Source organism: Salvelinus alpinus, chromosome 7 (genome assembly GCF_045679555.1).
Source record: "Salvelinus alpinus chromosome 7, SLU_Salpinus.1, whole genome shotgun sequence".
In the NCBI taxonomy this organism is placed as follows: Eukaryota; Metazoa; Chordata; class Actinopteri; order Salmoniformes; family Salmonidae; genus Salvelinus; species Salvelinus alpinus.
This window is the reverse complement of record NC_092092.1, coordinates 1,392,176-1,529,124: the sequence shown is the minus strand read 5'-3', so window position 1 is coordinate 1,529,124 and position 136,949 is coordinate 1,392,176. Positions and strand designations below refer to the sequence as shown.

The following is a 136,949-nucleotide window of genomic DNA, read 5'->3' as shown; positions in this document are numbered from 1 at the left end:
CAATAAAAAACATGAAGCTGGTGGCAAGTTGCTGTGAATTTTACAATAATGTACTTTGCACTAGCCAGAGATGGACAAATATACATCCAAAAGGTATCTTGTTACAAATTCAGGATCATTTGAAAGCCAATGTTTCATTAACTACAACAACATTCCCAGTAACGGTTACAGAAACATTTTACTTGCTATGACTGTGATATGTGTTTTTTAATCAACCTTAGTTGAATGCCTTGACTGTAAGTTGCTCTAGACAAGAGTGTCTGCCAAATGACCAAAATGTAAAAAATTTGCATTTGCAAAGCACACTGCTAGCTATCATTCTAACGAGCTCCGCCCCCTTGTTTGGGGGAGGATCTCATTAGAATAATACCCAGCAGTGTGCTATGCAGGTGTTAATTTTCACATTTACATTTTGGTAATTTAGCAGACACTATATAACACAGTCATAGCAAGTAAAAAGATTATGTTACCGAGAATGTTGAAGTTAAGCAGGTTACTTGCAAGAATATATTTTTATTAGAAAATACAAAATACATGTATTCTAATTAAACTGTTACAAAATAGTTAAGGCCAGTGAAATACAAACTACTAAACAGGTATTGAAAGTATTGATTAACAAACATATGTCACAGAAAATACTGCCTGTCGTTGGCACTACCTGCACTGCAAATCTGCAACAGTTTACTAACCACTGTGCTTCCAGTACTGTACATTCTAGAAATACAGCATGTTACTGTAGTCAGGTGTTCCAGTAATACTCTGTAAATGTTCGTTACAGTAAATGTCCTATGAATCTACAGTAATTTACTGGCTTCTGTGCTGCCATTATTTACCGTAAATTTATGTAATTTACTGTATAAACGACAGTGTTTTTTTTTTTACAGTGTAGATACAGTTTTTTATTTATTTAAATTTCACCTTTTATTTAACCAGGTAGGCTAGTTGAGAACAAGTTCTCATTTGCAACTGCGACCTGGTCAAGATAAAGCATAGCAGTGTGAACAGACAACAACACAGAGTTACACATGGAGTAAACAATAAACAAGTCAATAACATAGTAGGAAAAAAAAAAGGAAAAAAAGAGAATCTATATACAATGTGTGCAAAAGGCATGAGGAGGTAGGCAATAATTAGGCCATAGGAGCGAATAATTACAATTTAGCAGATTAACACTGGGGTGATAAATCATCAGATGATCATGTGCAAGTAGGGATACTGGTGTGCAAAAGAGCAGAAAAGTAAATAAATAAAAACAGTATGGGGGTGAGGTAGGTAAATTGGGTGGGCTATATACCGATGGACTATGTACAGCTGCAGCGATCGGTTAGCTGCTCAGATGGCAGATGTTTAAAGTTGTTGAGGGAGATAAAAGTCTCCAACTTCAGAGATTTTTGCAATTCGTTCCAGTCGCAGGCAGCAGAGAACTGTAAGGAAAGGCGTCCAAATTAGGTTTTGGCTTTAGGGATGATCAGTGAGATACACCTGCTGGAGCGCGTGCTACGGGTGGGTGTTGCCATCGTGACCAGTGAACTGAGATAAGGCGGCGCTTTACCTAGCATAGCCTTGTAGATGACCTGGAGCCAGTGGGTCTGATGACGAGGGCCAGCCGACTAGAGCATACAGGTCGCAGTGGTGGGTGGTATAAGGTGCTTTAGTAACAAAACGGATGACACTGTGATAAACTGCATCCAGTTTGTTGAGTAGAGTATTGGAAGCTATTTTGTAGATGACATCGCCGAAGTCTTGGATCGGTAGGATAGTCAGTTTTACTAGGGTAAGTTTGGCGGCGTGAGTGAAGGAGGCTTTGTTGCGAAATAGAAAGCCGACTCTAGATTTGATTTTGGATTGGAGATGTTTGATATGAGTCTGGAAGGAGAGTTTGCAGTCTAGCCAGACACCTAGGTACTTATAGATGTCCACATATTCTAGGTCGGAACCATCCAGGGTGGTGATGCTAGTCGGGCGTGCGGGTGCAGGCAGCGACCGGTTGAAAAGCATGCATTTGGTTTTACTAGCATTTAAGAGCAGTTGGAGGCCACGGAAGGAGTGTTGTATGGCATTGAAGCTCGTTTGGAGGTTAGATAGCACAGTGTCCAAGGAAGGGCCAGAAGTATACAGAATGGTGTCGTCTGCGTAGAGGTGGATCAGGGAATCGCCCGCAGCAAGAGCAACATCATTGATATATACAGAGAAAAGAGTCGGCCCGAGAATTGAACCCTGTGGTACCCCCATAGAGACTGCCAGAGGACCGGACAACATGCCCTCCGATTTGACACACTGAACTCTGTCTGCGAAGTAGTTGGTGAACCAGGCAAGGCAGTCATTAGAAAAACCGAGGCTACTGAGTCTGCCGATAAGAATGTGGTGATTGACAGAGTCGAAAGCCTTGGCCAGGTCGATGAAGACGGCTGCACAGTACTGTCTTTTATCGATGGCGGTTATGATATCGTTTAGTACCTTGAGCGTGGCTGAGGTGCACCCGTGACCGGCTCGGAAACCGGATTGCACAGCGGAGAAGGTACGGTGGGATTCGAGATGGTCAGTGATCTGTTTGTTGACTTGGCTTTCGAAGACCTTAGATAGGCAGGACAGGATGGATATAGGTCTGTAACAGTTTGGGTCCAGGGTGTCTCCCCCTTTGAAGAGGGGGATGACCGCGGCAGCTTTCCAATCCTTGGGCATCTCAGATGATACGAAGGAGAGGTTGAACAGGCTGGTAATAGGGGATGTGACAATGGCGGCGGACAGTTTCAGAAATAGAGGGTCCAGATTGTCAAGCCCAGCTGATTTGTATGTGTCCAGGTTTTGCAGCTCTTTCAGAACATCTGCTATCTGGATTTGGGTAAAGGAGAAGCTGGGGAGGCTTGGGCGAGTAGCAGCGGGGGGGGGGGGGGGGCGGAGCTGTTGGCCAAGGTTGGAGTAGCCAGGAGGAAGGCATGGCCTGACTGACGCCTGACTCCTCTACATCTCTGCACCTAATCGCTGACATGTTCCAAAGTGGCGTTAAAATGGATTTAATTGTTATTTTTGTCAATGAAGTACACAAAATATTTGGTCATGTTAAAGTGGAAGAAAAATCCTAATATTTGTTAAATAAAAGGTATGAAAAATAAAACACTAATACTGTATATCTTGATTAGATAATTATTCAACCCCCTGGGTCAACATATGTTAGCAGTGGCACAACTTTCACTTCACATTCTGAAATTGCATTTTTGTCTCCCCCCCAGTTCCATCATTGGAATGTGATACAAAACGAGGCAACGGTGTGATTTTAAGGCGATGCGGACGCCTCCGAGCGGTCGGGTAGGCTGTTTTGGAGTGTTTATCCGACTGGATAAAATAAATAATGTTATGTCCCACCCACTTCTTAAACCAAAGTTGCGCCCCTGCATGTTAGAATGACCTTTGGCAGTGATTACAGCTGTGAGTCTTTCTGGGTAAGTCTCTAAGAGCTTTGCAAACCTGGATTGTGCAACATTTGCCAATTATTATTTTCAAAAAATTTCAAATTCTGTCAAATTGGTTGTTGATCATTGTCAGACAACCATTTTCACATCTTGCTACAGATTTTCAAGCAGATTTAAGTCAAAACTGTAATTCGGCCACTCAGGAACATTCAATGTATTATTGGTAAGCAACTCCAGTGTAGATTTTGCCTTGTGTTTTAGGTTATTGTCCTGCTGAAAGGTGAATTCATCTCCCAGTTTCTGGTGGAAAGCAGACTGAAATAGGTTTTCCTCTAGGATTTTGCCTGCGCTTACCTCCATTCCGTTTCTTTTATCCTGAAAAAAAAAAACAGTCCTTAGCGATTACAAGCATACCCATAACATGATGCAGCCACCACTGTTTGAAAATATGAAGAGTGGTACGCAGTAATGTATTGTATTGGATTTGTCCCAAACATAACACTTTATATTCAGGACATAAAGTTCATTTCTTTGCCACATTCTTTGCAGTATTACTTTAGTACCTTGTTGAAAACAGGATGCATGTTTTGGAATGTTTGTATTCTGTACAGGCTTCCTTCTTTTCACTCTGTCAATTAGGTTAGTATTGTAGAGTAACTAAAATATTGTTGATCCATCTTCAGTTTCATACTATATTTAGCCATTAAACTCTATAACTGTTTGAAAGTCACCATTGGCCTCATGGTGAAGTCCCTGAACGGTTTCCTTCCTCCCCGGCAACTGAGTTAGGAAGGACGCCTGATTCTTTGTAATGACTGGGTGTATTGATGCACCATCCAAAGTGTAATTAATTACTTTACCATGCTTAAAGGGATATTCAATGTCTGCTTTTTATTTTATTTTTTACCCATCTACCAATAGGTGCCCTTCTTTGTGAAGCACTGTAAAACCTCTATGTCATTCATTCTAACAGGTGAACTTGCAGAAATACACGGCCTAGTGGACAAGGCTAGAGTAGCTGCTTTGTTAAAGTCCACAAGCGCACCGTGTGTGTGTGTGTGTGTGTGTGTGTGTGTGTGTGTGTGTGTGTGTGTGTGTGTGTGTGTGTGTGTGTGTGTGTGTGTGTGTGTGTGTGTGTGTGTGTGTGTGTGTGTGTGTGTGTGTGTGTGTGTGTATGCTAAACGTGGGCTACTGTTATGACAGTAGCGGTGTGATGATGGTGCGTTTGTCTGACATGGTTCGGTACCAGGCAGAGGGCACAGGCGCATCTGTAGCGGCTCTCATACAGTATGTCGGGATGCTGACTGTAGCCCTATAATAAGTGCCTTATAATAACCATCCAGTGCTCACAGATATGCTGGACAGTCAGATATCGCAGACAGTGATGCAGTGAAAGCACGGGAGCCACGGACAGAGATTATGATACATATCCCCAGCACCAAAATAATACGTCTTACCTTTCTCTGTCTTCCAGTCCTTTTTAGTTTTACTCATGGTGCCGTGGTGATTGGCCTTGGAGTTCCTGTTTTTTTAAATGTGGCAACCCCAGACTCACAGCGTATGGTAGGACCGGGGGAACTGAAAGAGAAAGTAAAACAAGCCCGGAGCTAGAAGCTGAACCCACGACTTCCCTCTCATCTGTGAAGAAGCTGTCAGAATTCTATGGACCTCAGTGTGACAGACTCCATGCAACCGAGCTTGATGAGCCCAGTAAATTATATGTTTTGGGAATCACCGCTAAGCTATTGGCTGTGGAAGACAAGGAAGTAGGTGTGCGATAGGACCGCCTGATGTGGCAGTCAGATAATAAATAACGGGTACACGCGCGGTGAAGTAGGGTAGGTTTATTTCCCGGAGCGGATCGTTCTACTCCGCGGCTCGGCGTGAGGGGTGTTCGGGTAGCAATGCCGGGCTGTACCGCTGTCAATCTGGAGCGCAGGATAGATGATGTGGATGGGGAGAACATTCGAGGAGAATGCTTTGAGGAGAGCTGAGAGCAGCCCATTCTGGAGACTAGTGAAGGACGATTCGCAAATTGAGCCTACTGATGATTTATTTGTATTTTTTTACAACAAATGTAACTTTTTTTTTGTAGCAGCATGAATGGTTTTTGCTACATTGTTGCAAATCACAGCAATGTTCGTTATTTGTTAATGTAATAACTCGTATTAATAAAAATATAAAAATCTTAACTAGCCTAAAGCAATAGGATTTTACATTAGACAATGTTCTGTGTATATGTCTGACTGTCTGACTGTCTGTCTGGATGATTAGCATAGAGTATTACTTCCAATGGGGTAATAAACGAACCAAGTAGAAACTAACCTACTGGGCACAGACGTCAGTTCAACTTCTAGTTTTGATTTACATTTTGTAACGACCCTGGGTTTATAAGCGCGGAAATCGACTCTGCCGCACGAGCATGCTTTGGCGGCACAGTCGATAGCGCGCCGGACCTCGGGCTAGAAGGTTGAGGGTTCGAGACCTGCTCCCTGCTGTTTCATTACAATATTATCATTTTTTTGTTTTAGGATCCCCATTATTTGATGCCAATTGCGACAGCTAGTCTTACTGGCGTCCAACACACACCACAAAATACTTTACAATTTACATTAATTTAAAATTATAACAATGTAGAGGGCTCCGTAAAGCTCCGCAATGACATGCTTGGTTGACGATAGTTGGAGGACAGGAGGTCCTGTATAAACACAAACTAACTTCCTTGACAACTTCCTTCACAACAGCTTGACAACTTCCTGCACTGCTCTGCAAAGCATAGGACAAGAAGTATGAATGCCCCGATGCTCTGCGAAACTCAAGAAATATCAATGCCCTGACTTCTGCAGAGGCTGTATCACTGTAAACGCTGCGCGGTCAATGGAGACCCCAGATTGACCATGAGGCGTCTTTTAGTGGTACAGTATGTACGGGATACTGATTACTGACTACACACATCAGTGTTTATTTGTATATAGGTTACCTCAGTTAATAAATATATTTGTGTTATTCCTTATCCCCACGTTGTCCCCCTTTTTGTTACGGGCTTCGAGCCGGTTCGTGACACATGTCTGGTTGAGTAACTGTGTAAGTTGATAATGCAAACAATTTGGAATTTCCAACACATTAATGTTTTTTTATAAAAACAAGCAATGCAGTCAGTCTTTCCTAAATTCTTAGCCAAGAGAGACATGCATGTACAGTGGGGCAAAAAAGTATTTAGTCAGCCACCAATTGTGCAAGTACTCCCACTTAAAAATATGAGAGAGTGGAGGACAGAGGAGCCTCTTAAAGAAGAAGTTACAGGTCTGTGAGAGCCAGAAATCTTGCTTGTTTGTAGGTGACCAAATACTTATTTTCCACCATAATTTGCAAATAAATTCATAAAAAATCCTACAATGTGATTTTCTGGATTTTTTCTTCTCATTTTGTCTGTCATAGTTGAAGTGTACCTATGATGAAAATTACAGGCCTCTCTCATCTTTTTAAGTGGGAGAACTTGCACAATTGGTGGCTGACTAAATACTTTTTTGCCCCACTGTATATATATATATTAGTTAGCTCTCTGATTAGAGCATTTTGTGCCGCTCTGTTCTGGTTCCGGTGCAGTTTAACATTTGTTTTTAGTAGGCTTAACTTTCAGCTAATGTGAATTAGTCTTGATATCAACAAAAAAATGTCTCCATGACATTTGATTTAGGTTATAAGTTGGGTGGGGAAAAAAAAGACATTCCCTTAAATTGAAGACTTAAAAAAATAAAAAAATAAATTCATTTTCCTATTTGATTCAACACCATTACATAGATTTTTTTCGGGGGTTGAAATGACGTGGAAACAACAGTTGATTCAAGCAGTGGGATGGCCTCTTGTCAAGTTGGTAGGCCATTGTCAAGTGTGTGCGTACTGGTAGCGAAGTCAGGTGCAGGAGAGCAGAGATTTGTGAACAGGCGCACACACTTTATTGAGGCAAAAGTGCAAAACACGCAAAACAGTCACAAGAATTATGTTTAACAATAAACATCTTCGTGAAAATAACACGGGAAAAAACAAGCCCGTCTGGCGCGTCAACAATACACACGTAACACAAACAATCTATCACAAAGACATGGGGAACAGAGGAATAAATACATGTAGATTGATTGGGGAATGAAAACCAGGTGTGCAGGGAACAAGACCAAACAAATGGATACATGAAAAAATGGAGCGGCGATGGCTAGAAAGCCGGTGACGTCGACCGCCGAACGCCGAACGCCGCCCGAACAAGGAGAGGAGCCGACTTCGGCGGAAGTCGTGACAGCCATTTTTTTTTTGCCTCTCTCTCTCTCTTTCAGTGCCTCTCACTACATGACGCTATAACATTCTATGGCAGCCATGTTGGCTCCAGTTAATTAACACAATGAGCATTATGAAGCATTTACATGACACTTCAAAACTCTAAGGTATCCCATTAACATTAGATAGGGAATATTTCAAAAATGCTATGTAAATGATTACTAGAATTAGAACAATATAAAATAAATCTAGAAGTTGTCCCAACTAACAGATGTATGGCTCTGGCTATATATATATATATATATATATATATATATATATATATATAATGTATGGCTATACTGTTGATATGAATGGAACGTTCCATATGGTTTATGAAGCTGGCGCAAGAGTGAGTCATTTAGCAAATCATTTTTTATTATATTTGTTTGTTCAATCATAAGTTAGTTTCTCTAACTTTTTTTTCCACACTTTGGAATATATTCAAAACCTTATCTTATTCATTTAGGCTAACCCCTGGCTTAGTCAGACAGCTGTCACTCCCACTGGGCAAAAACTGGTTGAATCAATGTTGTTTCCATGTAATTTCAACTACAAATGATATGTGATAACATTGACTCAACGTGGAAAACTGATTGTATTTTGAAAAAGTAATCAACCTATTTTTTTCACCCAGCTTTTATCCTAAATCCAATGACATGCATAACAATGGGAAGAAGAAGGGGCACTGAGGGTGCTGCAGCACACGCCTAAAAAAATCATAACAATACAAATAAATAAATATAAAATAAAAAAAATCTATCAAAAGTAGTGCACTAGGCCTTTAATAGTCCTGTATCTGCATCAACTCCTGTGACATCTGTTCCTGTTGGAGCCTGTGACATCTGTTCCTGTTGGAGCCTGTGACATCTGTTCCTGTTGGAGCCTGTGACATCTGTTCCTGTTAGAGCCTGTGACATCTGTTCCTGTTGGAGCCTGTGACATCTGTTCCTGTTGGAGCCTGTGACATCTGTTCCTGTTGGAGCCTGTGACATCTGTTCCTGTTGGAGCCTGTGACATCTGTTCCTGTTGGAGCCTGTGACATCTGTTCCTGTTGGAGCCTGTGATATCTGTTCCTGTTGGAGCCTGTGACATCTGTTCCTGTTGGAGCCTGTGATATCTGTTCCTGTTGGAGCCTGTGACATCTGTTCCTGTTGGAGCCTGTGACATCTGTTCCTGTTGGAGCTATTGGGGGGGGGGGGGTTGGGGGGTGGGTGGGTGCAACTCAATATCTGTACACTCAGTGTATATTCCAAAGAAGTTAGTATTTTTATTGAATAACCCAACAAATATTAATTTCTGTCCACTTATTTCCCTTTAAAATGCATTTGCATAAGGATAGTCAATATGCACATATCTAAATCTGCCCAAACTTTTTTCTGTAAACAAATTGACCTTTCCCTTGAGGTGGAGTTCTACCCCAAGTTAGCCTAATAGGCTACTACTGGCTGCAAACATTCGGAGGCTGTAACCAGTGGGTTGTGTCACCATGACAATAAGAATTAATCCGTCCTTGACCGGCAAACGAATTGTGACAGACTTTCAACGTCCTTATTTTTTCCTTAAATCCTTTCCTAAAGTGTACATAGCCTAATCAAACTCAAAAAAGCTTCCCTTGATTTATCATAAATGAAAAGAACTCTAAAAAACCATAATTTTTTTTTAAAAAGTTGCTTAAAATGTTATACACTGTTCACCCTCTGGATACAATAAACCGGCTATGTGATATTTGCACAAAATAGTAAAAAAAAAAAAGGCGATTATTTTAATATGTATTTAATTATTTTTTGATACTTTATTACATGTAGCTGTTTAAGCCCCAATCAGGACTCTTTCTAATGGAGGTCTGTTGTTTGGGGTGGATATTTAGCCTAGCTAACTCTTTGGCACAAAACATGATTATTTGTTTCTCTAAAATAAAATTACTTTGCAATATATTTCAAACAAAATCATGTCTCTCTTTTTAAAATAGCCCATGTCATGGCAATAATAGCATTATCTTCAAATCACATGATGCGTTTCTTTTTAAATTCATGTCCATTTAACCGACATTTCAGAAAATGGATATATGGCGACACTAAAACCCAGAGAGAGAGAGAGAGAGAGAGAGAAACACAGAATTATCCCCTACACCGTGAGCAATATGGCCACAGTAAATCCTGATCCCAAGTTAGAGGGGAGGGATTCACTCAAATGGAAGAGGGTTATGTTTTTGTATTAGATGAGGGTGGGGAGACCTGGCATATCCCAAACTGTCCAGAGAGAGGGATGAGAGGGGATCATGCCTTCTGTTAGGGTGAAGGCCTGTTGGGTTGCCATCTGTGTCCATACCTATCTTCAGGACTGTCCAACACAAAATCTTGATTTCTTAAGGCTACTATTACGGTATACCGTATACCAATTATTAATGTAGGTGTCCTTAAAATCAAATCAAAGTTTTATTTGTCACGTGCACAGGATACAGCATGTGTTAAAGGTCCATTTCAGCCATTTTTTTTATATCAATATGAAATAATTTCTGGGTAACAATTTAAGTATCTTACTGTGATTGATTTCAATCAAAAAGGTCAAAAAGGAAACAAAAATAGCTTCTTAGTGAAGAAACATTTTTCAATAAATAATTTTTTGCAAGGACTTTCTGGGAGTGGTTTGAGTGGGGAGGGGAAAACTGAAAACTAGATGTTATTGGCAGAAAGGTCTAGAACTCCCTTTCTTATTGGTCAATGAACTAATTTACTGCATTGTGTGTAAATCAGTGGAGGCTCCTCAGAGGAGGAAGGGGAGGACCATCCTCATCAGTGAATTTAGAACTGAAAGCATACGCTACAGCTAGCTAGCACTGCAGTGTTTAAATATGGTGAGTAGTTGACTCAAAGAGAAAGAAAGACAATAGTTGAACAGTTAACAAATTAATTTATTGCAAAATTAAGGAGAAGCAAGAGAGAGAGAGAGAGAGCGAGAGAGAGCAAGAGAGAGCGAGAGAGAATTTGTAGTAGGCCTATACACTATATTTTTTGTTCACTTTCACTTTCACTTACTTAGCTAGTGTAAAATGCAGCTAGCTAGTTTAGCCTACTCAAACATCCGGCTCAGAGAGGCATGCTATGTTAGCTAGTTGGCTATGGCTATCCAACACTGGAACTCTTCCAAGTCAAGGTAAGCTTTTGGTTTTATACATTTATTGCTACCGAGGCCCTCCGATGTAACTGCTAAACTGCTTGCTGCTGACTACACTGTACTGCATGATTGTAGCAGGTTTACTAACTCATTCGTTCTAGTAGCTATGTTGACTATCATGACAGCGATGTAGGCTGCGTGTAGCGGTTAGCGGTCATGATATGAAGGTTTGGCTTTTTTGCCTGGTTTGTTGTGCACTGAAGTCTATGAGCGAAGTTCACAAGCGAAGGGAAAAGGTGAGAGGAGAGCACATAGATAGATGCGAGAAGGAATTATATATACACAACAAGCTGTTTGTATGTGTCTGGTATGAAGGTGAATTGTGATTTTTCGTGTGATCAGGTGGGTATTCATTGTGCTGATTCTGTTTAAAAAAAAATCTTAAACGGAAGCAAATGGAATGAAACAGGGATAAACATTCCTACATTTGTCCAATAGAATAAATGTGTTGTGCATTGAAGTCCACAAGCGAAGGGAAGAGAAGGAATACAACGTGGCTGCTATGAAAGTGAACTGTGTTTTACGCGTGACCAGGGGTGTATTCATTCCAACGATTCTGTTGAAAAACATCCCTTAAACGGAAGCAAAGGGAATAAAACGGGGATAAACATTCCTGAATTTGTCCAACAGAAACTCTTGTTTGTAACTGTTGGACTAATGAATACACCCTATATCAGCTAGATGCAGGCAAGAGTGTGCAAGGCGCTATTGAATGTCACTGTCTGTCACCTTGATTACTCAAAATTCTCTCAACCTACATTGTAATCTTTCATTCATAGGCTAGGTTGTAGCAAACTCATGATGGGTACAGGGAAAATTACAGTATCATGTAGTAGCCTAAACTTATCGATATTACATTGAACTGGGTGAATGGAATATGAATGACAGTAACCTAAACCTATCACTGTTACATTGAACTGGGTGAATGGAATATGAATGACAGTAACCTAAACCTATCACTGTTACATTGAACTGGGTGAATGGAATATGAATGACAGTAACCTAAACCTATCACTGTTACATTGAACTGGGTGAATGGAATATGAATGACAGTAACCTAAACCTATCACTGTTACATTGAACTGGGTGAATATGAATGACAGTAACCTAAACCTATCACTGTTACATTGAACTGGGTGAATATGAATGACAGTAACCTAAACCTCTCTCTGTTACATTGAACTGGGTGAATATGAATGACAGTCATCCAACATGCTGTAATAGAAATAAGGCCATCTTCATAAAAATATATATTTTTTAAATCCTCCCTTATCTAAAGGCACCAACTGCCACTGTTAAAGGGAACACTTAAACAACACAATGTAACTCCAAGTCAATCACACTTCTGTGAAATCAAACTGTCCACTTAGGAAGCAACACTGATTGACAATAAATTTCACATGCTGTTGTGCAAATGGAATAGACAAAAGGTGGAAATTATAGGCAATTAGCAAGACACCCCCAATAAAGGAGTTGTTCTGCAGGTGGTGACCACAGACCACTTCTCAGTTCCTATGCTTCCTGGCTGATGTTTTGGTCACTTTTGAATGCTGGCGGTGCTTTCACTCTAGTGGTAGCATGAGACGGAGTCTACAACCCACACAAGTGGCTCAGGTAGTGCAGCTCATCCAGGATGGCACATCAATGCGAGCTGTGGCAAGAAGGTTTGCTGTGTCTGTCAGCGTAGTGTCCAGAGCATGGAGGCGCTACCAGGAGACAGGCCAGTACATCAGGAGACGTGGAGGAGGCCGTAGGAGGGCAACAACCCAGCAGCAGGACCGCTACCTCCGCCTTTGCGCAGGAGGAGCACTGCCAGAGCCCTGCAAAATGACCTCCAGCAGGCCACAAATGTGCATGTGTCTGCTCAAACGGTCAGAAACATCAGCCAGGAAGCATAGGAACCGAGAAGTGGTCTGTGGTCACCACCTGCAGAACCACTCCTTTATTGGGGGTGTCTTGCTAATTTCCTATAATTTCCACCTTTTGTCTATTCCATTTGCACAACAGCATGTGAAATTTATTGTCAATCAGTGTTGCTTCCTAAGTGGACAGTTTGATTTCACATTAGTGTGATTGATTTGGAGTTACATTGTGTTGTTTAAGTGTTTCCTTTATTTTTTTGAGCAGTGTATATAAAACTGAGGTAAATCACGTTTTTGACTACACTTGGTCTTTAACAGTACAGTGAAATGCTCTTCCTCAACATTTCGGCATTTAATATACAAAAAGGAAAGAAATAGAAACATGTCTTGAAACATAATCCATACTAAGTCAGATAAAATACACGCGAGAACAACAAATAAACAATAAGAACAACAAATAAATAAATGAATCAGTGGAGGCTGCTGAGGGGAGGACGGCTCATAGTAATATCTGGAACGGAGCAGATGGAACGGCATCAAATACATGGAAACCATAGAAACCATGTGTTTGATACCATTCCACTGATTCCGCTCCAGCCATTACCACAAGCCCATCCTCCCATATTAAGGTGCCACCAACCTCCTGTGATTAGAATATACAGCGCATTTGGAAAGTATTCAGAGCCCTTGACTTTTTCCACATTTTGTTACGTTACAGCCTTGTTCTATAATGTATTAAATAAAATAGATTTTTCTCATCAATCTACACACAATACCCGATCATTTATAAAAATAAAAATAAACTGAAATATCACATTTACATAAGTATTCAGACCCTTTACTCAGTACTTTGTTGAAGGACCTTTGGCAGCGATTACAGCTTTGAGTCTTCTTGGGTATGACGCTACAAGCTTGGCACGTTTTTGGTTTTATACATTTATTGCTACCGAGGCCTGATTGGTGGAGTTCTGCAGAGATGGTTGTCCTTCTGGAAGGTTCTCTCATCTCCACAGAGGAACTCTGGAGCTCTGTCAGAGTGACCATGGGGTTCTTGGTCACCTCCCTGACCAAGGCCTTTCTCCCCCCTGGTTGCTCAGATTGGCCAGACACTGTGTTCTTGGGGACCTTCAATGCTGCATAAATGTTTTGGTACCCTTCCCCAGATCTGTGCCTCGACATAATCCTGTCTTGGAGCTCTACGGACAATTCCTTCAAACTCATGGCTTGGTTTTTGCTTTGACATGCACTGTCAACTGTGGGACCTTATATAGACAGGTGTGTGCCTTTCCAAATCATGTCCAATCAATTGAATTTACCACAGGTGGACTCCAATCAAATTGATCAATGGAACCAGGATGCACCTGAGCTCAATTTCGAATCTTCAAAGCAAATGTAAATAAGATATTTCTGTTTCTTATTATTTATAAATTTGCAAAAAAATCTAAAAACATGTTTTCAATTTGTCATTATGGGGCGTTGTGTGTAGATTGATGAATTTTTTTATTTATTTAATCAATTTTATAATAAGGCTGTAACGTAACAAAATGTGGAAAAAGTCAAGGGGTCTAAGAACTTTCTGAATGCACTGTACAGCCCTATAAGGTCTTTCATGGGAAGAGGTAGCTTACACAAGACTGAAAAGGATTTCCTTTATTGGCTCCAAAACCACAAAATGAGACAGAGATTATTCTCCCACACAGTAAAGGTCGGTTAGCCCTCTACATCGCCCTCAGTGAAATTAAAGGTCACTATCACACTCAGCACAATGCTGCTACTAGGAAAATATGCCCAGCAAGCACTGGGCTACTGTACAGTAGCTCACACTTTATACTCTTCAGCAATCAATGCCATCATGTTTAGGTTATATACTGTGGTTTCAATGTTTTCATACAACATACTGTTTAATTAATTAAGGGTCGTTGTCAAACAGACATTCTCCATGCAATTGTAGACCCTACCACTAGATGTCGATATTGCATCGGTAATATACCCCGACTAAAAGTCCAGTCCGTCAATTGATATCCTTATTCCACTAGATGAGAATTGGCATAACATGCTTCTTTCCTCATCTTGGAACAAACCCCCCAGTCTTTATTTGCATCAGGCCGAGTCAACACAAACAATAACATAAAGAGGTTCCAGTGGGTGGTGGTTCCCTAAAAGGGTTGAAGTTTTTTTCTGTCAACATAATAACATTCTTAATTTCCCTTCAGCATAGATTCCACTGGTTTATTTACCCATCTACAAAGGGCACCGAGTCGGGCACAGCGACTTGACAACTAGCAAATTGAGGTCGACTCGATTGACTCAATTGACTTGTGAACGAGCAAATCGAGTGGGCGAAGTGGTTGTAGTGTTTGGTATGAGATTCCGTTTTAGTTCAAAGTAAGTGATTTCTCTGATTACTGTCATTGCCATAGCATAACTGTAACCTCAGGACTTGTTTTAACTCACACATGAGATTATAGCAGCTACTCGCTATCTGTACATTAAAAAAGGGGCAATGTTTCACTGTCCAGACAGCATCAGATACATGGTCAACACATACTGAGACAGAGGGGAGCTGTTTCACTGTCCAGACAGCATCAGATACATGGTCTACACATATTGAGACAGAGAGGTGCTGTTTCGCTGTCCAGACAGCATCAGATACATGGTCTACACATACTGAGACAGAGAGGTGCTGTTTCGCTGTCTAGACAGCATCAGATACATGGTCTACACATATTGAGACAGAGAGGTGCTGTTTCGCTGTCCAGACAGCATCAGATACATGGTCTACACATACTGAGACAGAGAGGTGCTGTTTCGCTCGCTCGGATGCTTTATCTGAGAGGAATATCTTTCTGTCGGCGCACGTCTTGGTTAAATAAATGATCAATATTTTATTTGGATGGGCAAGGAGGTACGGTAGAGTGGGCCAGGCCCTGTAAGGTTATTAAAAGATATATTACATAAAAGCACAACTCGACAAAAAAAAGCAAAAAAGAGGTCAGGACCAAGGTTTCCTTCAGAGAGACATAAGGGACTGTAACATGCTCTGTTTTACTGAATCGTGGCTCTCTCTGGATATATTGCCCCCATCTATACAGCCAGCGGGGTTCTCTGTTCATCGCGCAGTCAAGGAAGAAGGAACTCTCCAGGAAACACAGGGGTGGAGCGGTATGTCTCATGATTAACAACTTATGGTGTGATTGTGGTAAGGTACAGGAACTCAAGTAATTTTGTTTTCCAGCTCTGGAATACCTCACCATCAAATGCCGACTGCATCACCTCCAGAGAGAATGTATTGTACCTGGGGTCTTTAATAAAGTACATCTGAGGAAAGCGCTCCCGAAATTCTATCAAACGCGGAGAGATCAAGCTTGACCATTGTTACTCTCCCTTCTGGGACGGCTACAACGCCCTCCCCTGCCCTCCCTTCGACAAATCGGATCACGCCTCCTCCCTGCCTACAGGCAGAAACTTAAGCAGGAAGCAACCGTGGTAAGGATTCTTCAACATTGGTCCGACCAATCGCAATCTATGCTTCAAGATTGTTTTGATCACGCAGACTGGTAAAAAAGCATGAGCTGGCGCATACCCAGAGAAAATGATTTAGTGTAGAGGTGCTGACTAACGGCAAATAAACTAAGCTATAAAAATAAAGTAAGTCCCTCTCTCTCTCTCTCTCTCTCTCTCTCTCTCTCTCTCTCTCTCTCTCTCTCTCTCTCTCTCTCTCTCTCTCTCTCTCTCTCTCTCTCTCTCTCTCTCTCTCTCTCTCTCTCTATCTATATATATATATATACACTGCTCAAAAAAATAAAGGGAACACTTAAACAACACAATGTAACTCCAAGTCAATCACACTTCTGTGAAATCAAACTGTCCACTTAGGAAGCAACACTGATTGACAATAAATTTCACATGCTGTTGTGCAAATGGAATAGACAAAAGGTGGAAATTATAGGCAAATAGCAAGACACCCCCAATAAAGGAATGGTTCTGCAGGTGGTGACCACAGACCACTTCTCAGTTCCTATGCTTCCTGGCTGATGTTTTGGTCACTTTTGAATGCTGGCGGTGCTTTCACTCTAGTGGTAGCATGAGACGGAGTCTACAACCCACACAAGTGGCTCAGGTAGTGCAGTTCATCCAGGATGGCACATCAATGCGAGCTGTGGCAAAAAGGTTTGCTGTGTCTGTCAGCGTAGTGTCCAGAGCATGGAGGCGCTACCAGGAGACAGGCCAGTACATCAGGAGACGTGGAGGAGGCCGTAGGAGGGCAACAACCCAGCAGCAGGACCGTTACCTCCGCCTTTGTGCAAGGAGGTGCACTGCCAGAGCCCTGCAAAATGACCTCCAGCAGGCCACAAATGTGCATAATAATAAGGCTACAATGTAACAAAATGTGGAAGAGTCAAGGGGTCTGAATACTTTCTGAATGCAGTGTATATTGTCTATTTATTTATTTATGTATCTATTTATTGATCTGTTGATCTATTTATTTATCTATTGATCTATGTATCTATTTATCTATGTATTTATTTATCTTTTGATATATTTATTTATCTATTTATTGATCCTTTTTTATGTATTGATCTATTTATTTATCTATTTATTGATCCTTTTTTATGTATTGATCTATTTATTTATTGATCTACGTATTTATTTATTGATCCATTTCTTTATTGATCGATCTTTGTATTTATTTATTGATCTGTTTATTTATTTATTGATCTGTTTATGTATTTATTGATCTATTGATATATTTATTTATTGATATACAGTGGGGAGAACAAGTATTTGATACACTGCCGATTTTGCAGGTTTTCCTACTTACAAAGCATGTAGAGGTCTGTCATTTTTATCATAGGTACACTTCAACTGTGAGAGACGGAATCTAAAACAAAAATCCAGAAAATCACATTGTATGATTTTTAAGTAATTAATTTGCATTTTATTGCATGACATAAGTATTTGATCACCTACCAACCAGTAAGAATTCCGGCTCTCACAGACCTGTTAGTTTTTCTTTAAGAAGCCCTCCTGTTCTCCACTCATTACCTGTATTAACTGCACCTGTTTGAACTCGTTACCTGTATAAAAGACACCTGTCCACACACACAATCAAACAGACTCCAACCTCTCCACAATGGCCAAGACCAGAGAGCTGTGTAAGGACATCAGGGATAAATTGTAGACCTGTACAAGGCTGGGATGGGCTACAGGACAATAGGCAAGCAGCTTGGTGAGAAGGCAACAACTGTTGGCACAATTATTAGAAAATGGAAGAAGTTCAAGATGACGGTCAATCACCCTCGGTCTGGGGCTCCATGCAAGATCTCACCTCGTGGGGCATCAATGATCATGAGGAATGTGAGGGATCAGCCCAGAACTACACGGCAGGACCTGGTCAATGACCTGAAGAGAGCTGGGACCACAGTCTCAAAGAAAACCATTAGTAACACACTACGCCGTCATGGATTAAAATCCTGCAGCGCACGCAAGGTCCCCCTGCTCAAGCCAGCGCATGTCCAGGCCCGTCTGAAGTTTGCCAATGACCATCTGGATGATCCAGAGGAGAAATGGGAGAAGGTCATGTGGTCTGATGAGACAAAAATAGAGATTTTTGCTCTAAACTCCACTCGCCGTGTTTGGAGGAATAGAAGGATGAGTACAACCCCAAGAACACCATCCCAACCGTGAAGCATGGAGGTGGAAACATCATTCTTTGGGGATGCTTTTCTGCAAAGGGGACAGGACGACTGCACCGTATTGAGGGGAGGATGGACGGGGCCATGTATCGCGAGATCTTGACCAACAACCTCCTTCCCTCAGTAAGAGCATTGAAGATGGGTCGTGGCTGGGTCTTCCAGCATGACAACGACCCGAAACACACAGCCAGGGCAACTAAGGAGTGGCTCCGTAAGAAGCATCTCAAGGTCCTGGAGTGGCCTAGCCAGTCTCCAGACCTGAACCCAATAGAAAATCTTTGGAGGGAGCCGAAAGTCCGTATTGCCCAGCGACAGCCCCGAAACCTGAAGGATCTGGAGAAGGTCTGTATGGAGGAGTGGGCCAAAATCCCTGCTGCAGTGTGTGCAAACCTGGTCAAGAACTACAGGAAACGTATGATCTCTGTAATTACAAACTAAGGTTTCTGTACCAAATATTATGTTCTGCTTTTCTGATGTATCAAATACTTATGTCATGCAATAAAATGCAAATTAATTACTTAAAAATCATACAATGTGATTTTCTGGATTTTTGTTTTAGATTCCTTCTCTCACAGTTGAAGTGTACCTATGATAAAAATTACAGACCTCTACATGCTTTGTAAGTAGGAAAACCTGCAAAATCGTCAGTGTATCAAATACTTGTTCTCCCCACTGTATATATATATATTTATATTTATTTATCTTTTATTTCTTAAAAAAAAAAGATCAATGTAAAAAAAGGTATTTATTTATTTATCTATTGATCTGTTTATTGATTCATTTATTGATACATTTGCCCTGTTTTTGGTTCATGTTTCTCAGATTTGTCATATTCCTATTTGTTTTTCCTTCTTCGGTGGACTATAATAGACTGAACAAAAATATTAGCGCAACATGTAAAGTGTTGGTCCCATGTTTCATGAGCTGAAATAAAAGATCCCTAGAAATGTTCCATACGGACAAAAATCGTATTTCTTTCAAATTGTGTTCACAAATTTGTTTACATCCCTGTTAGTGAGCATTTCTCCTTTGCCAAGATAATCCATCCACCTGACAGGTGTGGCATATCAAGAAGCTGATTAAACAGCACGATCATTACACAGGTGCACCTTGTGCTGGCGACAATAAAAGGCCACTTTAAAATGTGCAGTTTTGTCTCACAACACAATGCCACAGATGTCTCAAGTTTTGAGGGAGCATACAATTGGCATGCTGACTGCAGAGCTGTTTCCAGCTAACAGAATTTTAATTTTTATAACATAAGCCTCCTCGTTTTAGACTGATTAATTCATAACAAATTGAACTTATTTATTTTTTTAATTATGTGAATTGTGTGACCTTGCGTTGGTCGTGTTCCCTTGCTCACACATTGCTGACAGTTGGATTGGTATTTTACGTATTAGCTAACCACATCAACACCAACTCAGGGGCCTTGTGATTAGAGTGTCCATCCTGAGATTGGAAGGTTGTGAGTTCAATCCCTGGCTGAGTCATACCAAAGACTGTGAAAATGGGACTGGATGTATCTCTGCTTGGCACTCAGCATTAAGGAGATAGATTGGGGCTAAGAACCTGTGATAGACTAGTGTCCTGTCCAGGGGGTGTACTGAGGAGATAGACTAGTGTCCTGTCCAGGGGGTGTACTGAGGAGATAGACTAGTGTCCTGTACTGAGGAGATAGACTAGTGTCCTGTCCAGGGGGTGTACTGAGGAGATAGATTGGGGGTAAGAACCTGTGATAGACTAATGTCCTGTCCAGGGGGTGTATTGAGATATTATAGTGTCCTGTCCAGGGGGTGTGCTGAGGAGATAGACTAGTGTCCTGTCCAGGGGGTGTACTGAGGAGATAGACTAGTGTCGTGTCCAGGGGGTGTACTGAGGAGATAGACTAGTGTACTGTCCAGGGAGTGTACTGAGGAGATAGACTAGTGTCCTGTCCAGGGGGTGTATTGAGATATTCTAGTGTCCTGTTCAGGGGGTGTACTGAGGAGATAGACTAGCGTCCTGTCCAGGGGGTGTCCTGAGGAGATAGACTAGTGTCCTGTCTAGGGGGTGTACTGAGGAGATAGACTAGTGTCCTGTCCAGGGGGTGTGCTGAGGAGATAGACTAATGTCCTGTTCAGGGGGTGTACTGAGGAGATAGACTAGTGTCCTGTCCAGGGTGTGTACTGGTACATCAAGCTACCTTGTGCTACAGAAACAGGTGATAGACTGGTGTGCTGTCCAGGGGGTGTACTGAGGAGATAGACTAGTGTCCTGTCCAGGGGGTGTACTGAGGAGATAGACTAGTGTCCTGTCCAGGGTGTGTACTGGTACATCAAGCTACCTTGTGCTACAGAAACAGGTGATAGACTGGTGTGCTGTCCAGGGGGTGTACTGAGGAGATAGACTAGTGTCCTGTCCAGGGGGTGTACTGAGGAGATAGACTAGTGTCCTGTCCAGGGTGTGTACTGGTACATCAAGCTACCTTGTGCTACAGAAACAGGTGATAGACTGGTGTTCTGAGGAGATAGACTGGTGTCCTGTCCAGGGTGTGTACTTGTACATCAAGCTGCGTTGCGCTACAGAAACAGGTGATAGGCTCCTACACTATGTTCTGTTTTTACTAACCACATAATCTATTTACTAACCACATCATCTGGTGCAGTCGATGACGTGGTTGATCCATGCAACATCTGAGCAGGGCAACATGACCTTTGTGCTCAATAAAGAAATAATAACAGAGTAGTATGTTGCCTGTACTTTCATCTTGAGATGTATCTGCAGTCCCACAGCGAGAAATGTTCCCACAAACGGTTCTACCACATCGCTTTCTTACCCAAGCGGTCCCAACAACACCTTAGTGGCAAACACATTGATGGGGAAACAGCTGTTCGCTAATTGGCAGGGAAACACAAGTTCCCTAATACACAGAAGGCTATACGAAGGCTATGTCTGTTTATATCTAAGTTTCTAAAAATGTATTTTTGTTTTAAATAAATGCCATGTAACTTATATGAAGGCTATATCTAGATATATCTAGTTTCTACAATGCTTTTCAGTTTTCTGAACCACACAGCCCACAAAGAAACAGATATAGCCTACAGTGCCTTTAGATATAGCCTACAGTGCTTTCAGATATAGCCTACAGTGCCTTCAGATATAGCCTACAGTGCTTTCAGATATAGCCTACAGTGCCTTCAGATATAGCCTACAGTGCTTTCAGATATAGCCTACAGTGCCTTCAGATATAGCCTACAGTGCCTTTAGATATAGCCTACAGTGCATTTAGATATAGCCTACAGTGCTTTCAGATATAGCCTACAGTGCTTTCAGATATAGCCTACAGTGCCTTTAGATATAGCCTACAGTGCTTTCAGATATAGCCTACAGTGCCTTTAGATATAGCCTACAGTGCATTTAGATATAGCCTACAGTGCTTTCAGATATAGCCTACAGTGCTTTCAGATATAGCCTACAGTGCCTTTAGATATAGCCTACAGTGCCTTTAGATATAGTCTACAGTGCCTTTAGATATAGCCTACAGTGCTTTCAGATATAGCCTACAGTGCCTTTAGATATAACCTACAGTGCTTTCAGATATAGCCTACAGTGCCTTCAGATATAGCCTACAGTGCCTTCAGATATAGCCTACAGTGCCTTCAGATATAGCCTACAGTGCCTTCAGATATAGCCTACAATGCTTTCAGATATAGCCTACAGTGCATTCAGATATAGCCTACAGTGCCTTCAGATATAGCCTACAGTGCCTTCAGATATAGCCTACAGTGCCTTCAGATATAGCCTACAGTGCTTTCAGATATAGCCTACAGTGCATTCAGATATAGCCTACAGTGCCTTCAGATATAGCCTACAGTGCCTTCAGATATAGCCTACAGTGCCTTCAGATATAGCCTACAGTGTCTTCAGATATAGCCTACAGTGCCTTCAGATATAGCCTACAGTGCATTCAGATATAGCCTACAGTGCCTTCAGATATAGCCTACAGTGTCTTCAGATATAGCCTACAGTGACATTCAGATATAGCCTACAGTGTCTTTAGATATAGCCTACAGTGCATTTAGATATAGCCTACAGTGCCCCTTGATTTTTTTCACATTTTGTTATGTTACAAAGTGGGATTAAAATGGATGTAATTGTAATTTTTTGTCAACGATCTACACAAAATGCTCTGTAATGTCATAATGGGGGGAAAAAATCTATAATTTGAAAAGAAATACATGGATTTAAAAAATATATATATCTTGATTACTTAAGTTTTCAACACCCCGAGTCAATACATGTTAGAATGAGCTTTGGCAGGAATTACAGCTGTGAGTCTTTCTGGGTAAGTCTCCACACCTGGAATATACAATATTAGCATATTATTGTTTTTCAAATTCTTCAAGCTCTGTCAAGTTTGTTGTTGATCATTACTACAAAACCATTTTCAAGCGTTGCCATAGATTTTCAAGCTGATTTACAGTAAGTCAAAACTGTAACTAGGCCACTCAGGAACATTCAACGTTGTCTTGTTGAGCAACTCCAGTGTATATTTGGCCTTGCGTTTTAAGTTATTGTCCTGCTAAAAGGTGAATTTGTCTCCCAGTGTCTGTTGGAAAGCAGACTGAACCAGGCTTTCCTCTAGGATTTTGCCTGTGCTTAGCTCTATTACGACTCTTTTTATCCTAAAATACTCCCTAGTCCTTGCCGATGACACGCATACCCATAACATAATGTAGCCACCACCTTGCTTGAAAATATGAAGAGTAATATATATATATTTAAATTAAATATTTAATTTGGACTTTACTACTATAGCCATAGAAATGCATTGAATAACACATTCATAAATGGCAAAAAATAAATCAAATGGAATAAGGTTTTGAAGTGTCTGTCCTATATCTAGGATATGTAAGAAAGCTTGTTTTTTTGGATACATATTTAACCCCTTATTTTTGTTGGCATAAAACTAGCTCCATGCTTCCGTCATGCTCGGAAGAACACCATCATGCTCGTGAGAGTCTCCCCTTTACCTAGTGGGGTCATATTAGTTTGCAGGCCAAACCGTGCAGACGCTATAGATATTTTTTATGAGAAGACAGATTTTCGGGATGTCTCATGGTCTGACAAATATCGCTGTAGCTCGGCCACCTTCCACCGCAGATCAAATCAAATGTTATTGGTCACATACACGTGGTTGGCAGATGTTGTTATTGCACGTGTAGTGAAATGCTTGTGCTTCTAATTCCGACAGTGTAGCAATATCTAACATGTTATCTAACAATTACACAACTAGCTAATACAACAAATCTAAGTAAAGAAATGGAACAAGAATATAGAAACATATATATATGGATCAGCAATGACAGAGCGACATAGGCAAGATGTAATAGATTGTATAAAATATAAAACATATGAGATGGGTAATGCAAAATAAGTAAACATTATTAAAGTGGCATTATTTAGGTGACTAGTGATCCATTTATTAAAGTGGTCAATGATTTCAAGTCTGTATGTAGGCAGCAGCCTCTCTGTGTTAGTGACGGCTGTTTAACAGTCTCATGGCCTTGAGATAGAAGCTGTTTGCAGTCTCTCGGTCCCAGCTTTGATGCACCTGTACTGACCTCGCCTTCTGGATGGTAGCGGGGTGAACAGGCTGTGGCTCGGGTGGTTGTTGTCCTTGATGATTTTTTTGGCCTTCCTGTGACATCGGGTGCTGTAGGTGTCCTGGAGGGCAGGTAGTTTGCCCCCGGTGATGCGTTGCACAGACCTCACCAACCTCTGTAGAGCCTTGCGGTTGTGGGCAGTGCAGTTTCCGTACAAGGCTGTGATACAGCACAACAGGATGCTCTCAATTCTGCATTTGTAAAGGTTTATGAGGGTTTTAGGTGACAAGCCACATTTCTTTAGATGCGGAGGGCCAACATAGGAAAATGTGGTGGATCGAGATGCAGACGGTGCAGATATCTCTAGTTTAAACTGACAGATTTTGATGCCGATGTTTTTCATTATGTTACTTAGATTGACACACGGGTGAAATTATGTTACTTAGATTGGCCACGTGGTGAAATCCCTGAGCGGTTTCCTTCCTCTGCTGCAACTGAGTTAAGAAGGACACCTGTGTCTTTGTAGTGACTGGGTGTATTAATACACCATCCAAAGTGTAATTAATAACTTCACCATGCTCAAATGGATATTGAATGTCCACCAATAGGTGCCCTTCTTTACGAGGCATTGAAAAACCTCCATGATCTTTGTGGTTGAATCTGTGTTTGAAATTTACTGCTCAACTGAGGGACCTTACAGATAATTATATGTGTGTGTGTACAGAGATTAGTTAGTCAATCAAAAATCATTTAAACACTTATTGCACACAGAGTGAGTCCATGCAACTTATTATTATACTTTGTTAACCACATTTCTACTCCTGAACGTATTTAGGCTTTCCATAACTAAGGTTTTGCCATTACTAAGGGTTTGAATACTTATTTACACAAGACATTTCAGCTTTTATTTATGTTTTACTAATTTCTAAAAATACATATTAAATGCAGGCAGTAACCCAAGATAATGTCGAAAAAGTCAAGGAGTGTTAATACTTTCTGAAGACACTGTGTTATGAATAAGTACAGTTTTTTTACACTCTTCTAATATACCGTGGGGGACATTTTGAAACGTTCAAAAATTATGTGACCCGGAAGTGATTTTGTTTTGTTGCTGAGACGATGACGTGTCTGTTTTGTGGTACGTTACAATCGAAACCGTATTGATTTAATATCTTTGGTTTAAGAGTTAACCTAACCTCACATCAGCTGTAAAACTATGTTGTTGTGCTAGCTAGTACATGTTGTCCAAGTAAAAACGCTCATGACAACAACGTAAAACTGTGAAGCTAATTGTGTCTAGCTAACCTTTGCGAATTAGCTAGACCTTGTTCACTGCTGGCTGTACATACAAAATGTATTTTGTGTCGTTAAACTAGCTATAGATCCACTGTCATATATGTTTGCAAGCCGTATGATATTATTCACTAGCCTGCTGAGGAGAGGACTCTGTGTGAAACCATTCTGGGACCATCGTTACCAAAACGCTTCGGTGGTATTACTGAATGAGGTTATATTGTGAGTATGCATAACAATACACTTTTCTTTATAGTTAACTACAATACAAAGACACGGTAACAGCTAGCTGGCAATTATGATTGTATGGACTATAGACAAGCAAATAATTGGGCGTGTGAAATGGCTAGCTAACGTTAGCTAGATGGTTTATCAACACACCTCCATCTATTCTAACGATGCTAACGTTATTTAATTCTGGTGCTCTTTCTCTTGTAGCATGACTGCACTGTCAGACTTGGAGCCTGCTAAAAAGAGACTGCGGGTTGAAGTTAGCCTCCAAACACCTGTCAGCTCAAGGAGCCCTCATTCATTGGCTTTCAAAGGTAACACTCCCTGAACAGGGAAGATAAATGATCCTCTATGTAATCTGATTGGAGGTTTTTCTCCAGTTCAGTTTTTGAGTTGTTTGATTGTCTGATGTGTTTTTGCAGTAGGCCTATAGTGAGTGTAGCCTATGACTTACCAGTCAAGTTAATTATGATCTAAGTTGATTCTCATTCTTTTGTCTTTTGTGGCCTTTCCCTTAGCAAGTTCCAAAGAGGCAAGTCTACACGCAATGGAGGGGCAGCAGCATGGTGCCAAAGCGACATCTCTCAGTCAGGAAAACAATCCCAAGTCCCAACAGAATAACCTTGATAAGTGGCTGTTGAACCTTTCCCAAAGCACCACAAGCCCAGCTTCTGACATGTCTGAAGCTGCTGAAAAACAACTGGAAGATGTAGAGATGGTGAGTCCAGACAGCTCTGAGTCTGGCTGCAGTCACAAGATCCAGTTTATGGAGACAGAGACAGAGGCCCAGACCCACAGTTCAGACTCTGAGGAACCTGTTGTCTCTAGTATTATAGGCCTGGAGGATGAAGAGACAGCGCCTTTAACACCAACTGACAGCCTAAAGGATCACAAGCCCGTCTCGCAAGTCTCCACAGATCACAGGCCTGTCTCAGAAATCACAGATCACAGGCCTGTCTCGCAAGTCTCCCCAGATCACAGGCCTGTCTCGCAAGTCACCACAGATCACAAGCCTGTCTCGGAAGTCTCCACAGATCACAAGCCGGTCTCGCAAGTCTCCACAGATCACAGGCCGGTCTCGCAAGTCACCACAGATCACAAGCCGGTCTCGGAAGTCTCCACAGATCACAAGCCGGTCTCGGAAGTCTCCACAGATCACAAGCCGGTCTCGGAAGTCTCCACAGATCACAAGCCGGTCTCGGAAGTCTCCACAGATCACAAGCCGGTCTCGGAAGTCTCCACAGATCACAAGCCGGTCTCGGAAGTCTCCACAGATCACAAGCCGGTCTCGGAAGTCTCCCCAGATCACAAGCCGGTCTCGGAAGTCTCCCCAGATCACAAGCCGGTCTCGGAAGTCTCCCCAGATCACAAGCCGGTCTCGGAAGTCTCCACAGATCACAAGCCGGTCTCGGAAGTCTCCACAGATCCTAAAGGGAACAGTGATGAGCAAATGGAGGAGACCGTGAGCCAGAGCAACAAGGAGCTGGACAAGCAGCAGGACACAGAAAGATCCTCCTCCTCCAAGGATAAAGGAAAAATAACAGACTTCTTCGCCCCATCCACAAGGTACAGTATTGAATACCAATAATTTCAGAAGTTTTGTCAGGAGAAAGAAGTCCCTGGTGCAGTGGAAGTAACCCATTTAATACAGAATTCTGGGTACACGCGTTTTACATTCAAATATGCAAGAGCAACTAGGTCACATCTTAGATTCAAGGACATAGTACAAAGTCATATCTCAAGATTATATAGTCTAAGCATCCTCAATTACATGTAGGGTATAGGCTTCATTACAAATGTTGGTTGATAGGACAGTGGTGGTACCAGCAGGTGAGGACAGTGGTACCAGCAGGTGGGGACAGTGGTGGTACCAGCAGGTGAGGACAGTGGTACCAGCAGGTGAGGACAGTGGTGGTACCAGCAGGTGGGGACAGTGATGGTACCAGCAGGTGGGGACAGTGGTGGTACCAGCAGGTGGGGACAGTGGTGGTACCAGCAGGTGAGGACAGTGGTGGTACCAGCAGGTGAGGACAGTGGTGGTACCAGCAGGTGGGGACAGTGGTGGTACCAGCAGGTGGGGACAGGGGTGGTACCAGCAGGTGGGGACAGTGGTGGTACCAGCAGGTGAGGACAGTGGTGGTACCAGCAGGTGAGGACAGTGGTGGTACCAGCAGGTGAGGACAGTGGTGGTACCAGCAGGTGGGGGACAGTGGTGGTACCAGCAGGTGGGGACAGTGGTGGTACCAGCAGGTGGGGACAGTGGTGGTACCAGCAGGTGGGGACAGTGGTGGTACCAGCAGGTGGGGACAGTGGTGGTACCAGCAGGTGGGGACAGTGGTGGTACCAGCAGGTGGGGACAGTGGTGGTACCAGCAGGTGGGGACAGTGGTGGTACCAGCAGGTGAAGACAGTGGTGGTACCAGCAGGTGAGGACAGTGGTGGTACCAGCAGGTGGGGACAGTGGTGGTACCAGCAGGTGGGGACAGTGGTGGTACCAGCAGGTGAAGACAGTGGTGGTACCAGCAGGTGAAGACAGTGGTGGTACCAGCAGGTGAGGACAGTGGTGGTACCAGCAGGTGAGGACAGTGGTGGTACCAGCAGGTGAGGACAGTGGTGGTACCAGCAGGTGAGGACAGTGGTGGTACCAGCAGGTGGGGGACAGTGGTGGTACCAGCAGGTGGGGACAGTGGTGGTACCAGCAGGTGGGGACAGTGGTGGTACCAGCAGGTGGGGACAGTGGTGGTACCAGCAGGTGGGGACAGTGGTGGTACCAGCAGGTGGGGACAGTGGTGGTACCAGCAGTTCGAGACAGTTTTTGAGAGCTGAGAATGTGTCCTGGGTCGTTCCACCTCAAAAAGTACACGAGGCTTTCAACACCCACCATCTCAGATTGTTCTGGAATCATTTGTTGTTAGAAACAGATCAGATTAGCATTCCTGCAACACTAATTTGTGGAAAATACAATTTGATCTCTGAGGAAGGAAGCTAATTGAGTGCATCCAAATCGGCAATTTTTTGGTATTTATTAGGATCCACTTTAGCCGCTGCAAAAGCATTAGCTACTCTTCCTGGGGTCCACATGAAACATGACATAGTACAGAACATTAGTCAATGACTTGAAATGCATACATTTAAAACATCACACATATCCTACATGTCAGATTAATTTAATATCACCTCTTTTTCCATGAACTTCAGTTAATAGCCTGTCAGAAGAGCAGCTTGATATTGACTAAAACCACATGCACACAATATCTAGCACACAATATCTAGGTCTAATACAACATTTGTATTTATATGATTAATTTGTATTTATAATCACTGACCTAGACAACCAGGTGAGGGGAAGACAACCAGGTGAGGGGAGTTCCTAACTAATCACTGACCTAGACAACCAGGTGAGGGGAGTTCCTAACTAATCACTGACCTAGACAACCAGGTGAGGGGAGTTCCTAACTAATCACTGACCTAGACAACCAGGTGAGGGGAGTTCCTAACTAATCACTGACCTAGACAACCAGGTGAGGGGAGTTCCTAACTAATCACTGACCTAGACAACCAGGTGAGGGGAGTTCCTACCTAATCACTGACCTAGACAACCAGGTGAGGGGAGTTCCTAACTAATCACTGACCTAGACAACCAGGTGAGGGGAGTTCCTAACTAATCACTGACCTAGACAACCAGGTGAGGGGAGTTCCTAACTAATCACTGACCTAGACAACCAGGTGAGGGGAGTTCCTACCTAATCACTGACCTAGACAACCAGGTGAGGGGAGTTCCTACCTAATCACTGACCTAGACAACCAGGTGAGGAGTCCCTACCAAATCACTGAGACAACCAGGTACAAGTGAACAGTAAGAACCAGCAGACATTAGACCAGGGTTCACCAACTAGCGTCCTGCGAGGTGAATTTGGTCTGCGAATAGTTTATAGGTACTATATTTACATTCAATAAATATAGTACCTAACATCCGATTTGGACCAAACGTTTTTCTAACAATGAGCTAGACATGAGGAATCCACGCCGATATATATACTTCACTTCAGACTTTTTAAAGTTAGTTAGGCCTGTGTGTAAGTAATTAAGCAGGTTACTCTTGTTATGGTTGTAAGCAAAGATCTGTGAGGATATGAGTCGACTTGGCGTCCGGCTCGTGTCTCTTGGTTGACCCTTTCAGATGAGTATTTTCAACAATAAAGTTGTTTCGGGGCAAAGTTTCACAAGCTTCACAAAGCTTCACAAGTTTCACAAGCTTCACAAGCTTCACAAGTTTCACAAGCTTCACAAGTTTCACAAGCTTCACAAGTTTCACAAGCTTCACAAAGTTTCACAAGCTTCACAAGTTTCACAAGCTTCACAAGCTTCACAAAGTTTCACAAGCTTCACAAAGTTTCTTTATGGTTTTTCACTCTTAGGCTACTGACCAATAGAACACCTAGCCTAATTTGAATGTCATTCGTACAATTTTAACTTGTCGATAGGTTTTATCATGACAGTTTCTTGTGTTCCTGTTACTGCCAGAGAAACATGCTCTTCTCTGGGGTGGCTGTTGTGACTCTACAAGTGGTGGAGAAAACATGGCAACAGAAGAACCAATGTCTTCCTATCAGTACAGAGATCAAGTCGATGTCATAAAGGGAGTCTATTGTGATGTAGGCAGTCGTTTTTAGCTAGATTGTTCTGATGTCTTCTTAAGATGTTTATTTTAAGTCATGTTGCTCTTGTATCATGTTGTTGATCTATTGCCTATTGTTTTTCTTCTTCTGTGTTGTGTTAAAGTTGTTTCTCTTGTTTTCAATGTGACAGTGCCCAAGCTCCTTCGGAGAAACAACACAGATATGGAGACGTCCCGCGTGAGAGACAACGTGGGGACAGAGATGACGTCCCTCCGCCGTCGCCGCCGTACGATTCCAAGTGGCTGGGAAGCCCCATCGGTGATCTGAGGAGAATGCCACAGTGTGGTCGACCACTCCCACCACTGAGGAATAGTCCTGACCATCACACTGTCATGATCAGGGTGAGAGAGAGGGAGCAGCTCCTTGGAAAACTAACTGAATACTTTAGTCTAAGCCAGTGGTGTCAAACCCCTTTAGTCCACGCCAGTGGTGTCTAAGCCAGTGGTGTCAAACCCCATGGTGGGCTGAGCATCTGGTGGTTTTGTTATTTCTTTTCAATTTGTGTTCAATTTGTTCCTAACTAATCACTGACCTAGACAACCAGGAGAGGGGAGTTCCTAACTAATCACTGACCTAGACAACCAGGTGAGGGGAGTTCATAACTAATCATTGACCTAGACAACCAGGTGAGGGGAGTTCCTAACTAATCACTGACCTAGACAATCAGGTGAGGGGAGTTCCTACCTAATCACTGACCTAGACAATCAGGTGAGGGGAGTCCCTACCTAATCACTGACCTAGACAACCAGGTGAGGGGAGTTCCTAACTAATCACTGACCTAGACAACCAGGTGAGGGGAGTTCCTACCTAATCACTGACCTAGACAACCAGGTGAGGGGAGTTCCTAACTAATCACTGACCTAGACAACCAGGTGAGGGGAGTCCCTAACTAATCACTGACCTACACAACCAGGTGAAGGGAGTCCCTACCTAATCACTGACCTAGACAACCAGGTGAGGGGAGTTCCTAACTAATCACTGACCTAGACAACCAGGTGAGGGGAGTTCCTACCTAATCACTGACCTAGACAACCAGGTGAGGGGAGTTCCTAACTAATCACTGACCTAGACAACCAGGTGAGGGGAGTTCCTAACTAATCACTGACCTAGACAACCAGGTGAGGGGAGTTCCTACCTAATCACTGACCTAGACAACCAGGTGAGGGGAGTTCCTAACTAATCACTGACCTAGACAACCAGGTGAGGGGAGTTCCTAAGTAATCACTGACCTAGACAACCAGATGAGGGGAGTTCCTAACTAATCACTGACCTAGACAACCAGATGAGGGGAGTTCCTAACTAATCACTGACCTAGACAACCAGGTGAGGGGAGTTCCTAACTAATCACTGACCTAGACAACCAGATGAGGGGAGTTCCTAACTAATCACTGACCTAGACAACCAGGTGAGGGGAGTTCCTAACTAATCACTGACCTAGACAACCAGGTGAGGGGAGTTCCTAACTAATCACTGACCTAGACAACCAGGTGAGGGGAGTTCCTAACTAATCACTGACCTAGACAACCAGGTGAGGAGAGTTCCTACCTAATCACTGACCTAGACAACCAGGTGAGGGGAGTCCCTACCTAATCACTGACCTAGACAACCAGGTGAGGGGAGTTCCTAACTAATCACTGACCTAGACAACCAGGTGAGGAGAGTTCCTACCTAATCACTGACCTAGACAACCAGGTGAGGGGAGTTCATAACTAATCATTGACCTAGACAACCAGGTGAGGGGAGTTCCTAACTAATCATTGACCTAGACAACCAGGTGAGGGGAGTCCCTACCTAATCACTGACCTAGACAACCAGGTGAGGGGAGTCCCTACCTAATCACTGAGACAACCAGGTACAAGTGAACAGTAAGAACCAGCAGACATTAGACCAGGGTTCACCAACTAGCGGCCTGCGAGGTGAATTTGGCCCCCCAAGTTTCCTGAGCAAAAAATATATATATATATATATATATATTTAATGAATTACATTTTTGGACAGAAAATACAAAATACACAAGAAAATCAGCTCCTAGTGATTTGAATTTTGGACTTCTGTTCCTAAGTATTCCCATGCATAATATGTGATCATATATACAAATATAAGCAATGATTCTGTTTTAGTCAAATATTTCATCTGTTTGGGTTTCTTGTGGTCAATTTACAGTCTACAAATGATTTATAATTATTTTCCGTCCCCCTGACCATCCGCTAAAGAAAAAAATTGGCCAGCAGCTGAATCTAATCTGATCACTGTACTAGTCACCCTCTGTAGAATGCGTTTGACACCTGTGGTCTAAGCCTTGATTTGTGCTAGTCCACAATAGTCCTGGTCTCAACATTTGTGTTGGATATATTTATCTTTAACTAGAATAAGTCAGTTAAGAACAAATTCTTATTTACAATGACGGCCTACCGGGGAACAGTGGGTTAACTGTCTTGTTCAGGGGCAGAACGACAGATTTTTATTTTTTACCTTGTCAGCTTGGGGATTCGATCTAGCAACCTTTCGGTTACTGGCCCAATGCTCTAACCACTAGGCTACCTGTTTCTAACCGCTAGGCTACCTGTCTCTAACCGCTAGGCTACCTGTCTCTAACCGCTAGGCTACCTGTCTCTAACCGCTAGGCTACCTGTCTCTAACCACTAGGCTACCTGTCTCTAACCACTAGGCTACCTGCCTCTAACCACTAGGCTACCTGTCTCTAACCACTAGGCTACCTGCCTCTAACCACTAGGCTACCTGTCTCTAACCACTAGGCTACCTGTCTCTAACCACTAGGCTACCTGTCTCTAACCACTAGGCTACCTGTCTCTAACCACTAGGCTACCTGTCTCTAACCACTAGGCTACCTGTCTCTAACCGCTAGGCTACCTGTCTCTAACCACTAGGCTACCTGTCTCTAACCACTAGGCTACCTGTCTCTAACCACTAGGCTACCTGTCTCTAACCACTAGGCTACCTACTCTAACCGCTAGGCTACCTGCTCTAACCACTAGACTACCTGTCTCTAACCACTAGGCTACCTGTCTCTAACCACTAGGCTACCTGTCTCTAACCACTAGGCTACCTGTCTCTAACCACTAGGCTTCCTGCCTCTAACCACTAGGCTACCTGTCTCTAACCACTAGGCTACCTGTCTCTAACCACTAGGCTACCTGTCTCTAACCACTAGGCTACCTGTCTCTAACCACCTATCTGCCGCCACAAGGATGTGTGAAGTATGATGAACACAAATGTGCATTATTAATGACTAAATAACACATGATTCTTCATCATCATCATCATCATCATCGTCTGGTTATCTGGACGAATGGTAGGACTTCCCATTGGTGATGCCGTTCATGTACTCATCATGCTGTATTTTCTCTTCAACAGACAGACCTCCTTCAAACAGGCAAAATTCCTGTTCCCTATCCCAACAAGTTCAAAGACACCTGGGATGAGGTCCATGTGAAAATGCCCTGTTCAAAGAACAACCTATTCCCAGTAGGAAATCAGGTACTGCTTATACCGTAGTTACACGTTGTACTGTCATGTTTTGAAATTGGACTCACTAACTACAAGTGTTGTTTATAACTTGCAAGTGATCTCCGAGCCGACATCTCTCACCATTAGGGAAAGAGTTAATCTACAGTGACTACAGAAAGTATTCATACCCCTTGACTTATTTCACATTTTTTTGTTGTTACAGCCTGAATTCAAAATGGATTCAATAAATACAAAATTCCCCCCATCATGTCAAAGTGACATAAATCAGAAATATCTCATTTACATTACTATTCACACCCCCAAGTCAATACATTAGAATCACCTTTGGCAGCGAAGTCTCTTAAGAGCTTTGCACACCTGGATTGTACAACATTTGCCAATTTATTCTTTTCAAAATTATTCAAGCTCTGTCAAATTGGTTATTGTTAATTGCTAGACAAAAAATTGTCAAGTCTTGCCATAGATTTTCAAGCGGATTTAAGTCAAAACTGTAACTCGGCCACTCAGGAACATTTACTATTTTCTTAGTAAGGTGAATTAATCTCCTAGTGTCTGGTGGAAAGTAGACGGAACCAGGTTTTTCTCTAGGATTTTGCCTGTGCTTAGCTCCATTCTGTTTCTTTTTTATCCTGAAAAACTCCCCAGTCCTTAATGATTGCAAGCATACCCATAACATGATGCAGCCAACACTATGCTTGAAAATATGGGGAGTGGTACTCAGTAATGTGTTGTATTGGATTTGGATTTGCCCCAAACATAACACTTTATATTCAGGACATAAAGTTAATTGCTTAGCCACATTTTTTGCAGTATTATTTTACTGCCATATTGCAAACAGGATGCATGTTTTGGAGAGAAAAAAATATTCTGTACAGGCTTCCTTCTTTTCACTCTGTCAATTAGGTTAATATTGTGGAGTAACTACAATGATGTTGATCCATCCTCAGTTTTCTCCTATCACAGCCATTAAACTCTGTAACTGTTTTAAAGTTACCATTGGCCTCATGGTGAAATCCCTGAGTGGTTTCCTTCCTCTCCGGCAACTGAGTTAGGAAGGATGCCTTTTTATCTTTTTTAGTGTAATTAATAACTTCACCATACTCAAAGGCATATTCAATGTCTGCTTTTTGATTTTTTTTTAAAATCTACCAATAGGTTCTCTTCCCTGGTCTTTGGTTGAATCTGTGTTTAAAATTCACTGCTCGACTGAGGCACCTTATAGATAATAATTGTATGTGTGGGTTACAGAGATGAGGTACTCATTCAAAAACTTGTGAAGCAAATTTTTACTCCTGAACTTATTTAGGCTTGCCATAACAAAAGGGGTTGAATGCTTATTCACTCAAAACATTTCAGCTTTTCATTTTGTATTAATTTGTAAAAAATGTCAAAAACATTATTCCACTTTAAACATGATGGGTTATTGTGTGTAGGGCCAGCGACAAACATCTATATTTGATCTATTTTAAATTCAGGCTGTAACACAACAACATGTGGATGAAGTCAAGGGGTTTGAATACTTTCTGAAGGCTCTGTGTCACTCTAATTACACTGAACAGAAATATTGTATGTACGAAAGTATGTGGACACCCCTTCAAATTAGTGGATTTGTCTATTTCGGCCACACCTGTTGCTGACAGGTGTATAAAATCGAGCACACCGCCATGCAATCTCCATAGACAAACATTGGCAATTGAATGGTCTTACTGAAGAGCTCAGTGACTTTCAACATGGCATCGTCATAGGATGCCACCTTTCTAACAAGTCAGTTTGTCACATTTCTGCTCTGCTAGAGCTGCCCCAGTTATCTGTAAGTGCTGTTATTGTGAAGTTGAAATGTCTAGGAGCAACAACGGCTCAGCCACGAAGTGGTAGGCCACACAATCTCACAGAACAGGACCGCTGAAGTGCACAGCGCTTACAAAATCATCTGTCCTTGTTTGCACCAAATCCCTAATGAGTTCCAAACTGCCTCTGGAAGAAACGTCAGACACAGGAACTGTTTGTCGGGAGCTTCATGAAATGGGTTTCCGTGGTCGAGCAGCAGCACACAGGCCTAAGATCACCATGCACAATGCCAAGCGTCGGCTGGAGTGGTGTAAAGCTTGCTGCCATTGGACTCTGGAGCAGTGGAAACGTGTTTTCTGGGGTGATAAATCACACTTCACCATCTGGCAGTCCAACAGACAAATCTGGGTTTGGCAGATGCCAGGAGAAGGCTACCTGCCCCAATGCATAGTGCCAACTGTTAAGTTTGGTGGAGGAGGAATAACGCCCGGGGTTGTTTTCCGTTGTTCGTGCTAGGCCCCTTAGTGAAGGGAAATTTTAACACTTAGGCATACTATAACATTCTAGACGATTCTGTGCTTCCAACTTTTGGGCAACAGTTTGGACAAAACCGTTTCCTGTTTCAGCATGACAATGCCCTACCATCCACAAAGTGAGGTCCATGCAGAAATGGTTTGTTGAGATCGGTGTGGAAGAACTTGACAGGCCTGTACAGAGCCCTGACCTCAACCGCATCGAACACCTTTTGGGATGAATTGGAACACCGACTGCGAGCCAGGCCTAATCGCTCAACATCACTGCCCCGACCTCACTAATGCTCTTGTGGCTGAATGGAAGCAAGTCCCTGCCTTAACGTTCTATCATCTAGTGGAATGCCTTCCCAGAAGAGTGGAGGCAGTTATAGCAGAAAAGTGGGGACCAACTGGGAAATTTTCAGCTTCTAGGAATTTTTTACAGATCCTTGCGGCATGCATTATCATGCTGATACATGAGTTATGGCGGCAGATGGATGGGCCTCCGGATCTCATGGTATTTCTGGACGTTCAAATTGTCATAGATAAAATGCAATTGTGTTCGTTGTTCATAGCTTATGCCTGCCCGTACCATAACCCCATTTCCACCATGGGGCACTCTGTTCACAACGTTGACATCAGCAACCCACTCGCCCACACAATGCCATACACGCTGTCTGCCATCTGCACGGTACAGTTGAATCCGGGATTCATCCGTGAAGAGCACATTTCTCCAGCGTGCCAGTAGCCATCCTGAAGTCGGTTACGACGCCGAACTGCAGTCAGGTCAAGACCCTGGTGAGGACGACGAGAACGCAGATGAGCTTCCCTGAGACGGTTTCTGACAGTTTGTGCAGAAATCCTTTGCTTGTGCAAACCCACACGCTTTCATCAGCTGTCCGGGTGGCTGGTCTCAGACCATACTGCAGGTGAATAAGCCGCATGTGGAGCTAGTATGGTTACACGTGGTAGGCGGTTGTGAGGCCGGTTGGACGTACTGCCAAATTCTCTTAACACGATGTTAGAGCCGGTTTATGTTAGAGAAATGAACATTAAATTCTCTGGCAACAACTCGGGTGGACATTCCTGCAGTCAGCATGCCAATTGCACGCTCTATTAAAACTTCTGTGGCATTGTGTTGTGTGACAAAACGGCACATTTTAGTGGCCTTTTCTAGTCCCCAGCACAAGGTGCACATATGTAATGATCATGCTGTTTAATCAGCTTCTTGTGTAGAATGTGAAATAAGCTTGATGTGCGTACGGAGCATTTCTCTGATCTTTTATTTCATTGATATACCACGGCTGTCAGCCAATCAGCATTCAGGGCTCGACCCAAACGGTTTATAATGAGAATTGAATCACCTTTTCCATAACTAGACCATTACTTTAACAGGTGCACGTTATGAAAACATGGGACCAACACTTTACATGTTTTGCTTATATTTTTGGTTCAGTGTAATTCTAACAAATCAATGGGACAATAAAATAAATAAGTTATTGACTTTGTTATTTCCTTGGGAAGTTGTTCAAATGTTGTGTGTGTATGTATGTGTGTATATCTATATATATATACAGTTGAAGTCTGAAGTTTACATACACCTTAGCCAAATACATTTAAACTCCGTTTTTCACAATTCTTGACATTTAATCCTAGTAAAAATCCCCTGTTTTAGGTCAGTTAGGATCACCACTTTATTTTAAGAATATGAAATGTCAGAATAATAATAGAGAGAGTGATTTATTTCAGCTTTATTTCTTTCATCACATTCCCAGTGGGTCAGAAGTTTACATACACTCAATTAGTATTTGGTAGCATTGCCTTTAAATTGTTCAACTTGGGTCAAACATTTTGGGTAGCCTTCCACAAGCTTCCCACAATAAATTGGGTGAATTTTGGCCCATTCATCCTGACAGAGCTGGTGTAACTGAGTCAGGTTTGTAGGCCTCCTTGCTCGCACACGCTTTTTCAGTTCTGCCCACAAATTTTCTATAGGATTGAGTTCAGGACTTTGTGATGGCCACTCCAATACCTTGACTTTGTTGTTCTTCAGCCATTTTCCCACAAATTTGGAAGTATGCTTAGGGTCATTGTCCATTTGGAAGATCCATTTGTGACCAAGCTTTTAACTTCCTGACTGATGTCTTGAGATGTTGCTTCAATATTTCCACATAATTTTCCTACCTCATGATGCCATCTATTTTGTGAAGTGCACCGGTCCCTCCTGCAGCAAAGCACCTCCACAACATGATGCCGCCACCCCCGTGCTTCACGGTTGGGATAGTGTTCTTCAGCTTGCAAGCGGCCCCCTTTTTCCTCAACATAACGATGGTCATTATGGCCAAACAGTTCTATTTTTGTTTCATCAGATCAGAGAACATTTCTCCAAAATGTACAATCTTTGTCCCCATGTGCGGTTGCAAAGCGTAGTCTGGCTTTTTTATGGCGGTTTTGGAGCAGTGGCTTCTTCCTTGCTGAGCGGCCTTTCAGGATATGTTGATTTTAGTACTCGTTTTACTGTGGATATAGATACTTTTGTACTTGTTTCCTTCAGCATCTTCACAAGGTCCTTTGCTGTTGTTCTGGGATTGATTTGCACTTTTCGCACCAAAGTACGTTCATCTCTAGGAGACAGAACGCGTCTCCTTCCTGAGCGGTGTGATGGCTGCGTGGTCCCATGGTGTTTATACCTGTGTACTGTTGTTTGTACAGATGAACGTGGTACCTTCAGGCATTTGGAAATTGCTCCCAAGGATGAACCAGACTTGTGGAGGTCTACAATCTTTTTTCTGAGGTCTTGGCTGATTTCTTTTGATTTCACCATGTTGTCAAGCATAGGTGCACTGAGTTTGATGGTGGGCCTTGAAATACATCCACAGGTACACCTCCAATTGACTCAAATAATGGCAATTAGCCTATCAGAATCTTCTAAAGCCATGACATAATTTTCTGGAATTTTCCAAGCTGTATATAGGCACAGTCAACTTAGTGTATGTAAACTTCTGACCCACTGGAATCTGTCTGTAAACAATTGTTGAAAAAATGACTTGTCATGCACAAAATAGATGTCCTAACCGACTTGCCAAAACTATAGTTTGTTAACAAGAAATTTGTGGAGGTGTTGAAAAATGAGTTTTAATGACTCCAACCTAAGTGTATGTAAACTTCCTACTTCAACTGTATACTGTCAGATAAAATCAGTCAGGGAAACTAATAAAGGCATTTGTTTTGTGATGATGCAAATCGATATCATGTCTTAGGAAGAACTGACCACTAACCCCTGCCTGACCTGTACGATCAGGAAAGATTAGGCGGAGGAGGAGGAGGAGGATGATGATGATGATGGTGGTGGTTAACTTCCTGGTTTTGCAGGAGGTGCAGGAACGGTGGGAACTCATCCAGAAAGCTTTAAACAGAAAATTTTGCAGTTCCCATGATGTGAAGGTAAGTTAATGACTAAATTGATATTCTGTCTGTTCACTGTGGAGCAATTTTATTTTTTTATTTGTTTTTATTTCACCTTTATTACACCTTTATTTAACCAGGTAGGCCAGTTGAGAACAAGTTCTCATTCACAACTGCGACCTGGCCAAGATAAAGCAAAGCAGTGCGACCAAAAACAACAACACAGAGTTACACATAAACAAACGTACAGTCAATAAACACAATAGAAAAATCTATGTACAGTGTGTGCAAATGTAGAAGAGTAGGGAGGTAAGGCAATAAATAGGCCATTAGAGGCAAAATAATTACAATTTAGCATTAAGCAATGTATTCAACATGTACAGTATCTATTGGTTGATCAGATGCATCAATGCATTATTAGATATTATTAGCGTTATTATTAAGAGAGAGGATGTTTTATGTGGTGTTCAAATACATGTTCACTGTGTTATAAAATCTGTTTTAGAGGAACTATCAAATCCATTATTGTATAAATAATACATGTTATTACCCGAATTGGCCATGAGATGGCACCAAGATCCCGGATATCAAGGCAAAGATACTTACTGCAAAAAAATAAAAGCATGCGCCTCCTGTACTGAATTTGACATTAATGACATTTATTGGTGTGCATTTCCCCATTTTTAGAATGCCATATTGAAGTACAATGTTGCTCATGCCAAGAGATGGGACTTCACAGCTCTTCATTTGTTTTGCAACAAGGTAAGAAAATAATGTTATTGATTTAACGACCTTCTTAAATTATAGTCATCAGGTGGACCGTCTGGGTTCAAGGACATCTGAAAAATAAAATCGTTTCTGGCCTCATCAGTTAAACACACACACACACACACACACACACACACACACACACACACACACACACACACACACACACACACACAATCAGCATCTGGTTTTAAGAACCACTATTAAACTAATCATATTTTTAGTATCAATGAATATACCAGTCAGATTGGCATCAACCACAGGGCTGTAGTGATCTAGTCTGGTGCTCTGGTTCAGACACAGGGCTGTAGTGATCTAGTCTGGTGCTCTGGTTCAGACACAGGGCTGTAGTGATCTAGTCTGGTGCTCTGGTTCAGACACAGGGCTGTAGTGATCTAGTCTGGTGCTCTGGTTCAGACACAGGGCTGTAGTGATCTAGTCTGGTGCTCTGGTTCAGACACAGGGCTGTAGTGATCTAGTCTGGTGCTCTGGTTCAGACACAGGGCTGTAGTGATCTAGTCTGGTGCTCTGGTTCAGACACAGGGCTGTAGTGATCTAGTCTGGTGCTAGGTTCAGACACAGGGCTGTAGTGATCTAGTCTGGTGCTCTGGTTCAGACACAGGGCTGTAGTGATCTAGTCTGGTGCTCTGGTTCAGACACAGGGCTGTAGTGATCTAGTCTGGTGCTCTGGTTCAGACACAGGGCTGTAGTGATCTAGTCTGGTGCTCTGGTTCAGACACAGGGCTGTAGTGATCTAGTCTGGTGCTCTGGTTCAGACACAGCACAGGGCTGTAGTGATCTAGTCTGGTGCTCTGGTTCAGACACAGCACAGGGCTGTAGTGATCTAGTCTGGTGCTCTGGTTCAGACACAGCACAGGGCTGTAGTGATCTAGTCTGGTGCTCAGCTGTGTAAATCACACGGAGTCAGTCATCTGACTACATCTGCATACCTCTCTAAAGACAGCAACCGCTATACAGCAGACGCTGTACATTTAGCTGTGTAAATCACACGGAGTCAGTCATCTGACTACATCTGCATACCTCTCTAAAGACAGCAACCGTTATACAGCAGACGCTGTGTATTATCGTTGAAATGTTACAAACTCATTACATTTAATAAGGGCTCTATCAATGTCTGTCTAATATTTAGGTCTTACAAATTGCTGGTAAAAAAACAACAGATTAAATAACTCATGAAACGGACTGTGACTGTGAGGGGACACGCACATTATTTTGTTGTTGTATTGTTTGTGTATCGTTGTATTTTAAATTTGTGTCACTTGTCTTTTCTGTTATCAGTGTTTTGTTAATTGTCATGTTTTGTGTGGACCCCAGGAAGATTCGCTTCTGCAAAAGCTCATGGGGATCCTAATAAACAAATAAATACATTTGGTTGGTTTATAGCCCGAAATCACTTTTTTTGTTTATATCAGAATTCTATGGCTTAAATTCATTCTCTGTAAATTGTGAATAACTTACTCTGGGGACTAGCCTCTTTACTGAATGAAACTCAATGGCGTCTAGGATGACGTCGTCCCCAAAGTGACTCTACGTACATACCCCAACCAGGAGCCATGGATTACAGGCAACATCCGCACTGAGCTAAAGGGTAGAGCTGCCGCTTTCAAGGAGTCGGACTCTAACCTGGAAGCTAATAAGAAATCCCGCTATGCCCTCCGGCGAACCATCAAACAGGCAAAGCGTCAATGCAGGACTAAGATCGAATCGTACTACTCCGGCTCTGACGCTCGTCGGATGTGGCAGGGCTTGCAAACCATTACAGACTACAAGGGGAAGCACAGCCGAGAGCTGCCCAGTGACACGAGCCTACCAGACGAGCTAGACTACTTCTATGCTCGCTTTGAAGCAAATGTCACTGAAACAACATGCATGAGAGCACCGGCTGTTCCGGAAGACTGTGTGATCACACTCTCCGCATTCGATGTGATTAAGACCTTTCAACAGGTCAACATTCCCAAGGCCGCAGGGCCAGACGGATTACCAGGACGTGTACTGCGAGCATGCGCTGACCAACTGGCAAGTGTCTTCACTGACATTTTCAATCTCTCCCTGTCCGAGTCTGTAATACCAACATGTTTTAAGCAGACCAACATAGTCGCTGGTCCCAAGAACACTAAGGTCACCTGCCTAAATGACTACCGACCCGTAGCGCTCACGTCTGTAGCCATGAAGTGCTTTGAAAGGCTGGTCATGGCTCACATCAACACCATTTTCCCAGAAACCCTAGACCCACTCCAATTTGCATACCGCCCCAACAGATCCACAGATGATGCAATCTCTATTGCACTCCACACTGCCCTTTCCCACCTGGACAAAAGGAACCCCTATGTGAGAATGCTATTCATTGACTACAGCTCAGCGTTCAACACCATAGTGCTCTGAAAGCTCATCAATAACCTAAGGCCCCTGGGATTAAACACCTCCCTCTGCAACTCGATCCTGGACTTAAGGGTAGGTAATAACACATCCACCACGCTGATCCTCAACACAGGGGTCCCTCCGGGGTGCGTGCTCAGTCCCCTCCTGTACTCCCTGTTCACTCATGAATGTGTGGCCAGGCACAACTCCAACACCATCATTAAGTTTGCTGACGACACAACAGTGGTAGGCCTGATCACCGACAACGATGAGACAGCCAATAGGGAGGAGGTCAGAGACCTGGCCATGTGGTGCCAGGATAATAACCTCTCCCTCAACGTGATCAAGACAAAGGAGATGATTGTTGACTACAGGAAAAAGAGGACTGAGCACGCCCCCATTCTCATCGCCGGGGCTGTAGTGGAGCAGGTTGAGAGATTCAAGTTCCTTGGTACATGGTACAAGCACACCAAGACAGTCGTGAAGAGGGCACGACAAAACCAATTACCCCTCAGAGACTGAAAAGATTTGGTATGGGTCCTCAGATCCTCAAAATGTTCTACAGCTGCACCATCGAGAGCATCCTGACTGGTTGCATCACTGCCTGGTATTACAACTGCTCTGCCTCCGACCGCAAGGCACTACAGAGGGTAGTGCGAACGGCCCAGTACATCACTGGGGCCAAGCGTCCTGCCATCCAGGACCTCTATACCAGGCGGTGTGAGAGGAAGACCCTAAAAATTGTGCAAGACTCCAGCCACCCTAATCATCGACTGTTCTCTGTGCTACCGTACAGCAAGCGGTACCGGAGCACCAAGTCTAGGTCCAAGAGGTTTCTAAACAGCTTTCCCCCCCCCCAAGCCATAAGACTCCTGAACACCTAATCAAAGGGCTGCCCAGACTATTTGCATTGCCCCCCCCCCCCCCCCCCTCTTATACACCGCTGCTACTCTCTGCTGTTATCATCTATGCATAGTCACTTTAATAACTCTACCTATATCTATATATTACCTCGACGGGGCCCCCGCACATTGACTCTGTTTCCGGTACACCCCTGTATATAGTCTCGCTATTGTTATTTTACTAATGCTCTTTAATTACTTGTTACTTTTTTTCCCTAATTCTTATCTGTATTTTTTATTTTTTTAACTGCTTTGTTGGTTTAAGGGCTTGTAAGTAGGCATTACACTGTAAGGTCTCTACACCTGTTGTATTTGGCACAGGTGACTAATAAAATGTGATTTGATAGATAATTTACAGGACCATGCAGCCCAGCGACGACCTGGATATACTCAGTGTTGCTGCCTTATTGGCTGTCTGTCTTATCTAGTGGCAAACTCGCCATCCTCTACTCATCTCTTTGTCTCTCCCTCTATTTTGTCTCCCCCTCGCTTTGTCTCCCCCTCGCTTTGTCTCTCCCTCGCTTTGTCTCCCCCTCGCTTTGTCTCTCCCTCGCTTTGTCTCTCCCTCTCTTTTGTCTCTCCCTCGCTTTCTCTCCCTCTCTTTTGTCTCTCCCTCGCTTTGTCTCTCCCTCTCTTTTGTCTCTCCCTCGCTTTGTCTCTCCCTCTCTTTTGTCTCCCCCTCGCTTTGTCTCCCCCTCGCTTTGTCTCCCCCTCGCTTTGTCTCCCCCTCGCTTTGTCTCCCCCTCGCTTTGTCTCCCCCTCGCTTTCTCCCCCTCGCTTTGTCTCCCCCTCGCTTTGTCTCTCCCTCGCTTTGTCTCTCCCTCTCTTTTGTCTCCCCCTCGCTTTCTCCCCCTCGCTTTGTCTCCCCCTCGCTTTGTCTCCCCCTCGCTTTGTCTCCCCCTCGCTTTGTCTCCCCCTCGCTTTGTCTCCCCCTCGCTTTGTCTCCCCCTCGCTTTGTCTCTCCCTCGCTTTGTCTCCCCCTCGCTTTGTCTCTCCCTCGCTTTGTCTCTCCCTCTCTTTTGTCTCTCCCTCGCTTTTGTCTCTCCCTCTCTTTTGTCTCCCCCTCGCTTTCTCCCCCTCGCTTTGTCTCCCCCTCGCTTTGTCTCCCCCTCGCTTTGTCTCCCCCTCGCTTTGTCTCCCCCTCGCTTTGTCTCTCCCTCGCTTTGTCTCTCCCTCGCTTTGTCTCCCCCTCGCTTTGTCTCTCCCTCGCTTTGTCTCCCCCTCGCTTTGTCTCTCCCTCGCTTTGTCTCTCCCTCGCTTTGTCTCCCCCTCGCTTTGTCTCCCCCTCGCTTTGTCTCCCCCTCGCTTTGTCTCCCCCTCGCTTTGTCTCTCCCTCGCTTTGTCTCTCCCTCGCTTTGTCTCCCCCTCGCTTTGTCTCTCCCTCGCTTTGTCTCCCCCTCGCTTTGTCTCTCCCTCGCTTTGTCTCTCCCTCGCTTTGTCTCTCCCTCGCTTTGTCTCTCCCTCGCTTTGTCTCCCCCTCGCTTTGTCTCCCCCTCGCTTTGTCTCTCCCTCGCTTTGTCTGCTTGTCTCTGTCTGTGTCTCTCTCTCTCTCTCTCTCTCTTATCTGTCGCCAGTTGGCCCCTGCCCTGTCTAGTGGCTGTGTTGCTGTAGCTACAGTCCTTGCTTCATCCCAAATCTTTTGTGCTCTCTTGCTGACGATCACAATATGAGTTGGCAAGACAACACTTACCCATCTGGGACCAGGCTACAGCAGACCAGTCAGAGAGAACCTCCAAATATACACGACATCAGCACCCGCCTGCTATCTAGCTAACCGTCACTAGGCAAAATGGGATCAATTTGCCTGCTATCTAGCTAACCGTCACTAGGCAAAATGGGATCAATTTGCCTGCTATCTAGCTAACCGTCACTAGGGAAATGGGTTCAATTTGCCTGAATTGTAGCAGTAGAAATATTCCTTTTAGAAAAGACTGGTGACACCTTGACTGAGCAGTCAATTGGTTTATAAAGTCTAGTCATCAACTGATGTTAGAGTGGTGTGTCGTTCTCTCTACAGCTCTGTGTCCTTCTGACACAGCTCCGGTAGAGCTACAAGAGAATAGAATTGTTTGAAAAGACACATTTTCATTATTGTTTGTTTCTCGTCTCAAGAAAAGACACTACAAATCAAAAGATTGGACACACCTACTCATTTATTTATTTTTTACTATTTTCTACGTTATAGAATAATAGTGAAGACGTTAAAACTCTGAAATAACACCAATCATGTAGTAACCAAAAAAGTGTTAAACAAATCTAAATATATTTCAGATTCTTCAAAGTATTTGCAAAGCTGTCCATCAAGGCAAAAGGTGGCTATTTTGAAGAATCTCAAATATAAAATATATTTTGATTAGTTTAACACTTTTTTTTGGTTACTACATGATTCCATATGTGTTATTTTCATAGTTTTGATTTCTTCACTATTCTATATATCCCTCCCTATTTCAAGCGTGTCAAGACGGCAGGTAGCCTAGTGGTTAGAGCTGTTGGGCTACATTTACATTACATTTAAGTCATTTAGCAGACGCTCTTATCCAGAGCGACTTACAAGTTGGCTAGTAACCGAAAGGTTGCTGGATTGAATCCCCGAGCAGACAAGGTAAAAATCTGTCGTTCTGCCCCTGAGCAAGGCAGTTAACCCACTGTTCCCCGGGCGCCGAAGACGTGGATGTTGATTAAAGCAGCCCCCCCCCCCCCCCCCCCGTACCTCTCGTTCAGAGGGGTTGGGTTAAATGCGGAAGACACATTTCAGTTGAATGCATTCAGTTTTACAACTGACTAGGTATCCCCCTCTTTCCCTTTTCTTTATCTTTAGGCACAAAATGTAATTGATATAATGTACAGTCTGTATGAGAATGGCAATGCTGTGTCGGCAGCTATACACGCAGGGGGGAACAGAAGTCAAGAGAACTCATTTAATCCCATTCCACATAAAGGCAGCGTTTAGTAGGCTGTCAGAGGGAAACAGCTGCCTGACGTCATATGATGTCACAGAGAACCACAATGCATTATTCCGTTCTTAAACCTGTCAAATTGATTTGCAAAACACTTATGTCATAAATCATGTTATAGAATGAATTATTTAAATTTGTTTTACATTGACAAATAGGATATACACAAAAAGTCTGGACACCTGCTCGCCGAACATCTCATTCCAAAATCATGGTCATTAATATGGAGTTGTTCCCCCCCACCTTTTGCTGCTATAACAGCCCCCACTCTTCTGAGAAGGCTTTCCACTAGATGTTGGAACATTGCTGAGGGGACTTAATTCCATTCAAATCAAATTTACTGGTCACACATACATATTTAGCAGATGTTATTGAGGGTGTAGCAAAATGCTTATGTTTCTAGCTCCAACAGTGCAGTAGCATCTAACAATTCACACACATGTAAAAATAATGGCATTAATGAGGTCGGGTACCGATGTTGGGCGATTTGGCCTGGCTCACATTCGGCGTTCGATGAGGTTGAGGTCAGGGCTCTGTACAGGCCATTCAAGTTCTTCACACCGATCTCGACATACCATTTCTGTATGGACCTAGCATTGTGCACGGGGGCATTGTCATGCTGAAACAGCAAAGGGCGTTCCCCAACCTGCTGCCACAAAGTTGGAGGCACAGAATCATCTAGAATGTCATTGTATGCTGTAGTGTTAAGATTTCCCTTCACTGGAACTAAGGGGCCTAGTCTGAACCATGAAAAACAGCCCCAGATCATTATTCCTCATCCACCAAACTTTACAGTTGGCACTATGTATTGGGGCAGGTAGCCTTCTCCTGGCATCTGCCAAACCCAGATTTCTCTGTTGGATTGCCAGATGGTGAAGTGTGATCCATCACTCCAGAGAACAAGTTTCCACTGCTCCAGTCCAATGGCGGCGAGCTTTACACCACTCCGGCCGACACTTGGCATTACGCATGATTAACTTAGGCTGTTGTGAGGCTGCTCGGCCATGGAAAACCATTTCATGAAGCACCCGACAAACAGTTCTGATGCTGACGTTGCTTCCAGAGGCAGTCAGTAGTGAGTGTTGCAACCGAGGACAGACCATTTTTATGTGCTACGAGTGTGTGTCCTACCACTTTGCGGCTGAGCCGTTGTTGCTCCTAGATGTTTCCACTTCACAATAACAGCACTTACAGTTGACCAGGGCAGCTCTGGCAAGGCAGAAATTTGACGAACTGACTTGTTGGAAAGTTGACATCCTATGACAAGTCACTGAGCTCTTCAGTAAGGCCATTTTACTGCCAATGCTTGTCTATGGAGATTACATGGCTGTGTGCTCGATTTGTATACACCTGTCAGCAACGGATGTGGTTGATATAGCCGAATACACACATTTGTCAAATTTATCCTCACAATAAAATTGAAGCGACGTGCGCTTGTATCAGGCGTCGCTTGTTTTTATGAAATCAAAAAACAGAAATATGAGGTACCAGATTCTAGAAAATGCACCCCACACACACCCACAATATGTATTTTTGGGACAACTGACAAGCTAATACCCTGATGTACAGCATAGATGGGGGAGGGATAGAGAGGGAGGGATGGAAGATAGATAGGGATGTAGGGAGAAGAGGTAGTGGTAAATATAGAGAGGAGGAGAGAAGAGGTAGTGGTAAATATAGAGAGGAGGGGAGAGGAAGTAGTGGTAAATATAGAGAGGGGAGAGAAGAGGTAGTGGTAAATATAGAGAGGAGGAGAGAGGGGAGAAGAGGTAGTGGTAAATATAGAGAGGAGGAGAGAAGAGGTAGTGGTAAATATAGAGAGAGGAGGTAGTGGTAAATATAGAGAGGGGAGAGGGGAGTGGTAAATATAGAGAGGAGGAGAGAAGAGGTAGTGGTAAATATAGAGAGGAGGAGAGAGGGGAGAAGAGGTAGTGGTAAATATAGAGAGGAGGGGAGAAGCGGTAGAGGTAAATATTTGGAGGAGGAGAGAAGAGGTAGAGGTAAATATAGAGAGGAGGAGAGAGGGGAGAAGAGGTAGTGGTAAATATAGAGAGAGGAGGGGAGAGGAGGTAGTGGTAAATATAGAGAGGGGAGAGGGGAGTGGTAAATATAGAGAGGAGGAGAGAGGGGAGTGGTAAATATAGAGAGGAGGAGAGAGGGGAGTGGTAAATATAGAGAGGAGGAGAGAAGAGGTAGTGGTAAATATAGAGAGGAGGAGAGAAGAGGTAGTGGTAAATATAGAGAGGAGGAGAGAAGAGGTAGTGGTAAATATAGAGAGGAGGAGAGAAGAGGTAGTGGTAAATATAGAGAGGAGGAGAGAAGAGGTAGTGGTAAATATAGAGAGGAGGAGGGGAGTGGTAAATATAGAGAGGAGGAGAGAAGAGGTAGTGATAAATATAGAGAGGAGAGAAGAGGTAGTGGTAAATATAGAGAGGGGGAGAGAAGAGGTAGTGGTAAATATAGAGAGGAGAGAAGAGGTAGTGGTAAATATAGAGAGGGGGAGAGAAGAGGTAGTGGTAAATATAGAGAGGAGGAGAGAAGAGGTAGTGGTAAATATAGAGGGGAGAAGAGGAGAGGTAGTGGTAATTATAGAGAGGAGGCGAGAAGAGGTAGTGGTAAATATAGAGAGGAGGAGAGAAGAGTAGAGAAGAGGTAGTGGTAAATATAGAGAGGAGGAGAGAAGAGGTAGTGGTAAATATAGAGAGAGGAGGGGAGAAGAGGTAGTGGTAAATATAGAGAGGAGGAGAGAAGAGGTAGTGGTAAATATAGAGAGGAGGAGAGAAGAGGTAGTGGTAAATATAGAGAGGGGGAGAGAAGAGGTAGTGGTAAATATAGAGAGGAGGGGAGAAGAGGTAGTGGTAAATATAGAGGGGAGAAGAGGAGAGGTAGTGGTAATTATAGAGAGGAGGCGAGAAGAGGTAGTGGTAAATATAGAGAGGAGGAGAGAAGAGTAGAGAAGAGGTAGTGGTAAATATAGAGAGGAGGAGAGAAGAGGTAGTGGTAAATATAGAGAGGAGGGGAGAAGAGGTAGTGGTAAATATAGAGGGGAGAAGAGGAGAGGTAGTGGTAATTATAGAGAGGAGGCGAGAAGAGGTAGTGGTAATTATAGAGAGGAGGAGAGAAGAGTAGAGAAGAGGTAGTGGTAAATATAGAGAGGAGGGGAGAAGAGGTAGTGGTAAATATAGAGAGGAGGAGAGAAGAGGTAGTGGTAAATATAGAGAGGAGGAGAGAAGAGGTAGTGGTAAATATAGAGAGAGGAGGGGAAAGGGGAGTGGTAAATATAGAGAGAGGAGGGGAGAAGAGGTAGTGGTAAATATAGAGAGGGGAGAAGAGGTAGTGGTACATATAGAGAGGAGGAGAGAAGAGGTAGTGGTAAATATAGAGAGGAGGGGAGAAGAGGTAGTGGTAAATATAGAGAGGAGGGGAGAAGAGGTAGTGGTAAATATAGAGAGGAGGAGGGGTGAAGAGGTAGTGGTAAATATAGAGAGGAGGAGGGGAGAAGAGGTAGTGGTAAATATAGAGAGGGGAGAAGAGGTAGTGGTAAATATAGAGAGGAGGAGGGGAGAAGAGGTAGTGGTAATTATAGAGAGGAGGAGAGAAGAGTAGAGAAGAGGTAGTGGTAAATATAGAGAGGAGGAGAGAAGAGGTAGTGGTAAATATAGAGGAGGAGAGAGGGGAGAAGAGGTAGTGGTAATTATAGAGAGGAGGAGAGAAGAGTAGAGAAGAGGTAGTGGTAAATATAGAGAGGAGGAGAGAAGAGGTAGTGGTAAATATAGAGAGGAGAGAAGAGGTAGTGGTAAATATAGAGAGAGGAGGGGAGAGGGGAGTGGTAAATATAGAGAGAGGAGGGGAGAGGGGAGTGGTAAATATAGAGAGAGGAGGGGAGAAGAGGTAGTGGTAAATATAGAGAGGAGGAGAGAAGAGGTAGTGGTAAATATAGAGAGGAGGGGAGAAGAGGTAGTGGTAAATATAGAGAGGAGGGGAGAAGAGGTAGTGGTAAATATAGAGAGGAGGAGGGGAGAAGAGGTAGTGGTAAATATAGAGAGGAGGAGGGGAGAAGAGGTAGTGGTAAATATAGAGAGGGGAGAAGAGGTAGTGGTAAATATAGAGAGGAGGAGGGGAGAAGAGGTAGTGGTAATTATAGAGAGGAGGAGAGAAGAGTAGAGAAGAGGTAGTGGTAAATATAGAGAGGAGGAGAGAAGAGGTAGTGGTAAATATAGAGAGGAGGAGAGAGGGGAGAAGAGGTAGTGGTAATTATAGAGAGGAGGAGAGAAGAGTAGAGAAGAGGTAGTGGAAAATATAGAGAAGAGTAGAGAAGAGGTAGTGGAAAATATAGAGAGGAGGAGAGAAGAGGTAGTGGTAAATATAGAGAGGAGAGAAGAGGTAGTGGTAAATATAGAGAGAGGAGGGGAGTGGTAAATATAGAGAGAGGAGGGGAGAAGAGGTAGTGGTAATTATAGAGAGGAGGAGAGAAGAGTAGAGAAGAGGTAGTGGAAAATATAGAGAAGAGTAGAGAAGAGGTAGTGGAAAATATAGAGAGGAGGAGAGAAGAGGTAGTGGTAAATATAGAGAGGAGAGAAGAGGTAGTGGTAAATATAGAGAGAGGAGGGGAGTGGTAAATATAGAGAGGAGAGAAGAGGTAGTGGTAAATATAGAGAGAGGAGGGGAGAAGAGGTAGTGGTAAATATAGAGAGGGGAGAAGAGGTAGTGGTAAATATAGAGAGGAGGAGAGAAGAGGTAGTGGTAAATATAGAGAGGAGGGGAGAAGAGGTAGTGGTAAATATAGAGAGGAGGAGAGAAGAGGTAGTGGTAAATATAGAGAGGGGAGAAGAGGTAGTGGTAAATATAGAGAGGAGGAGGGGAGAAGAGGTAGTGGTAAATATAGAGAGGAGGAGGGGAGAAGAGGTAGTGGTAAATATAGAGAGGAGGAGGGGAGAAGAGGAGGTAGTGGTAAATATAGAGAGGAGGAGAGAAGAGGTAGTGGTAAATATAGAGAGGGGAGAAGAGGTAGTGGTAAATATAGAGAGGAGGGGAGAAGAGGTAGTGGTAAATATAGAGAGGGGAGAAGAGGTAGTGGTAAATATAGAGAGGAGGAGGGGAGAAGAGGTAGTGGTAAATATAGAGAGGAGGAGGGGAGAAGAGGTAGTGGTAAATATAGAGAGGGGAGAAGAGGTAGAGGTAAATATAGAGAGGAGGAGGGGAGAAGAGGTAGTGGTAAATATAGAGAGGAGGAGGGGAGAAGAGGTAGTGGTAAATATAGAGAGGGGAGAAGAGGTAGTGGTAAATATAGAGAGGAGGAGGGGAGAAGAGGTAGTGGTAAATATAGAGAGGAGGAGGGGAGAAGAGGTAGTGGTAAATATAGAGAGGAGGAGGGGAGAAGAGGTAGTGGTAAATATAGAGAGGAGGAGGGGAGAGGTAGTGGTAAATATAGAGAGGAGGAGGGGAGAAGAGGTAGTGGTAAATATAGAGAGGAGGAGAGAAGAGGTAGTGGTAAATATAGAGAGGAGGAGAGAAGAGGTAGTGGTAAATATAGAGAGGAGGAGAGAAGAGGTAGTGGTAAATATAGAGAGAGGAGAGAAGAGGTAGTGGTAAATATAGAGAGGAGGAGGGGAGAAGAGGTAGTGGTAAATATAGAGAGGAGGAGGGGAGAAGAGGTAGTGGTAAATATAGAGAGAGGAGAGAAGAGGTAGTGGTAAATATAGAGAGGAGGAGGGGAGAAGAGGTAGTGGTAAATATAGAGAGGAGGGGAGAAGAGGTAGTGGTAAATATAGAGAGGAGGAGGGGAGAAGAGGTAGTGGTAAATATAGAGAGGGGGAGGGGAGAAGAGGTAGTGGTAAATATAGAGAGGGGAGAAGAGGTAGTGGTAAATATAGAGAGGAGGAGGGGAGAAGAGGTAGTGGTAAATATAGAGAGGAGGAGGGGAGAAGAGGTAGTGGTAAATATAGAGAGGAGGAGGGGAGAAGAGGTAGTGGTAAATATAGAGAGGGGAGAAGAGGTAGTGGTAAATATAGAGAGGGGAGAAGAGGTAGTGGTAAATATAGAGAGGAGGAGGGGAGAAGAGGTAGTGGTAAATATAGAGAGGAGGAGAGAAGAGGTAGTGGTAAATATAGAGAGGGGGGGAGAAGAGGTAGTGGTAAATATAGAGAGGAGGAGAGAAGAGGTAGTGGTAAATATAGAGAGGGGGGGAGAAGAGGTAGTGGTAAATATAGAGAGGAGGAGAGAAGAGGTAGAGGTAAATATAGAGAGGAGAAGAGGTAGTGGTAAATATAGAGAGGAGGAGGGGAGAGGAGGTAGTGGTAAATATAGAGAGGAGGTAGTGGTAAATATAGAGAGGGGAGAAGAGGTAGTGGTAAATATAGAGAGGAGGGGAGAAGAGGTAGTGGTAAATATAGAGAGGAGGAGAGAAGAGGTAGTGGTAAATATAGAGAGGAGGAGAGAAGAGGTAGTGGTAAATATAGAGAGGGGAGAAGAGGTAGTGGTAAATATAGAGAGGAGGGGAGAGGGGGGGAGAAGAGATAGTGGTAAATATAGAGAAGAGGGGAGAAGAGGTAGTGGTAAATCTGAATCTGTCCATCTTCAGCAGTCTCCTCGGCAGCCCCCTCTCCTCTCCTCGGCAGCCCCCTCTCCTCTCCACGGCAGCCCCCTCTCCTCTCCTCGGCAGCCCCCTCTCCTCTCCTCGGCAGCCCCCTCTCCTCTCCTCGGCAGCCCCCTCTCCTCTCTACGGCAGCCCCCTCCCCTCTCCTCTCTACGGCAGCCCCCTCTCCTCTCCTCGGCAGCCCCCTCTCCGGTCTCTGGCAGCCCCCTCTCCTCTCCTCGGCAGCCCCCTCTCCTCTCCTCGGCAGCCCCCTCTCCTCTCCTCGGCAGCCCCCTCTCCTCTCCTCGGCAGCCCCCTCTCCTCTCCTCGGCAGCCCCCTCTCCTCTCCTCGGCAGCCCCCTCTCCTCTCCTCGGCAGCCCCCTCTCCTCTCCTCGGCAGCCCCCTCTCCTCTCCTCGGCAGCCCCCTCTCCGGTCTCTGGCAGCCCCCTCTCCTCTGCAGCCCCCTCTCCTCTCCTCGGCAGCCCCCTCTCCTCTCTACGGCAGCCCCCTCCCCTCTCCTCTCTACGGCAGCCCCCTCTCCTCTCTACGGCAGCCCCCTCTCCTCTCCTCGGCAGCCCCCTCTCCGGTCTCTGGCAGCCCCCTCTCCTCTCCTCGGCAGCCCCCTCCCCTCTCCTCTCCTCGGCAGCCCCCTCTCCTCTCCTCGGCAGCCCCCTCTCCTCTCCACGGAAGCCCCCTCTCCTCTCCTCGGCAGCCCCCTCTCCTCTCCTCGGCAGCCCCCTCTCCTCTCCTCGGCAGCCCCCTCTCCTCTCTACGGCAGCCCCCTCTCCTCTCTACGGCAGCCCCCTCTCCTCTCTACGGCAGCCCCCTCTCCTCTCCACGGCAGCCCCCTCTCCTCTCCACGGCAGCCCCCTCTCCTCTCCTCGGCAGCCTCCTCTCCTCGGCAGCCCCCTCTCCTCTCCATGGCAGCCTCCTCTCCGGTCTCTGGCAGCCCCCTCTCCTCTCCTCGGCAGCCCCCTCTCCTCTCCACGGCAGCCCCCTCTCCTCTCCACGGCAGCCCCCTCTCCTCTCCTCGGCAGCCCCCTCTCCTCTCCACGGCAGCCCCCTCTCCTCTCCACGGCAGCCCCCTCTCCTCCCCTCGGCAGCCCCCTCTCCTCGGCAGCCCCCTCTCCTCTCCACGGCAGCCCCCTCTCCTCTCCTCGGCAGCCCCCTCTCCTCTCCACGGCAGCCCCCTCTCCTCCCCTCGGCAGCCCCCTCTCCTCGGCAGCCCCCTCTCCTCTCCACGGCAGCCCCCTCTCCCCCCTCGGCAGCCCCCTCTCCTCTCCACGGCAGCCCCCTCTCCTCCCCTCGGCAGCCCCCTCTCCTCTCCACGGCAGCCCCCTCTCCTCTCCTCGGCAGCCCCCTCTCCTCCCCTCGGCAGCCCCCTCTCCTCGGCAGCCCCCTCTCCTCTCCACGGCAGCCCCCTCTCCTCTCCTCGGCAGCCCCCTCTCCTCCCCTCGGCAGCCCCCTCTCCTCGGCAGCCCCCTCTCCTCTCCACGGCAGCCCCCTCTCCTCTCCACGGCAGCCCCCTCTCCTCCCCTCGGCAGCCCCCTCTCCACGGCAGCCCCCTCTCCTCTCCACGGCAGCCCCCTCTCCTCTCCACGGCAGCCCCCTCTCCTCGGCAGCCCCCTCTCCTCTCCACGGCAGCCCCCTCTCCACGGCAGCCCCCTCTCCTCTCTACGGCAGCCCCCTCTCCTCTCCACGGCAGCCCCCTCTCCTCTCCACGGCAGCCCCCTCTCCTCTCCTCGGCAGCCCCCTCTCCTCGGCAGCCCTCTCTCCTCTCCTCGGCAGCCCCCTCTCCTCTCCACGGCAACCCCCTCTCCTCTCCTCGGCAGCCCCCTCTCCGGTCTCTGGCAGCCCCCTCTCCTCTCCTCGGCAGCCCCCTCTCCTCTCCTCGGCAGCCCCCTCTCCTACGGCAGCCCCCTCTCCTCCCCTCGGCAGCCCCCTCTCCTCTCCTCGGCAGCCCCCTCTCCTCTCCTCGGCAGCCCCCTCTCCGGTCTCTGGCAGCCCCCTCTCCTCTTACTTGATGACTTTCAGTTTGATGTGATGTATAGACCTGTTTCAAGTCAAAACAGCCAGTGTTAGTTCAGTTGATTTGATCGTCTGTCTCCCTGTGATTTAGAGGTAACCCGGGGCAATGCTAGCTCAGCTAAATCCCATCTCTCCCGTCCCTACCCATCAGGCCCTGCTTCATTCATTATACCCAGAGGGATCCGTTATGATTTCACCCAGGTTATTACTTATGACAGCGTTTAGTCAGGCCCTGTTTGCTGTAATACAAATGTCCCTCCTGTGGCCCAATGCTAAATCGGCAGTCAAGTCTCGCTGTCTCTACTCTCCCCGTCTCCAGGAAGTGAACACACTTCCTGTCCTTCACACACGAGATGCACATGCAGGCGTCTACGTGCACACACACACACACACACACACACACACACACACACACACACACACACACACACACACACACACACTCATGGTTCATGATCATCTGTTCGAGGAAGAAGCCACGTTTAATCAGCCCACACACGCCCCCCCCCCCCCATGCTCCCTCCCTGAAACCTTGATGAAATTGCTCATTGATTGATCACACTGACATTTGGCAGCCGATACGGCTGTAAATAAATACATAGTCGTAAATATCTTCTATGATAGAATAACAGCACTTTGGCCTATATGGGTCATTCTACAGAAGGGGATGCAAATTGGGTGTGTACATTTTTTTTAAATATATAACATTCGTATTTGTATCCTATTTTTCCCCAGACTTTCAGCACACGTGTTCCAGGTAGACATATCTACTACTCACACGCTTTGTATGGCGTATTTGACATATTATCCTTAATTCATTACAACCCTACTAAATGTGTCACTACGGAAACATAGCGAACACAGTTTAAATAAAGGGAGAACCGTGCAGAGTGTCGAGATCATGTTGATGAAACCTTCTATTACGGATTCATTTCAGAAATTTTATTTTCACACTAAATTATTAACAAAATAGTAAAAGCAGGATTTTAACCTGATTTTTTTCTAAACCTTTAAATTGAAGTGAGAAATATATAAATCTATATTGTTCTTTGTAAATGTTCAATATTGATGGTTTTGAATATGAAACTTGTTGATTGATTAGAATTCGTTTTTTTATTAATGAATTGTATTAATTGTATTGAATTGTATTAATGTCTAAAAATATCGCTTTAGCTATCTTTATTTTGGCAGGGTAGAGGGCGGCAGGGTACAATACATTACAGCTGTATAGCACATTAGACTGTTTTGTTTGGCCTCTTGGAAGGTTTGAGCCCCTCCTGCAGGCTATGCATCTCAAATACTCTAGGCTTGTTTTCCTGAAGTGTGCACTTGTCCATTACCCACATGGTATAGAGAGGAGGAGAGAGGAGAGAAGAAGAGGTAATGGTAAATCTCTTGGTCCTTTTTGTAGCTCAGTTGGTAGAGCATGGCCCATACAACTTTCAAATGAAGATGGTGTCAATGGAGCTGCCACAGAACGACGAGACTGACCTCTATATACACTACAAAAGTATGTGGACACCGAACATCTCATTTTCAAAGTCATGGGAATTTAATATGGAGTTGGTCCCCCCCTTTTTGCTGCTAGAACAGCCTCCACTCTTCTGGGAAGGCTTTCAACTAGATGTTGGAACATTGCTGCTATAACAGCCTCCACTCTTCTGGGAAGGCTTTCCACTAGATGTTGGAACATTGCTGCTATAACAGCCTCCTCTCTTCTGGGAAGGCTTTCCACTAGATGTTGGAACATTGCTGCTATAACAGCCTCCTCTCTTCTGGGAAGGCTTTCCACTAGATGTTGGAACATTGCTGCTATAACAGCCTTCACTCTTCTGGGAAGGCTTTCCACTAGATGTTGGAACATTGCTGCTATAACAGCCTCCACTCTTCTGGGAAGGCTTTCCACTAGATGTTGGAACATTGCTGCTATAACAGCCTCCTCTCTTCTGGGAAGGCTTTCCACTAGATGTTGGAACATTGCTGCTATAACAGCCTCCTCTCTTCTGGGAAGGCTTTCCACTAGATGTTGGAACATTGCTGCTATAACAGCCTCCACTCTTCTGGGAAGGCTTTCCACTAGATGTTGGAACATTGCTGCTATAACAGCCTCCTCTCTTCTGGGAAGGCTTTCCACTAGATGTTGGAACATTGCTGCTATAACAGCCTCCTCTCTTCTGGGAAGGCTTTCCACTAGATGTTGGAACATTGCTGCGGGGACTTGCTTCCATTCAGCCACGAGCATTAGTGAGGTCGGGAGCGATTAGGCCTGGCTCGCAGTCGGCGTTCCAATTCATCCCAAAGGTGTTCGATGGGGTTGAGGTCAGGGCTCTGTGCAGGCCAGTCAAGTTCTACGATGGCGATTAAGGCCGCCCCCCCCCCCCCCCCGCACCTCTGATTCAGAGGGGTTGAGTTAAATGCGGAAGACACATTTCAGTTGAATGCATTCAGTTGTACAACTGACTAGGTATCCCCCCTTTCTCTTTCCACACTGATCTCGGAAAAACTATTCCTGTATGGACCTCACGTTGTGCACAGGGGCATTGTCATGATGAAACTGGAAAGGGCCTTCCATGAATTAGTGCCATAAAGTTGTGAGCACAGAATCGTCTAGAATGTCATAGTGTGCTGTTAAGGTTTTCCTTCACTGGAACTAAGGGGCCCGAACCATGAAAAACAGCCCTAGACCATTAGTCCTCCTCCACCAAACTTTACAGTTGGCACTATGCATTGGAGCAGGTAGCGTTCTCCTGGCATCCGCCAAACCCAGAGTCATTGTCGGACTGCCAGATGGTGTAGTGTGATTCATCACTCCAGAGAACGCGTTTCCAGATGCGGCGAACTTCACACCACTCCAGCCGAAGCTTGGCATTTACACATTATGGTGATCTTAGGCTTGTGTGCTGCTGCTCGGCCATGGAAATCCATTTCATGAAGCTTCCGATGAACGGTTCATGTGCTTACGCTGCTTCCAGAGGCAGTTTGGAACTCGGTAGTGAATGTTGCAACCGAAGACATGATTTTTACCTGCTACGCGCTTCAGCACTCGGCGTTCCCGTTCTGTGAGCTTGTGTGTCCTACCACTTTGCGGCTGAGCCGTTGTTGCTCCTAGACGTTTCCACTTCACACTAACAGCACTTACAGTTGACCGGGGGCAGCTCTAGCAGGGCAGAAATTTGACAAAATTACTTGTTGGAAAGGTGACATTCTATGACTGTGCCACGTTGAAAGTCACTGAGCTCTTCAGTAAAGCCATTCTACTGTCAATGTTTGTCTATGGAGATTGCATGGCTGTGTGGTTTGTTATTGTTTATTCATGCATGATTTTAAAAACCCAATAGGCTAATGTCACAGCTGAGCTCTTGTGTGTGTTTTTATTTTTTTTAAACAAACATAAACAACTAAAACATAAAACAAACCTCTTCTCTTCCTCTCCAAGGATCTGGAGCCTGACGTCGTTCATCTGTTTGGGTCTTTGCTGCCTGAAATGGTCCAATTAGCACTGCGGGTGTCTGAGCTGTGTGGCAAGGTAACTGTCTATGATCTGTCCTGTGTACCCACTGAATCATTCACACGCTGTGGTGTTAGTACGACACACAAGCTCATGTAGTCTACTAAAGCAAGCTCCAAACGTGACACGGTATTATCTAAGCTGTATGCAAAGGTAACATCAGGGTTAACATACAACATGCCTGTGAGTGGGGTTAACATGCTTTTTCTCTAAATAGTGAACTACTTTTTGACGTGTGCACTACTTTTTGATCCAGGGCTTAAGTGGAAAGTAGTGCACTATGTAGGGATTAGGGTGCTATTTTGGGACACTGCCCTGGATGGACAATGCAGATCTCTTGCCGGAACACATTCATTAGCAGGCCGTCCGGAAACCTGTCAGCCAATCGGTCAATAATCACATTGCTCCCTAGTGGGAAGTCCAAGATTGAGCTCTGGGAATTTGCACAAAAAAAAAGCCTTTGGACTGAAATGTGCTTTTTGAAAGTAATATAGCAGGGATAATTTCATATATGATTTGTTTGATTCTGTATGCTTTTCAATGCATAATTAAACTGTGTATGTGCAAAAAAATAAGTATAAAATATATATATGCTTTGAAATGCATAATTAAAATGTATATGTATGTATATCTATATATACACACACACACAAACATTTTAATTATGCATTTAAAAGCATATATATATATATATATATATATATATATATATAGTACTTATTTTTTGCATAATTAAAATGTTTGTGTGTGTATATATAGATATACATACATATACCAGGTCGCAATTGTAAATGAGAACCTGTTCTCAATTTGCCTACCTGGTTAAATAAAGGTGAAATAAATAAATAAATATACATTTTAATGATGCATTTCAAAGCATATATATATTTTATACTTATTTTTTTGCACATACACAGTTTAATTATGCATTGAAAAGCATACAGAATCAAACAAATCATATATGAAATTATCCCTGCTATATTACTTTCAAAAAGCACATTTCAGTCCAAAGGCTTGTTTTAATTTTTTTTGTGCAAATTATACTTATTTATTGCATAATTAAAATGTGTATATATATATCTACACACACACACACACACACATTTTAATTATGCATTTAAAAGCATATATATATATATATATATATATATATATATATAGTACTTATTTTTTGCATAATTAAAATGTGTGTGTGTGTATATATATATACACATTTTAATTATGCAATAAATAAGTATAATATATATATATATATATGTCCCCAATTTGGACATTTTCACTTAGGGGTGTACTCACTTTTGTTGCCAGCGGTTTAGACATTAATGGCTGTGTGAGTTATTTTGAGGGGACAGCAAATGTACACTGTTATACAAGCTGTACACTCAATACTTTACATTGTAGCAAAGTGTCATTTCTTCAGTGTTGTCACATGAAAAGATATACTCAAATATTTACAAAAATGTGAGGGGTGTACTCACTTTTGTGATATACTGTATATATATATATATATGACAGTATACAGTTGAAGTCGGAAGTTTACATACACTTATGTTGGAGACATTAAAACTCGTTTTTCAACCACTCCACATATTTCTTGTTAACAAACTATAGTTTTGGCAAGTCGGTTAGGACATCTACTTTGTGCATGACACAAGTAATTTTTCCAACAATTGTTTACAGACAGATTATTTCACTTATAATTCACTGTATCACAATTCCATTGGGTCAGAAGTTTACATACACTAAGTTGACTGTGCCTTTAAACAGCTTGGAAAATTCCAGAAAATGATGTCATGGCTTTAGAAGCTTCTGATAGGCTAATTGACATAATTTGAGTCAATTGGAGGTGTACCTGTGGATGTATTTCAAGCCCTACCTTCAAACTCAGTGCCTCTTTGTTTGACATCATGGGAAAATCAAAAGAAATCAGCCAAGACCTCAGAAAAAACAAACAATAGTACGCAAGTATAAACACCATGGGTCCACGCAGCTGTCATACCACTCAGGAAGGAGACGCGTTCTGTCTCCTAGAGATGAACATACTTTGTTGTGAAAAGTGCAAATCAATCCCAGAACAACAGCAAAGGACCTTGTGAAGATGCTGGAGGAAACAAGTACAAAAGTATCTATATCCACAGTAAAACGAGTCCTATATCGACATAACCTGAAAGGCCGCTCAGCAAGGAAGAAGCCACTGCTCCAAAACCGCCATAAAAAAGCCAGACTACGGTTTGCAACTGCACATGGGGACAAAGATCGTACTTTTTGGAGAAATATCCTCTGGTCTGATGAAATATAACTGTTTGGCCATAATGACCATCGTTATGTTTGGAGGAAAAAGAGGGATGCTTCCAAGCTGAAGAACACCATCCCAACCGTGATGCACGGGGGTGGCAGCATCATGTTGTGGGGGTGCTTTGCTGCTGGAGGGACTGGTGCACTTCACAAAATGGATGCCATCATGAGGAAGGAAATTTATGTGGATATATTGAAGCAACATCTCAAAACATCAGTCAGGAAGTTAAAGCTTGGTCACAATGGGTCTTCCAAATGGACAATGACACCAAGCATACTTCCAAAGTTGTTACAAAATGTCTTAAGGACAACAAAGACAAGGTATTGGAGTGGCCATCACAAAGCCCTGACCACAATCCTATAGAACATTTTGTGGGCAGAACTGAAAAAGCATGTGTGAGCAAGGAGGCCTACAAACCTGACTCAGTTACACCAGCTCTGTCAGGAGGAATGGGCCAAAATCCACCCAACTTATTGTGGGAAGCTTGTGGAAGGCTACCCAAAACGTTTGACCCAAGTTAAACAATTTAAAGGCAATGCTACCAAATACTAAATGAGTGTATGTAAACTTCTGACCCACTGGGAATGTGATGAAAGAAATTAAAGCTGACATAAATCACTTTCTCTACTATTATTCTGACATTTCACATTCTTAAAATAAAGTGCTGATACTAACTCACCTTAGTCGGGGAATTTTTACTTGGATTAAATGTCAGGAATTGTGAAAAACTAAACTTCCGACTCCAACTGTGTACACTATTGTGTGTGTTTATGTGTAAAGACCAGATTAAATCAGGATTGGTCTGATGGGTGACAATATTAGCCTATCACTTGTGAATTATTTTTTATCACTTGTGAATGATGCCCACCATAAAAAAACAATGCCTTTTTTTTGCAACTTTTTTCAAATCGCACACCTCATGTAGCCTAGCCCATAGGCCTGTATGTTTTTTAATAAGGTTTGTATCACAACTAAAGTGGCCAAATAACTTCTTTAAAATTAAGCACATTAATCCGCTTTACAAGGGGTGTAGAGCCTAACTGGGATACATAAGCAGCACGTGAGTTTCATGTTTGGGGAAGATCATTTTCACCATAAGAAACCTTTATAATAAAAGCATTATATGCATAATTGCATTTGCGGTCTCTTTTGATAATGGTGTTTTCAGCTAATGGGACATTCCCACTTATAACCTACTACCATGTGTGTATTGCTGCACTTATAATGTGAAGAAATAGCCTTATAGTTTATCAACATTTAAAGCTAAACGTTCTGATCCATTGCGTAAAAAGCCACATTGCATAAAAAGTTTTAATTTTTTTGATGCGATTGATTGTATTGATTTGGGATCTATCGCATCCCACAACTGTCCCAGACTATGTTTGGAATATTTATTTCTCGCACAGAATAGGTCAACTTTTGTACTGTGCTGTTGCTGTTTGTTAGGTCTACTCATCTTGTTGGAAAAGTAAATGTAGACGGTTCTTCCAATAGCTTCAATATGCACCTCGGAATTGGATAAGGACGAGCACAGTCCCCGATGTGTCTGTCTTCACTTGTAGCCTGTGAGAAAGACCCGATCATGTGACGGCGCGCACAGCAGTCAGGGAGAAGGGCACAACGGCCACTGACCACGAAAGGCATGGATTTTTTTGGTGGGGGGGTGCGTTATGACCACACAAAGGGGATGCCACCGTGAAAATTCTAGGCATTATCAAATTGTCAATGAGTGACTGATGTAGTGTGTGTACAGCCTGCGCAAAAAAAACCAATGCAGAGATCATGCCTTTCAAGCGACTTTTTAAAAATCATTATAAGAGTTGCATCATGCAGCCTTAGAATGTATTAAACATCTAAACATATAGACCAACGTTTGTAGAACTAAAGTTACATTGATAACTCTAAATGAAGCATGTAGGAATACCTCATTTCTTTGTTAACCGCTCAACACAGAATAGCCCCGTGTGAGAGCATTCCCTCAAATCGTTTGGAGCAAATATCCATTCTATTTTATTCAGCTTTGTTCAATTATATTCTTCGTACTATAAAATAAGGCCACAAAATTCTAAGCAAATCTTGTCTCTATTTTACATGGATTTATTAGACTTTTTAAAATGTAGATGTTCCAAAGGTCTGCATCAGTGTGGAAGCCAGGAGATGCTAAATGTTTTTTTTTTAATGTTAATTAACGTTCAATTACCCATAAGACCTACAGTTATTGCTTGACAATCACCGGTTGACACAACTCCGTGACCGCCACAACCCTAACATAACCGTAGAGCGTTAATCACACGTTAGACGGGTAACTTTAATAGTTAGCAGATATATCCAACGGGCAAACATTTTAGTTGTGAATTCCCTCCTGTAACTAGATCACCTGGAGCATGCTGCACAACAAGGCTCTGGTCTCTCGTCGTTGTGTGCTTGTAAACAAACACCATGTGACATGTGACTGGGGGGACTACCTGTAACGTTCATAATGAACAGTAATGTGACAGGTGAAATGAAGAATGCAATCTGCTTTTATCTCCTAACGGTATTGCACAAGTTGACTGCAGGGATTTACTTTAAGTTGCTACAAATATTCAAATGTATTTTAAAAAAAAAATCAACTTTCAATAAATAGTTTCAACTGTATTGATGCTATTGGGGAAAAACCGGCATGTGGCTTTTTCCCCAAATACCTCGGTATACGGTATATACACCTCACAAGCCTTAGGCTACATGTTCAAATGTTAAAGACCATTCCCTGAAAGGAGCATCAGTGAACCTCCCCAGAAATAGAAAGACCATGTGTATTTTGCATAGGACAACTAGATTCTACAGCACAAGCCCGATTCTGAGCCCCCCAGATTAGAGCTAACTTGGCCATATAAAGAGTCAGTTAGTCTGAGATGGATTGAGCCTCTTGAGATCTATTGGTTTTCTGTGAGGTGCTGCTGCTGGAGCCTGGACCAGAGATTAATGGAAGGCCGAATCGTCTCAGTCCCCATTACATTCCTCCTCTCTCTGACTAACACCAAATTGGGAACTAGCGCCGATCTAGCTCTCTGATTTATGTATCGAATGTGTCAGCAAGTCATGACGGTGTGCAAAGAGTCACTTGTAATTCTCTTGATTTGAACAAGGACCCCAAAAAACTACCTTCATCATTTTTCCTTAACCACTATTTTGTGGAAAGGATTTGTTCTCTGTCGTCATGGTGCCTTTGTAGCAGGTTTTGTGCCGATTAGGACAAATCTGCTCTGGTGTGTGTATCGTCTATTCTACATTAGTCTCCTTCCACTGTGCTCTTTTTCACTTACATTTTATGCCAAAAAATGACTACCACTTACGTTAAAGACATTGTGTATTTGCTAACCCTCAATCCGGATGAGTAATTTAGCCCTACTTGAGTTAAATAGATTATAGATGACCCTCGACTGTGATTAAGGCTATGCTGGTTGATTTGAACATCCCACGAGTAGTGCCTAAATTACTCTTTGTTCATTTACTTAATATCATTCAGCTGCCTTGTTTTAAATGACCAAACTAATTATTTTGACCTCCCTTAATCAACGCCTTGTCTGCTTCCAAAATGGCACCCTATTTTAAATATCAGAGTGTTTCCCAACCAGCACACATTGTATTGTAGCCCCAGACAAACACACCTGATTCAACTTGTCAACTAACTGAGTTTGTCCGGAGCTACAATAAAATGTGTGCTGTTTGAGAGTACTGGAGGACTGGAGTTGGGAAACACTGCCCTATATAGTGCACTACTGTTGACCAGAGCCCTATATAGTGCACTACTGTTGACCAGAGCCCTATATAGTGCACTACTGTTGACCAGAGCCCTATATAGTGCACTGCTGTTGACCAGAGCCCTATATAGTGCACTACTGTTGACCAGAGCCCTATATAGTGCACTACTGTTGACCAAAGCCATAGGATGCCATTTCATACGCACCTTTGTCTTTTCCCAAGTCTATCCTGCTCACAATGAACCAATCAATCACCTTGTTTTAGGAACAGACAGGAACCCTGGTGTTTTTGGATTCACAGACTAGGGCTTTAAATGGCCAAAATGATTATGTTGACCTTCAATCACCGCTTTGGCCGTTTACTCCACTACTGCTATTTTACTCCACATTTACTGCAATACTCCACATTTACACCACATTTACTCCTTTACTCCACTACTCGACGTTTCCTCCACATTTACTCTACGTTTACTCCACTACTCAACGTTTACTCCACATTTACTCCACTACTCCACGTTTACTCCTCTACTCCACGTTTACTCCACTACTCCACGTTTACTCCACTACTCCACGTTTACTCCACTGCTCCACGTTTACTCCACTACTCCACGTTTACTACACGTTTACTACACATTTACTACACTACTCAACGTTTACTCCACTACTCGACGTGTACTCCACTACTCCACATTTACTCCACTACTCCACATTTACTCCACTACTCCACGTTTACTCCACATTTACTCCACTACTCCACATTTACTCCACTACTCTACGTTTACTCCACTACCCCACGTTTACTCCACTACTCCATATTTACTCCACATTTACTCCACATTTACTCCACATTTACTCCACGTTTACTCCACTACTCCACGGTTACTCCACATTTACTTCACATTTACTCCACGTTTACTCCACTACTCCACATTTACTCCACGTTTACTCCACTACTCCACATCTACTCCACTACTCCACGGTTACTCCACATTTACTCCACTAATCCACGTTTACTCCACTACTCCACATTTACTCCACTACTCCACGTTTACTCCACTACTCCACGTTTACTCCACTAAGAAATCAAGCAACTGTAAGTCTCTCTGGACGAGAGCGTCTGTTAAATTACTTAAATGCAAGTCAATAAATCTTTTTTGTCTTTTCCCCAGCCCATCCCTCTGCTGAAGGAAGGGATGAACCACTCCATCACCCTGTCTCAGGTGCAGGTGGCTTCTCTATTGGCCAACGCCTTCTTCTGTACCTTCCCCCGACGCAACTCCAGGAAGTCAGAATACTTCAACTACCCTGACATCAACTTCTACAGGTACTACTTACTATGTTTCATGTAGTCATATTGTCATATTACATTAGGATATTACCCTGACATCAACTTCTGCAGAAAGGTGTAAGTTTACCCTCCGTCCTCTTTGATCACAAAGGAGGCACATTTTTGTAAAATAGTTCATATATATGATAAATGCCATTTAGAAGACACTTTTATCCAAAGCGACTTACATTGTGCGTACGTTTTATGTACTGTTGATCCAAGGATCAAACCCACCATCTTGGCGTTGCAATCATCATGTTAAACCAACTGAGCTACGGAGAACCACTCAGTTGGTTTAGTACTCGTCATATTTTTACATTAGGATACTGAAAGGTGTATCTATTGACATCATCTTTTGACATCAGAGGCAACGGCCAATAGAATACCTCTCTGACAGGTCAACGAAGTGCAAATTCACAGTTCTGGTTTCCACGGTGGAAAATTTATGCACTTACTGTAAGTGGTACTGTTTGCGTCTGCTAAAATATGTCTATGTTCCTAGAACATGGACGTTGATGTTTGTAGACGGGTTGACATCCCGATAGACAAGGAAGTCTGAAACTAGTCCCATTTCCATAAGGGGGCACTAGACTACTGACAAATGCTTTCTTCACTCATCACTTTGTCTTCTGTAATCTCTCTGAGGTAGTTGTTCAGTATATCTCTTCATAGTTGTCTGAAAGCAGTCCAACGTCAAAGTTTCAGTCACGCTTCAATGTGTTGTTGTTGTAAATATAGGCCTAGTATCCACTATGTACTACTTCCATGTCTAACCACACATTATTTTATTTAACTAGGCAAGTCAGTTAAGAACAAATTCTTATTTACAATGACGGCCTAGGAACAGTGCCTTTTTCAGGGGCAGAAAGACAGATTTTTACCTTGTCAACTCAGGGATTTGATCAAGCAACCTTTCGGTTACTGGCCCAACGCTCTAACCACTAGGCTACCTGTCTCTAACCACTAGGCTACCTGTCTCTAACCACTAGGCTACCTGTCTCTAACCACTTGGCTACCTGCTCTAACCACTAGGCTACCTGTCTCTAACCACTAGGCTACCTGTCTCTAACCACTAGGCTACCTGTCTCTAACCACTAGGCTACCTGTCTCTAACCACTAGGCTACCTGTCTCTAACCACTAGGCTACCTGTCTCTAACCACTAGGCTACCTGTCTCTAACCGCTAGGCTACCTGTCTCTAACCGCTAGGCTACCTGTCTCTAACCACTAGGCTACCTGTCTCTAACCACTAGGCTACCTGTCTCTAACCACTAGGCTACCTGTCTCTAACCACTTGGCTACCTGCTCTAACCACTAGGCTACCTGTCTCTAACCACTAGGCTACCTGTCTCTAACCACTAGGCTACCTGTCTCTAACCACTAGGCTACCTGTCTCTAACCGCTAGGCTACCTGTCTCTAACCGCTAGGCTACCTGTCTCTAACCGCTAGGCTACCTGTCTCTAACCGCTAGGCTACCTGTCTCTAACCGCTAGGCTACCTGTCTCTAACCGCTAGGCTACCTGTCTCTAACCGCTAGGCTACCTGTCTCTAACCGCTAGGCTACCTGTCTCTAACCGCTAGGCCACATGTATCTAACCGCTAGGCTACATGTATCTAACCGCTAGGCTACATGTCTCTAACCGCTAGGCTACATGTCTCTAACCGCTAGGCTACCTGTCTCTAACCGCTAGGCTACCTGTCTCTAACCGCTAGGCTACCTTTCTCTAACCGCTAGGCAACCTGTCTCTAACCGCTAGGCAACCTGTCTCTAACCGCTAGGCAACCTGTCTCTAACCGCTAGGCTACCTGTCTCTAACCGCTAGGCTACCTGTCTCTAACCGCTAGGCTACCTGTCTCTAACCGCTAGGCTACCTGTCTCTAACCGCTAGGCTACCTGTCTCTAACCGCTAGGCTACCTGTCTCTAACCGCTAGGCTACCTGTCTCTAACCGCTAGGCTACCTGTCTCTAACCGCTAGGCTACCTGTCTCTAACCGCTAGGCTACCTGTCTCTAACCGCTAGGCTACCTGTCTCTAACCGCTAGGCTACCTGTCTCTAACCGCTAGGCTACCTGTCTCTAACCGCTAGGCAACCTGTCTCTAACCGCTAGGCTACCTGTCTCTAACCGCTAGGCTACCTGTCTCTAACCGCTAGGCTACCTGTCTCTAACCGCTAGGCTACCTGTCTCTAACCGCTAGGCTACCTGTCTCTAACCGCTAGGCTACCTGTCTCTAACCGCTAGGCTACCTGTCTCTAACCGCTAGGCTACCTGTCTCTAACCACTAGGCTACCTGTCTCTAACCACTAGGCTACCTGCTCTAACCACAAGGCTACCTGCTCATTGTGGTGCACATTGAACACTAATACCTTACCATTGTAAAAAATAATTTAATAAGGATCAGTCTGGCTCCCTCAATTACAGCTCTGGCATGCCTTTTATCCAACTACCACAATTGAACACACAACAGTCCAGCATAAATTCAAATGAGCACATCTTTTAAGAGCCACTGTTCGGCGTATCTTTATTTAATTACCGGATCACATTTCCATAATTGTGCAGACCATTTCGATTCAATTTGACTCGTATCAACATTGTATGGCTGTTATTGAATGTGTTTTTTTAGGGCTAGAGTCTATGAGAGAGGGTTATTGTCTTTCGACACATAAGATTCTTTCTGTGTCAGGTCAGTGTTACCATGTAGCAAATCTATTTCACAGGATCAACATGGGAACCAGACACCAGGTAACAGTAATGTCTCCCTAGAGGGGAGAATATGAACCAATGAGTTAGCCAGCTAACTTGCCTAAATGTTCAGAAATAACATTTAAAAAAATGTTTTGTTGTTGAAATATGAGGTTGAAATGGACTTGGTCTAATTGTCTCAACAACCCAAAACACAAGGTCTTTGTGCACTAGTTATTTTGGGTTGTTTACTCAAGTTAGCTGGCTAACTCATTGAACCTTCGTTGTAGTATAACACCATGGACTGTACAAACAAACGTGACAATGACAAAATGAGTTGGCATTCAGCCTACGAAACTGGACCGTTCTGAGGGTCTGTTTGGTGACAGTAAAGGATCCTTTGGGATTTGACAGAACTTTGTCCTCACAGCAGACTCTCTGGCACTCAGACTTTATCTTGATCTAACTAACTGGTCTCAACTGCACTTCACTTCCTCTGTGTCTGGCAAATGCCTCATGTACAGGACTGTACCACCATTTTGATTTATGAGCCAAATTATACATGATGTAGCAGACAGGTCCGGTTATTCTACAGGGTCACCTTAAGGTGGTCGAAGGTAAAAGACATGATATCTCTTACTTCCTTGTTCACTCGCACTCAATAGTCTTGACTCAGTGAGGCAAGCATTAGTTACCTGAACACTGCTCTGCATTCGGACAGTGCATTCGGAAAGTATGCAGACCCCTGTCTATATAAAGGTCTTACAGTTGACAGTGCATGTGCATAAACCAAGCCATGAGGTCGACGGAAGCCATTCCTCAGTAAAAGTCACATGACGGCCCGCTTGGAGTTTGCCAAAAGGCACCTAAAGGACTCTCAGACCATGAGAAACAAGATTCTCTGGTCTAATGAAACCAAGATTGAAGTCTTTGGCCTGAATGCCAAACATCTGGAGGAAACCTGGCACCATCCCTACGGTGAAACATGGTGGTGGCAGCATCATGCTGTGGGGATGTTTTTCAGCGGCAGGGACTGGGAGACTAGTCGGGGTTGAGGGAAAGATGAACGGAGCAAAGTACAGAGAGCTCCTTGATGAAAACCTGCTCCAGAGCGCTCGGGACCTGAGACTAGGGTGAAGGTTCACCTTCCAACAGGACGATGACCCTAAGCACACAGCTAAGACAAAGCAGGAGTGGCTTCGGGACAAGTCTCTGAATGTCCTTGAGTGGCCCAGCCAGAGCCCGGACTTGAACCCGATCGAACATCTCTGGAGAGACCTGAAAATAGATGCTCCCCATCTAACCTGACAGAGCTTGAGAGGATCTGCAGAGAAGAAATGGGAGAAACTCCCCAAATACAGGTGTGCCAAGATTGTAGCGTCCTACCCAAGGAGACTCAAGGCTGTAATCGCTACTTTCAACAAAGTACTGAGTAAAGGGTTGGAATACTGATGTAAATGTGATATTTCATTATTTATTTTTCCATAAATTTGCTAAGGACAACCTGTAACAACAGCCCTTTAGTAATCATCAGTATAGTGACTGTAACAACATCTAGTATTTAGTCTAGTAACAACATCAACATTTAGTATTTCATTCAGCCGGTTGGATAAGGATTTCCTGAAGGACAACAAAACCAGCAAGTCCTCTACTTTGGTTCTGAGATAGAAGCTTAGCTACCTAACAGCAAAAGCATTTGAAAATGATGGGGTATTGTGTGTAGATTGGAGGGAGAAAAACTATTTCATCCATTTTAGAATAAAGCTGTAACGTAACAAAATGTCTAAAAAGTCAAGGGGTCCGAATACTTTCCGAAAGCTCTGTATGCCAGCATTATACTGTGTTACCAACATTTCAAATCAAATTGTATTTGTCACATGCGCCGAATACAACAGGTGTAGACCTTAGTGAAATGCTGAATACAACAGGTGTAGAACTTAGTGAAATGCTGAATACAACAGGTGTAGACCTTAGTGAAATGCTGAATACAACAGGTGTAGAACTTAGTGAAATGCTGAATACAACAGGTGTAGACCTTAGTGAAATGCTGAATACAACAGGTGTAGACCTTAGTGAAATGCTTACTTACAAGCCCTTAACCAACAATGCAGTTCAAGAAATAGAGTTAAGAATATATTTACTAAATAAACAATAAAAAATTATATCAAAAAGTAACACAAGAAATATACAATAACGAGGCTATATACATGGGCTACCGATACCGAGTCAATGTGCGGGGGTACAGGGTTATCTGGGGGGGTACAGGTTAATCGAAAAAATTGTCCGTACAGCTCCGAGACAGGATTGTTTCGAGGCACAGATATTTTTATTTATTTAACTAGGCAGTTCAGTTAAGAATAAATTCTTATTTACAATGACGGCCTACCCCGGCCAAACCTGGACAACACTGGGCCAATTGTGCGCTGCCCTATGGGACTCCCAATCAAGGACGGCTGTGATACAGCCTGGATTCGAACCAGGGACTGTAGTGACGCCTCTTACACTGAGATGCAGTGCCTTAGACCGCTGCTCCACTCGGGAGCCTGGGGAAGGGTACCACAAAATGTCTGCAGAAATGAATGTCCCCTAGAAGGTAAATAGTCCTGGTGGCCATTCCATATCGTCTTGGGATTTGACATGTTCTGACCATAACTGCCATGGTCATTGGTCATTCTAGTGGACAGTCCACATAATCTGATATGACCTATGAGATTCCATTGCTTCTCAAACTTGTGTTGGAATGACCACTATACATTACCAGTTAAACATTTAAAATGTGGCTTTCCATCAGTTCTCTGTGGTCTGAGGTACAGTACCAGTCAAAGGTTTGGACACCTACTCATTATTATTATTTTTTTTTTAACTGTTTTCTACATTGTAGAATAATAGTGAAGACATCAAAACTATGAAATATCACACATGAAATTATGTAGTAACCAAAAAAGTGTTAAATAAATCAAGAGATTTTAGATTCTTCAAAGTAGCCACCCTTTGCCTTGATGACAGCTTTGCACATTCTTGGCATTATCTCAACCAGCTTAATGAGGTAGTCACCTGGAATGCATTTCAAATAACAGGTGCGCCTTGTTAATTTGTGGAATTTCTTTCTTTCTTAATGCATTTGAGCCAATCAGTTGTGTTGTGACACGGTAGGGTTGGTAAACAGAAGATAGCCCTATTATGGCAAGAACACCTCAAATAAGCAAAGACAAACGACAGTCCATTATTCCTTTAAGCCATTGTCAGTAAATCCAGAACATTTCAAGAACTTTGACAGTTTCTTCAAGTGCAGTCGCAAAAACCATCAAGCGCTATGATGAAACTGGCTCTCATGAGGACCGCCACAGGAACGGAAGTTCATTAGAGTTAACTGCCCCTCAGAAATGTCAGCCCAAATAAATGCTTCAGAGTTCAAGTAACAGACACATCTCAACATCAACTGTTCAGAGGAGACTGCGTGAATCCGGCCTTCATGGTAGAATTGCTGCAAAGAAACCACTACTAAAGGACACCAATAATAAGAAGAGCCTTGCTTTGGCCAAGAAACACAAGATTTTAGGTTGCAACAGCTGTGTCTTTGTGAGATGCAGAGAAGGTGAACGGATGATCTCTGCATGTGTTGTTTCCAACGTGAAGCATGGAGGAGGAGGTGTGGGGTTGCTTTGCTGGGGACAATGACCCAACACACCTCCAGGCTGTGTAAGGGCTATTTGACCAAGAAGGAGAGTGATGGAGTTCTGCATCAGATAACCTGGCCTCAACAGTCACCCGACCTCAACCCAATTGAGATGGTTTGGGATGAGTTGGACCGCGGAGTGAAGGAAAAGCAGCCAAGCCAACAAGTGCTCAGCATATGTGGGAACTCCTTCAAGACTGTTGGAATAGCATTCCAGGTGAAGCTGGTTGAGAGAATCCCAAGTGTGTGCAACGCTGGAGAATCTCAAATATAATATATTTTGATTTGTTTAACACTTTTTTTTGGTTACTACATGATGTCTTCACTATTATTCTACAATGCAGAAAATAGTAAAAATAAAGAAAAACCCTGGAATAATTAGTTGTCCAAACCTTTATGTGGTTGCAGTTTGTGTCCTGCTGGTGCCAAATCCAATTTCCCCATGGGGGATTAATGAAGTTGATTCAAACCCAACCCCCAGATGTCTGTCCCGGTTTCAAACCCAACCCCAGAGGTCTGTCCCGGTTTCAAACCCAACCCCAGAGGTCTGTCCCGGTTTCAAACCCAACCCCCAGAGGTCTGTCCCCATTTCAAACCCAACCCCCAGAGGTCTGTCCCCATTTCAAACCCAACCCCCAGAGGTCTGTCCTTGGAGAAGATCTGATAACAGAATTGTTGTTGCAGTGGTGGTGCGGTTTTTACTCCCTAATAGAGGAGCTTTTACTTCTAACGGTGACTTTATAGGATTAATGTAATGTAATACTAGCGCCTCTCGCTCCGTAATTCCTGAACCGAGAAGACTGGAGCTGCTGCTCTGTACACACTACCCATCTCTGTCGGCATCACACTTTTTTTGCATTCCAAATGGTACCCCCCCCCGTACCCTTTTATAGTGCACTACGTTTAACCAGAGCCCTAAAGGGAATAGGGAACCATTTGGGACACAGACAGTGTGATTATCTAAATGGAGAAGGGAATGAGATTAACATTGTCTCAGATGGCCATCTGTAACTACAGCCCTTTACTAATATACAGGAGGAGTATAGTAACTACAGCCCTTTACTAAAATACAGGAGGACTATAGTAACTACAGCCCTTTACTAATATACAGGAGGACTATAGTAACTACAGCCCTTTACTAAAATACAGGAGGAGTATAGTAACTACAGCCCTTTACTAAAATACAGGAGGATTATAGTAACTACAGCCCTTTACTAAAATACAGGAGGACTATAGTAACTACAGCCCTTTACTAATATACAGGAGGAGTATAGTAACTACAGCCCTTTACTAAAATACAGGAGGAGTATAGTAACTACAGCCCTTTACTAAAATACAGGAGGAGTATAGTAACTACAGCCCTTTACTAAAATACAGGAAGAGTATAGTAACTACAGCCCTTTACTAAAATACAGGAGGAGTATAGTAACTACAGCCCTTTACTAAAATACAGGAGGATTATAGTAACTACAGCCCTTTACTAAAATACAGGAGGACTAGTAACTACAGCCCTTTACTAAAATACAGGAGGAGTATAGTAACTACAGCCCTTTACTAAAATACAGGAGGACTATAGTAACTACAGCCCTTTACTAATATACAGGAGGAGTATAGTAACTACAGCCCTTTACTAAAATACAGGAGGAGTATAGTAACTACAGCCCTTTACTAAAATACAGGAGGAGTATAGTAACTACAGCCCTTTACTAAAATACAGGAAGAGTATAGTAACTACAGCCCTTTACTAAAATACAGGAGGAGTATAGTAACTACAGCCCTTTACTAAAATACAGGAGGATTATAGTAACTACAGCCCTTTACTAAAATACAGGAGGACTATAGTAACTACAGCCCTTTACTAAAATACAGGAGGAGTATAGTAACTACAGCCCTTTACTAAAATACAGGAGGAGTATAGTAACTACAGCCCTTTACTAAAATACAGGAGGATTATAGTAACTACAGCCCTTTACTAAAATACAGGAGGAGTATAGTAACTACAGCCCTTTACTAAAATACAGGAAGAGTATAGTAACTACAGCCCTTTACTAAAATACAGGAGGATTATAGTAACTACAGCCCTTTACTAAAATACAGGAGGAGTATAGTAACTACAGCCCTTTACTAAAATACAGGAAGAGTATAGTAACTACAGCCCTTTACTAAAATACAGGAGGAGTATAGTAACTACAGCCCTTTACTAAAATACAGGAGGACTATAGTAACTACAGCCCTTTACTAAAATACAGGAGGAGTATAGTAACTACAGCCCTTTACTAAAATACAGGAGGATTATAGTAACTACAGCCCTTTACTAAAATACAGGAGGAGTATAGTAACTACAGCCCTTTACTAAAATACAGGAAGAGTATAGTAACTACAGCCCTTTACTAAAATACAGGAGGATTATAGTAACTACAGCCCTTTACTAAAATACAGGAGGAGTATAGTAACTACAGCCCTTTACTAAAATACAGGAAGAGTATAGTAACTACAGCCCTTTACTAAAATACAGGAGGAGTATAGTAACTACAGCCCTTTACTAAAATACAGGAGGACTATAGTAACTACAGCCCTTTACTAAAATACAGGAGGAGTATAGTAACTACAGCCCTTTACTAAAATACAGGAGGAGTATAGTAACTACAGCCCTTTACTAAAATACAGGAGGAGTATAGTAACTACAGCCCTTTACTAAAATACAGGAGGACTATAGTAACTACAGCCCTTTACTAAAATACAGGAGGAGTATAGTAACTACAGCCCTTTACTAATATACAGGAGGATTATAGTAACTACAGCCCTTTACTAAAATACAGGAGGATTATAGTAACTACAGCCCTTTACTAATATACAGGAGGAGTATAGTAACTACAGCCCTTTACTAAAATACAGGAGGAGTATAGTAACTACAGCCCTTTACTAAAATACAGGAGGAGTATAGTAAGTACAGCCCTTTACTAAAATACAGGAGGATTATAGTAACTACAGCCCTTTACTAAAATACAGGAAGAGTATAGTAACTACAGCCCTTTACTAAAATACAGGAGGACTATAGTAACTACAGCCCTTTACTAAAATACAGGAAGAGTATAGTAACTACAGCCCTTTACTAAAATACAGGAGGATTATAGTGACTACAGCCCTTTACTAAAATACAGGAGGACTATAGTAACTACAGCCCTTTACTAAAATACAGGAGGATTATAGTAACTACAGCCCTTTACTAAAATACAGGAGGATTATAGTAACTACAGCCCTTTACTAAAATACAGGAGGAGTATAGTAACTACAGCCCTTTACTAAAATACAGGAGGAGTATAGTAACTACAGCCCTTTACTAAAATACAGGAGGACTATAGTAACTACAGCCCTTTACTAAAATACAGGAGGACTATAGTAACTACAGCCCTTTACTAAAATACAGGAGGATTATAGTAACTACAGCCCTTTACTAAAATACAGGAGGATTATAGTAACTACAGCCCTTTACTAAAATACAGGAGGATTATAGTAACTACAGCCCTTTACTAAAATACAGGAGGAGTATAGTAACTACAGCCCTTTACTAATATACAGGAGGATTATAGTAACTACAGCCCTTTACTAAAATACAGGAGGAGTATAGTAGCTACAGCCCTTTACTAAAATACAGGAGGAGTATAGTAACTACAGCCCTTTACTAAAATACAGGAGGAGTATAGTAACTACAGCCCTTTACTAAAATACAGGAGGAGTATAGTAACTACAGCCCTTTACTAAAATACAGGAGGAGTATAGTAACTACAGCCCTTTACTAATATACAGGAGGATTATAGTAACTACAGCCCTTTACTAAAATACAGGAGGATTATAGTAACTACAGCCCTTTACTAAAATACAGGAGGAGTATAGTAACTACAGCCCTTTACTAAAATACAGGAGGAGTATAGTAAGTACAGCCCTTTACTAAAATACAGGAGGAGTATAGTAAGTACAGCCCTTTACTAAAATACAGGAGGATTATAGTAACTACAGCCCTTTACTAAAATACAGGAAGAGTATAGTAACTACAGCCCTTTACTAAAATACAGGAGGACTATAGTAACTACAGCCCTTTACTAAAATACAGGAAGAGTATAGTAACTACAGCCCTTTACTAAAATACAGGAGGATTATAGTGACTACAGCCCTTTACTAAAATACAGGAGGACTATAGTAACTACAGCCCTTTACTAAAATACAGGAGGATTATAGTAACTACAGCCCTTTACTAAAATACAGGAGGATTATAGTAACTACAGCCCTTTACTAAAATACAGGAGGAGTATAGTAACTACAGCCCTTTACTAAAATACAGGAGGAGTATAGTAACTACAGCCCTTTACTAAAATACAGGAGGACTATAGTAACTACAGCCCTTTACTAAAATACAGGAGGATTATAGTAACTACAGCCCTTTACTAAAATACAGGAGGATTATAGTAACTACAGCCCTTTACTAAAATACAGGAGGATTATAGTAACTACAGCCCTTTACTAAAATACAGGAGGAGTATAGTAACTACAGCCCTTTACTAATATACAGGAGGATTATAGTAACTACAGCCCTTTACTAAAATACAGGAGGAGTATAGTAACTACAGCCCTTTACTAAAATACAGGAGGAGTATAGTAACTACAGCCCTTTACTAAAATACAGGAGGAGTATAGTAACTACAGCCCTTTACTAAAATACAGGAGGATTATAGTAACTACAGCCCTTTACTAAAATACAGGAGGATTATAGTAACTACAGCCCTTTACTAATATACAGGAGGAGTATAGTAACTACAGCCCTTTACTAATATACAGGAGGATTATAGTAACTACAGCCCTTTACTAAAATACAGGAGGAGTATAGTAACTACCGCCCTTTACTAAAATACAGGAGGAGTATAGTAACTACAGCCCTTTACTAATATACATGAGGAGTATAGTAACTACAGCCCTTTACTAAAATACAGGAGGATTATAGTAACTACAGCCCTTTACTAAAATACAGGAGGAGTATAGTAACTACAGCCCTTTACTAAAATACAGGAGGAGTATAGTAACTACAGCCCTTTACTAAAATACAGGAGGAGTATAGTAACTACAGCCCTTTACTAAAATACAGGAGGAGTATAGTAACTACAGCCCTTTACTAAAATACAGGAGGATTATAGTAACTACAGCCCTTTACTAAAATACAGGAGGATTATAGTAACTACAGCCCTTTACTAAAATACAGGAGGATTATAGTAACTACAGCCCTTTACTAAAATACAGAAGGATTATAGTAACTACAGCCCTTTACTAAAATACAGGAGGAGTATAGTAACTACAGCCCTTTACTAAAATACAGGAGGATTATAGTAACTACAGCCCTTTACTAAAATACAGGAGGATTATAGTAACTACAGCCCTTTACTAAAATACAGGAGGAGTATAGTAACTACAGCCCTTTACTAAAATACAGGAGGAGTATAGTAACTACAGCACTTTACTAAAATACAGGAGGACTATAGTAACTACAGCCCTTTACTAAAATACAGGAGGAGTATAGTGACTGTAACTACATCCCTTCAATATTTAATTCAGCCGGTCGGATAATAATTTCCTGAATGAAAAGAAAACCAGGAAGTCCTCTACTTTGTATCTGAGATGGAAGCATAGCTAGTTAACAGTAAAAGCATTTGGAATTGATCTGAAACCCTGATGATGGTATGTGTTGGTGGACAAGCATGACAGTAAAGACCATCGAGATGGACTGTAACTGTGCAGCGGTGAAAGAGATCCTGTTTGGCTGAGCTGGTCAGTCTAGTGGCACTTGGACACAAGCTGAGGCTGATTAACCTTGTCTGAGTTGCCTGTGGGAGGGAGAGGGTAGAGAAAAACCCCCCCCCCCCCCCATCTGTAGAGCGGGTAAACACCCAGTGTACCCTAGGATACATCACAACACCACTGATGATGATTTGAACATCTTGGCCATGTTATAATCTCCACCCGGCACAGCCAGAAGAGGACTGGTCACCCCTCATAGCCTGGTTTCTTCCTAAGTTCTGGCCTTTCTAGGGAGTTTTTCCTAGCCACCGTGCTTCTACACCTGCATTGCTTGCTGTTTGGGGTTTTAGGCTGAGTTTCCTGTACAGCACTTTGTGACATCAGCTGATGTAACAAATGATGATGATTCCAAGATGGCGTAGCAGTCGGACGTGTGTTTGTCTTGTCCCGTGTAAATAGTCCTCGTTTTTTTTCGTATGCATTTCGTATATATTTTAATTTCACTTAGTTCCATTTAGGAACTGAATATACATTCCGCCTCACCCAATGTGGTACGGATCTGCTATTTCTTTTATACTTTAGAACCGTAACCCCAATCAGAAGCTAGCCAGATAACTAGCTACTAGCTAGTAGTCAGTTAGCCACTGCTGCGGTCTTCACCCTTAACTCGGACACCAGCCAGCTTCAGCTCGGGCCAATACCTGCCAGTCTGCAAGCGCGATATCAACCCAGAGCATATAGGACTGCTTTTTCACTACCACATCACCGGATTTTTTTTTCTTCTACTTCATCACCGGATTTCAGCCGCAGGCACTGGACATTTGCTCCTTGATTTCGCAGCTAGCTAGCTGCAAACCGTGTGTCTATTGGCTTACGTCGATCCCGGAGCAAACGTAATTTATTCCGGAGCTAGCTGAGGAGCTCCATCAGCCATTCCTGGGCTACAGTCACCTATCCGGACCCGTTTTTTTGTTTTTTTGTTGTTGTTGCTGCAGATACGGAGCCCCACCGGGCCTTCACGACTGACTGCCGACGTTATCTGCCCGAGGGAGTTATCCAACTGGCACCCCCGTCCCGACGTTACCTGAACGCTCACCTGGGGCCCGCTAATCGTTAGCTGTCTTATCGGCTGCTATCTGAATAAGTATATCGGACTATTATTATTATTATTTTTTTTTTTTTCTTGGGCCACTATATCTATTTTGCCAATTTGGATTGATCCCCTCTACCACACGGAACCCCACTAACCTACCGACGGAAACGCACGAGGTATCTACAATTAGACCTCCATCCTATGCTATCTTGCTACCGATAGCCTCTACCCGGCCTACTGTCTGGATCGCCGTGACCCCAACCAACCTCTACTCACTGGACCCTTATTGATCACTCGATTAAGCATGCCTCTCCTTAATGTAAATATGCCTTGTCCATTGTTGTTCTGGTTAGTGTTTATTGGCTTATTTCACTGTAGAGACTCTAGCCCTGCTCACTATACCATATCCAACCTCTCAGTTCCACCACCCACATATGCGATGACATCACCTGGTTTCAATGATGTTTCTAGAGACAATATCTCTCTCATCATCACTCAATACCTAGGTTTACCTCCACTGTATTCACATCCTACCATACCTTTGTCTGTACATTATTCCTTTAAGCTATTTTATCGCCCCCAGAAACTTCCTTTTACTCTCTGCTCTAGTAGCTCTAGACGACCAATTCTCATAGCTTTTAGCCGTACCCTTATCCTACTCCTCCTCTGTTCCTCTGGTGATGTAGAGGTGAATCCAGGCCCTGCAGTACCTAGCTCCACTCCTATTCCCCAGGCGCTCTCTTTTGATGACTTCTGTAACCGTAATAGCCTTGGCTTCATGCATGTTAACATTAGAAGCCTCCTCCCTAAGTTTGTTTTGTTCACTGCTTTAGCACACTCTGCCAACCCGGATGTTTTAGCCGTGTCTGAATCCTGGCTTAGAAAGACCACCAAAAATTCAGACATTTTCATCCCCAATTACAAGATTTTCAGACAAGATAGAACGGCCAATGGGGGCGGTGTTGCAATCTACTGCAAAGATTGCCTGCAGAGTTCTGTTTTACTATCCAGGTCTGTTCCCAAACAATTTGAACTTCTACTTTTAAAAATCCACCTCTCTAAAAACAAGTCTCTCACCGTTGCCGCCTGCTATAGACCACCCTCTGCCCCCAGCTGTGCTCTGGACACTATATGTGAACTGATTGCCCCCCATCTATCTTCAGAGCTCGTGCTGCTAGGCGACCTAAATTTGAACATGCTCAACACCCCAGCCACCCTACAATCTAAGCTTGATGCCCTCAATCTCACACAAATTATCAATGAACCTACCAGGTACCACCCCAATTCCGTAAACACGGGTACCCTCATAGATATCATCCTAACAAACTTGCCCTCCAAATACACCTCTGCTGTTTTCAACCAAGATCTCAGCGATCACTGCCTCATTGCCTGCATCCGTAATGGGTCAGCGGTCAAACGACCTCCACTCATCACTGTCAAACGCTCCCTGAAACACTTCAGCGAGCAGGCCTTTCTAATCGACCTGGCCGGGGTATCCTGGAAGGATATTGATCTCATCCCGTCAGTAGAGGATGCCTGGACATTTTTTAAAAATGCCTTCCTCACCATCTTGAATAAGCATGCCCCATTCAAGAAATTTAGAACCAGGAACAGATATAGCCCTTGGTTCTCTCCTGACCTGACTGCCCTTAACCAACAGAAAAACATCCTATGGCGTTCTGCATTAGCATCGAACAGCCCCCGTGATATGCAACTTTTCAGGGAAGCCAGAAACCAATATACACAGGCAGTTAGAACAGCCAAGGCTAGCTTTTTCAAGCAGAAATTTGCTTCCTGCAACACAAATTCAAAAAAGTTCTGGGACACCGTAAAGTCCATGGAGAATAAGAACACCTCCTCCCAGCTTCCAACCGCTCTGAAGATAGGAAACACTGTCACCACCGACAAATCCACTATAATTGAGAATTTCAATAAGCATTTTTCTACGGCTGGCCATGCTTTCCACCTGGCTACCCCTACCCCGGACAACAGCACTGCCCTCCCCTCTGCTACTCGCCCAAGCCTTCCCCATTTCTCTTTCTCCCAAATACAGTCAGCTGATGTTCTAAAAGAGCTGCAAAATCTGGACCCTTACAAATCAGCCGTGCTAGATAATCTGGACCCTTTCTTTCTAAAACTATCTGCTGAAATTGTGGCCACCCCTATTACTAGCCTCTTCAACCTCTCTTTCGTGTCGTCTGAGATTCCCAAAGATTGGAAAGCAGCTGCGGTTATCCCCCTCTTCAAAGGGGGGGACACTCTTGACCCTAACAGCTACAGACCTATATCTATCCTACCCTGCCTTTCTAAGGTCTTCGAAAGCCAAGTCAACAAACAGATTACCGACCATTTCGAATCCCACCATACCTTCTCCGCTATGCAATCTGGTTTCAGAGCTGGTCATGGGTGCACCTCAGCCACGCTCAAGGTCATAAACGATATCTTAACCGCCATCGATAGGAAACAATACTGTGCAGCCGTATTCATTGACCTGGCCAAGGCTTTTGACTCTGTCAATCACCACATCCTCATCGGCAGACTCGACAGCCTTGGTTTCTCTAATGATTGCCTCGCCTGGTTCACCAACTACTTCTCTGATCGAGTTCAGTGTGTCAAATCGGAGGGTCTGTTGTCCGGGCCTCTGGCAGTCTCTATGGGGGTGCCACAGGGTTCAATTCTTGGACCGACTCTCTTCTCTGTATACATCAATGATGTCGCTCTTGCTGCTGGTGATTCTCTGATCCACCTCTACGCAGACGACACTATTCTGTATACTTCTGGCCCTTCTTTTGACACTGTGTTAACAACCCTCCAGGCGAGCTTCAATGCCATACAACTCTCCTTCCGTGGCCTCCAATTGCTCTTAAATACAAGTAAAACTAAATGCATGCTCTTCAACCGATCGCTGCCTGCACCTGCCCGCCTGTCCAACATCACTACTCTGGACGGCTCTGACTTAGAATATGTGGACAACTACAAATACCTAGGTGTCTGGTTAGACTGTAAACTCTCCTTCCAGACTCACATCAAACATCTCCAATCCAAAGTCAAATCTAGAATTGGCTTCCTATTCCGCAACAAAGCATCCTTCTCTCATGCTGCCAAACATACCCTTGTAAAACTGACCATCCTACCAATCCTCGACTTCGGTGATGTCATTTACAAAATAGCCTCCAAAACCCTACTCAATAAATTGGATGCAGTCTATCACAGTGCCATCCGTTTTGTCACCAAAGCCCCATATACTACCCACCACTGCGACCTGTACACTCTCGTTGGCTGGCCCTCGCTTCATACTCGTCGCCAAACCCACTGGTTCCAGGTCATCTACAAGACCCTGCTAGGTAAAGTCCCCCCTTATCTCAGCTCGCTGGTCACCATAGCAGCACCTACCTGTAGCACGCGCTCCAGCAGGTATATCTCTCTAGTCACCCCCAAAACCAATTCTTCCTTTGGACGCCTCTCCTTCCAGTTCTCTGCTGCCAATGACTGGAACGAACTACAAAAATCTCTGAAACTGGAAACACTTATCTCCCTCACTAGCTTTAAGCACCAGCTGTCAGAGCAGCTCATAGATTACTGCACCTGTACATAGCCCATCTATAATTTAGCCCAAACAACTACCTCTTTACCTACTGTATTTATTTATTTATTTATTTTGCTCCTTTGCACCCCATTATTTCTGTCTCTACTTTGCGCTTTCTTCCACTGCAAACCAACCATTCCAGTGTTTTTAGTTTTATTTTACTTGCTGTGTTGTATTCACTTCGCCTCCATGGCCTTTTTATATTTTTATTTATTTATACATATATTTGTTTGCCTTCACCTCCCTTATCTCACCTCACTTGCTCACATTGTATATAGACTTATTTTTTTCACTGTATTATTGACTATATGTTTGTTTTACTCCATGTGTAACTATGTGTTGTTGTATGTGTCGAACTGCTTTGCTTTATCTTGGCCAGGTCGCAATTGTAAATGAGAACGTGTTCTCAATTTGCCTACCTGGTTAAATAAAGGTTAAATAAATAAAATAAAATAAATGTAAGAAGGGTTTTATAAAATACATTTGATTGATTGATTGATTGATGATGGTACGTCCAAGACAAAAGCAATGTTGAATGTGTATAAAAGGTTGAGACCAGTGATCAGTCTAGTGGCACTTGGGAACAAGCTAAGGCTTAATTAACCTTGGCTGGAGATTCCTGGTGGAAGGTAAACCCCCAACCTCTATAAGGGCAGAGAAAACCCATAATGATCACCCAAGGACCCCTGCCTACACCGCTACACCGTCCACTGATGGTGGTGTTGTGTCCAAGACAAGAGCATTGTTAGTAGATCTCATTGATTTGGTAATTTAGAAGTTTAGAACAAAAAGGCTTCTCAACAGTTTTTACCCCCAAGCCATAAGACTCCTAAACAGGTAATCAAATGGCTACCCGGACTATTTGCATTGTGTGCCCCCCCAACCCCTCTTTTACGCTGCTGCTACTCTCTGTTAATCATATATGCATAGTCACTTTAACTATACATTCATGTACATACTACCTCAATTGTCCCGACCAATCAGTGCTCCTGCACATTGGCTAACCGGGCTTTCTGCATTGTGTCCCGCTACCGGCCAACCCCTATTTTACGCTACTGCTACTCTGTTCATCATATATGCATGGTCACTTTAACCATATCTACATGTACATACTACCTCAATCAGCCTGACTAACCGGTGTCTGTATGTAGCCTCGCTAGCCTGTCTTTTTACTGTTTTATTTCTTTACCTACCTATTGTTCACCTAATACCTTTTTTGGACTGTTGGTTAGAGCCTGTAAGTAGGCATTTCACTGTAAGGTCTACATCTGTTGTATTCAGCATTTAACTGTAAGGTCTACTACACCTGTTGTATTCAGCATTTCACTGTAAGGTCTACTACACCTGTTGTATTCAGCATTTCACTGTGAGGTCTACCTACACCTGTTGTATTCAGCATTTCACTGTGAGGTCTACCTACACCTGTTGTATTCAGCATTTCACTGTGAGGTCTACCTACACTTGTTGTATTCAGCATTTCACTGTGAGGTCTACTACACCTGTTGTATTCAGCATTTCACTGTGAGGTCTACTACACCTGTTGTATTCAGTATTTCACTGTAAGGCCTACTACACCTGTTGTATTCAGCATTTCACTGTGAGGTCTACCTACACCTGTTGTATTCAGCATTTCACTGTGAGGTCTACCTACACCTGTTGTATTCAGCATTTCACTGTAAGGTCTACCTACACCTGTTGTATTCAGCATTTCACTGTAAGGTCTACTACACCTGTTGTATTCAGCATTTCACTGTGAGGTCTACTACACCTGTTGTATTCAGCATTTCACTGTAAGGTCTACTACATCTGTTGTATTCGGCATTTCACTGTAAGGTCTACTACACCTGTTGTATTCAGCATTTCACTGTGAGGTCTACTACACCTGTTGTATTCAGCATTTCACTGTGAGGTCTACCTACACCTGTTGTATTCAGCATTTCACTGTAAGGTCTACCTACACCTGTTGTATTCGGCGCACGTGACAAATACACTTTGATTTGAGTGCCATTCTGGAAGACCCCTTGGCCTCCGCTTTGGGGAGGTGGAACAGTTGTTTTCTTAGATCCCTCAGCACGGTCTCCTTTTAACGCAATGAGTATACATTTATCTGGGATTCATTTAAATACATTTGTAGTCTAGCAGGGGGAGGCTTTAAAAAAAATAAAACTAACTAAAGTTGTTCTTGTTTGTCTCTCTGTAAAAGTAGATTTGGTGCTTTTCTGTTGTAAGTTTCTTCATACAAATGAGAGTTCTAGTCTTAACGAAAATTAACTGCACTCTGCAACACTTTTCTCTAAATAGGCAACCGAGCTACGTCACATCTCCACATGGACAATCTTTGATGGATTGTTGCCATTATATAATTATGTATTCATTTCACCATTCCCAAAATACCATATTGGAATTCTATTACTAAAAGCCTGCTCTTACCTGCTCTTACCAACCATTGGCTGGCTAGCTGCCCTGTGAGAGCCCTGTGGGCTAAATAACATGACTCAAGATTGTTTCTACTAGGCTACAATGACAGAAAAGAAAAATGAGGAATGGACTTTAAATGAATGAGTTTCTCTGGGCCTGGAGGGGCTCTCAGCGTCTCAGTGCATCAAGCCTTGTGTCATTAAGCCTTGTCATTGCTTTTGCTCTCATGAAATTTCTCTCTCTCTCTCTCTCTCTCTGATTTGAAATGGCATGCCGTTGAAGGGCAAAGCAGGAGGACGCATGGGAGTTTAGTAGATTTGGCCGTTGGTAGCGAGATGGTGATGGCCTTAATGCTGGGTTAGACATTCAGTTCAAATAGCCTCACTAGTGCACCTCTATAGGCAGGCAGCTTTTGTAGTAGGCTGGATGAGATGAATAGCCTCCTGGCGTCCTCGCTCCTTTTTTGAAAGGGACACGGGGCCTTGTTAATGTAGCCCTGGGGTTGCGGGGAAGTGGAAAGGGAGCCCGTGTTTTTTTGTTTTGTTTCTTCATTCTCTTCTATTCGTTTCCTTTTTGTGTAAGTGCTGTGGAGTGGAGGGACACATGAGTGTGACTTTGTGATGGGACTGAGGCCTGGGGCCAACTGCCATTGTTGAAACGATGTAAGAAGGACTTTCTACCAGTGGCGGTCAGTGCCATTTTAAGATGAGGGAGGACAAACATGTTTTTCCATTAGCACGGCCTTATTTCTATTACAGCGTATTGGATGACTGTCATTCATATTCACCCAGTTCAATGTAACAGAGATAGGTTTAGGTTACTACATGATACTATAATTTTCCCTATACACATCATGAGATTGCTACAACCTAGCCTATGAATGAAAGTTTACAACGTAGGTACACACAGGTCGAGAGACAAATTTGAAGTGACAGACAGTGACATTCAATAGCGCCTTGCACACTCTTGCCTGCAACTAGCTGATATAGGGTGTATTCATTAGTCCAACAGTTACAAACGAGAGTTTCTGTTGGACAAATTCAGGAATGTTTATCCCCGTTTTATTCCCTTTTGCTTCCGTTTAAGGAACGTTTTTCAACAGAATCGTTGGAATGAATACACCCCTGATCACGCGTAAAACACAGTTCACTTTCATAGCAGCCACGTTGTATTCCTTCGCTTCCCTTCGCTTGTGGACTTCAATGCATAACACATCAGCTGTATTTGACCAGGTGGAAAAACAACTTTCCAAGCCAAACCACTACACACAGCCTTCATCGTTGTCACCATATTATCTAAAGTAACGTCCTATTCAACATAGCTAATATTACTAACGGTTAGTAAACCCGCTACAATCATGCAGTAACGTTAGTGTACAGTCAGTAAGCAGTTCGGCCGGCCCCGGTGGCAATAAATTAGAAAACCCAAAAGCTTACCTTGACTTGGAAGAGTTCCAGTGTTGTGTTGGAAAGTCATAGCCAGCTAGCTAACATAGCATCCCTCTGTTTCAGTAGGCTAAACTAGCTAGCTGCGTCTGCTAGCTAAGTAAGTAAGTAAATACAAAATCTCTCTCTCCCTTCATTTTGGAAGAAATTACATTTGTTCAAAACTGTTAAACTATTGTCTTTTTCTCTCTGAGTCAACTACTCACCACATTTTATGCACCGCTGTGCTAGCTAGTTGTAGCTTATGCTTTCAGTAATAGATTCATTCTCGGATTCTTTGATTGGGTGGACAACATGTCAGTTCATGCTGCAAGAGCTCTGATAGGTTGGAGGACATCCTCCTAAAGTTGTCATAATTACTGTGTAAGTCTATGGAATGGGGTGAGAACCATGAGCCTCCTAGGTTTTGTATTCGTGTCAATGTACCCAGAGGAAGATGGAAGCTAGCTGTCCTCCGGCTACACCACTACAGAGTGCTGTTGAGGCTACTCTAGACCTTCTCAAATCAAATTTGATTTGTCACATACACATGTTTAGCAGATTTTATGTGTTGTGAAATGCTTTGGTTTCTAGCTCCAACAGTGCAGTAATATCTTACAAAATAGTGTTTTAATGAGTTATTTGGTGACGTGATTATATTTAGTAACAATTTTATCTAAAATGTACAACTTATTTTCATGAAATTCACTGAGGATGGTTCTCCCCTCCCTCCTCTGAGGAGCCTCCACTGCTTTCTACATAATCGGCCTGGCCCGGCTGCAGTGAGTGAAAGGGAAGCTGAGCGAGAGATGATTCTAATTCATATCAAAAGTTCAAGCTTGACTGAACTCACATGGATGGACAAAGTCTCTTTCTTCTCTTCCTTCTCTCTCTTTCCTTCTCTCTCAGTCTCTCTCTCTCTGTCTCTCTTTTCAGTACTGGTGACACTGTAGTTTTTCATGTTGTCTGTCTGTAATTTTTGTAATGACTTGGTGCTGCCTATCTTGGCCAGGACGCTCTTGAAAAAGAGATTTTAAATCTCAATGAGCCCTTCCTGGTTAAATAAAGGTTAAAAAAAAAAAAAACATTGTGTGTCGTCTCTTCCAATCCTTCTCATTTTAGTAATGAAATCAAATAATTGGCAGTTGGTCTTAAGGGACCCCTACAGACTAAGGTATTTCAGTAGAGGGTAGTAGTTATTTACTGCCTGCCCAGTAAATGGGGGTTTTTCTCACCCATCTACACACAATACCCCACAATGACAAAGTGAAAACATGTTTTTAAATTTAATGTATTCAAAATGAAATCTCATCTCAAAAAAGACACTGGGTGTTTGAGTCCAGAAAGTTAGATCACACACATCCCAGTCCTTCAATACATATTATATTACATATTAGTGACTCTAATACGTAAATGAGATTTCATTTTGAATACATTAAATTTAAAAACATGTTTTCATGGGTGAGAAATGTATTTAATCCATTTTTTGCAGTGATTACAGATGTGAGGATTTCACCAAATTGACAGGAGTTTCATATTTTTTTTTATCTTTGTGGGGGTGGATACTTGGATTGTACAATTTTTCACATTATTATTTTTTATATTCTTTGTAGACAACCATTTTCTTCCCATAGATTTTCAAGCCTATTTATTTTAATTTTTTTAACCTTTATTTAAGTAGGCCAGTAATTTTAGAACAAGTTCTTATTTTCAATGACTTCCTAGGAACAGTGGGGCAGAACGACAGATTTTTACCTTGTCAGCTCGGGGATTCGATCGTGCAACCTTTCGGTTACTAGCCTAACGCTCTAAACACTAGGCTACCTGCCGCCCCTCCACTCTAAACACTAGGCTACCTGCCGCCCCTCCACTCTAACCACTAGGCTACCTGCCGCCCCTCCACTCTAAACACTAGGCTACCTGCCGCCCCTCCACTCTAACCACTAGGCTACCTGCCGCCCCTCCACTCTAAACACTAGGCTACCTGCCGCCCCTCCACTCTAACCACTAGGCTACCTGCCGCCCCTCCACTCTAAAAACTAGGCTACCTGCCGCCCCTCCACTCTAACCACTAGGCTACCTGCCGCCCCTCCACTCTAACCACTAGGCTACCTGCCGCCCCTCCACTCTAACCACTAGGCTACCTGCCGCCCCTCCACTCTAACCACTAGGCTACCTGCCGCCCCTCCACTCTAAACACTAGGCTACCTGCCGCCCCTCCACTCTAAACACTAGGCTACCTGCCGCCCCTCCACTCTAACCACTAGGCTACCTGCCGCCCCTCCACTCTAACCACTAGGCTACCTGCCGCCCCTCCACTCTAAACACTAGACTACCCTGCCGCCCCTCCACTCTAAACACTAGGCTACCTGCCGCCCCTCCACTCTAAACACTAGGCTACCTGCCGCCCCTCCACTCTAAACACTAGGCTACCTGCCGCCCCTCCACTCTAACCACTAGGCTACCTGCCGCCCCTCCACTCTAACCACTAGGCTACCTGCCGCCCCTCCACTCTAAACACTAGGCTACCTGCCGCCCCTCCACTCTAACCACTAGGCTACCTGCCGCCCCTCCACTCTAACCACTAGGCTACCTGCCGCCCCATGATTTAAGTCAAACCTGTAACTAGGCCTATTAGAAACATTCCATGGTAAGCAACTCCAGTGTATATTTGGCCTTGTGTTTTAGGTTATTGTCCTTCTGAAATGTGTCCTGCTGAAAGGTGAATTTGTCTCTCAGTGTCTGTTGGAAAGCAGACTGAACCAGGTTATCCTCAAGAATTTTGCCTGTGCTTAGCTTAAAAAAAAGTCCTTGTCAGTGACACGCATACCCATAACATGATGCAGCCACCACCATGCTTAAAAATATGAAGAGTGGTACTCAGTGATGTGTTGGATTTGCCCCAAACATAACACTTTGTATTCAGGACATAAAGTTAATTTCTTTGCCACATTCTTTGCAGTATTACTTTAGTACCTTGTTGCAAACAGGATGCATGTTTTGGAATATTTGTATTCTGTACAGGCTTCTGTCTTTTCACTCTGTAATTGATGTTAGTATTGTGGAGTAACTACAATGTTGTTGATCCTTCAGTTTTCCCCTGTTACAGCCATTAAACTCTAACTGCTTTAAAGTCACTATTGGCTTCATAATGAAATCCCTGAGCGGTTTCCTTTCTCTCCGGCAACTGAGTTATGAAGAACGCCTGTATCTTTGTTGTGACTGGGTGTGTTGATATATCATCTAAAGTGTAATTCATAACTTCACCATGCTCAAAGGAATATTGCAAATATATATTTATTTTACCCATCTACCAATAGGTGCCTTTTCATTGTAAGGCATTAGAAAACCTCCTTGGTCTTTGGTTGAATCTGTGTTTGAAATTCACTGCTCGACTGAGGGACCATACAGATAATTGTATGTGTGGGGTACAGATATTTTGACTCCTGAATTTATTTAAGCTTGCCGTAACAAAAGGGTTAAATACTTATTGACTCGAGACATTTGATTGTTTTTGTTTATTTTATATAACATTCCAACCTCGTTTATCATAATCTACTCAATTATAGCATAATTCGACTACTTGTATTAATTTGCATTACTGTCAATGACATACTTTTATTTTGAAGGCTAACCGCAAAGTCCACTATTGTGCCTAATCCTTATTGTGGCTAGCTTCACAATACATAACCCGGTCCGGTCGAGCATCACTAGCCAGATGAAGCTAGCTGGCTGCTTATAACGTTAGCTTTGGGCAACAGGGTTAAGTAGCTGGCTAGCTATTTATTTTCATGAACTGAAGTTTAATTTCGATAGGCGAACAACAAGTGGAAACCTTGCTAATACTTACGCACGAGGATTCCTAAATCATTGCTAAGAATAGTGAAAATGACTGCAGTTTCTACTGGTTATTGTTTTCAGGCTGGTTGTGTTGGTGCTAGCTAGGTACCAAGCTAAAGCTAGCTACCCCAGAAGTTGCGGTCGAACAAATAATGTTTATTATCTAACAACGCAAAGACCCGAACGGCGTTCCATAGTATGTCGTGAAGCTAATAGCAGTAACGCTATTACTGTGTAACTCCGGTAGGGCAACATCTGAACAATAGCGCACTTGGTAACGTTAGTCTGTACCGGTGTACCAGTCGGCGAAAGCCAACATCACCCACGACAAAGAACGGTTGATTGTCAAGAGCAATGAATTCCATTATCTTGGCTTTAATGGATTTCTCCTTTTGAGTTGTCTCGCTGAAAATGTTCTTACTCTTTCAAATGACTGCTTGACTTGTTGACTGCTGTCACGATGTTCGTAATAATGATGGTCGGACCAAGGCGCAGCGTACTTCGAGTTCCACATATTTTATTGAAAGTGAAACTTAAGCTAATACAAAACAAAATAAAGAATAAACGAACAGTGATGACAATGCAGTGCTAACAGGCAACTAAACATAAACAATATCCCATAACCCACAGGTGAAAAAAATGCAACTTAAGTATGATCCCCAATTAGAGACAACGATTACCAGCTGCCTCTAATTGGGGATCATACACAAACACCAACATAGAAAAATAAACCTAGAACCCCACATAGAAATAATAAACTAGACTAAACACCCCTAGTCACGCCCTGACCTACTCTACCATAGAAAATACAGGCTTTCTATGGTCAGGATGTGACAACTGCTCGAACCACACAGCAGACATTGTAGGCTAGGTTAGGAATTCTGTGTTGTACGTGTAGCATAACATTTTACGTGGCGTCATTACGTCATGTACCTACGTTATATAGGTATGCATGTCAGCTTTGACATCGGTTTTTCACATCGGTGTTCATTCTAGACATCGGGCCGATACCAATGTTAGCATTTTTAGCTAATATCGTCCGATTCCGAAATGTTCACCAATATATCGTTCATCCCTACTGTTAATTACACTGTTAGAAACAAGACTAATTTTAAACTTGATTTTAAATGTATTTATTAAGCTGTTTTGTAGCCTTTGAAAGACTCTCTTTGAGACTTAACATGAACTCTTACTTCCTTTCAGGCTGTTTGAGGGCTCTTCCCCAAAGAAGAGGGAGAAACTTAAAACACTTTTGTGCTATTTTAGAAGTGTAATCGAGCAAAGTAAGGTTTTATATTATCAAATCAATGTTATGTCAATTATTTTATATTATTTTATATTGGTTTCAAACCAAAAGCATTGATGATTGATTTAACTTTTTTTTGCGTTTGTTTTATGTTTCAGAACCTACTGGACTTGTAACATTCACAAGAAAATGTTTGGATCGTCCTCCAAATTGGAAAAAGTAAAGCACTTATTTTATTTTTATTTTATCTAATAATTGTATGGATTTTATCCAAATAGGAACAAAGGGGGAAAAATGTTTACTGAATGGTGATCGAGCTAAAAAAGGCCATTCGTTTCTCTATGTTCCAGCTCCCAGAATCAGCTTACCAAGCTTCACATAACATGTGCAGGAACCATAGAAGATGACGGACACGGCATGCTGCAGGTAAGATGTACGGAAGACCAAATGGCACCCTATTCCCTATTTACTGCACTAATTATTTATATATATATATAATATTTATTTAGTTTTATTTATTTTTTTCACAAAGGCCCATAGGCCTCTGGTCAGAAGTAGTGGATGAAATAGGGAATAAGGAGTCATTTTACATGCACACGTGTTGTTCCGAGAAGGCATGATTTAGTGTTCTAGAAGCATCTTGGTGGAGCAGGAGTCTTACTGTACATTCCAGGGTTCTTCGTTCTATATTCTAAGCCACACATCCAGCCTAGAGGGGCTCCCTGCCTTTCCCTTCTCTTTTTATATACTGTGATTGTCAATCACAGAGTCGACCTCGCACACGTACTCCTAGCTTTAACTCAGAATGCTTACTGCTACTGAACAGGTCCTTTTGAGGAAGAGGACGGGTGACAACACGTCTGTGGGACTGCGTGTGCGTGCTGGGACTGGGGTCGAGGCCCTGCACTCCCTCTGCCCTCTACCCAGTCCGTTCTCCTCTCTCCCTGTCAGGCGGGCCCCCTCTCCCCAGTCCCTTTCACCTTTTAGTTTGCCTGTGGAGGCTGTGGTTGCCATGGGCTGACAGCTGATGGGTGACATGACCAGATTCAGCTAGGGCCTGGGCTCCCTGCCATCGGAGTGAAGGGCTCTCTGGTGAGGAGGGGCTCTCTGACAGCCTGTCAAAGAAAGACAGCAGACCCTGTGTGTGCTGCTTCCTGGGGCCCCTCCCACCACCCAACTGACTGACTGGGCCCCCCCCACCACCACCCAACTGACTGACTGGGCCCCCCCCACCACCACCCAACTGACTGACTGGGCCCCCCCCACCACCACCCAACTGACTGACTGGGCCCCCACCACCCAACTGACTGACTGGGCCCCCACCACCCAACTGACTGACTGGGCCCCCACCACCCAACTGACTGACTGGGCCCCCCCCACCACCACCCAACTGACTGACTGGGCCCCTCCACCACCCAACAGACTGGCTGGGCCCCACCCCCACCCAACAGACTGGCTGGGGCCCCCCCCCCCACCCAACTGACTGACTGGGCCCCCCTACCACCCAACAGACTGACTGGGCCCCCACCCAACAGACTGACTGGGCCCCCCCACCACCCAACTGTCTGACTGCCTGCCTGGGCCCCCCCCCCACTCCCCCACCCAACTGACTGGGCCCCTCCCACCACCCAACTGACTGACTGGCCCCCCCCCCCACCCAACAGACTGGCTGCCCCCTCGCACCCAACAGACTGACTGGGCCCCCCACCACCCAACTGTCTGACTGCCTGCCTGGCCCCCCCCCCCCACCCAACTGACTGACTGGGCACCCCCCCCCCACCTAACTGACTGACTGGGCCCCTCCCACCACCCAACTGACTGACTGGGCCCCTCCCACCACCCAACTGACTGACTGGGCCCCTCCCACCACCCAACTGACTGACTGGGCCCCTCCCACCACCCAACTGACTGACTGGGCCCCTCCCACCACCCAACTGACTGACTGGGCCCCCCACCACCCAACTGACTGACTGGGCCCCTCCCACCACCCAACTGACTGACTGGGCCCCTCCCACCACCCAACTGACTGACTGGGCCCCTCCCACCACCCAACTGACTGACTGGGCCCCCCACCACCCAACTGACTGACTGGGCCCCTCCCACCACCCAACTGACTGACTGGGCCCCTCCCACCACCCAACTGACTGACTGGGCCCCCCACCACCCAACTGACTGACTGGGCCCCTCCCACCACCCAACTGACTGACTGGGCCCCTCCCACCACCCAACTGACTGACTGGGCCCCTCCCACCACCCAACTGACTGACTGGGCCCCCCACCACCCAACTGACTGACTGGGCCCCTCCCACCACCCAACAGACTGGCTGGGCCCCCCCCCCCCACCCAACAGACTGGCTGCCCCCTCGCACCCAACAGACTGACTGGGCCCCCCACCACCCAACTGTCTGACTGCCTGCCTGGCCCCCCCCCCCCACCCAACTGACTGACTGGGCACCCCCCCCCCCACCTAACTGACTGACTGGGCCCCTCCCACCACCCAACTGACTGACTGGGCCCCTCCCACCACCCAACTGACTGACTGGGCCCCTCCCACCACCCAACTGACTGACTGGGCCCCTCCCACCACCCAACTGACTGACTGGGCCCCTCCCACCACCCAACTGACTGACTGGGCCCCTCCCACCACCCAACTGACTGACTGGGCCCCCCACCACCCAACTGACTGACTGGGCCCCTCCCACCACCCAACTGACTGACTGGGCCCCCACCACCCAACTGACTGACTGGGCCCCCACCACCCAACTGACTGACTGGGCCCCCCCCACCACCACCCAACTGACTGACTGGGCCCCTCCACCACCCAACAGACTGGCTGGGCCCCACCCCCACCCAACAGACTGGCTGGGGCCCCCCCCCCCCCACCCAACAGACTGGCTGGGCCCCCCCCCCCCCCCACCCAACTGACTGACTGGGCCCCCCTACCACCCAACAGACTGACTGGGCCCCCACCCAACAGACTGACTGGGCCCCCCCCACCACCCAACTGTCTGACTGCCTGCCTGGGCCCCCCCCCACCCAACTGACTGGGCCCCTCCCACCACCCAACTGACTGACTGGGCCCCCCACCCAACTGACTGACTGGGCCCCTCCACCACCCAACAGACTGGCTGGGCCCCCCCCCCACCCAACAGACTGGCTGCCCCCTCGCACCCAACAGACTGACTGGGCCCCCCACCACCCAACTGTCTGACTGCCTGCCTGGCCCCCCCCCCCCACCCAACTGACTGACTGGGCACCCCCCCCCCCCACCTAACTGACTGACTGGGCCCCTCCCACCACCTAACTGACTGACTGGGCCCCTCCCACCACCCAACTGACTGACTGGGCCCCTCCTACCACCCAACTGACTGACTGGGCCCCTCCCACCACCCAACTGACTGACTGGGCCCCTCCCACCACCCAACTGACTGACTGGGCCCCCCACCACCCACCTGACTGACTGGGCCCCTCCCACCACCCAACTGACTGACTGGGCCCCTCCCACCACCCAACTGACTGACTGGGCCCCCCACCACCCAAATGACTGACAGGGCCCCCCCCCACCTCCCAACTATCTGACTGCCTGCCTGGGCCCCCACCACCCAACTGTCTGACTGCCTGCCTGGGCCCCACCCAACTGACTGACTGGGCCCCTCCCACCACCCAACTGACTGACTGGGCCCCTCCCACCACCCAACTGACTGACTGGGCCCCTCCCACCACCCAACTGACTGACTGGGCCCCCCACCACCCAACTGACTGACTGGGCCCTCCACCACCCAACTGACTGACTGGGCCCCCCCCCCCCCCCACCACCCAACTGTCTGACTGCCTGGGCCCCCCCACCACCCAACTGATTGACTGCCTGGGCCCCCCACCACCCAACTGTCTGACTGCCTGGGCCCCGGCCACCACCCAACTGTCTGACTGCCTGGGTCCCTGCCACCCAACTGTCTGCCTGCCTGGGCCCCCCCACCACCCAACTGATTGACTGCCTGGGCCCCCCACCACCCAACTGTCTGACTGCCTGCCTGGGCCCCCCCACCACCCAACTGATTGACTGCCTGGGCCCCCCACCACCCAACTGTCTGACTGCCTGCCTGGGCCCCTCCCACCCAACTGTCTGACTGCCTGCCTGGCCCCCCACCACCCAACTGTCTGACTGCCTGCCTGGCCCCCCCTCCCCCACCCAACTGTCTGACTCGCTGCCTCAGAGTCTTGTGTGCAGGGGTTGAGACGTACCGAGCTGGCCCTGCCTGGCCTGGGCTGTCTAAAGGACAGTGAGCCAAAACTGACAGTCCTGAAAATGGTGGATTATACAGTTTCCTATGCAGCAAAATCATCAGTATTCCTGTCTATATCAGGCCTTGAAGAACCTTGTTTGTTGTTTTGTTGTGAAATGATAAACAATTTGAATAACTGGGTTGGCACTGACCCTTGGGTTGTGGCCCAAATCGCACCCTATTCCTTGTATAGTGCACTGCTTTTAACCAGAGTGCTATGGCCCTTTTTCCCTATATAGTGCACTATGGCCCTTTTTCCCTATATAGTGCACTATGGCCCTTGGTCAAAAATAGGGTGCCATTTGGGACACTGGTACGCACCCTGTGAGTGACTCTGGGGTGCAGAGAGCAGGACAGGAGTACTGCTCTGTTCTGACTCTGTTGTGATGTTGGCTGTCTGTTCTGCTCCGCTGTCCATTACTCTGTTCTGCTCCGCTGTCCATTACTCTGTTCTACTCCGCTGTCCATTGCTCTGTTCTGCTCCGCTGTCCATTACTCTGTTCTGCTCCGCTGTCCATTACTCTGTTCTACTCCGCTGTCCATTACTCTGTTCTGCTCCGCTGCCCATTACTCTGTTCTGCTCCGCTGTCCATTACTCTGTTCTGCTCCGCTGTCCATTACTCTGTTCTGCTCCGCTGCCCATTACTCTGTTCTGCTCCGCTGCCCATTACTCTGTTCTGCTCCGCTGTCCATTACTCTGTTCTGCTCCGCTGTCCATTACTCTGTTCTGCTCCGCTGTCCATTACTCTGTTCTGCTCCGCTGTCCATTACTCTGTTCTGCTCCGCTGCCCATTACTCTGTTCTGCTCCGCTGTCCATTACTCTGTTCTGCTCCGCTGTCCATTACTCTGTTCTGCTCCGCTGTCCATTACTCTGTTCTGCTCCGCTGTCCATTACTCTGTTCTGCTCCGCTTTCCATTACTCTGTTCTGCACCGCTGTCCATTACGCTGTTCTGCTCCGCTGTCCATTACTCTGTTCTGCCCCGCTGTCCATTACTCTGTTCTGCTCCGCTGTCCATTACTCTGTTCTGCTCCGCTGCCCATTACTCTGTTCTGCTCCGCTGTCCATTACTCTGTTCTGCTCCGCTGTCCATTACTCTGTTTTACTCCGCTGTCCATTACTCTGTTCTGCTCCGCTGTCCATTACTCTGTTCTACTCTCTCTGCAGGTGGACTTTATCATCTTCTTTTCTTCTGATGTATCCTAGATACTGTACTCGGCTGTATGGTGTATCCTAGATACTGTACTCGGCTGTATGATGTATCCTAGATACTGTACTCGGCTGTATGATGTATCCTAGATACTGTACTCGGCTGTATGATGTATCCTAGATACTGTACTCGGCTGTATGGTGTATCCTAGATACTGTACTCGGCTGTATGATGTATCCTAGATACTGTACTCGGCTGTATGATGTATCCTAGATACTGTACTCGGCTGTATGATGTATCCTAGATACTGTACTCGGCCGTCTTCTTCATGTGTGCGCTGCCCTGCTCTCTCTCTTTCTGCAGGTGGACTTTGCCAACCGGTTTGTGGGCGGAGGGGTCACCGGATCAGGTCTGGTTCAGGAAGAGATTCGCTTCCTGATTAACCCTGAACTCATCGTCTCTCGCCTCTTCACTGAGGCCCTGCTGCAAAATGAGTGTCTCATCATCACAGGTCAGACAATCCCCACTAGTGTCTGCCCTAGTAACCATACAGATACATTTTAAAAAATTCACTGATTTCCTCATTTGAACTGTTTAATGCGTTGATATTTGTGTTTGGTATATTTTGCTGGACAAGAATCTGTTGAGAATCTGAGAGAGCATAGCCACATAGACATTGTATCTATATTTGGCTGGCTAGGGTACTGTGTAATGCTGTGGACACTGGACCCCTCGTCTGAAGGTGTAAATAAAACCAGAACAAACGACGGGTAACTCGCAGCAGGGTTGCTGTAAATGACAGAACCCCTCAGTCCAACCTGTCAGGTACCTCTTACAGCACCAGCCAGCAGGACCTACTGCTGTGACAATCACTTCCTGGAGTTGTCAACCTCTCCCTGTTATTTCCTCTGATTGGCTCTTCCTGAGATCGGCCCAATCAGTGGCTGGTTAGTGGTTAGTAGTAGATAGGACTGTTGATTGCGCAGTCAGTCTGTTTGGGGTAATTAATGTTCATTCATATTGGGTGAACCGTTTAAGAATTACAGCACTTCTTGTACATAGTCCCCCCCCCCCCCCCCATTTGAGGTGACCAAAAGTATTGGGACAAATTCACTTATGTGTATTAAAGTAGTCTTAAGTTTAGTATTTGGTCCCATATTCCTAGTACACAATGATTACATCAAGCTTGTGATTCTTTTGGATGCATCTGCTGTTCATTTTGCTTGTGTTTCAGATCATTTGGTACACAATATAAATTAAATGGTAAATCATTTGTGTTATTTTGGAGTCACTTTTTTATTGTAAATAGGAATAGAATATGTTTCTTAACACTTCTACATTAAAGTGGATTCTACCTTGATAATGATAGTTCTGAGTGAATCTTGAGTAATGATGAGTGGGGAAGTTCGATAAATCTCTGCAGCTTGACAAAGAGTTTATAAGGGGGGGGGTCATGTCTGAATGCATTTTGGATAACTGAATTGAAAGGCTGCATGCAAGGACAAAGGTGGCCTGCGCTCGCTCTCTTCAGCCTAGTGAACTCTGGCAGAGATGCGTTTTAGCCCCGGGCGCACACTGGCTGTCTGAACGAGGCCACTAAAACTCATCTCGGCCTGCTTAAGCAAGCGTTAAGATGGAATAGTAAGTTAGTTGAATGAAAATAGTATGATCAGAAAGGTAGATTTTTTTTTAATGTATTTTTATGGCACAGAGTTTCACTCCTATTTAAGTCAGTGAGAGCACAGATCCTGTCAGTTAATTTAAATCACCTTTTAGACTGAAACATCATTTAAAAACATTTTTTTTTTTTTACTATTTTTATTTTGGCTTTGCCCAGAAATACAGTATGACCAAAACATTACAGCACCGGCTTTAATGTCAAAGAAAATAGCTGAGTCCTCCATATATATTTCTTAAATATATGGTTTGAAATTTGCAGCAGCTAGAAGCCATTGTCTGTTATTTTTCAGACTGATCTCATAGCTCTTCTTGTGAACCTGCCTGTCCCAACAAGGAGAGGAGAGGGTGTGATGACTGGCATGATTAGTGAGTTGTTGACAAAGGTAGAGAGGGATTCTGCCTACGGTGCGTACGTGCGTAGGCTGATTTGTGAGGCTGCCTGGTTGAAACCACGCTGTGAAGATTCCCTTCTTCTGTCTCTTCATCAGCCACCTCTCAACAGGCAGGCACAATCAGCTTACAAACACGCACACAAACACTCTGTCTACACCAGTGCTTCCCAAACTCGGTCCAGGGGACCCCAAGGGTTCATGTTTAGTTGTTTTTCCCCTAGCACTACACAGCTGATTCATAATCAATAAGCAACTAATCATCAAGCTTGTCTACATCTCCCCTTTCTTAAAAAGACACTGTTGTAAAAAGACAATTTGTTGTAAAAAAAAATATATATATATCTAACTGGTTTGAAGTTCGACTACAAGGATGCATACAGTGAAATGCTGCAAATATATCACCTGTATGTATCTGCCTGTATCTTAAAGGGTAGGAAGCATGAGTTTTTACTCACCAGTATAACAACACAATGTGGTCAAAGACTTAGTTGTAGTCACCATAGTTATGTTTTTGGGGTTATTGTATATTAACTTATTTACAGATATCTTCTAAACTATTTCTCAACATTATATGGAGGATCTATTCTGTGCTACCGAGTTCATATGCTAGCTCGGTGGCTAGCTCAAGCTGGCTAACGTTAGCCACTAGCATGTAATTACATTCCAGACCCAACTGTTGGTGGGTGTGACCTAAAATCCACCAATCCCAGGAAGTGTTATGTAAACAAGGAGCACGTGCGGCCATGCGGCGTGCTTTTTCACGGACTTTGTAGCTGTGGTATCTAGTGGGAACCTGTTAGCACAGCAGACTACGGTGCCTTCTTGCGGTGGGCTCCAAACGAAAGAGAAAAGCATACCTGCTCTAATTGTGTAGTACCTCGTCTTTTCTCCTTTTTTTGTTTTGTCAACTTTTTCTACCTTGGCTTATGCTAGCACACTAGCTGACGGACATCTGTAATCTAACTATTTTTTGAATTCCCTGACTCTCCCATCAGCCGGGGAAGCGTCTGCCTCCCCTTAGCTTTGATAACTAACTCAATCTGCACGCTTTAAAACGTTTTGCCATCAATAAATCTGTCCCTGCTCTCTCTTTGCTTTGATCTGTGGTTATGTTTTGGTAGTCGTAGCTAGTCTCCAGTAGTTGGGCTCTAGCTTGCCGACCATAACCGTGGTGGTTGGCTAGGCTAGTAGTTAGTTGGCTAAATAGCTAACGTTAGCTGGATAGCTAGCTTGCTGGCTAAGATAACTGCATATAGCTAACATTCTTTGATAACTGGTTAGATGGTGTTATGTATTTCCAAAACGTTGGTTTATTTTAATGTAGCTGTAAGCTAGGTGTTGATAGCAACTGGCTGACTCGTGTAGTGCTAACGTAACGTTAGTAGTCTAGTAGGGCAAACGTTAGCAGGCTAATTGGCTAGCAACCTTGCCAGTTGATTTGCAACAATACATTCATAAAGTATGTGCTTGTAAGTCAGCAGAAACCAGTAGTCATGAGTGCAAATTATTTGGTTTAATTTGAAGGTATACATGTGAAGTTATTTCTGTTGGGAGTTTTACATTCTAGGGAATAGACTGGCTCACAGTACATCATCTCCTCGGAAAAACTTTGTCACTGTTCTGAATTCTGATCCGTTTTATGTAATAACTCCTCAAATAGAAAAGAGAGATGTAAACTTTGCATTGAGACTTTTCACGTGTATACTAATGCAAATCCATAATGTTAGTCGTAGTAACATTTCTGCTAGCTACCCTGTACCACCCACCACACAGGTTAGTTTCCTCAGAGGGAGTTTTTTTGCTCTGTTCTGCGTCACGTCATTCCTGGTCAGCAGGATAGCCATCGGTGAATCATCTGCTTTCCCCTGTCACAGCACAGCCCAGCCAGGCAATCTAAGCAAATTCAATTAGGCCTGGGCACTTTGGCAAATTTCAATGGGGGAGGTAATATCCATTAAACCCCCCTCCCCCCCATGTCAAGACGTATCACGGGGGAATATGATTTAATACCACTGGCCTGGCTGTCCAGCCCGCGATGATACAACTTGGGGGGGGGGGGGGCTGGGGAGGCAACAAAATGCTGGTGGTGGTGGTAGCACAGGAAAGGTTTAATAAAGATGATGGAATGGGAGAGTCCATTAGTGGATCAGGGTCTTGGGCAGGTCTTTCTGCTCGGAGGTCATGAATTCTAGTACTGCTGTAATAACATTAAGTGATTTAAGTGGGGAGGGGAAAGAGGAGAAGGGGGAGGCTAGTGGAGGGGAAAGAGGAGGGGAGAGGCTAGTGGAGGGGGGAGGAGAGAGAGGCTAGTGGAGGGGGGAGGAGAGGGTGGGGACCAGGACTGGTGAGGAGGGAGGCTGAAGGTTACTCCTCTCTGAGAGGTGACCTGTCCTCCCCCAGTCCCTGGCTGGCTGGGTGTCTGATTGGAGAGGGATAGAATGCTGATTGGGTGGCTGGTGGAGAGGGATAGAATGCTGATTGGGTGGCTGGTGGAGAGGGTTAGAATGCTGATTGGGTCGCTGGTGGAGAGGGTTAGAATGCTGATTGGGTGGCTGGTGGAGAGGGTTAGAATGCTGGCTGGGTGGCTGGTGGAGAGGGTTAGAATGCTGGCTGGGTGGCTGGTGAAGAGGGTTAGAATGCTGATTGGGTGGCTGGTGGAGAGGGTTAGAATGCTGGCTGGGTGGCTGGTGAAGAGGGTTAGAATGCTGATTGGGTGGCTGGTGGAGAGGGTTAGAATGCTGATTGGGTGGCTGGTGGAGAGGGTTAGAATGCTGATTGGGTGGCTGGTGGAGAGGGTTAGGTTGGTGATTGGGTGGCTGGTGGAGAGGGTTAGAATGCTGATTGGGTGGCTGGTGGAGAGGGTTAGAATGCTGGCTGGTGGAGAGGGTTAGAATGCTGATTGGGTGGCTGGCGGAGAGGGTTAGAATGCTGATTGGGTGGCTGGTGGAGAGGGTTAGAATGCTGGCTGGTGGAGAGGGTTAGGTTGGTGATTGGGTGGGTGGGCGGAGCTAGAAAACTCTAGGTGCTTGTGAGTTCCTGGAAGGAGTGTCCCACTTCCACAGCGTTCACTGATATGACCTGGGTTGTGTCCCACTTCCACAGCGTTCACTGATATGGCCTGGGTTGTGTCCCACTTCCACAGCGTTCACTGATATGGCCTGGGATGTGTCCCACTTCCACAGCGTTCACTGATATGGCCTGGGTTATGTCCCAAATGGCAACCTATAGGGAATACAGTGCCATTTATTATAGACTGAGCGTACAAAACATTAGGAACACCTTCCTAATATTGAATCGCACCCCCTTTGGAACTCAGAACAGCTTCCATTTGTTGGGCTTCCATTTGTTTGGGTCATGAATGACAGTAACCTCTCGAGGGAAATCATCACCACTTGCCCAGTTGTCCTTTGACAAAAGCTTGCAGATTTTAATTTGTTTCTGACCTTTTCTTTTCTTAGAGACAGAAACAATTAGTGCTGAGACCTGGCATATTAATGCGTCAAAGCGTTGGAAGTGGATGAACGTCCAATCATCAGTCAGTCCATGGCCTCTAGTCTGGTCTGTGGCCTATCAAAATGATCTTTCACATTTTAAACAACTTTGTGTGGCTATAAGAGAGGGAAACGACTGGCTTTATAAAGACTTAAAAGTCTTGCTCTGGTGAAATGGATCAAATGCCAAACCGTTAGCTTTTCCAGAGAATCCAAACATTTGTTTTGTCTGAAATAAGAACCTTTGGTCCTCCTCTTCCAAGGATCTGCTCTGTCAATATCACTTCCCCCTTCAATGGACGGTGTTACAGTCAGTCAGACGGACACTGTTTCTCATTATTTGGATGGTCCCACTTGTGATGGTCACGTGTAAATGTCTGTCTGCGTCCTGCAGTGCATGAATGAAAGTGTTATCTCTCTCTTTTATTTAACCTTTATTGAACTAGGCAAGTCATTTAAGAACAAACTCTTATTTACAATGACAGCGTACCGGGGAACAGTGGGTTAACTGCCTTGTTCAGGGGGCAGAACTTTACCTTGTCATCTCGGGGATTCGATCCAGCAACCTTTCGTTTACTGGCCCAACGCTCTAACCACTAGGCTACCTGTCTCTAACCACTAGGCTACCTGTCTCTAACCACTAGGCTACCTGCCTCTAACCACTAGGCTACCTGTCTCTAACCACTAGGCTACCTGTCTCTAACCACTAGGCTACCTGCCTCTAACCACTAGGCTACCTGCCTCTAACCACTAGGCTACCTGCCTCTAACCACTAGGCTACCTGTCTCTAACCACTAGGCTACCTGCCTCTAACCACTAGGCTACCTGTCTCTAACCACTAGGCTACCTGTCTCTAACCACTAGGCTACTTGTCTCTAACCACTAGGCTACTTGTCTCTAACCACTAGGCTACCTGTCTCTAACCACCAGGCTACCTGTCTCTAACCACTAGGCTACCTGCCTCTAACCACTAGGCTACCTGCCTCTAACCACTAGGCTACCTGTCTCTAACCACTAGGCTACCTGTCTCTAACCACTAGGCTACCTGTCTCTAACCACTAGACTACCTGTCTCTAACCACTAGACTACCTGTCTCTAGCCACTAGGCTACCTGTCTCTAACCACTAGGCTACCTGTCTCTAACCACTAGGCTACCTGTCTCTAACCACTAGGCTACCTGTCTCTAACCACTAGGCTACCTGTCTCTAACCACTAGGCTACCTGTCTCTAACCACTAGGCTACCTGCCTCTAACCACTAGGCTACCTGTCTCTAACCACTAGGCTACCTGCCTCTAACCACTAGGCTACCTGTCTCTAACCACTAGGCTACCTGTCTCTAACCACTAGGCTACCTGTCTCTAACCACTAGGCTACCTGTCTCTAACCACTAGGGTACCTGTCTCTAACCACTAGGCTACCTGCCTCTAACCACTAGGCTAACTGTCTCTAACCACTAGGCTACCTGTTTCTAACCACTAGGCTACCTGCCTCTAACCACTAGGCTAACTGTCTCTAACCGCTAGGCTACCTGCCTCTAACCGCTAGGCTACCTGCCTCTAACCACTAGGCTACCTGTCTCTAACCACTAGGCTACCTGTCTCTAACCACTAGGCTACCTGTCTCTAACCACTAGGGTACCTGCTCTAACCACTAGGCTACCTGCTCTAACCACTAGGCTACCTGTCTCTAACCACTAGGCTACCTGTCTCTAACCACTAGGCTACCTGTCTCTAACCACTAGGCTACCTGTCTCTAACCACTAGGCTACCTGTCTCTAACCACTAGGTTACCTGTCTCTAACCACTAGGCTACCTGTCTCTAACCACTAGGCTACCTGTCTCTAACCACTAGGCTACCTGTCTCTAACCACTAGGGTACCTGCTCTAACCACTAGGCTACCTGTCTCTAACCACTAGGCTACCTGTCTCTAACCACTAGGCTACCTGTCTCTAACCACTAGGCTACCTGTCTCTAACCACTAGGCTACCTGTCTCTAACCACTAGGGTACCTGTCTCTAACCACTAGGGTACATGTCTCTAACCACTAGGCTACCTGCCTCTAACCACTAGGCTAACTGTCTCTAACCACTAGGCTACCTGCCTCTAACCGCTAGGCTACCTGCCTCTAACCGCTAGGCTACCTGTCTCTAACCGCTAGGCTACCTGTCTCTAACCGCTAGGCTACCTGTCTCTAACCACTAGGGTACCTGTCTCTAACCACTAGGGTACCTGTCTCTAACCACTAGGGTACCTGTCTCTAACCACTAGGCTACCTGTCTCTAACCACTAGGCTACCTGCTCTAACCACTAGGCTACCTGTCTCTAACCGCTAGGCTACCTGTCTCTAACCGCTAGGCTACCTGTCTCTAACCACTAGGGTACCTGTCTCTAACCACTAGGGTACCTGCCTCTAACCACTAGGCTACCTGTCTCTAACCGCTAGGCTACCTGTCTCTAACCGCTAGGCTACCTGTCTCTAACCACTAGGGTACCTGTCTCTAACCACTAGGCTACCTGTCTCTAACCACTAGGCTACCTGTCTCTAACCACTAGGCTACCTGCTCTAACCACTAGGCTACCTGTCTCTAACCGCTAGGCTACCTGTCTCTAACCGCTAGGCTACCTGTCTCTAACCACTAGGGTACCTGTCTCTAACCACTAGGGTACCTGCCTCTAACCACTAGGGTACCTGCCTCTAACCACTAGGGTACCTGCCTCTAACCACTAGGCTACCTGTCTCTAACCACTAGGCTACCTGCCTCTAACCACTAGGCTACCTGCCTCTAACCACTAGGATACCTGTCTCTAACCACTAGGCTACCTGTCTCTAACCGCTAGGCTACCTGTCTCTAACCACTAGGGTACCTGTCTCTAACCACTAGGGTACCTGCCTCTAACCGCTAGGCTACCTGTCTCTAACCGCTAGGCTACCTGTCTCTAACCGCTAGGCTACCTGTCTCTAACCACTAGGATACCTGTCTCTAACCACTAGGGTACCTGTCTCTAACCACTAGGGTACCTGTCTCTAACCACTAGGCTACCTGCTCTAACCACTAGGCTACCTGTCTCTAACCGCTGGGCTACCTGTCTCTAACCGCTAGGCTACCTGTCTCTAACCACTAGGGTACCTGCCTCTAACCACTAGGGTACCTGCCTCTAACCACTAGGCTACCTGTCTCTAACCGCTAGGCTACCTGTCTCTAACCACTAGGGTACCTGTCTCTAACCACTAGGGTACCTGCCTCTAACCACTAGGCTACCTGTCTCTAACCGCTAGGCTACCTGTCTCTAACCGCTAGGCTACCTGTCTCTAACCACTAGGCTACCTGTCTCTAACCACTAGGGTACCTGCTCTAACCACTAGGCTACCTGCTCTAACCACTAGGCTACCTGCTCTAACCACTAGGCTACCTGCTGTCCCAAATGGCACCCTATTCCCTTTTCTAGTTAAATATCTAATATCTAGGGAACATGGTGTCATCTGGGACGTATCCCTTATCTTATTACCCAAGCTCCTCTCCAGATACGTATCCCTTGTCTTATTACCCAAGCTCCTCTCCAGATGTTGGCTTTCCCCTTTAACGGTTTGTAGATGTGTTACGCCGTCCAGCTCTCCGACTGCCAGAAGGCATCTAGTTTAATTGATTTCCGAAGCTTGATTTCTTGGCTCAATCTCGATCACTGTATTTTACAGTTTACTTTACAGTCAGTCTATACTATCTACTATCTTAATATCAGCCAATATGTAATCATCATCATAATATTATATTTTATTCGGAGAGATCTTTTTCATTTACAGATGGAAATCACAAATCTCTTTACATTGTGACCTTCTACTGAAGAAAGTTAAATGTAGTTTCTTTTTTAAAACGGGCTGAAATTTCAGGTGGTCTTTTAAAAAAAAGAACTCATATACTAAAGGGACATTATCAGAATTTCACAATGTTTTTCCAACTTCATAGTGTGGAACTATATATAAAAACAGGAGAATTTACATTTGACTGCACTGGGCCTTTTATTAAGCAAGAATAACAAAAAAATGGCTTGTGGTGATCTCGATCACACAAATTGTAGTCTACGTGGCTTTTGTACAGTTCTTTGTGAGTTTGGGCGGTATCCAGATATTCATACCGTTACTCTGCCGTGTCGGGTTTACGGTATTACCGACAGCACACAAGGGGGTGCTAAAAACGCAACAAAAAAGCCCATTGGATGTCTATTACCAGAATGCTAACTAAATTAGCACAAGTAATAGCAAAATCACATAGATGCTGTTAGCTAAGTCCTAACGAGTGAAAACGAACATAAACTAATTGCAAAGGCAGGCAAATCCAGCTCAAAGTTATACAAGCATCGCTATTAGCTAACGATTTGTCATTTTCGGTGAGTGTGGACATTTTATTTACAAGCGAAAGTGAATGAGATAAATTGTGCAAATGAACATAGTTGTAATGCTTGCTTTTCTGAAGGAAGAGTAGCGTGGGTACACGGAGCAGAGGGGGGGAGAACGGAGGAGGAATAGCAGCATGTGTACACAGAGCAGAGGGGGAAAGAACGTAGGAGGAAGAGCAGCATGTGTACACGGAGCAGAGGGGGGAAGAACGGAGGAGGAAGAGCAGCATGTGTACACGGAGCAGAGGGGGGAAGAATGGAGGAGGAAGAGCAGCATGCGTACACGGAGCAGAGGGGGGAAGAACGGAGGAGGAAGAGCAGCATGCGTACACGGAGCAGAGGGGGGAAGAACGGAGGAGGAAGAAAACGCTAGAAGGAAGCACAGGGACAAAATACAGAGCTTTCTTGACTTCTCAAACACGGCAGAAAGCCGTTTTGAGAAGTACGGTAAGCTTAATGTAAAATATGAAAGGTGAAATGAAGAACGCAATCTGCTTTATCTCCTAACAATACTGCAAGTATGTCATTAAAAAGTAACTACAAATATTCAAATCTATTCAAAAACTTTAAATAAATAGTTTCAACTGTATCCACGGTATATGCTAACCATCCCGTGGGTATTTCCAAATACCCCCGATATACGGTATACCGCCTAACTCTATTTCTTTGGAACACTACATTTGTATTAAACCTTGTGTATCATTCCGGGAACTGGAATCGAACACCAGAGAGTCTTACTGAGGCAGTGATTACTTACCAGGACTCCCTGGGAAACTGTGGGAGCAGAGTAGACAATCCTGGTTAAATATATCAAATGAGTGTAAGTTCACTAGAAAAAGGAGAAAAAAAAGCTGATTGTTAATGATGTCCCGGGCTTGTCAAATGTAGAATGGCTCGTGAGATTCTTGCTTCTTGAGAAGAGGCGCCCACTGACCAGGCTTCAGTAATCAGCTCTTGTTTGTACACACACACACACACACACACACACACACACACACACACACACACACACACACACACACACACACACACACACAGCAGGTACTAATGAGGCCTAATGAATGAGAGGTTAATTTGTACCTTCTGTTGTTCTGAACCCTCCCCCTCTATCTCTTCCTCCCCTGTGGGCGGGGCTGTTGTTCTGAACCCTCCCCCTCTATCTCTTCCTCCCCTGTGGGCGGGGCTGTTGTTCTGAACCCTCCCCCTCTATCTCTTCCTCCCCTGTGGGCGGGGCTGTTGTTCTGAACCCTCCCCCTCTATCTCTTCCTCCCCTGTGGGCGGGGCTGTTGCTCTGAACCCTCCCCCTCTATCTCTTCCTCCCCTGTGGGCGGGGCTGTTGTTCTGAACCCTCCCCCTCTATCTCTTCCTCCCCTGTGGGCGGGGCTGTTGTTCTGAACCCTCCCCCTCTTCCTCCCCTGTGGGCGGGGCTGTTCTGAACCCTCCCCCTCTATCTCTTCCTCCCCTGTGGGCGGGGCTGTTGTTCTGAACCCTCCCCCTCTTCCTCCCCTGTGGGCGGGGCTGTTGCTAACTAGGTTTCTAGGACCGCATCCCAAATGTCACTCTTTTTATATTCCCTTTTATAGTGTGCTGCTTATGTAGTGACTAAATAGGGAATAGGGTGCCATTTGTGACGCAGCCTAGCTCTCTCTTCTTCCTAGGGAGGTAATACGTTGACCTTCCTGTTGGAGACAGCTGCTCTCCTGTGGCATCGCTTCACATGGAATAATTAACAAAAAAGATTAAGCGATTGGCTGGCTGTAAAAATCACAGCTATCCTGACTGTTTGTTTCATTATATCTCACCTACTCAAATAATATCACATTTTTTGAGGGTCATTGTCGGTCACTGATGTGTCAGGTATTTGATGCTCTATAGATAATATCCTTCAATAACGATGTCAAGCGCTAACATTTTAAAGGGAAAGTACGCCATTTTGACAACTAAGCCATTTTCCTACTTAGCCAGTCAGATGAATTCAGGGATATCATTTGTATGTCTCTGTGTACAGTTTGAAGGAAGTTGAAGGTGGTTTTGCGAGCCGATGGTAGACGTCCAGTCATTGCGCTAACGCTAGTTAGCATTGGCTCGCGAAACTACCTCCAACTTCTTTCAAACAGCATGCAGAAACATAAAAATGGTATCCATGAGTTCATATGACTCGGTGTAAATAAAACTGAAGTTAATTGCCAAAAATCTTGCACTATCGCTTTAATTTTGATTAGTTGTTGATATTGGTCTGATCATGAATGGTTTCTGTTCTGTTTGGCCTTCCCCCAGGTACTGAGCAGTACAGTACATACACTGGCTACGCAGACAGCTACCTATGGGACGGCAAACATCAGGACAAGACCCCAAGGTACGTACTTACCGATCAGACCGTTTTAAAATATACTCTACATAATTAAGGGATTTCACTCTGTAGTTGTTTACAATATTGATTACGAACTAACCGGTCGCCAGGAGAGGACTGGCCACCCTTCAGAGCCCGGTTCCTCTCTAGGTTTCTTCCTAGGTTCCTGCCTTCTAGGGAGTTTTTCCTAGTTACTGTGTTTCTACCCCTGCATTGCTTGCTGTTTGGGGTTTTAGACTGGGTGTCTGTTAAGCACTTTGTGACAACTGCTGATGTAAAAATGGCTTAATAAAATACATTTGATTGATATGACCTAACTCTGTCGTCCACAGAGACACCTGGCAGAGGAGGTGCACAGAGATCGTAGCGATGGACGCTCTGATGTTCAAGAACTTCCTCGAACAATTTCACCCTGAGAAAATGAACAGAGAACTGAATAAGGTGAGTAGTGGTAACTCGACCAGGGGGAGCGGTGGTAACTCGACCAGGGGAGAGGTGGTAACTCGACCAGGGGAGCGGTGGTAACTCGACCCGAGGGGAGCGGTGGTAACTCGACCAGGGGGAGCGGTGGTAACTCGACCAGGGGGAGCGATGGTAACTCGACCAGGGGGAGCGGTGGTAACTCGACCGGGGGGAGCGGTGGTAACTCGACCGGGGGGAGCGGTGGTAACTCGACCCGGGGGGAGCGGTGGTAACTCGACCGGGGGGAGCGGTGGTAACTCGACCGGGGGGAGCGGTGGTAACTCGACCGGGGGAGCGGTGGTAACTCGACAGGGGGAGCGGTGGTAACTCGACCGGGGGGAGCGGTGGTAACTCGACCAGGGGGAGCGGTGGTAACTCGACAGGGGGAGCGGTGGTAACTCGACAGGGGGAGCGGTGGTAACTCGACCGGGGGAGCGGTGGTAACTCGACCGGGGGAGCGGTGGTAACTCGACCGGGGGAGCGGTGGTAACTCGACAGGGGGAGCGGTGGTAACGGTGGTAACTCGACCAGGGGGAGCGGTGGTAACTCGACAGGGGGGAGCGGTGGTAACTCGACCAGGGGGAGCGGTGGTAACGATGGTAACTCGACCTGGGGGAGCGGTCGTAACGGTGGTAACTCGACCAGGGGGAGCGGTGGTAACGGTGGTAACTCGACCAGGGGGAGCGTTGGTAACGGTGGTAACTCGACCAGGGGGAGCGGTGGTAACGGTGGTAACTCGACCAGGGGGAGCGGTGGTAACGGTGGTAACTCGACCAGGGGGAGCGGTGGTAACGGTGGTAACGACCAGGGGGAGCGGTGGTAACGGTGGTAACTCGACCAGGGGGAGCGGTGGTAACGGTGGTATCTCGACCGGGGGAGCGGTGGTAACTCGACAGGGGGAGCGGTGGTAACACTTTTGGTAAAAGTGATTTAAGTTTCCCTGCATTAAAGTCCCCGGCCACTAGGAGCGCCGCTTCTGGGTGAGCATTTTCTTTTTTGCTTATGGCCTTATAGAGTTGTTTGAGAGCGGTCTTAGTGCCAGCTTCGTTCTGTGGTGGTAAATAGACGACTACGAATAATACAGATGAGAACTCTTTTGGTTGATAGGGTGGTCTACAGCTTATCATAAAGTACTCTACCTCAAGTCTCACCTTGTGACCCGTTCCACACATCTGTTGTTTGTTATGTAGACTAGGGGGTGGATCTTTGCTATAAAATAGTTTAGTAGCCTTTGTGTCGTCGCTCTCAACGAGTCATCTGAGGGGGTGGTTCGTCGACCAGCCATCGCTATTGCAGAGCTCTCACTAATAAAGAGTCAGTTTAAGTATAACTCTGACTTGTGTGATAAGTTTGTCTCTCCTCATTTGATAATACAGAAATGAACCACCACAGTGGCTGAAGGTTTGGGAGAGTGATCCTAAAGTGTTCATTCATGTACTCCGTTCAGTAAAAAAAATGTATGAACACTTTAGGATCATTCTTCCAAACCTCCAGCCACGAACCATGCTCATCTTATTGAGTTACCACTACTGTAGAACAAACAAGTACAAAACACCCTGACGTGACGTAATCATTTGGCAACTTATAAAATGAACGTAGTCATCACGTTGGTTTGGGGTCAATGATGTATATAAACCCTGGATTGCTGATGCTATGTATTGGGCCAATGAGAGGCTTTGAAGCCACAGGACGGCCATATTGGTACTCGTCAGAAGAGGCAGTCCATATGAATGAATGGGATTCTGCAGTATTTAAATAACATGTTTCAACAACAAAATGAAATGTATTTAAGTGTTTTGTTTTAGTGGGGACAGTAGCATTACTACTCACTAAAAGTCATACTTAAGGAACATTTTTGTATATATATTTGTTAGTTTCGCTCGTATAATATAATTTAACAGTATGCATTAAGGTGTTTGTAATGGAATGAATGTGGGGGGGAAAAAACGAATGTAATACTTTTTCTATAGCTTCTACAATCTTCTTTACAATGGTTCGGGGAGAGCCAAGATATGGTGGCTCTGTGGCTTTGAGTCACTAGTGTATACTGTATATAAACGATTGTCTACGTCTTTGAGAAGCACCCATTTTCTGCTTCTCATATCTGGAGTGCTTCTGCTTTTAAGTGAAATTTGTCGTCCGTTGTACCGCGGACACAAATATGAACATTCTGTAATATTAATGACAGGAAGTAAGGAGGGTGTCGGTTTACAGCTACCGCTCTTTGATGTTACGCTTTGATCTTCCATCCGTGTGTGTGTGTGTGTGTCGTTCCTTTAAAAATAATTATATGCATCAGCGAGAACCTTAATTGTCATTTAAGTTCAAATTAGTCTCGTCGCGTTGATTTAATAGCTTTAGTGTCGAGCCGTTGCATACGATAAGGACAAAGACAAACACAATGATCTCGTAATCACTACTGCCAAATGTAAAGTGATCTGAAATGACTAACGTGCGCTGTTGTTCTTCTGAGGTAAACAATAATAAACATTGGGGATGTTGGTTCAGAAGATGGAACATGTCTATGTTCTATGATTAGCTAGGTAAGGCTATCGTGTTTCATTACGTTCTCTGCTACTTTATGCGTTAGTTGATCCAACCTTTTTTTGTTTAACCCGGTAAGTTATTGCGAACACGATCCATTTCTTCACGGAATATTCTCCGATAGGAAAATGACCGTGTGAAATGAAGACGTAAAACGTTGATGTTGTCAAATTTCCCTTTCAGAAAGAAGCTGCCCGTTCTGACAGGAGGTGTAAAAAAAAATAACCACGAACAAGGAGATCAGTCCTGTTCTTTTGGAGGGTTGTTTAGGAAACGGTCCCATCTGCCCTTTTTAAACCCTAGAATTTACCACTGGACTTCCAGGGGAGTGTAGATCCCAAATGGCACCCTATTCCCTACATAGTGCACTACTTTTCACCAGGTCCCATAGGGCTCTATGTAGGGAATAAGGTGCCATTTGGGATGAAACTGGGGAGGAGGAGTACTCAGCATTCATTCTCACTCCAATCACCTTTTTTCCCCCAGTTGAAAATGGATGTCCAGAGCCCCTGCCTATATCCATAATTTAATTTACTGAGGTGCCTCATGTCATGTTAGACGATGTCAAGTCCATCCGTATCAAAAAATCTTCCCGTAGCGATGTAAATGGGGTATAGGGTCTGATCGGTGTAATTGGCAGTTCTACAACATGTGAAGTTGTTAAATTATCGTTTTAAAAATGCATGGTTAATACTGAGGCCAACCGGATCTTTCTTCGGGGCTTTTTGTTGACACACGGTATGCAATTACATTGAATAATGTGCCAAGCTTTAAGCCCGGCAGGCAGTATCCATTAAATTATGTTATATATTCCATTTACGTGTCAATGTATAGGATCATAGTAGAGTTCTCATGATTACATTATGAAACGTACCAGATATGTGGGACTACACTAACCAGAGATGTGGGACTACACTAAACAGGGATGTGGGACTAAACAGGGATGTGGGACTACACTAACCAGGGATGTGGAACTACACTAACCAGGGATGTGGGACTACACTAACCAGGGATGTGGAACTACACTAACCAGGGATGTGGAACTACACTAACCAGGGATGTGGGACTAAACAGGGATGTGGGACTACATTAACCAGGGATGTGGAACTACACTAACCAGGGATGTGGGACTAAACAGGGATGTGGGACTACATTAACCAGGGATGTGGAACTACACTAACCAGGGATGTAGGACTACACTAACCAGGGATGTGGGACTACACTAACCAGGGATGTGGGACTACACTAAACAGGGATGTGGGACTACATTAACCAGGGATGTGGAACTACACTAACCAGGGATGTAGGACTACATTAACCAGGGATGTGGGACTACACTAACCAGGGATGTGGAACTACACTAACCAGGGATGTGGGACTAAACAGGGATGTGGGACTACATTAACCAGGGATGTGGAACTACACTAACCAGGGATGTGGGACTAAACAGGGATGTGGGACTACATTAACCAGGGATGTGGAACTACACTAACCAGGGATGTAGGACTACACTAACCAGGGATGTGGGACTACACTAACCAGGGATGTGGGACTACACTAAACAGGGATGTGGGACTACATTAACCAGGGATGTGGAACTACACTAACCAGGGATGTAGGACTACATTAACCAGGGATGTGGGACTACACTAACCAGGGATATGGGACTACACTAACCAGGGATGTGGGACTACATTAACCAGGGATGTGGGACTACACTAACCAGGGATGTGGGACTACACTAACCATGGATGTAGGACTACACTAACCAGGGATGTGGGACTACACTAAACAGGGATGTGGGACTACACTAACCAGGGATGTGGGACTACACTAACCAGGGATGTGGGACTACACTAACCAGGGATGTGGGACTACACTAAACAGGGATGTGGGACTACACTAACCAGGGATGTGGGACTACAGTAACCAGGGATGTGGGACTACACTAACCAGGGATGTGGGACTACACTAAACAGGGATGTGGGACTACACTAACCAGGGATGTGGGACTACACTAAACAGGGATGTGGGACTACACTAAACAGGGATGTGGGACTACACTAAACAGGGATGTGGGACTACACTAACCAGGGATGTGGGACTACACTAACCATGGATGTAGGACTACACTAAACAGGGATGTGGGACTACACTAACCAGGGATGTGGGACTACACTAACCAGGGATGTAGGACTACACTAAACAGGGATGTGGGACTACACTAACCAGGGATGTGGGACTACACTAACCAGGGAGGTGGGACTACACTAACCAGGGAGGTGGGACTACACTAACCAGGGAGGTGGGACTACACTAACCAGGGATGTAGGACTACACTAACCAGGTATGTAGGACTACACTAACCAGGGATGTGGGAATACACTAACCAGGGATGTGGGACTACACTAACCAGGGATGTGGGACTACACTAACCAGGGATGTGGGACTACACTAACCAGGGATGTGGGACTACACTAAACAGGGATGTGGGACTACACTAACCAGGGATGTGGGACTACACTAACCAGGGAGGTGGGACTACACTAACCAGGGATGTGGGACTACACTAACCAGGGAGGTGGGACTACACTAACCAGGGATGTAGGACTACACTAACCAGGTATGTAGGACTACACTAACCAGGGATGTGGGACTACACTAACCAGGGATGTGGGACTACACTAACCAGGGATGTGGGACTACACTAAACAGGGATGTGGGACTACATTAACCAGGGATGTGGGACTACACTAACCAGGGATGTGGGGCTACACTAAACAGATGTGGAACTACACTAACCAGGGATGTGGGGCTACACTAAACATATGTGGAACTACACTAACCAGGGATGTGGGGCTACACTAACCAGGGATGTGGGACTACACTAAACAGATGTGGAACTACACTAACCAGGGATGTGGGGCTACACTAAACAGATGTGAAACTACACTAACCAGGGATGTGGGGCTACACTAAACAGATGTGGAACTACACTAACCAGGGATGTGGGGCTACACTAAACAGATGTGGGACTACACTAACCAGGGATGTGGGACTACACTAACCAGATGTGGAACTACACTAACCAGGGATGTGGGACTACACTAACCAGATGTGGAACTACACTAACCAGGGATGTGGGACTACACTAACCAGATGTGGAACTACACTAACCAGGGATGTGGGACTACACTAACCAGATGTGGAACTACACTAACCAGGGATGTGGGACTACACTAACCAGATGTGGAACTACACTAACCAGGGATGTGGGACTACACTAACCAGGGATGTGGGACTACACTAAACAGGGATGTAGGACTACACTAACCAGGGATGTGGGACTACACTAACCAGGGATGTGGGACTACACTAACCAGGGATGTGGGACTACACTAACCAGGGATGTGGGACTACACTAACCAGGGATGTGGGACTACACTAACCAGGGATGTAGGACTACACTAAACAGATGTGGAACTACACTAACCAGGGATGTGGGACTACACTAACCAGGGATGTGGGACTACACTAACCAGGGATGTGGGACTACACTAACCAGGGATGTGGGACTACACTAACCAGGGATGTGGGACTACACTAACCAGGGATGTGGGACTACACTAAACAGGGATGTGGGACTACACTAAACGGCGATCAGAGGAGCAAAAGGCTTCCTTCTGGCTTTAGTGTAGTTCAAGGAGATCTCATCGCATTACTACTGGCTGGTACCCAGGGCCTGCCATGGTCTAATGACTTGACATTCTGTCACATCCATATTCTCACATCAGCATCGACCAACTGAGGACTTATTACTGAGGATTTATTTCTCACCAGTGCAATTTACATGGTCCCACTTGTCTGAGAAATTTGGTTGCTCTTTTTTTGTGTTTTTTGTTCTAAATCTTTCTTCCCTCCCTCGCTCAACCCCCCTCCCTCCTTTAGGCATACTGTGGCTTTTCCCGCCCGGGGGAGAGGAGTCAGGATCTCTCTGCGGTTGCTACAGGGAACTGGGGCTGTGGTGTGTTCGGTGGAGATGCTAGATTTAAAGGTAAGCGTGGGGCAGCATTAGCACTTCACTCAAAATGGTTGATGTGACATTTACATTTTAGTCATTTAGGAGGCACTCTTATCCACTTCTTGAGGTGGACTGAACGCTCCTGTACTCATTTTGTGTGCCGGCCCAAGTTAAGCACCGTTCTTATCGAGGGCAACTTGCAATTAACTAAAGTAGAAAAAATGTAAACACAACCACATATCACAATACTTGCTATTAAAACCTTTTAAAGAATCCATGAATCGTTTAACGTTCTTCTGTGTCGTCGTGGTCCAACGTGGACTGTACTGTTGCGTATAGGACAAAGTATGATTAAACCTCCAGCTGAAAAGCCACGCTTCAACAGGCCCTGATTGAGTCCCAAATGGCACCCTGTTCCCTATAATATAGTGTACACCCTATGGGCCATGGCCAAAAGTAGTGTACTAAATAGGGAATAGGGTGCCATTTGGGACGAATTTGCTGTTAGTGTGAACTGGCCCCTCTCGTTAGCCTTGGCTGTGGAATACATTTATTTACTTAATGCCTATTTGTCTCCCGTCTTATTGATCAACTGACAACGTTAATATTTTTCATTAACAGTGGAATTGATTGCCTGCCCCAGCCCACCTATCCATTATAGACCTAGGGGCAATTCCACGTTAACGGATTTACGCTGAGACTCACGATTTTTCACTTAGGAATGTATGCCAAACATAAAACCATTGATTTCAAAGTTAAACAAACTGTACAACTCTATGCACAACGACTAACTTTGAATCATTTACACGGTAAAATTGTTTTTACGAACATTTACTGGGAAAGCTGTGCAGATGCAAAGTTTGGTAACAGGATAACGGTAAAATCTCAGGCAGGGGCTCAGAGGAGGATACCACTAGACTACTGCACTACCGCTAACACTTAGCACCCAGTGGTGCTGTGAGACTAAACTACCGCTAACACTTAGCACCCAGTGGTGCTGTGAGACTAAACTACCGCTAACACTTAGCACCCAGTGGTGCTGTGAGTCTAAACTACCGCTAACACTTAGCACCCAGTGGTGCTGTGAGACTAAACTACCGCTAACACTTAGCACCCAGTGGTGCTGTGAGACTAAACTACCGCTAACACTTAGCACCCAGTGGTGCTGTGAGACTAAACTACCGCTAACACTTAGCACCCAGTGGTGCTGTGAGACTAAACTACCGCTAACACTTAGCACCCAGTGGTGCTGTGAGACTAAACTACCGCTAACACTTAGCACCCAGTGGTGCTGTGAGACTAAACTACCGCTAATACTTAGCACCCAGTGGTGCTGTGAGACTAAACTACCGCTAACACTTAGCACCCAGTGGTGCTGTGAGACTAAACTACCGCTAACACTTAGCACCCAGTGGTGCTGTGAGACTAAACTACCGCTAACACTTAGCACCCAGTGGTGCTGTGAGACTAAACTACCGCTAGTTAATTGGCCTAGCATCGGTCCGGAACCAGTTAGTTAATTAGCCTAGCATCGGTCCGGAACCAGTTAGTTAATTGGCCTAGCATCGGTCCGGAACCAGTTAGTTAATTAGCCTAGCATCGGTCCGGAACCAGTTAGTTAATTAGCCTAGCATCGGTCCGGAACCAGTTAGTTAATTGGCCTAGCATCGGTCCGGAACCAGTTAGTTAATTAGCCTAGCATCGGTCCGGAACCAGTTAGTTAATTAGCCTAGCATCAGTCCGGAACCAGTTAGTTAATTAGCCTAGCATCGGTCCGGAACCAGTTAGTTATTTAGCCTAGCATCGGTCCGGAACCAGTTAGTTATTTAGCCTAGCATCGGTCCGGAACCAGTTAGTTAATTAGCCTAGCATCGGTCCAGAACCAGTTAGTTAATTAGCCTAGCATCGGTCCGGAACCAGTTAGTTAATTAGCCTAGCATCAGTCCGGAACCAGTTAGTTAATTAGCCTAGCATCGGTCCGGAACCAGTTAGTTATTTAGCCTAGCATCGGTCCGGAACCAGTTAGTTATTTAGCCTAGCATCGGTCCGGAACCAGTTAGTTAATTAGCCTAGCATCGGTCCGGAACCAGTTAGTTAATTAGCCTAGCATCGGTCCGGAACCAGTTAGTTATTTAGCCTAGCATCGGTCCGGAACCAGTTAGTTAATTAGCCTAGCATCGGTCCGGAACCAGTTAGTTAATTAGCCTAGCATCGGTCCGGAACCAGTTAGTTAATTAGCCTAGCATCAGTCCGGAACCAGTTAGTTAATTAGCCTAGCATCGGTCCGGAACCAGTTAGTTAATTAGCCTAGCATCGGTCCGGAACCAGTTAGTTAATTAGCCTAGCATCGGTCCGGAACCAGTTAGTTAATTAGCCTAGCATCAGTCCGGAACCAGTTAGTTAATTAGCCTAGCATCGGTCCGGAACCAGTTAGTTAATTAGCCTAGCATCGGTCCGGAACCAGTTAGTTAATTAGCCTAGCATCGGTCCGGAACCAGTTAATTATTTAGCCTAAGGTGGGTCCAGGACCAGCGTCGGTCCTGAACCAGTTAATTAGCCTAACGTCAGTCCAGGTCTCTGAAGTCAACTGGCAGTTTTCTTTCCCCACTTTCTTCTTAATGACATGCCTCTGGGGAGAACAGACACTTAATATAGCCCAATGTTCCCGTCTGTTTACCTGGACTCTCTCTCGAATCGCTCCATCCATACTTTTAATTGTGGGACAAGTTGAAAGAGTGATGACAATGTGAAAAAGGAGGAAAGGAAAGTCTGAAAGGAGAAGCACCAGCCCCTACCGTTGCAGATGTTTATTCAGCAGTGTTCGTAGCTCGTTACTGTTGCCTCTCTCTGTCATGGTTGCTTTATTAACAAAGCAGACTTTATTTCCAGACTCTTAATGAAATATTCACAAGGTTCTGGGGCCAGAGCCTGCCTTCCCCTGCTCACACGGTGACTAAGTCTGGCTCCTCAGTGGGGGACTGGGTATTCAGTCATTTCTTCATTCATTCTGAGTTCTGGTGTGTGATATGACAGTTTAACTTGCGCTGGTTGAATCTGGTTGTGTTGTCGCTGTCTTCAGCATGTTTACTTTGATTCTTGTATCATGTACTGTACTGTATCTGTAGAAAGTATCAGTACTGTATAGACAGTTTCTCTCTCCCTTTCTCTCTCTCTCTCTCCGTCTCCGTCTCCATGTCTCTCCATGTCTCTCCATGTCTCTCTCTGTCTCTCTCTCTCTCTCTCTCTCTCTCCGTCTCCATGTCTCTCCATGTCTCTCTCTGTCTCTCTCTCTCTCTGTCTCTCTCTGTCTCTCTCTCTGTCTCTCTCTCTGTCTCTCTCTCTGTCTCTCTCTCTGTCTCTCTCTCTGTCTCTCTCTGTCTCTCTCTCTGTCCCTCTCTCTCCCTCATTCTCTCTCTGTCTCTCTCTCCGTCTCCATGTCTCTCTCTGTCTCTCTCTCTCTCCCTCATTCTCTGTCTCTCTCTCTCTCCCTCATTCTCTGTCTCTCTCTCTCTGTCTCTCTCTCTCTCCCTCATTCTCTCTCTGTCTCTCTCTCCGTCTCCATGTCTCTCTCTGTCTCTCTTTGTCTCTGTCTGTCTCTCTCTCTGTCTCTCTGTCTCTCTCTCTGTCCCTCTCTCTCTCCGTCCTTCTCTCCCCCCCCCCACCCCTCCAGCTCTGCTCCAGATTCTGGCAGCCTCTGAGGCGGGCCGAGACGTGGCCTATTTCACCTTTGGTGACAGCGCCCTGATGAAAGACGTCTACGACATGCACTACTTCCTCACACAGAGACACGTCAGCGTCGGTAAGGAACACGCCATCTCCCTCTCCACACTACCATGTCCCTAACCCTCACACAGAGACACGTCAGCGTCGGTAAGGAACACGCCATCTCCCTCTCCACACTACCACGTCCCTAACCCTCACACAGAGACACGTCAGCGTCGGTAAGGAACACGCTATCTCCCTCTCCACACTACCATGTCCCTAACCCTCACACAGAGACACGTCAGCAAGGCACACGCTATCTCCCTCTCCACACTACCATGTCCCTAACCCTCACACAGAGACACGTCAGCGTCGGTAAGGAACACGCTATCTCCCTCTCCACACTACCATGTCCCTAACCCTCACACAGAGACACGTCAGCGTCGGTAAGATATATCTTCATCTCCATGTGTAGGCTACTCACATGGCTCTCTCTCTCTACCAGGGCTGTTCAATTCCAGTCCTGGATGGCAGAAACACTTCTGCTTTTTTGTCTCTACCTGGAAGTTAGTTCCACTTACCTGGTGTCCCAGGTCTGAATCAGTCCCTGATTTAGAAGGGGAGGATGAAGACCTGAAGTGTTTTGGTCCTCCAGGACCGACAATGAATAGCCCTGCTCTATACTGTAATACTGAAATGGATTTTATTATTTAACACTCGTCTCCTTCCGCTGTATTCCCCTGGCTCACATCAGATCTCATACAACACTGTCTGGTGTTCTATACATACAACACTGTCTGGTGTTCTATACATACAACACTGTCTAGTGTTCTATAGTTCTATACATACAACACTGTCTAGTGTTCTATAGTTCTATACATACAACACTGTCTGGTGTTCTATACATACAACACTGTCTAGTGTTCTATAGTTCTATACATACAACACTGTCTGGTGTTCTATACATACAACACTGTCTAGTGTTCTATAGTTCTATACATACAACACTGTCTAGTGTTCTATAGTTCTATACATACAACACTGTCTAGTGTTCTATAGTTCTATACATACAACACTGTCTAGTGTTCTATAGTTCTATACATACAACACTGTCTAGTGTTCTATAGTTCTATACATACAACACTGTCTAGTGTTCTATAGTTCTATACATACAACACTGTCTGGTGTTCTATAGTTCTATACATACAACACTGTCTAGTGTTCTATAGTTCTATACATACAACACTGTCTGGTGTTCTATAGTTCTATACATACAACACTGTCTGGTGTTCTATAGTTCTATACATACAACACTGTCTAGTGTTCTATAGTTCTATACATACAACACTGTCTGGTGTTCTATAGTTCTATACATACAACACTGTCTGGTGTTCTATAGTTCTATACATACAACACTGTCTAGTGTTCTATAGTTCTATACATACAACACTGTCTGGTGTTCTATACATACAACACTGTCTGGTGTTCTATAGTTCTATACATACAACACTGTCTGGTGTTCTATAATTCTATACATACAACACTGTCTAGTGTTCTATAGTTCTATACATACAACACTGTCTAGTGTTCTATAGTTCTATACATACACACTGTCTAGTGTTCTATAGTTCTATACATACAACACTGTCTAGTGTTCTATAGTTCTATACATACAACACTGTCTAGTGTTCTATAGTTCTATACATACAACACTGTCTGGTGTTCTATAGTTCTATACATACAACACTGTCTGGTGTTCTATAGTTCTATACATACAACACTGTCTGGTGTTCTATAGTTCTATACATACAACACTGTCTAGTGTTCTATAGTTCTATACATACAACACTGTCTAGTGTTCTATAGTTCTATACATACAACACTGTCTGGTGTTCTATAGTTCTATACATACAACACTGTCTAGTGTTCTATAGTTCTATACATACAGCACTGTCTAGTGTTCTATAGTTCTATACATACAACACTGTCTAGTGTTCTATAGTTCTATACATACAACACTGTCTAGTGTTCTATAGTTCTATACATACAACACTGTCTGGTGTTCTATAGTTCTATACATACAACACTGTCTAGTGTTCTATAGTTCTATACATACAACACTGTCTAGTGTTCTATAGTTCTATACATACAACACTGTCTGGTGTTCTATAGTTCTATACATACAACACTTTCTAGTGTTCTATAGTTCTATACATACAACACTGTCTAGTGTTCTATAGTTCTATACATACAACACTGTCTAGTGTTCTATAGTTCTATACATACAACACTGTCTAGTGTTCTATAGTTCTATACATACAACACTGTCTGGTGTTCTATACATACAACACTGTCTGGTGTTCTATAGTTCTATACATACAACACTGTCTGGTGTTCTATAGTTCTATACATACAACACTGTCTGGTGTTCTATACATACATCACTGTCTGGTGTTCTATAGTTCTATACATACAACACTGTCTGGTGTTCTATAGTTCTATACATACAACACTGTCTGGTGTTCTATACATACAACACTGTCTGGTGTTCTATAGTTCTATACATACAACACTGTCTGGTGTTCTATACATACAACACTGTCTGGTGTTCTATACATACAACACTGTCTGGTGTTCTATAGTTCTATACATACAACACTGTCTGGTGTTCTATAGTTCTATACATACAACACTGTCTAGTGTTCTATAGTTCTATACATACAACACTGTCTGGTGTTCTATAGTTCTATACATACAACACTGTCTGGTGTTCTATAATTCTATACATACAACAATGTCTAGTGTTCTATAGTTCTATACATACAACACTGTCTAGTGTTCTATAGTTCTATACATACAACACTGTCTAGTGTTCTATAGTTCTATACATACAACACTGTCTAGTGTTCTATAGTTCTATACATACAACACTGTCTAGTGTTCTATAGTTCTATACATACAACACTGTCTAGTGTTCTATAGTTCTATACATACAACACTGTCTAGTGTTCTATAGTTCTATACATACAACACTGTCTGGTGTTCTATAGTTCTATACATACAACACTGTCTAGTGTTCTATAGTTCTATACATACAACACTGTCTGGTGTTCTATAGTTCTATACATACAACACTGTCTGGTGTTCTATAGTTCTATACATACAACACTGTCTAGTGTTCTATAGTTCTATACATACAACACTGTCTGGTGTTCTATAGTTCTATACATACAACACTGTCTGGTGTTCTATAGTTCTATACATACAACACTGTCTAGTGTTCTATAGTTCTATACATACAACACTGTCTGGTGTTCTATACATACAACACTGTCTGGTGTTCTATACATACAACACTGTCTGGTGTTCTATAGTTCTATACATACAACACTGTCTGGTGTTCTATAATTCTATACATACAACACTGTCTAGTGTTCTATAGTTCTATACATACAACACTGTCTAGTGTTCTATAGTTCTATACATACACACTGTCTAGTGTTCTATAGTTCTATACATACAACACTGTCTAGTGTTCTATAGTTCTATACATACAACACTGTCTAGTGTTCTATAGTTCTATACATACAACACTGTCTGGTGTTCTATAGTTCTATACATACAACACTGTCTAGTGTTCTATAGTTCTATACATACAACACTGTCTAGTGTTCTATAGTTCTATACATACAACACTGTCTAGTGTTCTATAGTTCTATACATACAACACTGTCTAGTGTTCTATAGTTCTATACATACAACACTGTCTGGTGTTCTATAGTTCTATACATACAACACTGTCTAGTGTTCTATAGTTCTATACATACAACACTGTCTAGTGTTCTATAGTTCTATACATACAACACTGTCTGGTGTTCTATAGTTCTATACATACAACACTGTCTAGTGTTCTATAGTTCTATACATACAACACTGTCTAGTGTTCTATACTTCTATACATACAACACTGTCTGGTGTTCTATACATACAACACTGTCTGGTGTTCTATACATACAACACTGTCTGGTGTTCTATAGTTCTATACATACAACACTGTCTGGTGTTCTATAGTTCTATACATACAACACTGTCTAGTGTTCTATAGTTCTATACATACAACACTGTCTAGTGTTCTATAGTTCTATACATACAACACTGTCTAGTGTTCTATAGTTCTATACATACAACACTGTCTAGTGTTCTATAGTTCTATACATACAACACTGTCTGGTGTTCTATAGTTCTATACATACAACACTGTCTGGTGTTCTATAGTTCTATACATACAACACTGTCTGGTGTTCTATAGTTCTATACATACAACACTGTCTAGTGTTCTATAGTTCTATACATACAACACTGTCTAGTGTTCTATAGTTCTATACATACAACACTGTCTGGTGTTCTATAGTTCTATACATACAACACTGTCTAGTGTTCTATAGTTCTATACATACAACACTGTCTAGTGTTCTATAGTTCTATACATACAACACTGTCTAGTGTTCTATAGTTCTATACATACAACACTGTCTAGTGTTCTATAGTTCTATACATACAACACTGTCTGGTGTTCTATAGTTCTATACATACAACACTGTCTAGTGTTCTATAGTTCTATACATACAACACTGTCTAGTGTTCTATAGTTCTATACATACAACACTGTCTGGTGTTCTATAGTTCTATACATACAACACTGTCTAGTGTTCTATAGTTCTATACATACAACACTGTCTAGTGTTCTATACTTCTATACATACAACACTGTCTGGTGTTCTATACATACAACACTGTCTGGTGTTCTATACATACAACACTGTCTGGTGTTCTATAGTTCTATACATACAACACTGTCTGGTGTTCTATACATACATCACTGTCTGGTGTTCTATAGTTCTATACATACAACACTGTCTGGTGTTCTATAGTTCTATACATACAACACTGTCTGGTGTTCTATACATACAACACTGTCTGGTGTTCTATAGTTCTATACATACAACACTGTCTGGTGTTCTATACATACAACACTGTCTGGTGTTCTATACATACAACACTGTCTGGTGTTCTATAGTTCTATACATACAACACTGTCTGGTGTTCTATAGTTCTATACATACAACACTGTCTAGTGTTCTATAGTTCTATACATACAACACTGTCTGGTGTTCTATAGTTCTATACATACAACACTGTCTGGTGTTCTATAATTCTATACATGCAACAATGTCTAGTGTTCTATAGTTCTATACATACAACACTGTCTAGTGTTCTATAGTTATATACATACAACACTGTCTGGTGTTCTATACATACAACCGTGTCTAGTGTTCTATAGTTCTATACATACAACACTGTCTAGTGTTCTATAGTTCTATACATACAACACTGTCTAGTGTTCTATAGTTCTATACATACAACACTGTCTAGTGTTCTATAGTTCTATACATACAACACTGTCTGGTGTTCTATAGTTCTATACATACAACACTGTCTAGTGTTCTATAGTTCTATACATACAACACTGTCTGGTGTTCTATAGTTCTATACATACAACACTGTCTGGTGTTCTATAGTTCTATACATACAACACTGTCTAGTGTTCTATAGTTCTATACATACAACACTGTCTAGTGTTCTATAGTTCTATACATACAACACTGTCTAGTGTTCTATAGTTCTATACATACAACACTGTCTGGTGTTCTATAGTTCTATACATACAACACTGTCTAGTGTTCTATAGTTCTATACATACAACACTGTCTAGTGTTCTATAGTTCTATACATACAACACTGTCTGGTGTTCTATAGTTCTATACATACAACACTGTCTAGTGTTCTATAATTCTATACATACAACACTGTCTAGTGTTCTATAGTTCTATACATACAACACTGTCTAGTGTTCTATAATTCTATACATACAACACTGTCTGGTGTTCTATAATTCTATACATACAACACTGTCTGGTGTTCTATAGTTCTATACATACAACACTGTCTGGTGTTCTATAGTTCTATACATACAACACTGTCTAGTGTTCTATAGTTCTATACATACAACACTGTCTGGTGTTCTATAGTTCTATACATACAACACTGTCTGGTGTTCTATAGTTCTATACATACAACACTGTCTGGTGTTCTATAGTTCTATACATACAACACTGTCTAGTGTTCTATAGTTCTATACATACAACACTGTCTGGTGTTCTATACATACAACACTGTCTAGTGTTCTATAGTTCTATACATACAACACTGTCTGGTGTTCTATAGTTCTATACATACAACACTGTCTGGTGTTCTATATTTCTATACATACAACACTGTCTAGTGTTCTATAGTTCTATACATACAACACTGTCTGGTGTTCTATAGTTCTATACATACAACACTGTCTAGTGTTCTATAGTTCTATACATACAACACTGTCTGGTGTTCTATAGTTCTATACATACAACACTGTCTAGTGTTCTATAGTTCTATACATACAACACTGTCTAGTGCTCTATAGTTCTATACATACAACACTGTCTGGTGTTCTATAATTCTATACATACAACACTGTCTGGTGTTCTATAGTTCTATACATACAACACTGTCTGGTGTTCTATAGTTCTATACATACAACACTGTCTGGTGTTCTATAGTTCTATACATACAACACTGTCTAGTGTTCTATAGTTCTATACATACAACACTGTCTGGTGTTCTATAGTTCTATACATACAACACTGTCTGGTGTTCTATAGTTCTATACATACAACACTGTCTAGTGTTCTATAGTTCTATACATACAACACTGTCTGGTGTTCTATAGTTCTATACATACAACACTGTCTGGTGTTCTATAGTTCTATACATACAACACTGTCTAGTGTTCTATACATACAACACTGTCTAGTGTTCTATACATACAACACTGTCTAGTGTTCTATAGTTCTATACATACAACACTGTCTAGTGTTCTATAGTTCTATACATACAACACTGTCTGGTGTTCTATAATTCTATACATACAACACTGTCTAGTGTTCTATAGTTCTATACATACAACACTGTCTGGTGTTCTATAGTTCTATACATACAACACTGTCTGGTGTTCTATAGTTCTATACATACAACACTGTCTGGTGTTCTATAGTTCTATACATACAACACTGTCTAGTGTTCTATAGTTCTATACATACAACACTGTCTGGTGTTCTATAGTTCTATACATACAACACTGTCTAGTGTTCTATAGTTCTATACATACAACACTGTCTGGTGTTCTATACATACAACACTGTCTGGTGTTCTATACATACAACACTGTCTAGTGTTCTATAGTTCTATACATACAACACTGTCTGGTGTTCTATAATTCTATACATACAACACTGTCTGGTGTTCTATAGTTCTATACATACAACACTGTCTGGTGTTCTATAGTTCTATACATACAACACTGTCTAGTGTTCTATAGTTCTATACATACAACACTGTCTGGTGTTCTATAATTCTATACATACAACACTGTCTGGTGTTCTATAGTTCTATACATACAACACTGTCTGGTGTTCTATAGTTCTATACATACAACACTGTCTAGTGTTCTATAGTTCTATACATACAACACTGTCTAGTGTTCTATAGTTCTATACATACAACACTGTCTAGTGTTCTATAGTTCTATACATACAACACTGTCTAGTGTTCTATAGTTCTATACATACAACACTGTCTAGTGTTCTATAGTTCTATACATACAACACTGTCTGGTGTTCTATAGTTCTATACATACAACACTGGCTGGTGTTCTATAGTTCTATACATACAACACTGTCTGGTGTTCTATAATTCTATACATACAACACTGTCTAGTGTTCTATAGTTCTATACATACAACACTGTCTGGTGTTCTATAGTTCTATACATACAACACTGTCTAGTGTTCTATAGTTCTATACATACAACACTGTCTAGTGTTCTATAATTCTATACATACAACACTGTCTGGTGTTCTATAGTTCTATACATACAACACTGTCTAGTGTTCTATAGTTCTATACATACAACACTGTCTGGTGTTCTATAGTTCTATACATACAACACTGTCTGGTGTTCTATAGTTCTATACATACAACACTGTCTGGTGGTCTATAGTTCTATACATACAACACTGTCTGGTGTTCTATAGTTCTATACATACAACACTGTCTAGTGTTCTATAGTTCTATACATACAACACTGTCTAGTGTTCTATAGTTCTATACATACAACACTGCCTGGTGTTCTATACATACAACACTGCCTGGTGTTCTATACATACAACACTGGATTTTGCACATTGCAAAGGCATACACCTTACAATATTGGTTATAGAATTATGTAATTTTGGTCAGCAATTAGTTTTATCAAGTCATAATCTGTAAAATCAATAAGAAATGCAATACCATTTGTCAAAATTTGCCCTCTGCTAGATTCTCTGCTGTGGTTGTTTGGTGAATGAATGATGTATCTGACATAGTCTCTGTCTCATAGGGGCTCTGTACAGTTTGCTGGGTCAGTACTACAGCTCAGTGTGTCAGAGCTGCTTCACACGTCGTCCTGAACTCAGCCTCTACTCCTTCATCTACAAGGAGGTCGGCTCCCTCTAGAAGACCGTAGATGCCACATCACCCCCCCGGACACCAAACAAGCACTGTGCCCCGCGAGAGATTCCAGAGGAAGTTTGTCTTGTCATTCTGCTACTGGTAGCTGATACACACATGGATAGAGTTTCGATCTGTTGAGATTTGTGATTATGGAATGGTAAAGCCCAAAGGCTGTCATCCATCTTGTGAGTGTGTCATGTTTCCTTGGTTTTACCCCCCCCCCCCCCCCCCACACATAAATCCAGACTAAATGAATCAGTTGTCAGAAATTCAGTTGATGGAAAGAATGAATAGAGCTGTTCTTAGAGAGTTCTTTTTTTTTAAGGTTTTAATTTGATCATAGGGAATGATCTTCAGTCTTTGGCTGGTTACTCTGTTCTGCACTGGGGAGAAGCTGACTCTGTGTGGGGATGATCACTTAAAATGTGCCGTGATCATTTATTTTATTTTCAAATATTTCAGATTATCATGGCCCTAGCCGTGGGCCTCCATTAAGTGGATATATTACCATGGCCTTAGCCGTGGGCTTAAGTGGATGGCCTCCATTGAGTGGATATATTACCATGGCCTTAGCCGTGGGCCTCCATTAAGTGGATATATTACCATGGCCTTAGCCGTGGGCTTAAGTGGATGGCCTCCATTGAGTGGATATATTACCATGGCCTTAGCCGTGGGCCTCCATTAAGTGGATATATTACCATGGCCTCCATTAAGGGGATATATTACCATGGCCCTAGCTATGGCCTCCATTAAGTGGATATATTACCATGGCCTTAGCCGTGGGCCTCCATTAAGTGGATATATTACCATGGCCCTAGCTATGGGCCTCCATTAAGTGGATATATTACTATGGGCCTCCATTAAGTGGATATATTACCATGGGCCTCCATTAAGTGGATATATTACCATGGGCCTCCATTAAGTGGATATATTACCATGGCCTTAGCCGTGGGCCTCCATTAAGTGGATATATTACCATGGGCCTCCATTAAGTGGATATATTACCATGGGCCTCCATTAAGTGGATATATTACCATGGCCTTAGCCGTGGGCCTCCATTAAGTGGATATATTACCATGGCCTTAGCCGTGGGCCTCCATTAAGTGGATATATTACCATGGGCCTCCATTAAGTGGATATATTACCATGGGCCTCCATTAAGTGGATATATTACCATGGCCTTAGCCGTGGGCCTCCATTAAGTGGATATATTACCATGGGCCTCCATTAAGTGGATATATTACCATGGCCTTAGCCGTGGTATTAAGTGGATATATTATTTGTTATTTTTGTGCCACATACAGGAAATAATGTGAACAAGTGTACTTAATGACACCCTGTCCAATAATATAATTAGATTTCCAACTCTAAGTAGTAGTCTGACTGTAGGAAAAGTGATTTATTAAGATAATGCTGTATGCCTCAACATCTTAAAACATTGAAAAGTGAGAAATTGTTTTTGAATTGTTTTGTGTGATTATGGATTTTTTTTGGGGGGGGGATAATTAATAAAAAAAATATGTAACTCGTTTTATAGGAATATTGTTGTTATTTTAGTTTGTAATATGATCCTAGGCACCAATATTGAATATAACGTCTGCCTGTACTGTCTTTCAAATGTACTTTTTCAGACCTCAATTATTCACAGAAACAATGGTGCAGGTTAAATTAAAACATACCTTATTAACCTCAATGACTAATGGTGTAGGTTAAATTAAAACATACCTTATTAACCTCAATGACTAATGGTGTAGGTTAAATTAAAACATACCTTAACCTCAATGACTAATGGTGCAGGTTAAATTAAAACATACCTTAACCTCAATGACTAATGGTGTAGGTTAAAATTAAACCGTACCTTAACCTCAATGACTAATGGTGCAGGTTAAATTAAAACATACCTTAACTCCAATGACTAATGGTGCAGGTTAAATTAAAACATACCTTAACCTCAATGACTAATGGTGTAGGTTAATATTAAACCGTACCTTAACCTCAATGACTAATGGTGTAGGTTAATATTAAACCGTACCTTAACCTCAATGACTAATGGTGCAGGTTAAATTAAAACATACCTTAACCTCAATGACTAATGGTGTAGGTTAATATTAAACCGTACCTTAACCTCAATGACTAATGGTGTAGGTTAATATTAAACCGTACCTTAACGACTAATGGTGCAGGTTAAATTAAAACATACCTTAACCTCAATGACTAATGGTGTAGGTTAATATTAAACCGTACCTTAACCTCAATGACTAATGGTGTAGGTTAATATTAAACCGTACCTTAACCTCAATGACTAATGGTGTAGGTTAATATTAAACCGTACCTTAACGACTAATGGTGCAGGTTAAATTAAAACATACCTTAACCTCAATGACTAATGGTGTAGGTTAATATTAAACCGTACCTTAACCTCAATGACTAATGGTGTAGGTTAATATTAAACCGTACCTTAACCTCAATGACTAATGGTGTAGGTTAATATTAAACCGTACGTGACCGATCGGCTCAATTCGGTCTTATGTAGCAAAAATAGAAAAGGTGTTTTTTTACATTGGATAAAAGTAGAGACTCAGAGATAGAAAATGGTATGTCATCCACAACAGTTGAGGAACAATGGGAAAGTCATTCTGCTTTGAAAGTTGATAAACTGTAACCCCACTTTTGAGAATTGCCTTTTTAACGTTTTGGTAGACCTACTATAGAGCTCTTCTTTGTCTACACCTATTCAGCATCGTTCACACCATCTTAAGCATTAGACCCACCCATCTCTTTACGGTTTCACATGTGAGGCCATGTGCTAAACAGAGGGAGTAGTGTACTAAACAACTAAAGATATCAAGACGTCTATCGACATGTCTGTAGACAGTTGTCGCAGTGACATCATGAACATTCTATTGTCGTCTGACATCAAACTTGTCGTTATGAAAAAGTATAAATACAAAAACGACAGGCTGTTTGACATCAGCAGCCTGGTGGTCCAAAATAGCATAACGGGTATTTTAACACCAATAAACCCATCTGTTTAAAACTGAATTTAGTAAAACCAGGCACCTAAAGCAACTTTCTGAACATGGTTTTGGTTCGTTTCTAGCTTGCTAGACATAATGTTAAAACAAAATGTATTTTGTTTAGACCTGTAGGTAGCTAGCTAGCTAAACAATGAACCATAATCCCAACTCATAACATTACTACCGTGCATGAATCTGCAGGTAGCTAAAGCTAACCAACTAGCTAGCGAGCTAACATTAGTCTATAACTAGCAATGCAAATTATTCTGAGATGCAAATAATATTACTACACAGATCATACACTTAACTTTAGCTAACGAGCCAGCCACCTAACATTAGCTAGCTAGCTAGCTAACAGTACGCTTTAACTTGCAATGAAAACAACTTTCTGACAAAATTAGAAATGTATGATATCTGAAAATGTAGCCTGACTGTCTTACCCGTTTACATGGATGAATGCTTCTTCCTCTCTGTCACGGATGCCATGGTTACCCCTAGTTTGATGATGTAATCCGGGGGAGACAGGTGTTTTATTCAACAGCCTTCTGTGTGATTCTCTTTTCGACTCCCTCCACATATTTGCAATCCAACGGCAGAATTCACTCGATCTCGTTAGCGATCATACTCTGCTTCCACCGGGCATTCCACTCATTTCAAAACTCGGTCAACTTCTTACCTCATCTTATTCCTTTTCAGAGCCAGAGAGTCAGTCAGCATGGCACAATCGTCCTTGAGAAAGTGGATATCATTAGCAACACTTTTGTAGGTCATTGTGGTATCTTTTTAAAAAAAGTAGCGTTTAGAAAGGATTACCTACTCATACTGACCAGCTCATGTTTTTAGACAGAATCATGCTACATGGCAGACCAATCCAAACTCATCTCTCGGGCATGTCCAGCCCATCCATTATCTCAGCCAATCATGGCTAGCGGGAAGATTCCTGTCTTTAATCTGTTGCTAAACCAACTAGGCAAGTCATTTAACAATTTGATTCGTATTTAAAGATGGCATACACTTTTGTTATTAAAGCACTTGAAAGTTCACATGTTCCAGAAGGCATTTCTGGCCAAGAATGCATTTAGATTTTTTTTGTTTTGTTATTGTTTAATTTCAAACGGCTCTCCTGTGAAGTAGTGAAGTGCGACATACACCTAGTTTCCTGAAATGGAGTCACATACCTTAATAACCTCATTGACTGATGGTTCTATTCTGCTGGACATCAGTCTATAGACAGGTTATATTTATTTAGCCTTTCATTTGACAGGGAAGTTATACTGAGTCTAGGGTCTGTTTTACAGATGAGCCCTGCATAAATACAACAAAGACATTCAATATACAAAATTACAAAACATATTAAGAAAAACCGACACATGTATCGACATAAAGGTCTCTGGTCATGACTCTGAATTGACAGAGGGACCAGAACATCTCATTTCAGAGAGCTCTGTAGGTTGTTCCACATAAAGGACACAAACATTTTTTAAAGCAGCTTTACCCAACTCTTTGGAGACCGAAGGGGCCTCCAGTGTTATCCAAGCATGAAACCGGGATTGGTCATTTTTAAGTCTAAATTGAATTAATGATGATAGATACATAAGAAGTTTCTGCATGAGTGTTTTGTAGATAAGCACAAGAGAATGCTGCTCTTTCCTTACATACAAAGAGGGCCAACCTATTTCTTCATACAAAACACAATGGTGAGTTCTATAACATCACCGGTAATAACCCTAAGGGCACAATGGTGACTTCTACAACCATCACCAGTAATACACCTAAGGGCACAATGTTGAGTTCTAGAACCATCACCAATATTAAACCTAAGGGAACAATGGTGAGTTCTAGAACCATCACCAGTAATACACCTAAGGGAATAATAGTGAGTTCTATAACCATCACCAGTAATAAACCTAAGGGAACAATAGTGAGTTCTACAACCATCACCAGTAATACACCTAAGGGCACAATGTTGAGTTCTAGAACCATCACCGATATTAAACCTAAGGGAACAATGGTGAGTTCTAGAACCATCACCAGTAATACACCTAAGGGAACAATGGTGAGTTCTAGAACCATCACCAGTAATACACCTAAGGAAACAATGGAAAACAGCATCTAGTGGTTTAAGTGTAGATGCTGCTGCATGCGTATAGATCATATTCTCATAATTAAAATAGACAATAAAAGTGGCCTGGACAATTTCCTTCCTATTAACAAAAGTCAGACATGCTTTGCGTCTGTAAAAGAAACCAACCTTGAACTTTGCCGGCTCAGTGACATGTTTTTTTAAATGACAGTTTGTCATCAAGCCAGATACCAAGATATTTGTGGACATTATGCTATAGACAGGCCGGTGGACATTAGGCTAGAGACAGGCCGGTGGACATTAGGCTAGAGACAGGCCGGTGGACATTAGGCTAGAGACAGGCCGGTGGACATTCGGCTAGAGACAGGCCGGTGGACGTTAGGCTATAGACGGGACGGTGGACATTAGGCTAGAGACAGGCCGGTGGACGTTAGGCTAGAGACAGGCCGGTGGACGTTAGGCTAGAGACAGGCCGGTGGACATTAGGCTAGAGACGGGCCGGTGGACGTTAGGCTAGAGACAGGCCGGTGGGCGTTAGGCTAGAGACAGGCCGGTGGACGTTAGGCTAGAGACAGGTCGGTGGACGTTAGGCTATAGACAGGCCGGTGGACGTTAGGCTATAGACAGGCCGGTGGACGTTAGGCTAGAGACAAGCCGGTGGACATTAGGCTAGAGACAGGCCGGTGGACATTAGGCTAGAAACAGGCCGGTGGACGTTAGGCTAGAGACAGGCCGGTGGACGTTAGGCTATAGACAGGCCGGTGGACGTTAGGCTAGAGACAGGCCGGTGGACGTTAGGCTAGAGACAGGCCGGTGGACGTTAGGCTAGAGACAGGCCGGTGGACGTTAGGCTATAGACAGGCCGGTGGACGTTAGGCTATAGACAGGCCGGTGGACATTAGGTTAGAGACAGGCCGGTGGACGTTAGGCTAGAGACAGGCCGGTGGACGTTAGGCTAGAGACAGGCCGGTGGACATTAGGCTAGAGACAGGCCGGTGGACGTTAGGCTAGAGACAGGCCGGTGGACGTTAGGCTAGAGACAGGCCGGAGGACGTTAAGCTATAGACAGGCCGGTGGACATTAGGCTAGAGACAGGCCGGTGGACATTAGGCTAGAGACAGGCCGGTGGACGTTAGGCTAGAGACAGGCCGGAGACGTTAGGCTATAGACAGGCCGGTGGGCATTAGGCTAGAGACAGGCCGGTGGACGTTAGGCTAGAGACAGGCCGGAGATGTTAGGCTATAGACAGGCCGGTGGACGTTAGGCTAGAGACAGGCCGGTGGACGTTAGGCTAGAGACAGGCCGGTGGACGTTAGGCTAGAGACAGGCCGGTGGACATTAGGCTAGAGACAGGCCGGTGGACATTAGGCTAGAGACGGGACGGTGGACATTAGGCTAGAGACAGGCCGGAGACGTTAGGCTAGAGACAGGCCGGTGGACGTTAGGCTAGAGACAGGCCGGTGGAGATTAGGCTATAGATAGGCCGGTGGACGTTAGGCTAGAGACAGGCCGGTGGACGTTAGGCTAGAGACAGGCCGGTGGACATTAGGCTATAGACAGGCCGGTGGGCGTTAGGCTAGAGACAGGCCGGTGGACGTTAGGCTATAGACAGGCCGGTGGACATTAGGCTAAAGACAGGCCGGTGGACGTTAGGCTATAGACAGGCCGGTGGACGTTAGGCTAGAAACGGGCGGTGGACGTTAGGCTATAGACAGGCCGGTGGACGTTAGGATAGAAACGGGCCGGTGGACGTTAGGCTAGAGACAGGCCGGTGGACGTTAGGCTAGAGACGGGCCGGTGGACGTTAGGCTATAGACAGGCCGGTGGGCGTTAGGCTATAGACAGGCCGGTGGACGTTAGGCTAGAGACAGGCCGATGGACGTTAGGCTATAGACAGGCCGGTGGACATTAGGCTATAGACAGGCCGGTGGACGTTAGGCTAGAGACAGGCCGGTGGACGTTAGGCTAGAGACAGGCCGGTGGACGTTAGGCTAGAGACAGGCCGGTGGACGTTAGGCTAGAGACAGGCCGGTGGACGTTAGGCTATAGACAGGCCGGTGGGCGTTAGGCTAGAGATAGGCCGGTGGACGTTAGGCTAGAGACAGGCCGGTGGACGTTAGGCTAGAGACAGGCCGGTGGACGTTAGGCTAGAGACGGGCCGGTGGACGTTAGGCTAGAGACAGGCCGGTGGGCGTTAGGCTAGAGACAGGCCGGTGGGCGTTAGGCTAGAGACAGGCCGGTGGACGTTAGGCTAGAGACAGGTCGGTGGACGTTAGGCTATAGACAGGCCGGTGGACGTTAGGCTATAGACAGGCCGGTGGACGTTAGGCTAGAGACAGGCCGGTGGACATTAGGCTAGAGACAGGCCGGTGGACATTAGGCTAGAAACAGGCCGGTGGACGTTAGGCTAGAGACAGGCCGGTGGACGTTAGGCTATAGACAGGCCGGTGGACGTTAGGCTAGAGACAGGCCGGTGGACGTTAGGCTAGAGACAGGCCGGTGGACGTTAGGCTAGAGACAGGCCGGTGGACGTTAGGCTATAGACAGGCCGGTGGACGTTAGGCTATAGACAGGCCGGTGGACATTAGGTTAGAGACAGGCCGGTGGACGTTAGGCTAGAGACAGGCCGGTGGACGTTAGGCTAGAGACAGGCCGGTGGACGTTAGGCTAGAGACAGGCCGGTGGACGTTAGGCTAGAGACAGGCCGGTGGACGTTAGGCTAGAGACAGGCCGGTGGACGTTAGGCTAGAGACAGGCCGGTGGACGTTAGGCTAGAGACAGGCCGGTGGACGTTAGGCTATAGACAGGCCGGTGGACGTTAGGCTATAGACAGGCCGGTGGACATTAGGTTAGAGACAGGCCGGTGGACGTTAGGCTAGAGACAGGCCGGTGGACGTTAGGCTAGAGACAGGCCGGTGGACGTTAGGCTAGAGACAGGCCGGTGGACGTTAGGCTAGAGACAGGCCGGTGGACGTTAGGCTAGAGACAGGCCGGTGGACGTTAGGCTAGAGACAGGCCGGTGGACGTTAGGCTATAGACAGGCCGGTGGACATTAGGCTAGAGACAG

General features: G+C 44.2%; 1 protein-coding gene across 2 annotated transcripts; it reads left to right on the top strand.

Annotated features, from left to right (window-relative positions):
• The first annotated feature begins 25,129 nt into the window (after positions 1-25,129).
• Positions 25,130-130,314, top strand: parga (poly (ADP-ribose) glycohydrolase a). Of its 2 annotated transcripts, XM_071408869.1 has the most exons (19): positions 25,130-25,179; positions 25,470-25,556; positions 25,773-25,879; positions 26,084-27,131; positions 30,374-30,584; positions 33,619-33,741; positions 39,405-39,476; positions 40,125-40,199; positions 58,480-58,569; positions 65,760-65,914; positions 91,624-91,703; positions 91,825-91,885; positions 92,017-92,092; positions 97,463-97,610; positions 109,333-109,411; positions 109,738-109,846; positions 116,360-116,465; positions 120,103-120,231; positions 128,670-130,314. In XM_071408869.1, exons 3-19 carry the CDS (start codon positions 25,774-25,776, stop codon positions 128,783-128,785), a joined length of 2,784 nt encoding a protein of 927 aa, XP_071264970.1. In that variant the 5' UTR covers positions 25,130-25,179; positions 25,470-25,556; position 25,773; the 3' UTR covers positions 128,786-130,314. The 2 variants fall into 2 exon arrangements, with proteins under 2 accessions (XP_071264970.1, XP_071264969.1); XM_071408868.1 differs by having other exon boundaries at positions 25,137-25,556.
• Positions 130,315-136,949: the final 6,635 nt, after the last annotated feature.

What these genes read in the sequence shown, in the direction of transcription:
- parga (XM_071408868.1), top strand. Translation starts at nt 25,438, where the DNA reads ATGTTTGCAAGCCGTATGATATTATTCACTAGCCTGCTGAGGAGAGGA. An exon ending in TCATTCATTGGCTTTCAAAG is followed by an intron (nt 25,880 to 26,083) that starts GTAACACTCCCT and finishes CCTTTCCCTTAG; the next exon opens with CAAGTTCCAAAGAGGCAAGT. An exon ending in ACGGACACGGCATGCTGCAG is followed by an intron (nt 92,093 to 97,462) that starts GTAAGATGTACG and finishes CTCTTTCTGCAG; the next exon opens with GTGGACTTTGCCAACCGGTT.